We start from the raw sequence: 122,186 nt of genomic DNA, 5'->3' as shown, positions 1-122,186 counted from the left end.
CTGATTTTACTAAATATGAGAAAAAGTAAAAATTATAACAATAAATGCAAAATAAAAGCATTTGAATTATCTGAAAATCCATACCTACTCTTCTGAAAGTCACTGTGCTGGGTGCAGCCTGTGTGTGTGTGTGCGTGCGTGTGTGTGTGTGTGTGTGTGTGTGTGTGTGTGTGTATACACATCACAGCCATACTTTCCTTCACTGCTGATCATTCTGTCCAAATTAACTCAAAAAAGAGTGGCACACATCCTAATTCATAAGTGATCTGCGGTAGTTAAGTTGCTTTCAAGAACCCAGAATAATTTAGAAGGGCTGAGATGCATGACTTACACATGCATGCTTGTATGTTTAGGTAGTACTGGGGATTGAACTTGCCAGGCAAGTTCCACCACCGACCTCTGTCTCCAGCCCAAGAAGCCAGATTAACAGAAGCTAAATTAAAAGTGAGAGAGAACAGCATTTTGGCATTAGCAGAGCAGCCAATTAAACATTGTTATTTTAGAAACAGAAAACCGATGGGACTCCCCTGCTCACAGGATAGGTCCTGTGAGGAAGTGGGGGATGGCACATGCCTTTAATCCCAGAACTTGGGAGGCAGAGGCAGGAGGATTTCTGAGAGTTCAAGGCCACCCTGTTCTACAAGAGTGAGTTCCAGGACAGCCTGGACTACACAGAGAAACCCTGTCTTAAAAATCAATCAACCAAACCAATCAAAAGTCCAGAGGAGTACTGAGCTGGACACGAGTGCGGCTACCACAGCCGGATAAACTGGAAGTTCAGGTTAAAGATCACGAACCTGGTGGTGTGGTACAACCTGACACAGACAGATGGATTGCTTGGAGGAAAGACCAACTCTCACAGTAGAGCCTTCAAACACAACTGAGGAGACAAACACAATCCGTTTACTTTTCCCCTCTGTGGTCCTGGGAGCTGAGCCCAGAACCTCACTCTATCATCACGTCTCAGCTCTTTCAAAGATGTTATTTTTTTTTAAAGATTTATTCATTTATTATATATAAGTACACTATAGCTGTCTTCAGATACACCAGAAGAGGGCATCGGATCTCTTTACAGATGGTTGTGAGCCACCATGTGGTTGCTGGGATTTGAACTCAGGACCTCTGGAAGAGCAGTCAGGTGCTCTTAACCACTGAGCCATCTCTCCAGCCCCCAAAGATGTTATTTTTATCTTCTATCTTGGTTTTCCTCGACTGTGGACACTGTAGCTTCTCACTAAGGCAATGTTTCAAGAAGACAAGCATCTCTACCAGCACATATTCGGTAAGCTATGGAAGAGGCAAGTACACAGATGCCGAAAGCCTGACCATGTGTTTTCCATGTGTATATTTTCCTTCACAGGTTCATAACAGATAAGACATGTGCTGGCCTTCCATTACCCTAAAGACATCGCTAGTTTTGATATTATGGTCAGTTCGTCATCCCTGAAGTGAATCTAGTTCCTTTGGGCTTTAATGTGGTGTTATAAGAGCAAAGTGTTTTTCCTGCATGTATGTCTGTATACTATATGTATGTTGTCCCCAGACCTGGGTATTTTTGACGTTCACCATGATGTCTAAAGATAATAATGTATTTCCTTAAATCTTCCCCCCCCCCCAGGAATTGAAGAATATCTTCCATGACTTTATTACATAAAAGGACGATGACTTAAATGCTACTAAAAAGTTGATAAGAAAGGAAAACATTAACTGTTTTTCTGTTCCATTTACAACTGCCCCCCACCCCCACCCCCGCCCCGTACCACCCAAGCATACAGACAAAGACTGTCTGTTTCCTTGAACAGAGTTTTCCCTGCCAGGTTAAAAGAGAGGGCAGAAGAGAAGTCTGGGTGGGAAGCTGGATGACACTCTCTCCACTTCAGGGCAACTTTGTCTTTGCCTTAATCCTCTTTGGTCTCCAGGACAGAGGGACTAAGGACTCCTCTGCAACAGAGACACAAGTGCCAAGCCTTGCTGCTCTTTTTAAATTGCCAGTCTGACCAACTTTCAAATTAAAAAAAAAAAAAAAGGGTGGTGGTGGCCATTCACACTACAATGTGTATGGGGGCATCGGAGGTCAACTCAGAGAATCAAACACAGGACACCAGCTTTGCACAACCAGATCCCGTTGTTTTTCAAGACAGGGTTTCTCTGTGTAGGACTGGAACTCATTCTGTAAAACAGGCTGGCCTGTTACCACCACCTGGCTTTTTTTGTTTTGGTTTTTTGACACAGTTTTGCCATGTAGCCCTGGCTTCTGGCCTTGAATTCTTTCTTTATGTGCATGGTGTTTTATCCATATGTTTGGGTGAGTCCCTGGAACTGGAGTTAGACAGTTGTGAGCTGCATGTGGATGCTGGGAATTGAACTCAGGACCTCTGGAAGAGCAGCTAAGCCATCTTTCCAGCCTGCCCTGTCCTTGGATTTTCGACAGTCCTATTTCAGGGTCCTGAGGGTTGAGGTTGTTGTCATGTGGCACCATTCTCAACATAAGGGTTCCTTGATTTTTTTTTTTTAATGGCAAAAATGGAGTCACCCTTCCCCAATGTCTTAATGTACTAGGTGAAACAAGCTAATCTATCAAGACATCCACCTAAAAATAATGGACCTTCTCAAAACAAACCTTCATTATGGCTTACTGAGAAAGCCCTATTCTTGAAGCATTTCTACAGAAACAATAGGTGAACAAGGACTGCATTATGTGTTTGGAACCAAAAATCTGAACATGATTCATTAGCAGGATACAATACACCCAAATTTCTAAAGGTGCTTTCTGTCACCTGAACACTCTGAGACTCTTCTCACCCCTGTGACGGACAACTGTTCCCTTGCCTAGCCTAAGTCCAGACCCTGGTCTGTGATTTGGCGTGTGCCTGCCTCCCTTCAACTCTGACTCACGTCTGTGCGGGTTTGCATTATCTCTTGCCAGTGCTTGTCTACATGATGCCTCACGGCTCCCCTCACGGCTCCCTTCCTCTCAGCTCATTCTTTCTACTGCAGTAGTTAGCTGCTTTGACACTTGTTGATTACATTCTTTGGCTGACTCCAGGATGAGTCCAGACTTGCATGCTAGCCCTCCTGGAACAGCTTTGTCAGCATCTCTCATCCTGTCTGTCCTTCCATTTCACGTACTCAGTCCTACTTCCTGATATGTGTTTAAGCCAGATGCTAATGTTAAGTGTCATTTGTTTTGTTTTCTCGAGACAAGTTTTCTCTGTGTAGCCCTAGCACTCCTTCTAGACCAGGCTGGCCTCAGATTCCCTGGAGCTAAGAGTTTCAGGTGTCTGTGAGCCACCTGATGTGGGTGCTGGGAACCCAACTTGGTTTTTCTGCAACTATAATGTATGTTCTCAAACACTGAGCCTACCTTTCAGCCCCCTTCGTTTTGCTTTATTTTGTAGACAGGGTCTGTGTACCCTGGCTGTCCTCCAACTAGCTCTGTAGACCAGGCTGGCCCCAAACTTAGGAGATAGGCCTGCCTTTGCCTCCCAAGTGCTAGGATTAAAGGCATGCACCACCACCACCTGGCTTCCACGTTCTTCTTAATGCTCCTTTAAAGGGACCCCGAGATCCTAATGGGAACTACACTTGCAGTATCTCATGCCTCCAGGACGGTCATTCTTCCTCATCTGCGTTATGTACCTTTTAGTCCAAATTCTCATGTAGTGCTCCAATCGAGAGCTTCTTTCTTCCTCAGAAAGGTCTTCTCCTTACCTCCTACTAAAAGGTCTCTAAGTATAATGCACGGGACTGGTTTCCAAAGTGTGGGTTTACTCAGCCGCTTTGTTTGCAGTGCGGCTTCTCCTTCTAGCGACAACTCTAAGTACCCTGCATTCACTGCCTTCCAGTACCCACTTCTGCAGCTGAAATCGCCCCTGGTCTTTCAAACACATTCTGAGAACAGTCCACCACTTATTTGGGCGTTTTGTTTTAGTTATCTCCTTGTTTGCATGTAACTATTTTTTGTTGCTGTGGTATATATAGTCTTTTCTTCCTCTTGTGACATAACCATAGCATGAAGCAGAGATTTTGAGGGTGACCTTCATCCTTCTGTCATGGCGATGAGTAAAGCAGCACACTGATAGCTAAGTCTCTGGCGATGTCTGTAAGTCCATGGTTCCCTGAGGAAGGCTGGGATCCCACTCACCACTCCCTCTTCCCCCGACTGCAGGTAGGCTCAGCTGAGGGCCCTCCAGTGCTCTCCCTCAATGTCTCTGAGTATCATACTTTCTGTTATCTCCCAGTTCATCTTTTCAATTTTGAAAAATAAATTATACCAGTAAAATGAATGTAGGATTTGGTCTTTGATCTAAAAACCATTATAGAACAGAGAGAAGACTAATCACTAACTGAAGGTAGCTCTTTGCAGAGAGGAGTATAAACTGGGGAGACAGACCAGATAGGCATAAATGAAAATTACTTTTGGTAAGTCATTAAAAGGTTTAAGGGGGGAAGGATTGAGAGATAGCTCAGCAGTTATATGAGCACTGGTTGCTCTTCCACAGGACCCAGGTTCAATTCCCAGCACCCATTTGGGAACTTATAACAGTCTCTAACTCTGGTTCTAGAGGATCTGACACCCTCACACAGATATACGTGCAAGCAAAACACCAATGCACATAAAATAAAAAATAAGTAAAACATTTTTTAAAAAGGTTCAATGGGTCATGATTACATGCTTGCCCAAGTTCCCACATTTCCTCTAAGGAAATGCAATTATCATCTTAAATAATGCACAGAAGGCTCTGCAGAGAACCGCGGTAGTGCCCTGTTAAAACATGTACCAGACTAGAGTCCAAAGGAAGAAAGACACCCTACATCTATGACCCCTGAGATATCAGTTAAGATGACAACAAAGGGGGTTGGGGATTTAGCTCAGTGGTAGAGCGCTTGCCTAGGAATCGCAAGGCCCTGGGTTCAGTCCCCAGCTCCGAAAAAAAGAAAAGAAAAAAAAAAAAAAGATGACAACAAAGCCCCTGGGAGCAGGCCGTGTTTGTTTCCTCAGCACCTGGGAGTGGCCGGCTCCAAGCACAGCCTGAACACGCTTGCCCTGCAGGATACCTACCTAGCCGTCAAGGTGAATTCATCTGCACAGGTGACCCCCAAACACACGTCCAATTCTAAGCAACTGCTCACGCTGTTCTGGTAGCAGCAGTTTGCAGAACCCAGCTACTCTGGAGGCAGGAAGCGGGGCAATGTAGGAGGACGCTGTGGGAGGAAGACTAAATCTTCCAAAACACAGGCTCTAACCAAAAACAGTACTCAGCAACTTAAGCACCACATCCTATCAGGACAGCAGGCGGAAGAGAGCCCCAGCGGCTTTGGGCACCCTACAGTCACTTCAATTTGGTCTTGGTCACTATAAACACTGAGCACACTGTGTCTTTGTTTATGAGTTTTCCTTGCCACAAGCAAAGCTTAAAAGCTGCAGTTCAAAGTGAAGTATGAAATACGCTGCTGGGATCTTATTAACCACTTACCGACTCCGGGCTTGCACCGAGTATTTAAATTTCCTGACCTTCTGTTTCTTTCCTTATAAAAGACAGAGAACCTGTTTGTAAGGGAGTGGTGAAACTGTCCACTGTGTGTAAAGTGAGTAACGTGGCATGAGGTGTATTATAAGTAGCTAGAAAGCAGCAGCCATTGTTCTAATTGCAGTTGATCTTTCTTTCACTATCACACTAAGTTAGAGCAGCCGTGTTAGAGACAGCATATACTGACTCTTATTGCAAAGTCTCTATAATATCATATTAGCAGTAACAATTTCTGGAGACTTCATAAAATAAAAAATACACTTGCTGTTGTCATTAATATGATCTTTAATAAGTGAATAATGCACCATTTTACAGCAAGCCTTTTAAACCTAAAGAACCACCTTCAAACTTCCTTGGCCAATGTCTCTGTCTCAATACAATCTGTTTATTTAGGTTTATATATATCAAAGCATTTACTTACACTTATTCATAGAAAACTCTTCAGTGGCTTAATGTCAGCGTTCATAGTGGCATCCATAGATAATACAAAAGGAGAGTGATCTGCTGTACTCACACTCACACTGCTCCGTCACACGACTTATACAGCATGGCAAGGTCTCAGATGGCTTATACAAAAGCAAAATAACTGAAAGTAATTACTCATAAATTCACACACAATAGTCTATCTGTAATGTAAGAGCAAAACACACCAACGAAAGATACCCGTTAACAAGAAGGAGGGTTCTGAGGAAGTGCCCGTATTGTCAGCCTTTCTTTTCCGGAAAAGCATCCTCAGAAGTGAATACTTGGTAGCTTCTGTTTCTCCTGTCCATTCAGAAAAGGCATGGCAGCTACACGTCTTCCAGCCAATGTTTCAGCTATAACACCCTAAGAGTTATTTTACAGCTATCCATGTAAAGTCATCTGAAAAATTAGCAACAGAAAATTAAGAATGATTCCAGCTTACACAAGCCCATACAATAATCTCTATGGAAATAAAGAGAAGGCATACAACACTGCTTAAATAAATAAATGTTACTAGAAAAAAAAAATAAGCCACAGAAGTGAAGCAACTCAAGATTAAATTGAAACCTAATTGCTTTGAATTGCGTTTTTTAGTCATTAGTTTTCTTATTCTTATACATCTTTACAAATGTTTCTTTTATATGCTTACGACTGATAACAAGGCGGGGAGACTGAGACAAGAGACTGATTACAAGAAACTCACTGCTAAGATTTAAATATACAGCGGACCAATGAGAACTTGAGCTTGTCAACTCAAAGAACAACTGTTTGCCTCTGACAGTGTGGAAAGCTGGTCACCATAGCTCACCTTCTCAAAGACATTGAGCTGTCACCAACGACAGCTGCTCACTTTTAGAAAGTCTTATAATGCTAATTATCCCATGAGGAAATTCCATGTCAGAATTACCTTTCCTAATCTTGATATTAAAAAACAAAACAGAATGAAACATTTGCCCCATCACGTACATCCACAGAACCAAGAACAGAAAGTGTTTAAGCCAGTGCTTCAACTCCAAGGCTTAAATCTGCTGTAACATGTGGCCAATTAGTTGAGTAATTCCTTCTGTACAGTAATTACAGAACTGGGCAAGTTTTATGATTAATGAAATCAAACATCATGTGATGTGAATTAAGTCAAATAATATGATGAAACATTACTATGCAACAAATACTTTTAAATATTCAACTAGATCTAATTGCTTGTTTGTTAGCATCTGAACTCTTTCAGTGTACAAACAGTTGAAAGGGGCCCTGAGTTTTTAAGTAATACTATGTCTAAAAGTGATTCCAAACCATGAAGATGTTTCTGGAACTTAAAATACTAATTAAATGGGGGAAAAGCATTTTAAAAAGAAAGAACAGTCAAGTTGTAAATTCAAGTACAGTCAATTTTCTTTTTAAATTCACTTACAAACTAGACATTCTAATGAAGCAAAAATACTTCTAAATATTCTTTCTGCTCCAGATTTTAATGTGGGCTGCAAACTACATTTTACAAGTGAATATGTATGTTTACAATGCTCATTAGAAACACCACAAACATCAGTAATAACAAAATGGAAAATTTTAAAAAGACTCAATAGATTTATTTGGGGCATAATCTTAACACAAAGTATAGCTTCTCAAAATTTATATGCCATGGGATAAATTTTTAAGAATTTCCTTTCTATGCAAACACCTAGTTTTAATCATTTAAGAGTTGAAATGAAAACTGTTTTAGTCCAGTCTATGCTGCAAAAACAGTGACAAGCATTTCAAAAGTGGTCTACAAAAATATAAAACAACCACGAATACCTGATTTTTGTAGGGTCTGCTTTTGAAAATTAGTTTTGCATTTAGTGTTTAATAAAGTATTTGATAAAGAAAAATGTGTAATATTTGTTGTGGCTCAATCATAATACCCAAACATATAATACTTGTATCATACTGCAACATAGGTTAGCGTTTAATGGAAAAAAAGATACACAACTATATATGCATGGCTTTCTAGTTATATCTGTACAGATATAAAAATCATAAAACATACTTTAATAGAAAAATGTTAGATAATACAAAAATGTTAGGTGCTGATTTTCAGGTGGTCTGATGATTAAATCCAATGGTAACATCTTTATTCTCAATTCTATCAAACTATTGTGATATAAATTAACTGGCATAATTAATTTGAATATAACATAGAATTTTAGTGCTTTTAAATATAAATAAAGTAATTAAAATAGATTTGAGAAGAAAAAAACCCTAAAAGAAGTGGAACAATTTTATCTGATGAACTGGTGTTAACTGAGAAGCCAGAAGCTGACTGAAGAGTGTTAGAGAGGATGACTGTCTCTTCTCTTCTCCCTACTAGGTATGAGAAACAGACCTTAAATCAAATGAGAGAGACTGAACAGGTATGAAGAAAACTTTCCTGACATATGACTGCAAGTCAGAGAGTGGAGGACAGGTGCTATAAACCATGAGGGACTTAAAGAGAGGAACAGGTAGGTGTTACCACCTCTTTGGGCACATGGAGATTTCCTCAGTGTTAATGTGGACACTTATAGAAAAGTCTTTTTTGATAATAACCTTTGTTAAGTAGTTCAGAAAGTAGCTGGCTAGACTGAAAGAATCAAAAAGCAGTTAGGAAGGGATCATGAAAGGTAGTTTTTGGATGAAGTTTGCATAGTTCATAATCTAAAAAAAACTTAAAAAGAAAAGCAAAATACACCACAACCCACTGCTAGTCAAGGGTGTGAATATTTAAAACTATTATAGCCTAAAAGGCTCCTAGGGCCTATAAGGGGTTGTTACACACATCCTAGAATGCTGGTCTAGAACAGTAGAATTAGAATGTGTGCAGAATCTTTTAAGGACTTAAGGATATAAGGTAATTATATATTTTCAAAAACCTGTGGCTAATCATATAATAACATATACATGACTGGTACTAAGCTCAACATAGGTTTATAAAATGTGATAAATATAATATCAAATTCTAATAGTGACTCCCAGTGAAATATTTATGTCCATAAACATGACAAGAGGAAACCAATGTTTATTTTCTTTCCACTTTAAATGACTAATTAACAGAGAGTAAACAGGTTAGCTGTACCATATCAGATTTTCCTTTGGGATTCAGAAGTCAAACTTGGAAATATTTTAAATAAAATTTGTAATTCCCACTGATTTGAGTGTTCCTTATATTCAGAACCAACATACAGGTTCTGGAAAAAGTATACACACATCCAGAAGCTCCACAAGCCTGCGAATGTTAACCTTCTACTCTCTCTACAGATTATTTAGTTCTCTGGATTAACAACTTTTTCCTAACATTGGTAAAACTGAAGCTTTAAAGATGGAGTCAAAGGATTGAGAAGACTGCAAGTTTACATAAAAGTCTTCTTTCCGAGAGAGGTACGGGGTCACGTTAGGGAGCTCCCGCTCCATCTGCTCCCTTCACTGTCTCCTAGCATTTACTTTCCCTTTTCTTCTGCAATGTAAAAATATTAGGAGACAGGTAAGACGACTGTTGAGATGTGGGCTGAATTTTGTATTGAATTAGGAACTGTTTTAGCTTTACCTAACTTAAGATCATTAAGGAACCTGGCCTGGCTTACACACAAACCACACGTCTGCTGGAGCACAACATGTCAGGACACTGCACATCAGCTCATAAAGAATGTAGACCATGTGTTGTGCATAAAAGACACATGGAGAGACAGACCCAGGGTGAAATCCCAGGTATGTCTGGGATGAAACAGACAGATTTCCATTTAATTTTTATTTCCTCATTTGTAAAATATGAATATTAATTATAATAATGGTTGCTCTGAGAATGAAAAGATGAGTGTATGTAATGCCAGTTTTCAGCATGTCTTCACAAACTTCTACAGTAGCAGTATTTTTTAAATTATACATTTAAATTAGCTAGGATTTTTATTTAAATGATTTTACTCTATACATAATTCAAATCAAGTTATTTCCATCACATAGCTCTGGTATATAACTAGTATTTTAAGGTTTACTGTTGTCATTTATAATTATGTGCATGTGTGTGTGTGTGCGGGTAGGATGGTGTTATGTGCATGTCAGTGGAGGCCAAAAGAGGGAATTGGATTCTGTGGAAGTTGTGAGCTGCCATGTAGCTGCTGGGAACTGAACTTGGGTCCTCTGTAAGCGCAGGAAGCACTGTTATTATTATGTCATCCCTCCAGCCCCACAACTAGAATATTCTTAAGGGAACTAACCATACTCTGATGTCCTATTATATTACTGTCCCTAGAAATCTTTTTAAATTAAATGACTTTCATTCAAAAGGCCTAAAATTAATTTCTGTGTGTGAAATTTTGTGGTAAATTCCATTTCGGCTCAAGAATCAGATTAAATAAATCTAACTAGTGTTAAAGGGATTTCTGCATGCTGTGTAGTACAGATTTCAAATTTTATTAAAATGACCTATACTTACTACCTTTCCTATTCTTCAAGCAGTTCAAGGAATTATTTGTTTTAAATACATTTGCATGAGATGGGAACTATAGAGATTTCTTTTATCTGGCATATTAATTTTTGAAGCATTCTATTATTAAACATTAAAGACTTGAAAAATTCAAACTGACTGGCCCTAATATACACTGTATCAGAATGTAAGACAATTTTTCTGATAGGAAAAGATCAGTTGGACCTCAAAGGGTCATTTATTCTTAATGTTTCAAATTGAAGATGGGAGGAATATAATTTATTATGATTTAAAGTTGTCATACAATTGGAAAATAAAAATTCTGAAATGCATTTGAAAGCCATTTGGACAAAAGAAATGAGTGAAAGATTCAAATTATTTGTTACATAGACAAAGGGCAGTAACTAACTAGAGAAAAAACAAAAACAAAAACAACTGTATGGAGAAGACAAAAATATATATAAGACTCTGAACCACAAGAGGGGCCGATGAAACACAAAAGTCAGAAAGGAGTCCTGGGCACAGGTAAGACAATCCTAATCCTAAGAACTGAGAGCTCTCGTCAGTGCTGCGGCTGACTACATGGAAAACGCTGTCACGTCAAAGCACGGCAGGTCGGGTACGAGTTAAACGGAAGGAAAGAGGATTACAAATGAGAATGGATTAAAATGGTTCAGGACAGAAGAACCAAAATCAGGACTTTGGAGATTTGCACTTAACTTTTTATCTTCCTGCTAAAACTGAAAACATAGTCAGATAATGGATATTAAGGATTCTGAGAATCTGAAAACCATGAGAACAGTGTCTACAAACTGATAGGAAGCAATGTTTAGGGAAATTTTCTAAAATTTTTGACAGAAAGTGCTTTATTAAAAGACACAGAGACTGTTGTTTCAGAGATCACTAGTGACAAAAGAAGCAAAAGCATCGTGACAGCAAGGCCACGGCACATCGTCAGCAGAAGACGCTCTATCACGACAAACAGTGAGTGCTGCTCGCCATCAGAGAACGTGTGAAACTGGCAAAGGGAGAAACTACAAAAGCAGTCAGTGAAGAACGAAGTTAGGAAAGACAGGGCCAATCTTAGTCTGCTCAACGGCCCTAAGTTGGCAGCAAGCCTTTCTTCCATAGGATCTGGCGAGCTGGCTGGAGCTTTCCACAGTGTTTTAGGTCACGGGAGGAGGAGGAATCACTTTTTCACATAGAACTGTCAGGCAGTGCTGGGAAACAAGGAACCATCCTATAGATTCGATTACTCCTGAAGTTACTATAAATAGGAAATGTGATTTAATTTGTGACGGTCAGAAAGTGAAAGTTACTATACTAATCACTTTGCCCAGCTATTTAAACATTCCATGTAGGTTTAGCTCTATACATTTTTTGATAAAAAATACTTCTTAAATAATGAATACAGACATGAACATAAACATAGAAAAATAAAAGGGAGAAGGCTAATATTTGCTTTCCTCTGTTTTGTTCTATGCTCTCTTATGAGCTTCCAAAACCAGAACCAGACATGCTTAGTGAAATGCCTGGAAGGAAACACTTAGCACTGGAAGGTTAGAAGACAATGGCATCTCAATACATGTTTTGGTAAGTCCTGTGTGGAGCCCTTTGGACAGCGTCTAAGCATCTCCATAAGGAGAAAGCTGGAAAATGTTCATATTGTCGAAGACCAGGGAAAATGTTTCTTTCAACAATGGAAGAAGAATGTGTGCCCTGCTAGGAAGAGAGCAGATGAGAAAGCTTCTTTGTGGTCTACAGACTATTGCACATTCAAATAAAACACAGAAGAATGTCCAACAGATTATGGTCAAAAACACGTTAACATATAAACTAGCTTGTGCCCAGAAATAAAACATGGATACCAGACACCGTTGCAGTCAAACCTGTCTTAATTTGCTTCTGTTTTAATGACCTTTAGAAAATGGTCCAAACTGATTATCAGCAATACATTGTTTTTGCTTTTTTTCTTAAAAAAAATATTTTGAGACCACTTTTGATAAGCACACATATAATGTGGTCATAACAGACAAATAGAACTTTAGCAAGACTAAACAAAAGTGCAAAACTTAAAAAACAAAATTAAAAAATATGGAAGCATAAGCTAAAGTTTTCTGCATAGCTGAAATCTATTTAAAGCAAGTCCTTGCTGCAGGGGTGGGAAGGGGTGCTGACAGGAGGTTAAAGCAGTTTTTTTTTTTTTAAATGTCTTCTGCATGTTTAAATGATGCAAAAAAATAATTTCACTCCATAAGCTTGAAAACATCTCACAGACAATTCATTCCTATATCTTTAGACACCATGGTTGTGGCAGTGCCTCCCTCTGCGAGGTACACAGCAGTGCTAGATTTAGAATGGACTGCCCTGTCACTGCCATTGTTGTTGACCTCACAGTCCAGTGGCTCGGTGGAGATGACCCAGGTGGATGGGCGCCACCGCTTAAGAGAGTATGGAGTTTTCACACGTCTCTTGATCTTTTCGCCTGATCCTGATTTGCCATCCTGCGTTGACTCACCTACTGGAAACAAAAGGAAATGAGCTGTGTAAAAGGAAAATATTTTTTTTTTAATTCTTTTTTTTCGGAGCTGGGGACCGAACCCAGGGCCTTGCGCTTGCTAGGCAAGTGCTCTGCCACTGAGCTAAATCCCCAACCCCGAAAATATTTAAAAGTAGAGGAGTTCGTTGGGCATATAATGCAGCTGATGGAGTGCTTGCCTAGAATGCAAAGGGTCCTGAGCTCCAACTCAGCAGCACAAGAGCCCCCCAGTCCTGGTGCATATGGCAGTCACAGCACCTTGGAAGTAGAAGCAAGAGGGTCAGAGGCTCAAGATCCTCCGCACAAGGCCTGCCTGAGCTGTGTAAGACGCTATCAGCAAAACCAAACAAAACTAAGCTGGATGGAGAACAAGGGGCTGAATTTCACAAACAGGTCAAGCCAGCATAGAGTCCAATGAAGGACATTTCTTGAATATGTGATGATTCTAGGTGATGTTTCTCTAGGCAAAATTCAACCAACTCAGTTTTGAGTCTTATCTAAAAAAATAATTAAAACTCACAAGAACTAAGAAAATTCAAAATTCTTCATTATATTCTCAAATTCTTTTGTTCTGGTGTAGACTCCAACTTGCTTAAAAACAGGTATCATTTGACTTAATGCTGACAGCAGGGCTAGCTGTGAGTGGGTGATGTACTCCTGTAATCCAAGTTCCTAGAATCCAAGGAGAAGGATACTGACTTCAAGTCCAGCCTCTGGCCACAGTGAGTTACTGAATGAGTCCTTGTCTCAAAAAGACAAAGCAAAACAATGTCCAAATGACCAAATCATACGGTCTCTAACACGTAACAGTTTTGGAGGGATGACCATTATCCCATTAATTCTGTTTTCATACTTGACAAGAAGCTTTATGGATACAGAAGCACGAAAGTTGAGTCAACTAGCTTGTAATATAAACCACTTAAGCAAAGAGCCAGGTTTTCTTTTCTTTGTGGTTCTGGAACTAAAACCTAGGTCTTATGTATTATGGGCAGGTGCTCTACCTATGAGCTACACCTCCAGGCAAGGGGTAGATAATTTGCTATTCGGAGACCTTCTTTCAGTCCACTCTTTAGTTTAAGAAAGCATAAAACACATAAAAGAAGTCTCTTGACTTCTACAATTTATTAAGATCTGGGTGTGTTGGCACACTCCTAATCTCAGCACTTCGGGAATTTAAGACCAGCCTGGTCTATAAAGTAATTTTTCCAACCCCTTAATACAAACACACACACAGACACACACACAGATACACACACACACACACAGACACACAGACACACACACACACACACACACAGACACACACACACACACACTTACTCTGTATACTGCACACACACACACTCTTACTCTGTAAACTGCACACATACACACACACATTTACTCTGTATACTGTACACACATGCACACACACACACACACACACACACACACACACACACACACACACACTTACTCTGCATGCTGCTGCCATCCAGGATATTTGTGGCTGAAAGATCCAGAGAATTGGGCCTCTGTGCTCTTCTGGGCTTTGCTGGCCCAGGGTCTGCAGCTGTGCTTGTAACACCTTGTGTAGGGACATCTTGTTCTGAACATGGATTGCTGTTGTTGTTATTGGAATTAGTTCGGCCACCTTCTAATGGCCGTTCCCTCCTGTCTACCAAACGATCCAGAACCCCTTCATCATGGCCAGCCTGCTGCTCTCGTCTCAGTAAAGGTTCATGTTCATCAGGACTGGAATTGATATTCAGTCTGGTATCCTCACCATTAAATTGATTCTGCAGCATTTCTTGGGCCCTATGTGCCACTATGTTGGCTGCCTGGCCAGATGGCACTACCCCATTGGCATACTGGGTTGTGGCAGCATGGGAATTAACATTGTGGCTTCTACCTGCCACACCATTCATAGTTACTGTCACCACATGAGGCTCTGCTGCATTGATTGTATTCATCTTGGCAACTCCAGTTTCTACTTGTTTCAAGTTTGATTTGTGCTTGTTGCCAAATTTTAGCCGGGGTTCTTTAGTTGAATTTTTGGTGTTCAAAGGCAAACTAGTAGGTCTCTTCGGAAGGTTCTGTTGCTTAGGGAGAGGATAGAGCTGAGCAGGTGGGACATCAGGAATTAAACATGCTTGCCCATTTGCAGCCTGTGTGAAGTCCTGTTGTCCAGTCACTTCCACCGCAAGCTTTATGAGTGGATAAAGCAAGCTGGAACTGGTACTGCTCAACGGGTCTGGCCCACTGAACTGCTTCAGAGAATGCTCCATGAGATTCTCATCAGAGCTTTCCTTGAGGTTCTTATCAACTTCTTTTGGGTCTAGCTTATTAGTTTCCAAGTCTTCTTCTGTCAGCTGTAAGCAGACAGGGGTTGGCCCGAGTGACTGTGCAACATTTGTGGCATGCAAATGTGTCTCATCTGGGTATGGCATCTCAGATATCGTGGTCATGCCAGTACTTGGAGTGAGGCCAGAGGTGTTTGTGGTGGTTGTGTTTGTGGACAGGCTTGTGACGCTTGTTTCTGGGCTAGGGATTCGAGCTTGTGCTTGCTGTCGTTCATAATTAATTGAGTTTCGGTTCTTTTCTCCTATTGTCAACGGTGTGCTGGACATTGAATGCTCAGAGGAAATATTTTTCACAATGCTGTCAGTGTGATGAATTGAGTCTTCAATATATGAGGAAGAGGAATAATCTGGGTAAGGCCCGATTTTTGGCACACGCCTATTATGTGATAGGTTGCTTGAAGAGAGAGAAAAACGTAGACATTGAGAACACAAACTTAATAACAAACTGTCATCTATTCCCAGCAAACACTACTGATTCCAAAGCCCCACTGCTTTTCATTTTATGCTTTACAGTCTTTTTATTGCTTTTTTTAGTTGAATGTATATGAGGCACGCGTGGAGATCAGAGGACTACTTGTGGGAGGTGCTTCTTTTCCAACATGTGGGTTAGGGATCAAACTCAGACTGTCAGGCTTGGTGGCAAGCACTTCACCCACCAAACCATCTCACTACTATTTTACCCTGAATCATATTTAAGAGATTACTTCAAACTCCTGGTAATTGTTAACAGCTTGGTAAATTCAAACTTTATGAGGTTATTTTATGCAGTCTGTAAGACTGTGTGGAAATCTATATGGTTCCAGATAGAATTTTTATGGGCGCTCATTATTAACTTTGGGGCTGGAGATGACTCAGTGGGTAAGTGTCTCAGCAACTCTTTGATTTCCAGCACCCACATGACAGCTCACAAATGCCTGTAATTTCAGTCCCTGGAGATCCAATGCCATCTTCTGGCCTTGGAAGAACAAAAGAAAAATTTAAAAAAAAATACAGAAGAGTTAATTTAAAAAAACCCTCACCTATAATTTTATATCATCAGCAAAGAACAATACACTTTTTTTTGTTTTTTTTTGTTTTTTTTTCGGAGCTGGGGACCGAACCAAGGGCCTTGCGCTTCCTAGGTAAGCGCTCTACCACTGAGCTAAATCCCCAGCCCCAGAACAATACACTTTTAATGAACTGTACATTTGTACAAGTAGATAGTTTTGTAAGTAGAGGAACCACACAGGTGTATTTATATTGTATTTCTGTAATCCTAGATCCAACAGTATATGCTCAACAAATATGTTATGGACTAGGTTCAAGTGGCTGAGCAATGAAAAAGAACATTGAATTTGTTCACTTTTCCAAACATGCTCATTTAAGAGCACAGACTAACAATGCAGCATGTTCACAGGAAGCCACTATCAGTGTAAGTTGTAGAGCTAGGACATGAGGTGAATATGACACTCAAAGGAACCAAGATTCAGGAAAATTCTTTAGTTACTGAGATGAACAGCCAACAACAGCACTCCTGGGCATGACAGCTCTGGGCTGCCTATAATTATTCTTTAATTTATTAACCATTCTGTAATTATTTAAAATCTCATTACAGAAGGGATAGCCTTCACTGAGATGACCAAGGTACTGAGACATTAACAGATAACAGTATTACAGAAGAGACTCATCAGCTGTAGGAAACTAGGTTCTCAAAAGATTGCTGTATTACAGGGGATGACAATTTATAACATCAGATAACAAATACACTTGTAAGAAAATGTTGTTGTATAACCATGAAAGGGAAATTAAGGATGTATGGAGAGGTTAAGGCTCAATAAAATAAAGCCTACAGTGCAAACACCTATTGAATGAACTATCATTTAAGGAAACTAACTGACAAGAGATCAGAGGTGAGAAGACTCATTCCAAGTAGAGGTGAGTACACAAAGAAAGGGGGGAAAAGCCAAAGGAAAGGAGAGACATAGATTGTTTTTCTTATCATTCAAGAAAAATTACCAAGTATTTAAAGTAAAAGCTTCACTAACCCTTTAAGTCTTTATTTTATGTATATAAACATTTGCCTGCAGATATATGTGTGCACCGTGTGGTACCTGTAGAGGTTAGAATAGGGAGTTGGACTCTTGGACTCTGAGTTGCAACGGTTAGGAACAACCATGTGGGTGGGCGCTGGGAACTGAACCAGGCTTCTCTGCAAGGGCAACAAGGGCTCTCAACCACTGAGCCAGCTCTCCAGTCTCTCTGCTGAATCTTGACAGATGAATAGATTGCATAGTTTACAGACTATAGCGCAGTGGAAATGCAGAGTGAGGATGGAAGCAGAAGACTTTTCTAGTACTTGTAAAGTGAGGACGCTTGTATTCAGAAGCTGCTCTCTACCCTCCTTGGCTTGTGAGAAGCAGGGTATTTAGCTGAAGCCCACTCTACCTATTTACTAGTAGTGTAAATCACACATAATGTAGACTGTTCTTACAGAGGGGAGTAGAAAATAGAAAAAATTTCAAGAAAAGTATATTTTTATTTACATGTCCCCTGGTAATATTTTCCTGGACATTTTCTTGAAACTTTTAAATATTTATTATATAAAGTAATAAAGTTGTTATTTTTACTCCCAAATGCAGAACCAAGAATATAGGTGATCTATTTACAAGTACCAAATTATAGGGATGTTTTGGCTTTTTACATTTTGAGACAAGCCCAGATTGGCCTGGAATTCATAAGATAGTCTAAACTGGCTTTGAACTTGTGGCAATCCTCTTGCCTCAGCCTCCCAAGCTCTGAAATGACAGGCATTAACTACCATGCCTAGTTAATTTTGTTAGAAACCTTTTTATTTAGGATTCAAAATTATAGTTCTAACAAATGAAATGTCTCATAAAAACAATATTCGCATTGGAGTAGAAGGCCACTTTTGGGTGATGTTACTGTGAACTTATTAGTAAAGTATTCTTTTAAGAAAAAAAAATCACTGGATAGGCAGTCAGAAAGTCTTAGTGTCCAGTGAAACAGCAGTTGGGTCACAGTTTTATTTGCTCAAAAGAAGAGAGAAGACTACTAATAACAACAAAAGATATCCCACATGAATGTAGACATTCTTACACACGTTTTATAACTATGAAAATGTTTTACCCTTAACATTAAGGGCAAGTTATATTAATAAAGACTAATTATTAATTAAATTTTTCAAGATATTGTTTCTCTGTGTAGCTCTGGCTGTGCAGGAACTTTCTCTGTATACTAGGCTGGCCTTGAACTCAGAGATCTGAGTGCTAATAGTATACGCCAGTACAACTAGGTAATAAAAACTAATTTCTTTTCCTGTATCTTTAGATATAAAAATACATATTCTGTCTTTTTTTTTAAAAGATTTATTTATTTATTTATTATATATAAACACACTGTCACTGTCTTCAGACACACCAGAAGAGGGCATCAGATCCCATTGCAGATGATTGTGAGCCCCCATGTGGTTGCTGGGATTTGAACTCGGGACCTCTGGAAGGGCAGTCAGTGCTTTTTTTTTTTTTTTTTTTTTTTGGTTCTTTTTTTCGGAACTGGGGACCGAACCCAGGGCCTTGTGCTTCCTAGGTAAGCGCTCTACCACTGAGCTAAATCCCCAGCCCCAGTCTCTTAACTATTGAGCCACCTCTTCAGCCCCATATTCTGTCTTGTATTCATATAAATAAATATTTCTGGAATAAGAATGGAAATACTGAAAGGCTACAGAGATGGCTCTGTGTTTAAGAGCTACATTCTTCTTGAAGAGGACCTGAATTCAGATCACAGCACCAGAGCTCACAAACTGCCTATAATCCTAGCTCTGGGGGTTCTCATCTCATCTCATCTGCACATCCCTGCTCCCACATACACATAATTAAAAGTAACAAAAATAAATCACTCTAAAAAAAGGAAGTTTATCCCTGTCCTTCATTTGGTGGCGGCTGCCAACACCTTCAGATAGATTCCAAGCCCCTCCGGATCCTACCGTTCGTTCTGCATAGCAGTCGACATTGGGTTGACCGTTGGGCTCACAGACTTGTTTCTCTCCCATATCATCATGAGTTCAGCCATTCTCTCCTCAGCACACTGTGCAGTGAGCCGAGCCTCTGCATCCTGGTCCCAGCAGTCTTCGATTGTTTCTTTGAGTGACCTCACTGCCTATAGCATAAAATATACATCAGATAATATGCTGTTTTTAAAAACTGTATTCAGGTTTTTAATTTAAAATATATCAAAGAAAATCAGGTTTTGTTTGTGTGGTTTGTTTGCTTCAAAACAAGGTTTCCCTGTGTAACCTTGGCTGTTCTAGAATGCACTCTGAAGACTAGGCTGGCAGAGAACTGAGATCCTCCTGCCTCTGCCACTGCCTCCTAGTGCTGGGATTAAAGATGTGTGCCACCATGCTAGGCTCCAAACTAATATTTTAAAAAATATAATAAAATACTCTTCTAAAAGAGTAAAAATGAGGGATTCCTAAAAGCAAAGGAGTAAGCAGATAAGGAACTTTTAACTTAGCTCCCTGAAAAGGAACAGCTGTGGTATGTTAATGTGTTTCTTCAAGGCCTGGGATTTACATTGCTATTGTTAATACACAACCCTGTTATCAATAGCCACTAATCACATTTCAAAAATAAGTTTATGGACCAGCATGAGGTGGCTCAGAGGGCAAAGTCACTTGCTGAATAAGCTGGTGATGTAAGTTTGATCACCAGAATTTAAACAGTTAAGAGTACAGACTGCTTTTCAAGAGTACCTGAGTTCAAATCCCAGCAACAACGTGACAGCTCACAACTGTCTAACTCTTGTTCTGACACCCTCATACAAATGTGTGTGTGTATGCATGCATGTTTTATTTCTGGATTTATTTACTTTATGTGTCTGAGTGCTCTATTTGCATGTATGCCTGCATGCCAGAAGATCCCATTACAGATGGTTGTGAGCCACCAGGTGTTTGCTGGGATTTGAACTCAGGACCTCTGGAAGAGAAGTCGGTGCTCTTAACCGCTAAGCTATCTCTCCAGCCCTAAAGTATGTTTTTAATAAACAGAGCAGCTATAAAAGATAAACATTATTTTTAAAAGACTTAAAATGATACTTTAAAACACAGTAACAAAATTTCAGTATTTATTTGAGTAGCTAAATAGCAAATATAAGGGGACAGAAGAAAGAACCTGTGGAGTTGAAGATGAAAAACAAAATGATTCCGTGTAAGGCCAGAAGTCAATAAAATAAGGAGCAGAGATAGGAGACATGGACATGATCCCAGAACAGGAGCACACATGCTGAATATTCAGTGTAGGGCTTCCAAATGGGGATGAGAAAGGGGCAGGAGGAATGCCTGAACACATGGTTTGAAACTCCTCAAATTAAGCAAAATAAGTGAATCCACAGACCCAAGAAACTTGACGAACACTAAGCAGGATAGAATAAAGCCACAGCTTCATAAGACAACTTACAGCTGAAGTGTCATAAACCAAACCAAACCAAACCAAACCAAACCAAAACAAAAAGAAACAACAACCCCCCCACGGAGATTCTGACAATGAGAAATTTCAAAAAAGACTCTCCAATAAGATCAACAGCCATTTCTCAGTGGAAACCATTGAAGCAAGATAGGTGTGACATATTTAAAGCATTGAAATAGAAAACAACTGTTAAGAATTACATATCAGGGGCTGGGGATTTAGCTCAGTGGTAGAGCGCTTACCTAGGAAGCGCAAGGCCCTGGGTTCGATCCCCAGCTCCGAAAAAAAGAACCAAAAAAAAAAAAAAAAAGAATTACATATCAAATAAAATTATCCTTCAATAATGAAGAAATTAATATAATCCCAGGTATAACAAATCTAGGGAGTGCATTGCTAGTAGACATGCCCTATAAGAAAGTTAAATGGGGTTCTCTACCCTAAGATTTAAAAAGTAATTACAAATAATTATAAGAGCTAATAAACTGTATTTTAAATAGCTCTTCCTTTTTAAGAGAGAATTAAGAAACCCTTACTCATTTTAATAAACTATACACCTCCTCCCTAATTCTTGTATTGTATTGTTACTGCAGTGAAACTGTTTCCCCCGCTCCTGGCTGTAACTTATCAGGTTTAAATGGATTTGTTGGAAGTAAACCAAGTATTACAAATCCCTTACTTAGCAACTTCATCTAAATTAGAAGTAAAAAGTTTCCGGGTAAATCTGCATATGCTGCATATCCCACAATAGTAGGGATGCAAACAGATACTTCAAATAGACCTTAGTTGTGGTGAAATCAAACAATTTAAAGAAGATGAAAGGAAGTTGCAGTTTATTATAACAAAATCTCAAAGATTTCATAGACAATTCCCCGTGGGGTCAGCAGCTCTGGAGAGCCATGGTAAAGAACAACTCATCCTCCCACCTATGAGGGCTCTTAAGGAGCTGCCCAAGTTCCCAGAGCAAAACTGCATTGGGAGGGAATCGTGTGCATACGAAGATAATAATAAGCTCTGTAATGGCCATACACCTGAAGATCTGAAGCACAAGCTTGCTTTGACATTAATCTATTAACAAAGATGGCCAATGAGATAAATTCAATATATCTGAATGGAAATATACAGGGATTCTTTAGTCTTTGATATAACAATAATGAAAATATTCTATTCTACTAAGGCAATCCAAAAATGGGATGTGAAAATATATAGTAAAATGATTTAAATTACTATATTTCTTCATGCTTTTTTTAAATTATAGTTAAGAAAATTAATTTGTACTACGTATAAAGATATAATGAATACCTTCAGAGTAATCATTACTACCTTCTTAAAAAAAGAGATCACTGAGGAAATAGGAAGCCTCCTAGAAATATAAGTATGACTGCAAAAGCTGAAATAAAAATTTTTGAGTCCATTCTGAGGGAGAATGGCATGTGCTGTGGTGTGCATATAGCAGTCAGAGGACAACCTGCATCGGTCAGTTCTGTCTGTCTACTCTGGATCCCAGGGACTTAAATACGTCATCAAGCTGGGTGGCAAGGGTCTTGGCCTGATGAGTTATCCTCCCATCCAGGAAATTAGAAAAATACACTGAAGAAATAACTGCTACCACGTACTAGTGAGAAATTAGCCGAGAACTCAAAAGATAAAGCCGAGCACGTCCTGAACAACGTTGAGCAATGATGAAAACCAGATGGAGGCTGGAGGTGTAGCTCAGAGGGTAGACTGCCAGCATACACAAGACACTGCATTAGAGGACAACATCCCACAGTCAGCACAGTGGCACACACACTTCAGAGGTGAAGGTGGGGACTAAAAGTATGCTCAGTTACATGGGTAGCCCTGACTCCCACACACACAAAAGATGGAAAATAAAAGAAAGATAATCAGACTTGAAGTGTCAGGTGCTTCAATATTAGTTTAGTGAGAATTCAAGGTCAAAGAAATATAAGGAAAGAAGTAATTTTAAAAGAAATACTGGAGAGCTTCTGACTGAGGAAAGTTCTGAATTTTCAAACTGAAAAACCTATTCAATACCCAGGGGGAAATGTGAAAAGATCCATGCTAACACACACCCAAGTGAAATTTCAAAACTGCTTTGGTAAAAGGAGTCTTAATAGCTTTCAAACACACAGACAAAAACTGGGTGTGGTGGTAGACTCCACTGTGGTGGAGTGGAGGAGTAGCCTCCATGGGCTCATACACTTGAATGCAGATCCTGTTTGAAGAGGAGTAGCCTCCATGGGCTCATATGCTTGAATGCAGATCCTGTTTGGGAAGGATCAGGAGGTGTGTGCTTGATGGAAGAAGTGTGTTGTCACTGAGGGTTTCAGATTTGAGGTTTCAAAAGCCCACACCAGGCTCAACCTTGTCTTCTCTGATAGCTGCCTACTGATCAGCATCAGCTGTCAGCTAATGCTTCAGCACCATGCCTGCCTGCATGCCACCACATCCTGTCATGATGATCATGGTCTAACACTTTGTAACTTAAGCACACCCCCAATTAAATGTTTTATAAGTTGCCTTGATCATGGTGTCTCTTTACCTCTAAAACAGTCAGTCAGCCAATATGTGAGAGGTGGATGCAGAAGGATGGGGCATTTAAAGCCATCCCCAGCTATGCAGAGGGTTTGAGGGCACTCTGAGCTTACTGAGAACTTATTTCAAAAGGGGGAAAAAGAGAAAGACGAAGCAGAAAGCAGTGGAGGTCTGTGGGAGATAGGCTGGTAGGCAAAAACACTATTGAGGCAAGCATGACAACCTGGGTTCTGAGCTCAGTCCTTGGAACACATTCAAAGAAGGATTCAGTGTCCTTTATGAAAAACCTCAGCACTTGTGCTGTGAGGTGGGCAATGGAGACAGAGCTGACTAGAAACTCATGGGCTAGGCAATCTGGAGTATGCAGTGTGGCAGAAACAGAAAGAGGGACCCTGCCTCAACAAGGCAAAACCAAGAACTGACTGCCACATTGTCCTCTGACCCCCACATACCATACACTCCTGCCCCCAAAATGGAGAAAGATTGGACTATATCCAGCTTTTCATTATGAAGACTGGAGGCTGGGGGACATTTTCGCTCTTTGAAACTGTTACTCTGTTAAATACTACTCATGTATGATACCGAGATGGAATGCTCTTAAACATGCAAGGACTGTGATGTCTAACACCTTACTCATATGGTAGCATAATTACTTAAGTAGAACTTCAGCAAAGAAAGAAAATCATCTAAAAGTAAGAGAAAGACATAAGATTTAAAAACTGTTGCTTCGTGTGTAGAGCCTAAAAAGAACAGGAAGTGAAGACAACAAGGAACCAGGGAATCGTGGCTGGTGATAGTAAAAGCAAGCTTTCCCAAAAGGCCAGAGCTTGTGGCAATATAGTAATGTGCTTCCTAAGACACCATGCTCAGTACTGTTGTACAGGAAATGTTCACACAACACAATTCTGATGTTTTTATTTTACTGAACTTCCTAGATCCACCTCTACACATCACGCAGCCTGTCTCGGACAGTGTTTTACATTGAAGGCCAGGCTGGCTTTGAACATGTGATTCTATTGTCTCAGTCCAATGGTGGGGGACAAGTGAGAATCATCAAAGTTAGGTGGCTTCTATTTTTGCTTATCTAGTTCTAGTAAGAAGTCCTCATTTTCTTACCAGGCTATTTTCTTTCCAGGCTTCTGGGAACTTGGGTCTCTGCTTTTCTCTTGACACAAGAACCTGCATATCCTCAAATGTGGGATGGTTTCCAACTTCTGTCTGAAAAGCCATCTGGTAATCTGGTACAGATTCACCTGTGTATTCATAGAAAAGGATAATAGAATTTCTAGTTGTCTTAGAGGACAGAATAGCAGAGCTATTTCTAATATCAAATTATATAAATTAGATAGCACTTAGATATCATAGCATAGAAATCATGTATTAAAACCTTTCAAGAATATATGCAAATTTAAGAGTCATTATTATTGGTTTGATATATTGTAAATATTTAGAAGTCTCAAATTTTATTGATAAATAAAATATTTCCAATGCTACACAGATATTTCACTTATTCTTTAGTATTGAGGATCAAACTCAAGGCCTTGCTAAGTAAGTACTAAGTGCTTAGTACTAAGTATGAACATGCTAAGTACAGACTTTAACTCAGAGCCCCTAGACAGCTTTTGGTTTGTTTTGGTTTTTGTTTTTTCAAGGTAAGATTTCTTCATATAGCCCTGGCTATCCTAGAACACACTTTGTAGACCCAGCTGGCTATAAACTCATAGAGATCTGCATCTGCCTTCCAAGTACTGGGATTAAAGGTCTGGTGTCTTTTTAAGTAAGTTTTCTACTGGGGAGCTCTTTCTCAGGCTTGATAGGTATTTTAAAATGAGACTGACTATTATTTAATTTAGGAGGGAAATATTACAATACTTGGTACCTAAAATTATGCCTGAATTCTAATCCCATATTAGAAAATAATGAAAAATTTCAGGATTCAGTACAATAATATGCAATCAAATAATCAGTATGCCTTATCAAGTTATTGGCTCAATTCTAGTTCAGCCAGAATATATCAAATACCACAATTTTTTGGTTTTGTTTTGCTTTTGGAGATAGGATCTAGTGTTTTCTAGGCTGGCCTTATATTCCTTATGTAGCCAAGGATGGCTTTAGGCTAGATCCTCCTGCTGTTAATTCCTAAGGGCTTGTGTTACAGGGATACGCTACCACACCAGCTTTATGCAGGGCTGAGGACTAAACTCAGGACTTTGTGCATGTTATATGGCACTATAGCAAATGAGCTAACTTAGGGATCTAAGTCCTATATAAAAGAAATTTTATGATAATGACTATGTCATTATTTAATTTTCCTTTTAATAAGCAGCACTTAAATCTAGAACATTAAAGGACCACTATCGTCTCAGGATTTGACCAATAGGCACAATTAGCTGCTTACAGTGAAATACTGCTGACTTTTAAAAAATGTGATAGTGTATTAATAAACACACAGAGCCAAACAGAAGACTTTTTAAGACTAATACATAAAAATCCAATGGCCTAGAGCAGTGGTTCTCAATCTTCCTAATGCTGCAGTCCTTTAATACAGTTCCTCATGCTGTGGTGATCCCAACCATAAAATTATTTTCATTGCTACTTCATAACTGAAATTGTGCTACTGCTATGAATAGAAAATAGCATGTAAATATTTTTGGAGATACAAGTTTGCCGAAAGGGTTCTGACCCTTTGGTGGTTGAAAACCACTGGCCGAGAACACTCTTGGCAAAGAACACAAGAGAATTAGTCTTGCCGGCTCCTCACCACCGCTCACTCACTCTAGTGTACTAAATAACCAGGCAGATTAGAAGTGACGGCGGTTAGGGCGGTCTGCTTCCAATCTGTGCTTCATCTTTTCCTTGGGAAAGTCATTTAACCCTTGTGCTTCAATCTTCCTGTCAGTAAGTAGTAATGTCTGCATTCCTTGTCTCACTACAACACTGAAAGGTATAATGACCCAGATGAAAACAAACACAAAATATGACAAGCCTTTGTTTCTATTTGAAAATTCAAAAACAATTCTTGTCTTCTATCAGTACTTTAAACAACTTTAACAATTTATAAAAATTAATTGTGTATTTTTATAATCTACTCAGCAGAACCCAAGTTATTAGACTACTGCATTGCATTTAAAAACAGGTGACATTTCTGCATATTTTTAAGATTAAAGAAAACCAATATCAACATTCAACTCTAAGACAAAACTAAAGGATTTAAAGTTGTTGGATTATAGCACTTTGTTCCTTGAAACCTACCTCATATTACACAATCAATTCCATTCAAATTACCTGTAAGCTGTACTTTACTGGCACAGCTGGTCTGCCTCTGACATGATGATGTATGTACTTCCCAGTTATTATAATCATTAAAATTCTAGCTTCAAAACTTACTATAAGAAATTACTGTATGATTTTGTGTAAATTCAAGTTTTGACACTAACAACTAGCAAAGAGAAGTTGGGAAATGGCTCAGTCTGTAGACTGTTTGTCATGTAAACATGAGGTCCTGAGTTAGGCTGCCAAAATCTATCCAAAAAGCCCACCACTATGCTATGTACTAGCACTGGGGAAGCAGAGGTAGGCAGACTCCTAGAGCTCCACAACCAGCCAGCTTAGCTGAACTGGCATGCCTCCAGACAAACAAAGAGACCTTGTTTCAAAGAATGAGGATAGCTTTCAAGGAATAATACCTGAGGTCAATCTCTGGCCTCTACATGAGTGTATGCATGTGCATATGAGTGCATGCACACACGCGCGCGCGCGCGCACACACACACACACACACACACACACATTCTCATTCACCAAAAAAATTCCACTAAATATTTACGGTTCTAATTCTAGTTTTGCAAAAGACACTTAATTGGAGCTAACTTTATTAATACACTTCGGACATAAAGATGTTAACTTTGATGATGGGAGATACAACCCTTTCTTAAAGCTTTATAGTCACTGGCTTGCTAAAGACAAGTCCTTTAATCTCATTTCCTTTCAAACTGTTGAGAAGAGATCAAATATTTGACCCTATTGTTTAACACTCCTTTCCTCTTACCTCCTTTGGATTGGTTAAGTGTGTGTCTACTTATAGAGTTATTTTCGATTCCCATCTCAAATGACATTATTTTACTTCTTTTCTTTCTCTTGCCTTTTTCGTTCTTCCTTCATCCAAACACTGTAGCACTTTGCTATAAGTGCTAATGCTAAGACACTTAACCCATTATTTTACAAATACTTTATAGAATCAGCCTTCGTTACGTTTTTGTTCAACCTCAAAACATACTTTGTATTTTGAAATACACAAAAAAGTCTTAAAAATTTTATAATTATTATATAATACTCTTTAGGTTTTAAAAATTATTTTTCATTTTATATGTTTGTTTTTCTTGCTTGTATGTACATGTACTCTGTGTGTGTGTGTGTGTGTGTGTGTGTGTGTGTGTGTGTGTGTGTGTGCGCGTGCGCACGAGCGTTTATCTTCAGAGACCAGAAGAGGGCATTAAGCCTACATGGTGGCTAACAACTGTCCATAGGTACCAGGTATCCGTGTGGTGCACAAACATATATGCAGCCAAAAGTCATTCATATACATAAAATAAAAATACAAAACTTTTAGAAGGTTTTGAAAAGTACCCTGTATACCTTGCTTGTGTTTTCCATATTCTGTCATACAGTTTCTGTCTTCTTTATTTAACAGAAGATCCTCTTAATCAAATAATAATAATAACAATAACAATTATAATAAAAATAATAAAATTATTCTTAAAGCCCAGGTGTGGTGATACTTGCCTTTAATCCTAGCATTTGGTAGGCAGAGGTAGGTCAACCTGTGAGTTTGAAGCCAGCCTGATCTACAGAGCAAGTTCCAGATCTGCCAGTGCTACACAGAAAAACCCTACCTCAAATGAACAAGTAAAAATATTCATAAAATATAAAAATCATTGTATGGTTTGAATAAGAATGCTTGGTCACCAAGGAGTTGAACTCTTTGATAGGATTAGAAGGGTCAGGAGATGTGTGCCTTGCTAGAGAAGTCTCCGGGAATGGCATTTGAGGCTTCAGTAGGCCATCTCACATGAATCAAGACGTAGCTCTCAACTACTTCTCCAGCACCTGCCTGTGATGCCTGCTGCCATGCTCCCTGCCATGATGATAATGAATTAAGCCTCTGAAACTATAAGCAAGTGCCAATTAAACGCTTTCTTTTAAAGAACTCCCTTGGCCACACAGTATCTCTTTTTTTTCTTTTTTTTTTTTTTTCTGGAGCTGGGGACCGAACCCAGGGCCTTGCGCTTGCTAGGCAAGCGCTCTACCACTGAGCTAAATCCCCAACCCCCACAGTATCTCTTCACAGCAATAAAACAATGACTAAGACAATCCTAAAACCTAAAAAATAAAATAATAAATTCTTCAGTTATCTATCAATATTCCTCTTCAAACATTTCCATAGTTAACTCATCTTCCTGACTTAAACAACATTTGTTTTAAGTTCCTGGCTGCTGCACTCACTAGTTCTCAGACTTCTAGATAACTTCTCTAGGATCAGATGTCAACTCTGAATTTACTCTTAATATGCTCTTCTTAGAATCCCACTTCTATGGCAAGATTATATGTGTTGTGATGGCTAATCCATCTTGATCATCAACTTGAATGAATTAAGAAGTACAGCACCTCCGAGAGTCAAACATTCTGGGGTGCCTGTGAGGGCATTAGGTCATGAGAGCCTGATGATTCATAATATATGACATTATTGAAAGGTGGTAAAATGTGCGATATGGGCCAGTAAGAGTAAGTAGGTTGTGGAAGGTACACCTGGGGTTATATATATTGTCTGGACTATTTCTGTTTTCTGTCTCCCATGAATAGCTTCTCTGCCACACATTCCTGATATTATGATATACTGTACAAACACACAGGTTTAAGCAATTATAGATTGACATCTCTAAAACTTCAATCAAAATTTCTTCCTTTGTTGTTCTCAGATATTTGTATAGTGACAGTAAAAGTACCTTAATGTAATTCTCTTACTTTTTTATTGTTGTAGAATGATAACTAAAACAAAGAAAAAAAATCTATCATTTTAATCGTTTTTGAGTGTACAGTTCTGTGTCATTAAATACAAGTCCCACTGTGCATCTATCACCATTATCCATCTCTAGAATGCTTTTCACTAAGCTGAAACTCTATTCACCAACAAAAAACTTACCTCTGAATTTTAACCTTTTATAATCCTTTCTATTTGTTTTTTAAGATTATTGTATGTATGTGAGTACACTGTAGCTGTCTTCAGACACACCAGAAGAGGGCTTCAGATTCCATTACAGATGGTTGTGAGCCACCATGTGGTTGCTGGGAATTGAACTCAGGACCTCTGGAAGAGCAGTCAGTGCTCTTAACCTCTGAGTTATCTCTCCTGCCCCAATCCTTTCAATTTTATTTATTAGCTTTTAAAATTAGTATACAAAGTAATGGGCTGCTGCTGCTTCTTTTTACATGGGTACTGGAGACCTGAACTTATTTGCAGAAAACTATTCTGGCATATGTATGTATGTATGTATGTATGTATGTATGTGTGTGTGTGTGTGTGTGTATGTATGTATGTATGTATGTTCTAAAATACTGTTCTGCAAACAAGATTTAATTGCCTCCCTACTTATAAAACTGAAGGCTTTTTAATCCCTTTTTGGGGATTAAACCCAAATCCTTTGCATTTAAGAAGCAGGAACTCTATCAGCGAGCCATATTCCAACCCTAATACTATTGTTTATTATTTTTTAGAACAAAAGCGATAGTCATCTTTTAACTGTAGTACTTTAAAAACAAATAAGCAAGCAAAAATGTTTATGAAAAGATGAGTCAACTCAGTAAAGTGCTTGCTATACAAATATGAGATCTAATGTTTAGATCCCCAATGTCCATGTAAAAAGCTAGGCCTAATGGTGTGTGCCTATAATACCAGTGCCGGGTGGTGGGTGGTTGGGGGCGGGGGGGGGGGGGGTGGTGGTGGTGGTGTAGAAACAAATGCATTAGTGCAATTTGATGGCTGGCCAGCAAGCCTAACTGAATCCATAAGCTGCAGGTTCTGTGAGAGATCTTATCTCAAAAGGCACAGAGCAATCAAGGAAGACATCTGGTGAGAACCTCTGGCCTTCACATCAGTGTGTATGCACATGAGCATGGACACACACATCTCCTTGGGCATGGAGTGCATGCCTGTGAAAGCTGCGCTCAGGAAGAAGAGGCATGGGGAGTACACAAGTTAGAAACTGGCTTGGGCTACTAAGAACGCACTAGTAAGTCAGGGCATCCATCCAGTGAGATCCTGTAGTAAGCAACAAACAAATCATAACAAAATAAAAGCAAGTTGTGGATTATATATGCTAATAAAGGAGTAATTCAGACATTCTTCTAAAACTAAAACTATGTGTTACAATGTTTAAAAAAGGAAACCTAACCAGAAAAAAAAAGGTGTGCCAAAATCCCAGTTGGCAACTACTGCTATTTTCAGAAAAATGTCTATTCTATTTCAGAAAATTTCTATTCTGAATATTCCATAATCAGATGGCAATGAACTGAAGGTTTAAAGGAAAAAAGATTATTATATCCAGTTGAGTTGTTGAATGTGAGTGAAAAAGAAGGAACAAGGGTATTGCTTCAAAACACTGGTAAGTCTAACAGCAGCTCTCACCTGGGAAGAGGTCTGTGCACCTCATAAACACCTCCCAGTAGATCAGTCCAAGCGCATACATGTCCACTTGCTTCAGTGCTGACTCACAGTCCCTCAGGTTCACAGCTCCTTCTAGCACTTCTGGTGCCATATAGCGGATTGTGCCAACCTGGTCAATTAAAAGTGGTATTTTAAAGAAAGAGAACACAGCATATCCTGATGGGCAACCATTAGCCCAAGGTCACATATAAAATGTACTCGTATAAATGATACTACTTCACCCTAAGCAGGTCACTGAGTATACTGTACTTTCGCAATCTCTCCCTCCTTAATAATTAAACAGTATTAACTGCTTTAGCAAAACCTGCCATTGATGAGAAAGAAGAAAGTAATTGTTCCTATGCCAACTTTTAAAACTCCATGAGGCTCTAGTTAACTGCCTAACTCATTGACCACCTTTGCAGTGTAGTCAATAATATAAAATAAAAACCATCAAATGTGGTGAGAAAAGTGCCAAGCAATACGTACGTCAGTTAATATTTTCAAAAACTGTGAATATGTGTGTATATGTACATGTATGTACGTGAAAGCAGAGAACAGGGACGGAAAGGATGTTACATTGTAATCAGAGGGTAGACTGTCCTATCTCAAACTTGGTAACCTTACTCTTTTTTTTTTTCCCCCCGGATCTGGGGACCGAACCCAGGGCCTTGCGCTGGCTAGGCAAGCGCTCTACTACTGAGCTAAATCCCCAACCCCCGGTAACCTTACTCTTGCTTCAAAAGTCAATTCCTGGCTGAGTCTGGTAGCACTTGCCTAAAATCTCAGCCCTCAGTGATAAATTCAAGGTCAGATTGGGCTATATAAAGAGAATCTATCTCAAAAAACAAAACACAAACAAACAAACAAAAAAAACCCAACAAAACAAAAAGCCAATCTAATGAAGTTCCCTTTTAAAATAAACAACAAAAAATCAATTCCAAGATACTTCTGCATAATGTCTGTTCAAATGCGCTGGAATTTCAAAATGAACTGATAAGCTTCCATAGTTCTTTACACAGTGTGTTTGGTATTTCCTAATTTTCTAACTCACAACAGTGTGTGAGTGACAGTGCACAAGGATATCCACTGTGAGAGAGTGTCATGATTCCAGGGTATGCCAGTGTGATGCTTATAGACTCACCTCACTTATAGCCGCGTTATCTTCTTCCCCTGGGCGCACCAGCCTGTTTCCAGTTAGCCTCATGGACAGACCAAAGTCACTGATAACACACGTGCCACCATTCTTTACCAGGACATTTCTGCTGTTTAAATCTCGATGGGAAATTGCAGGTTTGTAATGATCTGTTTGGATAATTCAAATAATTAGTAATGTGTAAATAGAGCTATTGGATTAAGTTAACATGCAGATAATGGGAGTCACACACATGCAAATAAAAGATAGTGCTCCTTCCACCTGTTAGTTGTCCAAAAAAAAAAAGGGGGTGGGGGTGGGGGTGGGGGTGGGGGGAAGAATGCTGGTTGTCAAGGCCCATGTTTATAATCCTAGCATTAGGGATGCAGAGGCAGGAAGATTGTAAGTTTCAGACTAATATAAACGGATACATCAAGACTTTGACTCAAACCAAACCAAACCCTACAATTTCAAATTATCACTATTTTCTAATAATTCCTCTTACATGTATATCTGGTAACCACTAAGCATTCAACTGAATCTAATATAGTAAATATAGTTCTAATTCTAGTACAAGCTTGGTTTCCTCTTTACTTCTTTTTTTTTTTTTTTTTTTTTTTTTTTTTGTTCTTTTTTTCGGAGCTGGGGACCGAACCCAGGGCCTTGCGCTTCCTAGGTAAGCACTCTACCACTGAGCTAAATCCGCAGCCCCTTTACTTCTTTTTTTGTTCTGTGTTCATTGTTGGGGTTGGCTAGTTTGTTCAGACAGGGTTTCACCTAAATCAGGCTGGTCTCTATATAGCTGAACCCCTGATTGTCCTGCCTCTACCTCAAAAGTGGTTTAATTACAGATTGGTTCTACCATGCTTGGCTTTCTCTGCATTTCTAAAGCACAAAAGGAGGAAATACCAAAAGGAATATTTGCTATAAATAAAACATAAATAAATATAGACCTGGCTAGACTCAACTTTAATAAAATAAAGTTAGTGAGCTTATTTAGAAAAAATATCAACTGAGAAACTATGGCTCAAATTTCTTTTCTTTTTAAAGATTTATTTTATTATATGTAAGTACACTGTAGCTGTCTTCAGAAGAGGGCATCAGATCTCATTACAGATGGTTGTGAGCCACCATCTGGTTGTGGGATTTGAACTCAGGACCTCTGGAAGAGTAGTCAGTGCTCTTAACCACTGAGCTACCTCTCTAGCCCTGGCTCAAGTTTCTCAAACCAGCACAATTACATTCTAAATTCTTACCCTTATACCCACAAATAAGTGCAGCTATCATCCATCAGAGATGCTTCTTTTTGCAGCAGATGGAAATGTGAGTAACAGTCTACCATGAGGTGTTCAGCTCTAACTGGTATGACATATGCACAACACAAGGCCTACACTAAGACTCAGAACGTCACAAGAAGGACTGAACAGACCACAAGAGCCAGAGGACCAGACACCTGGTAAGAGGCTGTCTCCTATACAGAACAGGGAAGCTACATCCATGAAATCTCAACAATATGGTAGTCTAAAGGATACCGGAACCATGACAATATCAGTTTGATGTGCCAACAAAAATGGGGAAATCTCACATCTCAACACCTAGATAAAGAGCTAAAGGCAATTAATGGCCACTGTGAGAGAATCAGTTCTCCTACGAGTGAGCCCCCTAATTGATTACCTAATAAAAATAGTCAGTCCTATATGCCCCCGAGCAACGCTGAATGGATTCAACAGGAAGCATGCATTTATTTACTTATTTATTTACTTGTTTGTTTGTTTATTTATTCCAAGACAGGATCTCACTATGTAGCTCTAGATGGCGTGAAACTTACTCTGTAGACCAGGGTGACCCAAATTCAAAGAAATTCACCTGCCTCTGAGTTCTAGGATTACAGACATGCAACATTGTAGCTGGACAGCAGGTTGTACTTATTCATGTGTGTGTGTGTGTGTGTGTGTGTGTGTGTGTGAGAGAGAGAGAGAGAGAGAGAGAGAGAGAGAGAGAGAGGAACAATAAAAGAGAAAATTATAAAACTGGTATGGCATATGTGAGCGTGCGTATGTTTCACCATGTGGGTGTGTGGAGGGCAGAGGTCAGGCGTCTTACAGTCACTTCTTCACTCAGTTTACTTGTGACAGGGGCATATGGCACCCACCTTTGTTCTTAGTACTCTGGAAGCAGAGGCAGGAGAACTCTGAGTTTGAGTCTAGCCAGGTCTATATAGAGAGTTCCAGAACAGCCAGGGCTACATAGTTGGACCCTGTCTCAAACAAACCAAGTGAACAGATGCTGGAAAGAGGTCAATGTAATTTAAAAGAAAATTGACACCGGTTCTCTTCTTGAATCTGAAGTCATTTTAGCTAGGCTGATAATCCTCTTGTCTCTCCTTCTCAGTACTGAGGCATCACGTTCACTGCAGTGCCTGGCTCTTTGTGTGGGTTCTAAGGAGCTGAACTCAGGCTTTCAAGTTTGCTCAGGAAGCACTTTACCACTGAACACCCCCCCAACCCCTGAAAGGACACCTCAAATATTTTGAGAAATATACTTGGGACTATTTTTGAAGTAATTAGGTAAGGCTATAAATTCAAATATATATGCTATTATACACAGTTTTCAGAAGCCAGTGCTATCACTACCTAGTGTTTGAGAAAATAGCTTTGTTTAGGTTAAAAAAAATTTCAGCCAGTATTTGATTTAAAACCTTGCTGAATCATGCAAACCTTGAAAAAGGAATTAGGATGATATTTTAAATTCTGTTTTAAGCCAGCTTCTAAAAGGAGTTATAATATTTAGAAGAAGGAAACACAGTCCAATGGCTAATGTGCTAAAACAATGAAGCAAGAGAATCAAGTTGCTGACACAGGCAATAACAGGTCAATCTTGTACTCAGGGAAAGATGTCAAGTAAATGAGCCAATAAATTATTCAAAAGAAATTATTTATATATGAAGCATCAGCTAGAAAAGATGATCCATGCTATTACATTATGGAACAAAGATGTAAGAAACGGATACATTAAAGTTCTCCTCACTAAAGAGGTCAGGGAGACTACAGAGCAATAACAGGTTACAGTATGATAAAATGTGGTATAGGAGTAAAAAGCCAAAAACGCACAGAGGCACGGTTTTCACAGCCATGCTATTAGGGAGCCTGTGCTGGGAGTGCACAGCGAAACAAAGTGAGAAGGCGAGAGATCTAACAGATGCTTTGGACAGCCAGTCAGAGCACACGAGAGCTGCGGAAGGACTATAATACAGCTCAATCCTGGGCCAGGACGGCCTTCCACCCTCACTTACTCACAGAACCTAACACCATCTCAGCAGCAATTCACTCAGCAAAAATAAAACAAGCGTATTTTTGGTCTCCAGTGAGGAAGTATGGATTAATGTGGGCATAGCAGGAACGTCTGGAAGTGGAAGGGAACAACTCCTTTGTCCCTGTTTTCCCTGCTACCTATATACAACACAACAGACACTGAAATGACTGAAAATGAAAGACACATGTAAAGGATGGCAGAGAAAAGACACAGGCAGGAGCCCTGAGTCATGCTGCCACACTGCTCCTTGACACTCTCTTTAGGTTCTGGTTTTGACTGTTCCTGAGGACTGAAGTGAAGCACCTTACGCACACTAGTCAAGTGCTCTACCCTGGCCTATAATCTCAATCCTCTCTCTAGCTGTCTCTCCCTCCTCCCTTCAGGAGCCAGGTTGCACTATGTCATCACGAGTGGCTCAGAATCACTAGAAATTCCAGGTTGGCCTTAAGTGTACAATCTTGCTTCAGCCTCCTGAGTCTGATGACTCGAATATGTATGTGCCATCTCACTTGAACCCTAGAGGTTTTAAAATCCGGGTCTCACTATACAGTCCCAGTACACCTGAACCTTGTTATGTAAACTTAGGCTGGCCTCAAAGTCAGATTCACTAGCCGCTGCTCTGACTGCTGAGGTTAAAGGCATGAGCCACCATGCTTGGCTCTTGAGATTCTTAAGTGTATATGAGAAAACCTTTTTCAAAAAAGAAGTTTCTTTATAAGTAAAGCCAGTGTATTTCCTCCTTTACTGACTCTAGCTAGCAGAGCATTAGTTTATAAAAGGATGTTTGAGTATTATAGCTTATAAAATAAAGGTCCATGTGATATTAAAACTAATACACTGCTACTTATTCACATGAACAAACAAATACAAGGGAAATATAGCCTAGCTAACAGTATTAACCTGAGGTTCACAAATTCAAGAGGCCTAAAAATCCTCTAGGATCTTTTTGTCTGGTCTTATGATATCAGAGATCAAAGGCCTTATATACGCTAAGGAAGCACTCTATCATTGAGATACAACCCCCCAAATCATTTTTTCTAAAACTAGCTCTAAGTATATTTTTAGAAAGTCTTTAAATTCTTAATGAGATCTGTCTTGCTTTTCTTCCTGTTACGTTCAAATACGTTTCTTCATGATGGATCTTTAAATTAGTTAATATTCACATTTTAACAGTAGAAATTATATTTTTTCTTCTAAAATGATTAAAATTTTATTCATCATACCTCCTCGGGGTAATTCTGTGTGAAGATAAGCCAGTCCTCTTGTCACAGAATGAGCCAGACGGCAAGAGCTTACCCAATCACTTGTATGGAGACTCAGATATTTGCACAGAGATCCCTGTATAAAGCAAAAAGGATTTCAAAAATTTAAACTAAATTTGCTTCAACAAGAAGAGGCAAGTTAGGTAACCTTCTGAAGAATTTGCAGAGGCTAGGTTCCCAAGAAGATATAATAAGGTATTTTTGAATAAGAAAAGAAGAGAGAGAGTATGCTGGCTAGTTTAATGTAACTGACACAAGCTATAGTCATCTGGGAAGAGGGAACCTCAATTGGGAAAACGCCTCCATATGATCAGGCTGGACAAGCTTTAGGACATTTTCTTAATTAGTGATTAGAGGCCAGTGGTCTTGGATTCTATAAAAAAAAAAAAAAAAAGCAGGATAGGGGTTGGGGATTTAGCTCAGTGGTAGAGCGCTTGCCTAGGAAGCGCAAGGCCCTGGGTTCGGTCCCCAGCTCCGAAAAAAAGAAAAAAAAAAAAAGCAGGATAAATGCACATACACACATATACACAAACAAACAAGCAAACAGTAACAAGAAGCCAACTACATTGGCCCCCACCTTTAATCCCAGGCAGAGGCAGGCAGATCTCTGTGAATTTGACACTAACCTGGTATGCACACAGAGTTCCAGGAAGCAAGAGCTACATACAAAGGCCCTATCAGGAAATGATAACAAGCCCCAGCTCCCTAACAAGAAAGCAAGATGAGCAAGCCAGTAAGCAGCATCCCTCCTTTGGCTCTTTCTTGCTCAATTTGCTTTTGGTAACAGTGTTTCATGTTAATACTAATTAAACATATTAATATTGTTTCACAGCAATATTAATCCTAACTAGGGCAGGGGGAAAGAAGGAACTTAACTATCGATTTTTATCTTTCAAATAATAAAATTATGGATGATTTTTCCTTTTAAACACTTCTTTGGACAATCAGATTAACTTGAAAATTTTTTATTTTGTTTTTTTTTACCAAATTTTAAAAACAATATTGTTATGATTTATAAATAGGACACAGAGAGCTTTTGTAAGTCTCTACAGTCAGTCCTCTATACCTGCAGACTCCACATTGTGGCGTTCAATCAGCTATATCAAAAGTATTTAGGGATGGGGATGTAGCTACATGAAAAAGTACTTGCTTAATATGTTCTGACCTTGGTTTCTTCTCCAATAAAGTCAAGAAAAACAAATAAAAACCCAAGGAGTACTTCTGCATCTGTATATAACATTATTTTTCTTGTCATTGTTCCCTAAATAAACAGTTTAACAATGAGTAACTATTAACATGGCATTTTAACTATGTAATCAAGAAATGATATGCAAGTGTTACATGCAAATGCTACATGAAATCTTATATAAGGGACTTGAGCTGCTGTCAACGTGTGTGCATGTGTGTGTGCGTGTGCGTGGACACTAAGGATGACTGTATGTCTGATAAACAAGGAGCTTACACAAGAACGAGTGTCAGACAAAGTGCTTCTAAGTCTGATGAAAAAGCTCTGGCAAAAGAAACAGGGGAAGGAAGAAGGGTGGGTAAGAAAGGGAGGCCATGATGGAGGAATGGAAGGAGGGAAGAAAAGAGGTGAGAAGAGAGATGAAAGAAGAGAATTGTTAGTGTTTTGTTGTTCTTCAAGATAGAGTCTTAGAATAATAGTCCAGGCTTGACTTAATTCACAATCCTCCTGCCTTAGCTTTCTTTCTGGGTTACAGGTATGTGCCGTGATACCTGGCTGAGTAATATTTAATTCAAAATCGAGCATAAGATTCTTATTTCATTGCAGAACACTAATAACAAGTTTACAAACAAGCAACATGTGGTGAAGATCTGATCAAGGGTACAATGAATGACAGAATCTCTTTTATGAAGAACTTACATTGGGATAATACTCCATCACAAGCAAATACTCCATGCGTCCATCTGCAGTGAGCCTCTCGTCTCCAACTATAAAGCGAGCAATGTTGTCATGTTCCATCAAAGGCACTCTGTAAATGTTTTTTTCATTTATAAAATTCTGACGGTTTGCAAAAGAAAATACTTTTACAGCAACTGGACGCTCATCCAAGGAACCTTTATATACTGCTCCATATCGACCCCGTCCAATCAGCTGTAAGTTTGTTGTTAAAAAGGCAAGTTATTAGTTCATATTAAAATTGAACAATTAAATTTACTAAAATGAAAACACAACAAGGAAACCCCTAAAATCTCCCATGATATACAGCAGCTCTATTCTGCTTTTAGTTTATTTATTACCAAAAGGCACCTAGTTATCTGTGTGTGGTATAACTGACTAATCTTCCAATAGACGAAAGCTAAACACTTTGGACCAAATGAGAAGGAAAACCAAGGAAGGCCTAGATACACTGAAAAATAAGCAAAAGCAGTTAGAGAGTCTAAGGCATTGAGGCACAGAAGAAAGGAATGCATATATGGTGGGCTACCTGTTTCTATGGGTTTTCTTCACTTGAAAGCTGACTCAAATCAGCTTTGAGTAGTGGAACTAAAAATGGCACAAAAGGTCTTTTGAACCAGAGGATGTAATCTGTCGCTAGAGCGTCTAGAGAGTGAGGGAAGATGCCTCCAAAAGAGAAACCTGAAGAGGGAACTCAGTGAACACATGAGACAGATGTACTAACTGAGCTGAGAGTTGAGCTTCTATGTCTGTGGTATGTGTCTAACCAAGTCAACTGCTTACAAAAACAAGTAACAAAATCTCCGCACAGGGCTAGAGAAATCCTCAGTGGTTGAGAGCGTACTGATGTCCCAGAGGATGGCAGTGCGGTTCCCAGCACCCACTGCAGGAGGCTTACAGCTGCCTGTAACTCCAGTTCCCTTTCTAATATCCACAGGCAACTGCACTCATGTATACACACCCACATGCAGAAACACATGCACACACAATTAAAATTAATCTTTTTTTGAAAACCAGTACACATTAGAAATTAGCAAGAGTCTGGGAGTTCCACAGTATATAATTACACATTATCTGTAATAAAATAAAAATCTACTCAATGCACGAAGAAATAACAAAATGTAACTAGTTCTCTTTATTTTTTGGCTTCTAGAGAATTTTCATTAAAACAGGTTGGTGTTTATCATTATTTTATTTGTTAGTTTGTTTGATTGTTTTTTGAGAACAGCTTTCTCTGTGTTGCTTTGCTCGGCAGACCAAGCTGGCCTTGAACTGACAGAGATCTACTTGCTGCTACCTCACAAGTGTTAGGATGAAAGGTGTGCACCACTATCACCTGGCTAGCACCATTCTTTATACATGGTTAATATAGCATTAGTTTATTATTTTTTTAAAATTTTGTTCGTTTTGGTTTTTGAAACAGAGTCTCAACACGCAGCTCTGCTATCCTAAAAGTCTCTATGTAGACTAAGCCGGCCTCAAACTCATTATCTGCCTCTGCTTCCTGAGCATTGGAATCAAAGGCATGTGTCGCCATGCCAGTCTTGTACCATTATGTTTACAAAAAAAAAAAAAAAAAAAAAAAAAAATGCCGTCCTCTGAAAAAGTCCCATCAAAACACAGTTAAGCACATACCTTTCGTTCCAGCACTTGGAAGGCACAGGCTTGCCTCAAATCCTGGGCAAAACTGCACGTGTCAGTGGGTACTTCTCTCAGTGTTGTAAACTACACATGACTTTAGGCACACTGAGACCTCCTTCTCTACTTTTTGTTATGGCAGGGCTCACTGTGCTGCCCTGGCTGGCCTGGAGTCTGAGGAAACCCTCTTTCTTCTGCTTCCTAACTGCTGAATCACAGGTGTGCACCACCAGGTCCAGAAAGACTTCCTAAATACGCGTGAGGTGAGTGAGTAGTGAGTGAGCACTAATTAGGAGAGTGGGTAGAGATTAGAACAGCCCACGATCTACGCGTGCGCAGCTCACCTCCAGCAGCTTCAGGTTATCCAAGTCCAGGGAGGGCTCTGCCGCTGCCGCCTCCATCATGCTCACACTGTGTAGACCCTGTTTCCTGTCTCCTAAAGAGTAACAACACCTATTAACACGCAGCCTTCTCAAAAGGAAAACGCCAACTTCTTAACATTACAGTTAAGAGGCTGGACAGATGGCTCAGTGGTCAAGAACACTGGCTGCTCTTCCAGAGGTCCCAGGTTCAATTCCCAGCACCCATGTGGCAGTTGACAACGGTATCAAACTCTAGTTTTATGGGATCTAATATCCTTACATAGACATACATTCAGGTAAAACACCTATGCACATGAAATAAAAAAATTAAAAATATATTACAGCTAAGAAAAGCTGCAGCATGGGTTAAAGCAAATCACTAAAGTAGAAATCATTCCCTTAATGAAGAAAATGAACAGCATGACAGCAGAGATAATTCTGTGAGATGATTCCATGATGATTCAGTTTCAAAGTCTAAAATCATAATGTTGAATTTTCAAGAAAATGTATGAGTGAGTGCTGATTTTCTAAACAGCCACTGTAATTCTAGCTCTCAGAGATGCAATGTCATTGTCTGGCCTCCAAGGAGCACACACATGACACACATAGACACACACAGACACACTGATAAAAATGAATTTAAAAAATTTCTTGTAAAACTTGGGGGAAAATATTTGTTGAAGCTAAAAATGGGGACTTCTACAGCAGAATTTGTGTTTGTACATAGATTTTCCACAGAGACTTTAAAAAGGAAACAATGGGGCTGTCAAGACAGTTCGGCTGGTGAAGGTGAATGCCACCAAACATGGTGGCCTAAGGTTGGCCCCTCGGACCCACAGAGTAGAGGGAAAATGACTCCTGCAAGTGTCCTCTAACTTCCACACATGTATTCTTTACACAATAAATAAGCCAATAAATAAATGTAAAAAAAAATTTAAAGAAAATAAATTTTGATTAAATGGCATGTTTACCAAATGATGAGACCAAAAATAGTATTTCGTTTACCTGTCAACATTCTGTATCCAAAACATAAGGCGACTATCAAAACAGCTAATACAGAAACCGATGCCAAAGCAATGATTATAGTTTCATCCCGATTAGATGAATGAGGCGGACCTAAAGGAAAGAAAAGTATTTTATTTAATACCAACAAACTAGCTTTTAGAAAACCTGTATTAACATATAACCACATCAGTAATATTCTTACATAAAATTAAAGAAAAATTAATTGATTTGTGATAGTTATAAACAGCATGATTTGGTAACTTAGATTATCTTTTATACACTTAAAACACTTGTCAAGTATGAGCCTAGTTATTAAAATATCAACTAGGGGTTGGAAAGATGGCTTACTGCTTGGGAGTATATACTGCTCTTTCAGAGGACCTAAATCTTGTTCCCAACACCCACATTAAGCAGTTCACCACCACCTCTAACTCCAGCTCCACATGGTCTGACACCTTCTCTAGCCTCTGAGGGTATCTACACTCATACACACATACATGCCACGTAGCTGTGGAAGCTTGAATGAGAATAGCCCTGATAGGTTCAATTCTTAACTACTTGGGAAGGGTTAGGAGGTGTGGCCTTGTTGGAGGAGGTGTGTCCCTGCAGGGAAACTGTTAGGTACCAAAAGATTAGAAGTCAACCACCCAAAGAGTACATATGGAATGACCCATGACTCCAGCCACATATGCAGCAGAGGATGGCCATGTTAGGCATCAAAGGGAGGAGAAGCCCTTGGTCCTGTTAAGGCTCGATGTCCCAAGGTAGGGGAACGCCAGGGTTGGGAGGGGGAGGCTGGGGGAGCATCCTCATAGAAGCAGGGGGAGAGGGTATGGGATAGGGGGTTTCCAGGGAGGAAACTCGGAAAGGGGATGGCATTTGAAATGTAAATAAAGTATCCATTTAAGAAAAAAGATTAGCAGCATCTTTCTCTGCCTCATGGTTGTAACTCAAGATGTGAGTGCTCACTTCTGCTCTAGCACCAAGCCTGCATTGCCAAGCTTCCCACCATGATGGTCATAAACTCCACCCTCTGAAATGATAAGCCCCAAATAAACTCAGTGCTTAAAAAGTTGCTTCGGTTATTGAGTCTAATCATGGCAATAGAGAAATAACTAAGACAGTAGTGGAAGCTGACCTTGACCTCATGGCAACCTTCTTCCCTCTGCCTCCTAAATGCTAAGACTACTGGTGTACACCACTGAGCCCGGTTTCATAGTTGGGTTTAAACCATGTATTCAGTAGGCTTCAACAGGTTGCTTGACTTCTGTGTGCCTCATTTCCTCATTTGTAAAAAGTAGTGTGTCTGTCATGAAGCTTGAGGGGAGTCTAAGTGCTTAGTAGAGCATAAAAGTCTATGCAATCGATGGTAATTAAGATCATTAGTATTGATACCATTAATATTGATGAAAATGTTTTTGTGGGCAGCTAAATCTAAATTGAACCTGAAGCTCAGTCCCTCCACGTATTAATCTGACATTGAGAAAATGTCTGCATTCATGAACCCACGTTTATTTACTTGCAGAATGGGAACACATGTATCTAGATTATAAGGCTGGTATGAACATGCAAACATTTATGTGATACTCCATCTATGGGTTAGATCATATCTATAGCTGATCTATATATCTGTATCTTATCTATACCTATATCCTTGGATTGGATGTCCACAAACTTAAGATATACCTAGGAGTAATAGAACAGGGATGCAATAATTATATTAAGAGTAGAAACACATGAAAATGTCTTAAACAGAAAGAGAAAAGTGGAGGATACACAGGTCACCATGTTTAAATATCTATTAAAAAATAACTAAATTCAAGCAGTGTATATTCAAAACAGTAGTCTTTACAAAATACAAAACAACTGCTTATCAGTAAACAGTCTAATGCAGAATAAGATTGTCAGAGTTTCTATTTCCCATAAAACATCATGACCAAGAAGCAAGTTGGGGAGGAAAGGGTTTATTCAGCTTACACTTCCACTTTGCTGTTCATCACCAAAGGAAGTCAGGACTGGAACTCAAGCTGGTTAGAAAGTAGGAGCTGATGCAGAAGCCATCGAAGGATGTTACTTACTGGTTTGCTCAGCCTGCTTTCTTATAGAACCCAGGACTACAGGCCCACGGATGGCACCACCCACAGTAGGGCCTGCCCACCTTGATCACTAATTGAGAAAATGCCTTACAGCTGGGTCTCATGGGGCATTTTCTTAGGGTAGGCTCCTTTCTCTGTGATGACTCCAGCTTGTGTCAAGTTGACACACAAAACCAGCCAGTAGAGAGATCTCCTATGAAGTATCTGTTTGGGTTTTGGTATCGGTTTTATAGGTAGTGTCTGCCCAGTGGCAAGGCCACAACTATCCCTACTTAAACATTCTTTTTACTCAGTGAAAATAAAATATACTATATTTTGAAATTTTAAACTTATTATTCTGTTTGCTTGGTTTTTTTGTTTGTTTTTTTGTTTGTTTGTTTGTTTGTTTGTTTTTTTGACAGAGGACCTCTCTGACGAGCTTTCTTCGTAAACCAGGCTGACTTTGAATTCAGAGAACCCCCTGTCTGATTTATTATGAGTCCTAGGATTAAAGGATTTGATTGACAATTTTAATTGTAGTCAATTAAAATCAAGCAGAATGTAAGTTAAAATTTTCTTACTTGTGGTCAAACTAGAATCTGTTAATAGCAAATAATAAACCTCAGTGGCAGTGTTTCTCCAATGAGTTATCTCAAGTTCTGCAAACAAAATGCCAATATAGTATTTCTAAAGAAGAATAGGTTGATGCTGTGAAATACTCTTAAATCATAAGACAATTACTAGGCAGTAAACTTTAACATACTGATAACTGTAGTTAGCAATACTTTCAACATATAATAATTTATAGAAAGACTGGATATAGGAACTCATCTTTGGCTAGGGATCTAACTCAGTGGTAGAGCATTTGCCAAGCATTTGCAAGGTCATGGATCCCTCTCCAGTACACAGAAAAAGAAAAAAGCCAATCAACCAACCAATCCCCACCCTCCTACAAACAGCCTCAACTTACTACAATACTAAACCCTATATCAACTTACTACAGTAGGACAGTAGCATGTTTATAACTACATAAGCACACTGTAGCTATCTTCAGACACACCAGAAGAGGGCATCAGACCCCATTTCAGTGAGCCACCATGTGGTTGCTGGAATTTGAACTCAGGACCTCTGGAAGAGCAGCCAGTGCTCTTAACCCCATTTCTCCAGCTCTGTTTATAACTATTTTTAAAGATTAAAAAGGAAGAAGAAGGGGTTGGGGATTTAGCTCAGTGGTAAGGCCCTGGGTTTGGTTCCCAGCTCCGAAAAAAAGAAAAAAAAAAAAGGAAGAAGAAAATAAGAAGTACTGTTAAGGATATAGAGAAACTAAAAACTTACATACAGCGGATGGGAATATGCAATGTTAAAGATGTAGTAAACGGTTTAGTAGGTTCTCAAACCCTCATTAGAACTTTCATAAAATCTGTTAGTTTGTTCCTAGGCATGGACACAAAGAACTGGAAATAGGCATCCAAACAAATCCGTCCACAGCATCACATGTGCAATGACTACAAGGAGAAATGCGAATGTTCGAACACTTGTCAATCAATAAACACGATGTAACACATCTACAAAGATGACACACTAAAGGTCCTGTATTTTACAACTTCATTCATATGAAACATCCACAACGGTAAATCCACAGAGACAAAAGGTAGGCTAGAAGTTGCTAGGCATGGGAAAAGAGGGAGAAGGGAGTTATTTTTTACTAGATAGAGAATTCCCCTTGTGGGGTGATGAAAATGTTTTGGAACTACATAGAAATAATGGTTGCGCAAGATCATTAAAGTATTGAATAGTATATTTTTATATTTCATTCTGTTATAAGATTGTACCTCAATAAAATAACTTATTTGAGAATTTGTTGAACTCAAAAAGGAAATATTATTTCAATGCACATATGATTGGATAATTTGTAGTTTTTAAACACAGGATATATGTCTTTCAACATAAAGTAATTTATAGGAAGACATATATATAAATGTATATATACATTTATGTGTGTGTGTGTATATATATATATTTTTTTAAGTGCCTTCAGATTATCTTTTCTTATTAAAACTATCAAACCCTGGGCTGGTAAGTCTGAGTAAGGTAATTGCCATCAAGCCTAATGATCTGAGTTCAATTCCCATGACTCATATGGTAGAAAGAACCAATTCCCAAAATATGTCCTCTGATCTCTGTATAAGTACCAAAGCACAGTACCCCATCCACCCCAAGGCACAGCGCGTACACGCGCACACAGAGCTACCAAAAACAGAACAAACGAAAAACAAAACTAATACAGTGCACCTCCCTGTCTGTGGGGATACATTACAGGAGGTTTAATGGATGCTCCTGATAGTACTAATCTAAATTGCTTCTCCTAATTTGTGGGTTCCATATTTTTATATCAGCAAACTAAACTAAAAATACTTGAGAGAAATGCAGAAAATTCCAAAAACAGAATTCCATCTTGCCATGCACTAAGTACTACAATGGACCACATGAAGGAAGTGATGTTTGAGATGCCTGGCTGCAGCTCCTGTCATTCCAAAGATCTTCAGTCTCTCTCAAGGCTAGAACTATGATGATTTGTTCATATTGCATGTGTACAGACTTGTTTTTTGGTCTTTTTTTCTAAGCAATATGGTAATAAAAACTATTTACATACCATTTAAATTGTATTATCATAAGTAATCTAAAGATGATTTTTACAAAATATAGAGATAATTTAAAATATCAGGAAAGGTATATGCATGGGTTGTATGTAAACATTGTGCCATTTCATGCTTCAGGGCATCTGCTGGGTATGCTGAAGAATGTATTGTTTTTTTTTTCTTATACCTCTGATAAAGTTTAACTTATAAATTAGGTATAACCATAACAAAAGGTTAATGATAAGTAATAACAAAATAATTTATTACAAAGACAGAGAGTAATAAAATTACTCTAATCATTCGGGACAATTACTAAATAAATAAAATGCAATGATGACAGCACCTGTGATACCACAATCGTCAATCTGACAACTGGGACAGCTATTAAGCAACTACAAAGCCAGGTTCTACTGCTGGACAGACACGACAGCTAGGGCCACACTTATAAAAGGAAGCATTTAATCGGTGCCTTGCTTACAGTTTCAGAAGATTAGTCCATAACCACCATGGGAGGAAGCAAGCAAGCAGACAACGGGAACGTGTGCAGTGGTAGCTGAGAACTGTACATTCTGATCCCACAGGCAGCTGCAGGCAGGCAGAGAGAGACTGGGCCTGGTGTACACTCTTGAGACCCCAAAGCCCACCCCCAGTGATACTTCCTCCAACACGGTCACACATCCTAATCCTTTCCACTCATGGGGACCAAGCATTCAAAAATGGGAGCCTACGGGAGCCATTCTCACTCAACTACCACAGGACATAGGCCATATGCATATGCTAGAAGAACAGCTACTGAATTCACAGCTCACGAGATGGTGTCGGATAATGTTAGACTGAGTCACATTACACTGAACTGTGCACAATTAAAAACTTACACATTGCTCATTTCTAGATTTTACAATTTCACATTTTTGAGCTAAGGTTAACTGTAAGTAACCAAGACCTCAGAAAGTAAAACCTTTGGTAAAACAGAAACACTGTATTTTATTTTATAAAAATAAAATTTCAGCTAAAATGAGGATACACACCAGTAATCCTAGCACTTTGGGAGATGGAAGCAAAACAATCAGGAGTTCAAGAAAATCCTCATCAATACAGTATGTTTGAGGACAGCCTGGGCTACAGAATGAGACTTTTCCTCAGAAAAATGAAGCAAAAGTAAATAAAGACAATATCTAGGTTCTTCTCAAATTAAAAACAAGAGGCATAGTATTTTGTTTTTGATATCAGTAAATAAGAAGTAGAACTACGGTTCAATGATTAAAATCACTTGCTGCTCTTACAGAGGACTCAGATTCAGTATCCGCATGCCTCACCTCTGTCTAGAACTTCACTTCTGGGAACTCCAATGCCCTCTTCAGGTTTCTGAGGGCACCAGGCATGCACGGAGTATACACATATACATGCAGGCAAAACATTCCTATACATAAAATACTAAATCTACCAGTAAATAATACTCATATTTTATTTTGTTATAGTCAAAACAATACAAAACAAAGCAAAAAGGTGGCAAATGAAAGACAGGACAAAAGGAGAAACACTGAAGTAGCAAGAGTAGTGACATTTAAGACTGAGAGGATTAAAGAGACAGAAATAGCAAAGAACAAAGACCATGGAGAAGGCTGGTTGGAAATATTTTCTTCATGTCAGATTCAGCATTCTAATAGGTAGTGGGTATCAATTTCCTTCTGAAATTTCAATTAGGAATCTTTAGTCCTCCCTTTGGTGTTACTTTTAATAGACTTTATTATTGCTATCATCATAATTATATTATTATTATTACTATTATTATCATCATCATCATCGTTGTCGTCGTCATCATACTATGTAGTTCTGACTGTCCTGAATCTCACTGTAGACCAGGCTGGCCTCAGACTCACAGATATCCACTGGCCTCCTCCTTGGGTGCTGGGATTAAAACTGTGTATTACCACACCTGGCAGATTTAAATTTTTAGAGCAGTTTTAGGGTTATAAAAAATTACCCAGAAAGTTTCCATACACTTACTCTTTTCCTCCTCTGTAACTTTCTTTTGTTAGATCACCACGAGAGGAAGGCAGTGGTGGATACCTTTAACCTAGGACTTAAGAGATTAAAGCAGTAGGATCAGGGGTTCAAGGCTAGTCTTGCCTGCATGTGACTTTAAGGCCAACTGGGGCTACACCAGACTCTGCCTCAAGATCCTTTTAAAAGAAAAGGATGTTTCATTTTCTTCTGTATTCACAGCCTTTGACAATGCTAGGCAAACTCTGCGTCACTGGGCTATCAGCTCAGGACCCAGCATACTCTCTTTTCATGATTCAACTAGTTCTAAATTGTAGGTGCCCCCCCCAAAACTTTATAATGTCATTTGAAGTATTAAAAATATTTAACCTTTAAGTACAATCTAGTTTCTTCTTTTGTAGCCTGTTACTCTGACATCATATCTAGAAACGTGCTGTCAGAATCGGTGGAAAGGATTAATGGCACTTGTCTATCATACATGCCGGCACGCTCAATAACTCACTGTGATGGGGCTGGAGATACAGCTAAGTAGCAGAGGACAGAGGACGGGGACAGTGCATACTCCCTAAACAGACATATTTTATTTTCAAGACACAGCAACATCTCTAGGAACCAAGTGTGGCTCAGTATAGCAATTATATAACATATGAGAGGTACTGCTACCTGGGGGGTAGGAGGGATTCCTTTCCTGTTACTGGTGGTTCTAAACATTACATATTTTTTTCCACAGAGTAAAAGGTATTTAAATCTATAACTGAAAATGGAAAAATAGGAGCTTTAATTTATTAACTCAAAATAGAAAGGGTGAAAAAAAGTATTAAGGGACTTTTAAACATGTTAAAAACCATACATATGGTATTTAAATGTCTCAAATTAGGAACATTCCAGGTTATGTCATATAGTCTAAAAACTTGACACCACTGAAAACCTGCCAGGAAAAATATTGCAATATGTGTAGTCATATGTGTGTAATAAAAAAAAAAGCTTTTGATCGGAAAACTCATTTTTTATTTCTTTTTTTTTTCCTTTTTTTTCGGAGCTGGGGACCGAATCCAGGGCCTCACTGAGCTAAATCCCCAACCCCTCATTTTTTATTTCTTTAAAGTAATTCTTTTTAAAAAGATTTTTGTTTTATTTTTATTTTTTTGTTCTTTTTTTATTGTTTTATTTTTAATTATGTGTGTGGATGCATGTCTGTGAGTGGGTATGAACATGTGAGTGCAGGTATTCCCTGAGGCTGAGAGAGAGAGGGAGAGAGAGAGAGGAGAGAGAGCCCGTGTGCACACGCATACACATGTTCATATGGGCTCTCCAGTCATTAAAATAATTCTTTTTAATTCTTTTTTATGTCATAAGTTATATACCATACCCTAAATTTCTTATTTCTTTGCCCTAATATAGCCTCTTTTTCCTCTCTTTTAGTTTCCTCAGTTAAACATCCAGTCAAACATAAACAATGCTAAGCATGCCTATGTGCAGAGGCTAGGCTGTCACAGGCAATACTTCCTGAGTACAGAACAGACAGCCCGTGGTCTGCCTCACTGGAGCCTGGGATGTTTCTGTTTACATATCCTGGAGCCAGGCGGGGGTTACTACTGGAGGCAGGCTGTCTGCTTCCTTACTACACTCAGCTTTTGTGTGGGACTGTGTCAAAGAAAGAACAACATTGTTACATGTGCAGCAACCAGCAGGGAGAGGTTTAAATAAAACACAGCAGTGGTTATGTCCTCTGCTTAATCTTTAACCACTCTGAGCAGAGAAACAAATTAGCCCTTAGATTTTTTTTCTTCAAGGAATGCATTTTCATAAAAGGAAAATAGCAAAACAGTACAATTTAAACCTCAAAGCAATTAATGTAAGAAGAGCTTAATGAATTCCTAAGACAATAACTAAGACTGCTAAAATATTTCCATACTATATCACATAGCTTAGTATTTTCAACAAACTTTTTTATATGGAATGAATAATATTGACATAACTAATATGCTTTGAATAGTACATATACAGTAACCACAATCAGATTAATGTTTATATTTAGTATTTTTTAAAAAATTGAGTAAGGGAAAGACTTTAAATTTCTTTTTATTTTTCAACAAAAATTTAGCACTGAATATTTAAGGCCAATTTTAATTTAACTTAGCCTGGTTAAACATTCTGACCTAGCTCTTAGATTACATAAAACAAAAATAACAATAAGCAAAAACAAGCCATGGCCTGCTAATTGTCAAGACATTTTATGTTTGATTTACAAAAGAACCGCAGAAAAATGAAAACACACACACACACACACAACTTTTAGCTTCCTTATTTGTAGTTTAAAATTTTTTTAAAACAATGTATTTTGTGGCAGTGTGTATGCCTGACTGTATGATCGTGCACCAACTTCACACAGGAGCCCACAGAGGCCAGAAAGAGCACGCTAGATCCTCTAAAACTAGAGCTGCAGGTGGTTGTGAGCCACCATGTGGGTGCTAGAAGCTGAGTCATGGTTTTCTGAAGAGCAGGTGGTGCTCTTAATCGATGAACCATCTCTCCAGCCCAGTCTTTTACTGCCCCTCCCCCTTTTTTTCCAAGACAGGGTTTCTCTGTGGAGCTTTGGCTGACCTGGAACTCACTATGTAGACCAGAATGGTCTTGAACTTAAAGAAGTCTGCCTGCGGTCTTTTACTTCTTAAAGTTATCTTATCTTGCTTTTCAGTTACTCAGTTATGATTTCCCCCCTCTTTTTAACTTTACTTTAAAATCTGAAATGAAGATAAAGAAAGTCTTCTATAAAACTAAGTAACAGGAACATAAATTTAAAATTTCATTTATATGAATGTGGGTCTAGAGTGGTCAGACTCATAAGATTACAAAGCCAGTGCAGTCACCAAGGGTTTGGAGGAACCAAGTAATGGAAACTTGTCAAATAAGTATAGTTTCAATTCTGCAAGATCAAAGAGATTTTTGGAGACTATGTGACAGTGTAAACACACTTACAAATGCTAAGCTTTGCACTTAACAATGGAGCCAGAGAGATGGCTCAGAGGTTAGAGCCCACAGTTTTCAGAAAAAAAACCTCATTTTTTAAAATAGTGATTGTATACATATAAATAAAAATAAAATTGAGCAATACGAATTTCAGTATTTATAAGTACTGATACTGTTAGCATTTCTTAACATTGTAATTATCTAGAATTTAGATCCTTAAATATTTTACTCAAAATACTTCTTAAATTTATGTCTCTTAATTTTTGAATACACAAAACACTGACACAAAAATTTAGAGCTATTTAGTGGAGTCTTCTTAACATCTCTAGTTCTCAACAATGCACATGTGCACAAACACACACAACCACATACACCTGTGGTTTGTATCTTTTTTTTTTTTTTTTTTTTTTCCCGGAGCTGGGGACCGAACCCAGGGCCTTGCGCTTCCTAGGTAAGCGCTCTACCACTGAGCTAAATCCCCAGCCCCTGTGGTTTGTATCTTATATGTGTATCTTTTCAGAATTTCCTTATGTGTGTAAAATACAGAAACAAATAGGAATATATGGCCATATTCTCTTCTGAAGTACTTAATATTCCCTTGAAGAAGCTTATCTTGTATTTAATCTGATTATACTTTAAAAATCTCTCTAAAACTTCATACAATTTCTTTATACTATTGTGGCAAAGTTAACCTGTTCTCTACTGGTGTAACAATATTGAAATGAGTAATTTTGTCTCTAATCACTTCAAATGACAGGCATGTACACTAAGGTAAATAATAGCTAATGTTTGTTGTCAATTAGCCTACATCTGGAATTAATCAGAACGCAAGCAGCTGTGCACAGCTGTGAGGAATTGTCTTGATTGGATTTTTTGAGTGGGAAGGTCCACCTAAATCTAGGCCATAACTTCTGGTGCTAGCTCACTTAAAAGGACACGGAAGAAGAAAGCTGTTCAAAGCTTGTGGCCTGCTCGCCCTCATCGCCACTGGCAAATTCGTCTATCCTGTTGCTGGGATTAGAACTCACTTCTTTGGGATTCCAATGTAGACTGAAGACTATCAGCTCTCTAGAAATTCTCTGGGACACTAGCACCAGGTAGACTTTGCTGAGACATCCAGATCTTGTGGACTGAACAACAGCTAGATTCTTTGCTTTTCTGCATTCATTAAAGTAAAGGACTACTCAGACCAGAGCCTATAAACCATTCTAATAAACCCCAGACTAATAGGACAAAGGACCAATTCTCAGAAAAAGAACTCTTGAGTTTGGGATTTATTCTCTGGGTTTTTCTTTTCACTGTGTGGATTAAAGAAAGAATAATGTGCAATGTATTACAACATTTTCAAAGAATTGTTAATCATGAAGCACATTAATGAATTGGAGCCATCACAGAATGAATAATAACAATCATACTCTAGGAAATATCTGCGATGATCTGAATTATTTGTCCCCCAGAACCTATAATCACATGGACTGTGTTTCTATGACATTATTAAACAATTTTAATACTTGAAAGCCATTCCAGTATTCTGTCCTGTGTCCCATAGCTAATCATTTCCCATTTATTACCATGAAATAATTTTTTTTCTTTTTCTTTTTTTCGGAGCTGGGGACCGAACCCAGGGCCTTGTGCTTGCTAGGCAAGCGCTCTACCACTGAGCTAAATCCCCAACCCCGTGAAATAATTTTTTAATGAATAACAAAACTTATTTTAGAAAATATAACTGTTTTAATATCTTGGGTTCTTAGACTGTCAAATATTTAGGCAGCTGTATTAGTTCATGCTAGTGTAATATATACTAAGTAGAACAGTTAAGAGGGCTGATTTATTTCCTTACAAGTTACATAAAAATTCTTGAGAAATTTTTCTCAAATATTTGAAGCTGTTTCTCCTGGTAAGGGTACTTACTGACCTAGAATCATACACATGAGGTGAAGTATGAGCTGGGAAAATGGGAAAATGGGAAGTCCATGACAACATCCTAAGGATGTTTCTGTAAGTGATTAGAAAGAATTATCACTAGAGTCCAGATCTGAAAGCGCACACACACACACACACACACACACACACACACACACACACACACACACACACACATATGTTGCTGAAGGAAGGCACCAGCACAGAAAGGTCAGGAAGCTGAAGGACAGTGGCATGGCAGGATGGGGACATATGATACTGAGATAATTCAGACTGTGCCCTCCTGGTGCACTAAGGCTGGAGTGCAAAAATCCTGTATTTTCTAAACTGTCTTGTAGATGACACTAAAGGGTCCACATATCTTTGGGAGATCTTTTTTTCCTTACCTAGCAAATATTGTATCAGCAGAGGCCTGTGTTGATTACATACCTCTTAAGTACAGAAAGATTTTACAGGAAACACTTTACAGGTATAAAGTATAGCCGGCTTCGTGGGTATGGTAATGTGACTGCATGTTGACTTACTTTCTTTATCCATACATTAACTTTCTTGGTGGTCTTGTTCTATGATGAGGCTTTGGAAGCTAACTCCGTGAGAGATCTAGCTAAATGTTTTCTCTATTCCAATGGTCTTCCAAGTGTGCCCCGTCCTTGGAAGACCATCACCACTCCCTAGGAGGCAAATCAAAAAACTGGGTGAAGTCAGCAGTTTGTTTTAAAATTGCTCCAAAAGATTCTGATTATGTTAACATGGGAGAATTTCTGTGGTTTGACTGTGATTTATCACCTCCAAATTTTATGTTAAAATTTAATCTCTATAACCAAGCATGGTGCACATGTCTTAAATCCCAGTAGTTGGGAGGCAGAGGCAGATAGATCATTGTAAGTTTGAGACCAGCCTGGTCTATACAGAAAGCTCCAGGCTAGCCAGTGCTACATAGTGAGACTCTAAAGAGTCTTAAAACAAACAAACCCTAAACAAAAAACAACAATAATTTATTTTCCACTACGAGATATCATTAGGAGATAGGAGCTGATAAAATCTTTAAGAGTTGTTAAGGCTCTGCTTTCATGAATGTAATTAAAATCATTAAAGTAATTAATGAATCAGAGGAGTTAAAGAGACATCTGAGGAGTAGGTCTGCTGTATAACCTTGGGTTAAGTCTTTTACAAGCTCTCATCTCCTGCCTACCCAGCCCAAGGACTCTGCCAGCAAGAAAGCCATCCTAAGGGGTTGGGGATTTAGCTCAGTGGTAGAGCGTTTGCCTAGGAAGCGCAAGGCCCTGGGTTCGGTCCCCAGCTCCGAGAAAAAAAAAAAAAAAAAGATTCCAAGAAAGCCATCCTAAGATGTGACCCTCTGAACACAGACCAAAGCTGTGAGTCATAAACTTTATAAGCTAGCCAGTCTACACTATCACGTTTGAGAATGGAAAATGGAGTAAGGTAAGACTTGTGTTATTCATGTCCAAGTAACTAATGTTCCCCATCAGTAATTTGTTGTCACTTTTGACACTGTGGCTTCAGACTTGTGGCCTCAGAGCTGTGTTCTCTCTCTCTCTCTCTCTCTCTCTCTCTCTCTCTCTCTCTCTCTCTCTCTCTCTCTCTCTCTGAGACAAAGCCTATGTACTCACTGTGCAAAACCCTCAAATTGACAGATATTTTCCTGCCTCTGCCTTTTGAGTGCTGGGATTAAAGATATGTGCCACCAAACCCAAAATATACACATTCACAAAAGTGTGGCTTTAAATAAAACTCTGAAAGATATATACTTTTAATGACTTATTTTTATTTTATGTACACTGGTGTTTTGCCTGCATATGTCTGTGTGAGGGTGTCAGATCTCCAGGAGCTGGAGCTTCAAACAGTTGTGAGCTACCATGTGGGTGCCAAGACTTGAACTTGGGACCTCTGAAAAAATATCTAGTGCTCTTAACTGCTGAGCCATCTCTCCAGCCTCAAAAGGATATATTCTTATGTTTCCTAGTAACCTATGGCATTTGTACTTGGCAGACAACTTAAACTTATCTCCCATGAACTTATCTCCCTTATTTACTATTACATAAGACATTCTCCAGTACATGTTGTTCATTGCTGAGTGTGTGTCTTTTTAAATTAGCAGATATAAGCTCACTAATCACACAAGAATGCACTGAAGCCATATAGCTAATCGTGTATGGGCCTTTTGCTTTTATTCAAGTGACAATTTTATATAGTGTGATTCATTTCCAATGATATAAAACATTGAAAACTTGCAAAACTATGTGCAGATACATTTGTACCATCAGCAGTTGAAATCTACTCACCTGTATCACATTTTACTGAGTGTTGCCATGGTTTGAACGTGACCTCTTGTGATCATAGAGTAGCACTTAATATCCACTGCAAAGGTGGGACATTTAAAGGGTGCCAAGCCATGAGAATTTTTTTTTTTTTTGGTTCTTTTTTTCGGAGCTGGGGACTGAACCCAGGGCCTTGCGCTTCCTAGGTAAGCGCTCTACCACTAAGCTAAATCCCCAGCCCCAAGCCATGAGAATTTTACCTCTAGGAATAAGTTAATACAGTCACAGGCATTTGTTTCCTATAAAAAGGCTGAGTTTGATCCTTCCACGCTCACTCTAATGTTCTCTTGCTTTCTTCTGTTTTCTAACATAGGACAGACTTATTTTCAGATTTTCACATTGTCAGCCAGATACATTTCTGTTGATTATAATTATCCAGTCTCATAAATTTTCATATAGTGACACAAAACTGAAGAGTAAAAATCCATTTTTCACTACCTTTGCCCATGTCTCAATGTCTCCACTATAGAGTGGAGCAGGTTATCTATGGCTCAGAAACAGAAAATGGTTTGTGTGATATAAACATCAATGTATTTTTATTATTATTTTCTAAACTAGGAGCTTCAGTGAAGTGGTAAATGAAAGGTTACTGCTGAGCCATCTTCCCTTTAAGTAGATTTCTGAGCCTGTGACTACTGTAAGTGGAGCTTCCTGGGCCACCCTAATAGAAGTGTGAACGACAATGGTGCTGAGGTGATCTGAACTGTGGGGGCCCGCTATATAAAATTGTCACTTGAATAAAAGCAAAAGGCCCAAAAGGTGCCAGAGGAAAGTAATATTAGTGTGTGGCAAAGAGACCAATCTTGTGACATTTTGGAAAACAATGAGGTTATTTTCTGCCCTTGTCCAAAAAAGATCTGCCTGACAATGCTAAATTGAAAAATTATGGATTAACAGCTTTGGCAGAGAAAATGTCCAGACAGCCTAGTACTGACTGTGTTGCTTGGTTGTTGGTGGCCATGCTTATGCAGATCTATAATTAAGAGGAGCAAGTGGATCGAGGAAAAACAGACAAAATCTATAGTTTGAGGAGATAGGGGGCACCAGGAAATAGAATGGAGCTAAGTCCTGTGTTCAAGGAGATGAGGAGATTAAAGAAAAAGATGATGCTAAATGGAATAAAGGGAGTGACCTCAGGAAAAGACCCCACCCAGCTAAGCTTCCAATTTGTGAAAAGGAATTAAAGAAAAGCTTAGGGCCAGGTGTGGAGTACACGCCTTTAGTTCAAGCACTCAAGTAGGAGAGGCATGGGGAATTTCAAGGCCAGTCTGGTCTATAGAGTAAGCTCTAGAACAACCAAGCTTAGGCAGTGAAGGAAATCAAAATCAGAAAGTGGGCAAAAATGTATTTGAAGAAGGGGGTCATGTTCCAGCCCCAGAGAGCAGCAGAACTTAGCGGCTTTGGTCACATGGTTCTGGCTTTAGAGTCAAAGACTGAACAAAGGTTATGGAATCTCTCTCCACAACTAAGGAAAGCCACTGAGGCCAGGCATGTGGTAGAGATGTCCCTACATGGAGGCCAAGAGAGGCCACTTGGTGAAGCTGTGAAGGTGAAGCCTGGATTGCTTTGGAGACCCCAAGATGTTGGAGATGCCAGAGCTGTGGGATGCCTGCCAAGGAGAGCTGCTAACAGGGAGTGGGGCCAGCCCAGGAGAGAAGTGTGCTGCGGTCAACAAAGATGAAACAGGTTGAGATCTGAAGAGCACTTTGACATCAGACGAGGAGATTTAGAGTTTGGAGTTTCTCTGCTGGTTTTCAGTCTTGCTTTTGGTCCAGTGTTTCCTCACTAGTCTCCCTTTCCTCCCTTTTGGAATGGTGAGTGCACCCTGTGCCATTGTATGTTGGACTGAATGACCTGCTTTTTCATCTTGATTTTACTTGATTACGAGCATTGAGTTCCTTGGGGGCAGGTTTGATCTTCGCCATCAGGATATCTGATTTCTTCTTGTTTCTTCTTTGTGCACAACTATTTAACAAACTGCAACCAATCAACAACAACCCTGCCTCTCAGGGCACAAGCATTTATATACCCTCTGAAGAGTCCTTAGAATTCCAAAAGTCATGCACTCACAGAACCTATATGCAGCTGGCACAACCACACGAGAAGCAGATCATAGTCAGCTGCTGTGGACAATCTGAAGCAGCCCCATATCCCACACCTGGGATTAAGACAAAAACACATTCTTATAACATTTTTGTGTTTTTAAAGAAACCAAAATTCTCACTACGAGAAAGCCAAGAGAGTCCCATTATATAGATGGTTGAAGACAGCCATTTGGTTGCTGGGAATTGAACTTAGAACTTCTAGAAGAACAAACAGCCAGTGTTTTTAACTGCTGAGATATCTCTCCAGTCCCATTCCTAATTAATTCAAAATAATTATTTTCCTAAAATGTGCACATATTTTTTGCTCTTTCTCCTTTTAATAAGTATAAAATGTGTCTTGTTTTGGCTCTTAACAAGCATCCTGAGCCATTCTTACTTCCCATTTTCTATTTAATGCTCTTAGAGAAACACTAAAAAATGAAGTCAGAGACTACTTGTGGCCCCATGCCAGTACTGGCTTCGCGACTGTAAGTTTTCTTTCCTAGCTTGGTGTGAGATAAAAACATCTGTTGCCAGATGCTAGAAATTATAATTTCTAATCTTAACAACACAGAATAAAATTATAATGTTATTTCCTAAACCTGGGTTTAGATGCAATTCAATCTTGTTTCTCATTGTCTGGCCCAACTTCAAAGTAATGAATAATGTAAGTGAAAAAATAAAAGAATTCTACATTTATATCCTGACACTCAAAAAAGAACTGCCAAAGTTCAATAGAATGAATTAGGTTTAATTAAGGAATTAAATATATACGAACAGTTTTCTTCGTACTTTTCTACTGACTTAATTATCTTGTTTATATAAATAATTAGGGAGGCTAATTATAGCAATTCTAGATATCTTATCAAGAAAATGTTCTATAATAAGTTTCCAAAATTTCTAATAATTATGTACTTCTTTCAAATTGTGAATTTACAAATATATGAAAATTTCTTAAAAGTATAACAAATAAATACTATAGATAGAAATTCAATCGCTTAAAAACTGACTTTCTTCTTAAAATTGTGTTCATGTGTGTCTGTCTATGTGTAAATGAGTGCAAATGCCCTGGAGGTCAGAGGCATTGGCTCTCCTGGAGCTACAGCTACAGGCAGTTGTCACCTGACCCATGTGAAAGCTGGGAACCCGATCTGGGCCTTCTGGGAAAGCAGGATGTGCTCTTAACCACTGAGCCATCTCTCCAACCCACAAACTGATTTTCTTATTAAGCAGAGTAAAGCCTATGACTATAAGAGACCTCAAAATAACACAGTTTACCTTTCTGAGTGACAAGACTTTTGGTTTTCAGTGCTGCATGGACCATATTAATGATTTTTTTTTCCTTCTTTCCCTTTTCTTTTCTTTCTTTCTTTTTTTTTTTTTTTTTTTTTTTTTTTTTTTTTTTTTTTGATTTTTGAAACAGGGTTTCTCTGAGTAGCCCTGGCTGTTGTAGAGCTTGCTCTGTAGACCAGGCTGGCTCCAAACTCACAAAAGATCTGCCTGTCTCTGTCTCCCGAGTACTGGAATTGAAGGTATATGCCACTACGCCCATCCTGATGAATATTTTTTTTCTCTAATTGAGAGAAAAATCTCAACTTGATAGTAGTTTATCTATTACCTCTCAAACATTAGCTAATTGTTTTTTCTTTTAACACAGAAAATGCCAGCTTCAACCTTTAAAACAACAATATCTAGCTAATTAATATATTTTATTTATGTGTATGGGTATACAGCTTTTGTTTTATTTATTTTTAAATAAACTTTAAAGTTACTTTTATAATATTTTCTTTTCATTCACAACAATGATAAGCATTTAAAATATATGTAGGTGACTAGAAAGAGGCTCTATGATTAAGAACACTGGCTGCTCTTGGAAAGAACTTGGTTCAGTTCCCAGCACCCACATGGTGGCTCATAACCATCCATAACTCCAGTCCCAGGGCATCAAATAGGCGTGTGATACACATACATGCATATAGGCACAGCATTCAAACGCATAAGCATAAATATATAAAACTTTTAATTAATTAGATAATTTTAAGAAAATATTAAATAATATAGAAAACAGAATTCTTAGGGATATACAGTTACAGTGAAAATCGTGGCAGGGTTCCTGAATTTTAGGAAACGATTATTTTCAAAATAGAATCTATTCCCTAATTTAGCTCATAACAAAATATAAATGGGCCCATTGTTTGTATACTTGTCTCTACCATTTGTTACTCTATAACATCAGGTATGTGACTGTTACATATCTAAGCCTCAGTGTCCTCGATGTGGACTAAGAAGATGGTAGAAACGATTTCATGTTTCTGAACGGGTTACATTAAAACTTTAGTATACAGAGAGTGTAAAAGAAGAGTGCCTGCCACATCCCAAGTGCTGGAAGATGTTCTCAGCTGCCTCCCGGCCCCTATTAAATCACTAAGTGCTTATCTTACGGGGTATACTGAACAGACTGTTCAGAATAATAACTCTAGCCTCCTAGATAAAGTAAACAAGTTTAATCACCATTCATCGCATATAGGATAGGATTCTTTACTATTTTAAAGTTCAATACAAGTATTTTATGATTAAAACCCCATTAAATAGATATCTACAACTACTGTCTTAAGACCAAGGGGAAATCATGCTAGTAATAGGACTGTTAATGAGTGAGGAAAGGACAGTGCCTTGGAAAAGTTAACAGTGTCAGACTCGGACGCTATGCAAAAGAGAAAGTTGAATGAAGAAGAAAAGTTTTATTTCCTTCTTCAGAAAATAAGACCTCAAAGGGAAGAAAAGAGCTTAACTTTTCTTAATTTGACAATTTTGTCTGAACCTAAGTCTACTGTAAATTGTATATTAAGTAGGTATAGAATACTGTGTGTGTGTGTGTGTGTGTGTGTGTGTGTGTGTGTGTGTGTGTGTGTGTGTGTGTTTCCCCTTTGCCAACTCAGGGTTTCTCTGCCTAGTCCTGGCTGTCTTGGAACTTATGCTGTGATCAGGCTGACCAGGAACTCAAACATCCTCCCGCCTCTGCCTCCCCAGTACCGAGATTAAAGGTGTGTGCCACCACTGCCCAACATCATCTTTTTAAATTTAAATCTATTTATTTTTATTTTGGTGTATGGGTATTCGCCTGTATGATGTATGTGTACTACGTTCATGCTGAGGCCTGAAGGAGGCATGGATCCAGCTGGAGTCATAGTGGGCTGTGAGCCACCTGTGAGTGCTAGACTGCTGCCCCAGCCCCAACTACTTAGTATTTTTTAAGGTTCCCAAAAAATGAAAGCAAGCAATTCTGTTCCAAAACTATAAAACATACTAGCAAAAGGAGAAAGTGAAAATTGAGGTACAGGGAGCATAGGTAGTAAATAACTATGAACCCTTAGCCCTCATCTCTAGCCAGTTTTATCTTCAAAAACTATCTGGTAACATTGCCCTGACTAAACGGAATTTTTACTGCAGACTTCAACTACTATGAATTACAGAAAAAATAATTAGCTTAGATTTCTAATTACAAAATTCTTTTGTTTTTTAAGAATTTTTATTTTTAAAATTTATTTCATGCATACGAGTACACTGTCACTGTCTTCAGACTCACCAGAAGAGGGCACCTGATCCCATTCCAGATGGCTGTGAGCCACCATGTGGGTGTGAGCCACCATGTGGGTGCTGGGAATTGAACTCAGGACCTCTGGCAGTGCAGCCACTGTTCTTAACCACTGAGCCATCTTTCCAGCTCCAAAATTCTTTTATTTTTTAATGGTAGTAATTAACCTCCCTGGGAGATGCAATAAGTAACTATGCTTCAATTGCCAAAACTGGAAAAAGAAAAGCAATGATGTTTTTATTTTCTCATTTTTTGAACAGAGATGAAAAGTCCTTGTCAACTAGAATTAGCTGGTAATTGTGGTCTGAATGAAAATGGACCCCATAGACCCATAGGGAGTTGCACTATTAGGACATGTGGCCTTGCTAGAAAAAGTGTATGACTGGGGGTGCAGAGGGGGAGCCTCTGAGGTCTTAGATGCTCAAGCTGGGTTTAGTGTTGGTGTCTCTTCACAACAAGAGAAACCGTAACTACGACAGTAATCTACAGTAAGAGTAGAATCTACATTGTAAATAGAATATAAGTGTTCATATAGCCCTTTTCAATATTATTAATAAGTGCTAGTACTTAATTATTTTAAAAGATTCTATGTTTCAGCAAAAGCAACCAGTAGACTATTCATTCTTTTAAATCTTTTAGTAACAGCCCACAAAAACAGGGACTGATAGTCTATAGAGATTTTATTGCTATGTGGCTGTCTTATGCTTTCTAAAAACCTATGAATTATTCTATAAGAATTTACAAAATCGCTTTTTTTTCCGCCGGGGCAGCCATCTTCCAGTAACTCGCCAAAATGACGAACACAAAAGGAAAGAGGAGGGGTACTCGGTATATGTTCTCTAGACCTTTTAGGAAACATGGAGTCGTTCCTTTGGCCACATACATGCGAATCTACAAGAAGGGTGATATTGTAGACATCAAGGGAATGGGCACTGTTCAAAAAGGAATGCCCCATAAGTGTTACCATGGCAAAACCGGAAGAGTCTACAATGTCACCCAGCATGCCGTGGGCATCATTGTAAACAAGCAAGTTAAAGGCAAGATTCTGGCCAAGAGGATCAATGTGCGGATTGAGCACATCAAGCACTCAAAGAGCAGAGACAGCTTCCTGAAGCGGGTGAAGGAGAACGATCAGAAGAAAAAGGAAGCCAAAGAGAAGGGCACCTGGGTTCAGCTGAAGCGCCAGCCTGCGCCACCCAGAGAAGCCCACTTTGTGAGGACTAACGGAAAGGAGCCTGAGCTGCTGGAGCCCATTCCATACGAATTCATGGCCTAATGTATACAAAGGAAATAAAGAACCTGAACTTCAAAGTCTTCTCCTTTAAAAAAAAAAAAAAAAAAAAAAAAGAATTTACAAAATCACCAGGCGGAGTGGTGTAGGTCTTTAAGCCCAACACTCTACAGAAGCAGGTCTTCTGGCCTCCCAACACCTGCACTTACATGCACATTCTTACACACAAACACACATATACATGTAATATAAAAATAACATAAAATGGTTACTTTATTTTGCTTTTATGTGTTATATATTGTGTGCTTGTCTGTGTGTGGGTGGTATGCACATAGCTGTATTTGTGCTTGTGTGCTTTGTGTGGAAGCTAGAGTTCAATATCAGCTGTCTTCCTCTTTCACTTTCTACTTTCTTTTTGAGACAATCTTTTCAATAAACCTGAAGCTCACTAATTTGGTGAGCTCCAGAGTAGTCCTGTCTCCATATCCTTCCTCCCCTCTTTGAGGTAATACATGCACTTCCAGCTTTAATGTTGATGCTGGGATTTCAAACTCAGGCCTTCATATTTGCATAACAAGCACCTTACCTCCTTATCCCTTCTTTAAATGAGATCTTTTCCATTTTCTCTTTGTCTTGTACGGCACTAACATTTATAAATATACCCCTCCCAATTCTAGAGAGTTGGCTCAGTAGTTAAGAGCCCTTGCTGCTCTTGTGGATGGTCTGGGTCAGTTCTTAGCACCTACATGGCGGCTTGCAGCCATCCCTAACTCCAGTTCTTCTGACCTCTTCAGTGTCCAGGCATGCATGTGGTGCTCATGCATACATATATGCAAAACACTCATACAAAAAGTAAGATAAATCTAAAAACTAAAAACAAACAAACAGGGCTGGAGAGACGGCTCAGTGGTTAAGAGCACTGACTGTTCTTCCAGAGGTCCTGAGTTCAATTCCCAGCAACCACATGGTGGCTCACAGCCATCTGTAATGGGATCTGATGCCCTCTTCTGGTGTGTCTGAAGACAGCGACAGTGTACTTATATAATAAATAAATACATCTTTAAAAAACAAACAAACAAACAAACAAATAACTCCCCCACCCCTTTTGTAACTAGAGTGCTCCTAATTTGAAGTTTATCTGGTGTTTTATCATGACTTGATTCAGTACTATAATATAGCGATCCTGCATCCGTTTCTTTGTATCACGATGTTCATTTGACATTCATTAATATGGTAATTTTGATGACTTGATCAAGGTAATTTCCAATTCCCCACTTATAATCACGATTAATTAATTAATTATTAATGATTTTTCAAGACAGGGTTTTCTCTGTATAACAGCCCTGTCTGTCCTAGAACTCACTGTATAGATGAGGCTGCCTTCAATCTTAGAGATGTGCCTCTGTCTCCCTAGTGCTGGATTAAAGGTATGCCCCTCCTGCCAGAGTCACCACCACTTGGCTGAAATAGGATCTTTTGTGGGCCAAGTTGAACTCAAACTGGCTAAATTCTGATTCTCCATCCTTAACTTCCCTAGTGGTGGAATTACAGGCATCTACCAGCACATCCACTGTGGTAGTCTGAATAAGAATGGTGCCCCCATCAGCATATATAGATGTGCCTTGTTGAAGAAAGTAAATCACTGGGGATGGGTTCTGACCTTTCCAAAACCCACACCAGCCCAGTCTGCCTCTCCTGATGCTTGTCAATTAGGATGATCAAGATGTAGCTCTCAGCTTCTGCTTCAATGCCCTGACAGGATGATAATGGACTAAACCTCTGAAACTGTAAGTAAGCCCCAAATTAAAGCTTTCTTTTATAAGAACTGTAATAGAACAGTGACTAAGATACCCATATGAATTAGTTTCTCCTGTCTTCCCTCCTCTCCCTATCCCTTCCTTCTTATTATAATTCAAGGGATTGAACCTAGGGATCAGCGAAAGCTAGGCAAATAATCTATACCACTGAGCTATGCCCCAAATCCCAATTACTAATTTTCCCTTCACAATTAAATTGGAGACATTTTAAAACCATACAAATATCCTGGCTCCTCACTGAAACTGCTGTCAGATTTATGGTCGTCTTTGATACTTCCTCTCTGACCTGTGTGATGGAAGCTGAATGATGCCTGACCAATGCCAACACTCCTGTATCTATCAGTTAGCACTTAACAGTTGACTCATGAGTTTTGCTTCCTTCAAATGGTTGGAAATTCACTATTATACTTAGATATTCTTGAAGTCTAACTTCCCCAATTTTAGTTTGTGAAGGGGTTCTGTAGAACTGGCTCCATATTTTTTTTTAACTTTTAATTGACTTTCTGTATTTCACATTATGTGCCCCAATCCACTCATCTCCCTGTCCCTTCGTTGTATTCGCCTTCAGCACTTGCAACTGCCTCCCAAAAGAAAAAAATCCTTGTCACAGTGTGTCCCACAGTATGCCTTTTATCCACACAGATTTACCTGCAAATGTTCACTGCAATGAGTCTGTCAGGTCTCTGGCTTCTGCTACACTATCAATAATGGATCCTCACCAGCACCCCTTAGATACCCTGTTGTTACTGCTTTGGGTTTATAGAACAGGCCCCTTCGTACTCCAGCAGCTCACAGACAGGGTGGATACTGGGGTGGCCAACTCTAAGCCCTGGATCTAGGCCTGGGTGGTAGCTGAGCTGTCAGCCCAACAGCTCACCCACACTCCTATCAGGAGGGCAAACTTTCCAGCGCTGCCCCAGCTAGCTCACCCAAGGCCAGAGGCAATAAGGGGCATCATGGCTCTTGTGGATCACTTTCTAGCATAAAGTATTTCAGTCTTGGACTTACTTTGCTCTTGTTCTGGAATAAATATCTTCTCAAGGAGTAATAGTTTCTTTTAGCAGAGAACACTATTACAGACTAAGATATGGGCATAATACATGTTTATTGCTACTGAAATGCTTCTGCCTTTTTTTCTTTTGTTAAAGAAGAAATGTATGTATGTGGGTGGGGTGGTGGTTTGAATATGCTTGATCCATGGGAAGTGGTACTGTTTGGAGGTGTGGCTTGTTGGAGGAAGTGCATCCATCACATGGCAGTGGGCTTTGAAGCTCTACCCAGTGTTGTCCTTTATAAGAGTTGCCTTGGGGCTTGGGGATTTAGCTCAGTGGTAGAGCACTTGCCTAGGAAGCACAAGGCCCTGGGTTCAGTCCCCAGCTCTGAAAAAAGGAACCAAAAAAAAAAAAAAAAAGAGTTGCCTTGGTCATGCTGTTTCTTTAAGCAATGGAAATCCTAACCAAGACAGGTAGGAATTCAGCTTAGAAGTGCCTTCTTGGGGTTGGGGATTTAGCTCAGTGGTAGAGCGCTTGCCTAGGAAGCGCAAGGCCCTGGGTTCGGTCCCCAGCTCTGAAAAAAAGAACCAAAAAAAAAAAAAAAAAAAAAAAAAAAAGAAGTGCCTTCTTGAACGGCCATTCAGAGCCTGCCCCACATGTGGCTCATATATATATATATATATTCAGCCACCAAAACTAGGTAAGATTGATGAAGCTAAAACATGCATGCTGAAAGGGACCAGATATAGATCTCTCCTGAGAGACACATCCAGAGCATGTCCAATACAGAGGTCAATGCTAGCAGCAAACCACTGAACTGAGAACAGGACCCCCTTTGGGGGAATTAGAGGAAGTATTCAAAGAGGTAAAGGAGCTTGCAACCCCATAAAAACAACAATGTCAACCAACCAGAGCTTTCAGGGACTAAATCACTACCGAAAGACTATACATGGGCTGACCCTGGGCTCCAACTGCATAGGTAGCAGAGAACAGCCTTGTTGGGGCACCAGTGGATGGGGAAGCCCTTGGTTCTGCCAAGGTTGAACCCCCAGTGCAGGGGAATATGGGGGTGGGGAGCAGTAAGGGGGATGGAGGGGGGAATACCCGTATGGGGGAGGGAGAAGGGATGGGGGCCTATGGACAGGAAACTGGGAAATGGAATACCATTTGAAATGTAAGTAAAGAAATATATCTAATAAAAAATTAAAAAAAAAAAGAAGTGCCTTCTCATTATGCCTGAGGCCCAGAGTTTGAGTCCTACTACCACAAAGTCAAAAGAAAGCCTCGAACAGATTCTTAGGACAAGAACAAAAAGCAGCTACATTCTTTGCCAAAATATCACAAGAACAGATATTTCTGGCCTAGTTGCTAATATTGATCCCCTTTTGAAACCTGTGGAGTTGGTCCTCCATAGCACACATTACTCTCAGCACTACTGTCTTCCAAGCTCCTACTAGTATTTCCATGCTTCCAGCACTGAACCACTACCCTAATCCAAAGTCTCATACATTTCTCCAAAAAGTAGCACTTACAGGCAGGCCTGTCACGGCAATGTGTGCCACTCCCTAGTACCAGTTTCTACCTCTGTTACTTTCTATCTCTGTGAAAAGACTCCATGACCAAGGCAGCTTAGAAAAGAAAGAGTTCACTGGGGACCATCATGGGAGGTAACATGGAGGCAGGCAGGCAGGCATGGGGTTATAGCAGTACCTGAGAGCTTACATGTGATCCACAAGCATTAGGCAAAGAAAACCAACTGGGAATGGTGTGGGCTTTTGAAACCCCTAGTGACATATTTCCTCCAACAAGGTCACATGTTCTAATCCTTTCCATACAGTTCCACCAACAGGAAACCAAGCAACAGCATATAAGCCTATAGAGGCCGTGCTCATTCAAGCTATCACAGTATGCGTGTTTAAATTTTTAAATTTATATTTAAATGCACATATACATTTTATATGACTACATATATACACATATAATACATATAATGCATTTGTGGATATTTTTGAGTTCCTAAGTCTACATCAATATCATGTATTTCAAGTTTCAATTACATGGTCTTATACTCTATCCAACAGTTACATGTATATCCATGTAAATCAAAATCTAGGATTTTGTTGATGATGTTCATTTTGTTTGGTTGGGATTTTTGTTTATTTGTGGTTTGTTTTTTTTTGGGGGGGGGGGTCTTACTTTGGATTTTGAATTTTCATTTAAGACAAGGCCTCACCATGGAGCTCTGGCTGGCCTATAACTTACTATGTAGACCAAGCTATTCTCAAATTCATATAGATTCACCTCCCTCTGCCTCCAAGTGCTAAATAAAAGGCATTTGTTATCATACTGGCTGCTGTCTGATTCTTGAATTAGGATTTCTCTTTATTTCCCACACTAGACTTGAATATATGACCTCAAGTGACCCTCCCTCCTTGGCCTCCAGAATGAGTGTGGCTATAGACACAAGCCAAACTAAGTTATAGTTTCTCTCTCTCTCTCTCTCTCTCTCTCTCTCTCTCTCTCTCTCTCTCTCTCTCTAATTATTATGGTTGTTTTATTTTGATTTTCAGACAGGGTCTCACTGTGTAGTCCTGGCTGGTCTAGAACTTGCTATGTAGACCACATTGGCTTCAAACTCATAGAGATCCATCTGCCTCTACCTCCCAAGTGCCAGGATTAAAGGCTTGCACCATCACACTCATTTGCTATCACCAAATTCCCTTCCTTAAGAGGGTTTGAAGGGGGCTGGGGATTTAGCTCAGTGGTAGAGCGCTTACCTAGGAAGCGCAAGGCCCTGGGTTCGGTCCCCAGCTCCGAAAAAAAAAAAGAACCAAAAAAAAAAAAAAAGAGGGTTTTGAATTTTTTGTTTGCTGAGACATGGTCCTTTTATGTAGTCCAGGCTGGGTAAGAACTTACCAGTTAGCTCAGACTGTCTTGAATTTACAATCCTACTGCTTTGGCCTCTGGAGTTCTGGGATTACAAGCACACATCATAACGCCAAACAAAGGGAAAATCATGTCTTGATTCAGACTTACTTGATAATAAATACACCAAAGCTTTGCTGGTGCTGGTATATTACTTTGGAGATTTTAGGTAAATTTTTACTAACCTTGAATGTTTATCCGTTATGTTTTCAAAACTTCTAGAACAAGGAATTATTAAAAAAAAATTCCTGTTAATACTTACTGAGTGGTGTTGTATCAGGAGGTGGGAAGTTCTCAGTGAAGTTGACGTTACATAAGTCTGTACTACAGCAGCAAAAACGGTATGTTCCATTCTGAATTGAGGGTGGGGTGGTAGTTACTACACATTCTTCATAGTGGCACTCTTGGGGATCACCAATGTGAGACCAGCACCCTACAGATCAATATTAAAGCAAGTTAGGAAACAGTACAGTAAGGAAAACAACAGATTATGAAGTAACTGTAGCAGCCATATAAAACTAAGTAGTACAGTCATAAAGAAACTGAGTGAAAATGGTAAAGGGTTCCACAGACATCTCACGGGGAAGGCAGCCAACAAAGCGATTACCATTAGCTGCGCCATTACTATGAGAACTATTGAAGAAAGAGCACTTAGATTTAAATCGTCTCAATTAAAAAATTAATGGAATCGTAACAAAGATTCAGTGACAGTCACTCTCTTACAATTCTGTAATCAGTTTGTGTGTTAATTTTGGAAAAATATAGCAATTTTAATGTAAAGCCTTTAAAATAACCATATATTTTTATGATCTATTAATTCTACATTAAAGAATCTACTTTTAAAAAAATGAGAAAGGGGCTGGGGAGTTAGCTCAGTGGTAGAGCGCTTACCTAGGAAGCGCAAGGCCCTGGGTTCGGTCCCCAGCTCCGAAAAAAAGAACCAAAAAAAAAAAAAAAAACAAAAGAGAGAAAAAAAAGCAATCAGACACAACTTTTATATATGTTTGAAGGTTTCCATTGCTGGATATGCATTTCAGTGAAAACCTTAAAACAGCATAGTGTTCAAAGCGTTTATGTAAACCGTAATACATATACACAGTGAAATATAGTGCTGAGGTACACATGTCTTCAGAGGGCATTTACAATAACATGGGGGAAAAGAGGTTGGAATAATATAACATTATTCTAATTTTAAAAGAAGACTGGGACTCATATAAATATTAAAATACATGAAAAATGTACCCAAGGGGGGGGAATCAACACAAAACTTTTTTTTTTTTTTTTAAGAAAAGTGAGTTGTAGACCTTGGTTTTTCTAAATAGTTTTTTGGGTTTTTATACAAACTTCATTCACAAACATTAACTTGTAAAGAGAAAGACATTATTAAAACACACTAAAAGGCTAGGCACAGTGGAGCATGACTTTAGTCTCAGCACTTGGGAAGCAGAAGAAGGCAGATCTCTGTGAACTCCAGGCCTGCCGGGCTACACAGTGAGACCCTATTTCAGCCAAGCAAGCAAATGAGCAAACTAACTACATACACTAAAAGTAAACTTCCTTTTATGAATTTGGAGCTTGTGGGTGAATTATAGATATATTTATGTGTTTATCTTATTTACTGGATAGGATTTCAATCCACCTACATGTCCTTTCTAGATAAGTTCCAACTGTATGAAAACAATGCTAAAGATATAGCCCTGCGCCAGGGAGCTTGCCTATGTGCAATGGTCTGTGTTTGATTCTCAGCACCCAAAAGAAAAAAAGCACAAAAGCACAAAGCAATTAAGTAAAAAAAAAAAAAAAAAAAAGGTGTTACTTGGGGACTGGAGAGATGGCTCAGCTGTTAGAAGCACTCACTGCTCTTCCAGAGGGCCCAGGTTCAAATCCCAGCATCCATATGGCAGCTCACAAGTGTCTGTAACTCCCAAGATCTGACTCTCACACAGAGATACATACAAGCAAAACACCGATGCACATAAAATAAAAAGGTAAATAATTTTTTAAAAAAATATTACTTGCCTTGTTTCACAAGATTGATGTCCCCTTTTGATTTCTCCCACAGACCATAACATGTGCTCCCTTTGGAGCATAATATTGTCCCATTTTCATGAGAGATTCGACTCTCACCAATCCCAAGGTCTTGTTGATACGGGTCTTTAAATGCACACAGCCGTTCTTGATTCTGGGAAGCTGAAAAACAGAGCAAAGAACACAATGATAAATTGATGTTTCTTTGATAATACTACTGATTAAAATAATCTTTAAGATTTCATTTAATAATATATGATAATCTAATTTAAGTAAGATTATAAATTTTCCTGCTAAATTCTTCAAATTTAATTGTTGAATAAATTTTAAATTTTACATTTACCCAAAAATTTTCTGTTTCAAGATTTATGTTCATTTTTTTAAGCGTGTGTGTGCATATGAGTTCAGGTGCCCACAGAGGCGTTGGATGCTCCTGTAGCAGGAGTTAAGGTGACTGTGAGCTGCCTGGCATGGTTGCTGTGAACTGAACTTGGGTCCTCTAGAAGAGCAGTACACTTGCATTTAACTACTGAACCATCCTTTTATCCACACCCTCCAGCAATTCCCTTTGGACATTAATTTTTATATCCAAGCAATAAGAATTTAAAGAAAGTATATTCCCTGATGACAGACTTTTACACATATAATTCTTATCATTCTTTCTATTATTAAATATGTTTTGCTGTTCAAAAAAAGAAATACCATCTTCTGCAAGGGCATGGTGGTATATACCTTCAATTCCAGCAGAAGGACAGGGAAGGAGGCAGAGGCTGGTGGATAGCTGTTAAGTTCCAGGCCAACCTGGTCTACAGAGTGACTTCCAGAAGAGCAAACGAGAGAGAGAGAGACAGAGAGAGAGAGAGAGAGAGAGACAGAGAGACAGAGAGACAGAGAGACAGAGAAATACCATGTTCTAAACTAACCTTTAAAACCAACACAGAGGAGGCCAGGCATGATATTGGATGCCTTTAATCCAACACTTGGGAGGCAGAGGCAAGCAGATCTCTAAGTTACAAACCAACTTGGTCTACATAGCTAGTTCCCGGCCAGTCAGGCTATATAGAGAGACCGTGCCTTAAAAAGTGAACAGTCAAAAACAAAAATCCGGGCTAGAAAGATGGTTCAGTGGTTAAGAGCACTGACTGCTCTTCCAGAGGTCCTGAGTTCAAATCCCAGCAACCACATGGTGGCTCACAATGAGATCTGATGCCCTCTTCTGGTGTGTCTGAAGACAGCTACAGTATGTGTGTATGAGTGTAACATATATATAATAAATCTTAAAAAAGGAAAAGAAAAATCCTAAAAGCCCAAGAATTCTGAGCAAAAAGAAAATGATTTTATTTTGCTTAAAACAGCCGGACAAAATGTACAGCAGCTCTTCAAGGAGTAAGGTAGTTGTTCCTTAGTTTAATGCCGACCTGTGTTTCTTCATCTATACTACGTGATTTAGCTGACTCCAATAAAGCATTTGTCACGTGACTCACTGATTAACAAACACTAACCAGCACTGTGAAAGTACCAAGGAGGTAAAAGGTTATCAAAAGCACCATCTGATCTTTATTTAGGTTTTTTAAAATAGATTTTTCTAATATGTCTGAGTAGGAAAGATAATCACTAAACATAATCAATACTTTCTTATGACCTTCTGAATCAGTTCTTTATTTGACGTGTATAGAATTGGAATAGTATGATTCAGGAACACTTTACAATACATATTATTTATTAAATTAATGTTTCTGGACATAATTGAAGCACAGAAAAGGAATGACAGGCTTAATGACTCTGTCCACCCAGTTTACATAAATAGACCTGCTACATTTATTGCTATGTGAAGCACTTTCAAAGTACGAGGTCAAGTAAGCGGAATGTTTACAAGTAGGTATATAGTATTGCGGTTATCAAATTTTCATAATATAGTTTATTCTGACAAACCAAACCACAGATAGTAATCAATGAAAAACAAATGTGACTTGATGTATATATTTTAAACTACTTTTAAATTCTAGAAAATACCAATACCATCTAAAGATAAATATATACATGAAGGAATATATATATATATATATATATATATATATATATATATATCCATCCATCCTTTGGAGAAATATCACATTTTAAGAAGAAAGGACATCGGGAATAAGGGTTCTATTTAAAACTATAGTAGCTGCTCACGAAATGAGAATGCAGACTCTGACAGTCCTTTGTATCTTTCAGGAAAGATCAGTGCGCTAAAGAAGGGAAGTGTTTTCAGAGACTGCTAAAAGCCAAGAAAAGGAAAATCAATTTGCAGTTCAAACAAGAGTTCTAAGGCATCTGGCAACCTGAGAAGGAATAAAGTGAAAGTTGAAACTGGAATAAAAGAGGATCGTTGTTTCCATGGACAGTGTTCCCCCGGGGTAGTAGAGGGACTGAGGCTTAGTACCAGTCCGGCACAGGAAAATGACACCGTGACTAAACACAGCCCAGCTCCTTCCTGAACACTGCCAGCAGCTCCACTGAAAGAACAAGGAAATAGAATACACAACAAACATTCCAACCAATGACTTAGCCCCAGATGTTGAAGTCCTAATGTAGAAACACGAGAAACATGAAAAATCAAGGCAACACGACTCCTCCAAAACTTAGTAACTCCACAGCAATGGCCTCTCAGGCTTCTCAAACTACTGCCCAGAACGGAAATGAAGGAACACTACCAAACTCTTTTTATTTAAAAGCAAAAAAGATAAAATTACTGATCAGTTTTCCGCTAAGCATAGATCAAATATTTTCAATAAAATAGAACACACCAGAAAAAAAAAATCATTCACCATGATCAAGTTGGCTTCATAGCAGAGGAAAGGATGGTTCAAAATATGTAAGTCAATTTAAGTAACAATGGCCTCAAGCAGAAAAATTATAATTTCATCTCAACTGATGTAAAAGTTTTGACAATACAACATCCCTTCACAAAAGCCCTGAAAAGACTAGAAACACAACAAATATATCTCATAAAAGATATATGTGACAAACCTATAGTCAACAGTAATTATACTAACCAGTAAAGGCTCAAAAGCATTTCCACTACAATCAAAACAAGACAAGGCATTCACTTTTTTCTTGAACTTGGGAGACAGACAGAGACAGACGGGGGTGGGGTGGGGGGTGTAGATCAGAAAACACTGTGAGATCATATGGGTCCTGAGATCAAACTCAGGTCATCAAGCTTGGAGGGAAGTGCTGACATCCATTGGGCCATCTTGCAGGTCTGAGTGACCACTTTCTCCTTTTTTCTTTCTCCTCTCCCCTCCCCTCTCCTTTCCCTAATGTGACAGGATCTCACTAGAACCCCCTCTAAGTTTGGGGATAGATAACCTTGAACTCCACCTCCTGCCTTCCCAGTGCTGGGATTAAAGGCAAGTGCCCCCATACCTAGCCCACTTGTCCATTCGCACTCAATACACTGCTTGGTATATCAGCTAAAGTAATGAGCCGAGAGAAGGGACTGAAATACAAACAGAAAGTAAACAGGTCGAAACACCCTTTGCAAATAGTATTCTACAGTTTTAGACGAAGGAATGTTGTGGAAACACTCTAGCCATTAGAGAAATGCAAACTACATTTAGATTATATCTCACCGAAAGGCTATTGTTTAAAAACAAAAGCTGATGAGATCTCTTCCTTAGACTGCTTCTAGGAATGTAAAGCCAACTATGGAAATCAGTATGGATGTTTGTAATATACATACATCCAACAACAGATGTAGTGCATGTTACAGCCCAGCTATACCACGACTAAGTATTTATGCCAAGGACTGCACGCCAACACATCACAGGGATGTTTGCAGATCAGTATTTTTGAAGCACACTCACAGGAGCTAAGTTATAGACCCAACATAGAGAACTTTTTACAGCCAAGAAGAAGAAAGTTATGTCACTCATAGGAAAATAGATGAAACTGAATATAACCAAAACAAGTGAATTAGAGCTGGGCAATGGTGGCACACACCTTTAATCCCAACACTTGAACGGAGGAAAGACAGATGAATTTCTGAGTTCTATGGAACCGGTCTTCAGAAGACTGGTCTACAGAGGGAATGCAGGACAATTTGGGCTATATGGGACCTGTCTCAAAATAATAATAATAATAATAATAATAATAATAATAATAATAATTAAAAAAAAAAGAAAAGAAAAGCTTGACCTGGGAGATGGCTCAATGAGTTCAGTGTTGGTCCTGCAAGCACGGGTGCCATGTTTGCCCAGAAACCATGTAAATCTGGAAGTAGTTCGCCTGTGATCCCAAGGCTCTCTCAGCAAGACAGAAGGCAGAGCCTTGTGTACTGTAGCAACAACAAAGACTTCTGTGGCAGGCACATGGCTTTTATTACAGCTTTGGGAGGCAGAGGCAGGCAGACCTCCCTGATCAAGGTCAGCCTGGGCTACTTAGAAAGCTCTAGGCCAATGGAGGCTACATAGTAAGCACCTGTCTCAAAGGAGAAGGAAAAGGAGGAGGAAGAATTCACTTATAAAATTTTATAAGGGATGCAATGTATAAAAACAGAAATCCCTGGAGTTTTTGAAAACAGACTTGTTTATTCTAGAAAATTATAAGGCCATTCTATAGTTGAGAATTTCAAAATGATACGTAATTGGTAGATTTATCCCAAGCATGCAAAGCTAGAATCAACCTTCAAATGTCTACCTTTTCGAGTTATGGAAGCTTAAACAACTTAAATGTTTTAAATATAAGACATATAATCCTTCTGATTTAAAAAGAAAAAAAGGAAAGAAAAATCTCCTGACAAAATTCAACTCCTACTTATGCCAAATGAGGGGTGATAAATACAGCATGCAAAATAGCTTTGCAGTGAAGAACTCTCTCCAAAACACCATCCCATCCACACATGACTAAGGAAGAGAGACATTTATGCTATGGCTTCTGACCTTTGATAAATACAGGAAAAGGGCCAGTGAAATGGCTCAGTAAGTAAACGAACTGTCACCAAGCCTAATGACCTGAGTTTGATCTCTAGAACCCACACTGTGGAAGAAGAAAACTAAATCCTGTAAATTGTCCTCTGAACATATACATGCATACATGTATGCACACACACAAATGAAAAGTAAATGGTTTTTAAAGATATAGGAAAAATAAAATACTCTTAACTAATCCAAATATGCATTATGTTTATAAAATAAATAAGATGTAAAGGAGTCTCTGCTCTTTAGGTAGACAAGGAAATTCGCTTTTTTTGGACAAGGATGTACTATGTAGCACAAGTTAATTTCAAACTCAGGATTGCAAGTACTAGGTCTAGTTAATTCTAATTCTCAATCAGATGAACTTCTGTTTCTTGTTCAAAACTCACATATTTCCATCCTGAAATCACTCTGTGTGTGTGTGTGTGTGTGTGTGTGTGTGTGTGTGTGTGTGTGTGTGTGTGTGTGTGAGAGAGAGAGAGAGAGAGAGAGAGAGAGAGAGAGAGAGAGAGAGAGATTATTATGGTCACTTGATTTTCAAATGTAAAGGTTAATTTCTGTTCCTTTCTCCAACTCAGAAGGATGAACTAACTACAAACGCATATATATTTCTCTTCAGCTTTTTAAAGAAATGAACAAGCATGCCATGTATCTAAGTAATATTCTCTTTTAATTGTACATCTTGAAAAGATGTATATATATAGGAGTACACTGTAGCTGTCTTCAGACACACCAGAAGAGGGCATCAGATCTCATTACAGATGGCTGTCAGCCACCATGTGGGGTTGCTGGGATTTGAACTCAGGACCTCTGGAAGAGCAGTCAGTGCTCTTAACCACTGAGACATCTCTCCAGTCCCTCTTATTGTACCTCTTGATATTCTTGATACTCAATGGTATCTTTTCAATAAAAAAGAACTTGAAAGTAAAAGCCATAATGAAACTCCTCACTTTGAATGCTATTTTTAAAATTAATTGTGAAAGTCTGGTCTTTTTTTTCAGGTAAAGAAAATAACACTATACTTCAAATACTGTTTTCATTCCTCTTTCTCTTTTCTGGAGATGGCAATTATTCTATAACTGTACGGTTTCTAAAATCAGCACATATACCAAGCTGGCCTCAAACTCACAGAGATCTACGTGCTGGTCTCCCGAGTGCTGGGTTAAAGGCATGCATCACTATCGCTTGCTTAAACAATTTGCTTTCTTTTCTTTGTTATTTGGTTTTTCAAAACTGGGTTTCTCTGTATAGCCTTGGCTTTCCTGAAGCTTGCTTTGCTGGCTGGCCTAAATGATAGAGCTCCGCCTGCCCCTGCCACCTAAGCACGAGAGTTAGAGGTGTGTCACCACCCTGTGGCCGGAATTTTTTCTTAACGCCAAAAAATTTGAACATAAGACTTTTTTTTAACCTTTGTTTAATTTCAACCAATTCTCAAATACTATGTCAATTTTTAAAAATTCTATACATATAGGATGGATGGTGTCTGTGGTCCCAGCTACTCAGAAAGCTGAGAACAGATGACTTGAACCCAAGAATTCAAGACCAGATTGGGCAACACATCCAAACATAGACATAAAATGCAAAGATTCTACATGCTGCTGTATCTTTCATGATATATAGATTATCGATTTACTTAACAGACATAAATAGCAATGCATGCCTGTCACCACTATCTATGAAAATACAGGTAAATTTGACAACTAACCAAAAGTAGAGAAAGCGGAAATGCAGGAATGAACCGCCTGGTGGTAACTGGCAGCTTAATGAACAGGCATGCACCCAGCCTCGAAACTCAGGAGTCAGAGAACAGTTTACTCCATGAGGAAGACTTGAAACAAGGAGGAACAAAAGGAGGATTTCAACAAAGACAAATCAAAACAATCTTGGGTTTATCCACAGAACATCTTATTTGGGTTAACATTTTGAGAGGAATCTATACCTTTTCTGTCTCCAAAGTCTGGCATCCACAAATCTAAAATTCTAGAAATTATATACAATTATAGAGAAACATTTTTCAAATTAATTCTACAAAACTTTTTTAGAATTCAAAAATAGCCAATTTATATACTGAGAAGATTTAGGAGGCCAAACATTACAGTAATAACCAACAGTTTACTCGTGGGCAGATAAAAACTAAGGAACAAAATGCACAAGATCTCTGGTTCAGAAAATGCAAAATAAAATGAAGCTGTTTTAGTAAGGCGAGATATAGACATGAGAGAGATGATTACCATTCTGAACATCTGCTAAATTCACTATGAATAATTTCAAGTGAATTTCCCTGAAAGACAGCAACCCTTTGAAGCCCAGGCTGGCCTGGAACATATTTTGTAGCCCAGGCTGATCTTGAAATCACAGTTCCTGCTCTAAGCCTGAATGCAGGCATAAGCCACAACACCCAGTTTATCAATTTTTTTTTTAAAAAATCTTCACTGCCATTCTATGTCTAAACAATCCAAAAGTCTCACAACACTTCTCCTCCAGTAGTTGTAATATATTTATCTGTACTGGAGAAGTCTAAGCATCTTATCTCTGCCCTAGAACATAGTTCAGGGACTAATTCTGGGTATGCTTATGTGCTTGGCTTCTGTTTATCTAAGTGTCAAAATGAACTATCTAAAATAAACAGCACAGAAACCTTGCAGGCATGGGGCAAATAACTGAATAACAGAAGCAACGATATCCTTTTCCCAGAACACATGCCTAAGGACAAAAATGAACTATGATTTCAGAGTAGCGCTCCAGTAATAGTCGCATGCATGTGTGTGTGCACGCGCACTCCAGAGGTTGATGTTGGATGTCCTCTTCAATCACTGTCCACTTAATTTTTTGAAAGAGTCTCAGAACCTAGAGCTCATCAAGTAAATGAGGCTAGCTAGCCAGAGTCCAGGAAGCCACATGTCTTTGCCTCTCCAGCACTAGAATTACTGTATTATCTTTGTTATTAATATGAGTACTAGAGATCCAAACTCAACTTCTCACTTACATGGCAACCATTTTGCAAACTGAGTCATCTTCTCAACCCCACAAATATCGTTCTTAAGAGATTTATTTTGGGGCTAGAGAGATGTTTTAGCAGTTAAAAGCACTGACTGCTCTTCCAGAGGTCCTGAGTTCAATTCCCAACAACCACATGGTGGCTCACGACCATATGTAATGGGATCCAATGCCCTCATCTGGTGTGTCTGAAGACAGCTACAGTGTTCTCATATAAATACAATAAATAAATCTTTTTTTTTAATGCACATTTTTCCTACATGCCTTGGAACTGTACCCTTGGAAGGCCAAGAGAGCTTCAGATCCCTTGGAACTGGAGTTACAAGTGGTTGTCAGCCACCATGAAATTCCAGGAATTGAACCTTAGGGTTCTGCAAGAATACCAAGTGCTCTTAACCCCTGAGCCATTTTTCCAGCCCCACAGATATATTATTTTAACAGAAATTTCCCCCCTGAAATTTAGTATAAACTCAAAATTTTAAATTCAATCATAATAATTCAAAGTGAACTCTTATTTTTCAATCTAACAATGAATCGTTTTATAAAGCAAATAATCTTTTTTTAAAAAAGTGTATTAATTATGCCCTCCTCTTCTATGCAATGCTGAGAAATGGATCTTGGATCTTGCACATAGGCAAGGGCTCTACAGAGCTGCAACTCAGCTCTTAATATATATATTCTATGCCCAGATGGTGAGATAACTGCTACTCTGTTAATCATTGTCATAACTTCAAATTAAGAGCACTCTGGGAGACTAAAATCATCAGCAAATACCTCTTTAGCATTTTCTTGAATTTAATGCTGTGCTGAAGACTCCTGAGATTTACTGAACTCAGTAGTTATATACAAAGCTGTATTTGTCACAACAAAATAATACAAACAAAAAGTAAGAGAAGGGGTTGGGGATTTAGCTCAGTGGTAGAGCGCTTGCCTAGCAAGCACAAGGCCCTGGGTTCGGTCCCCGTAAGAGAAGGGAAGGATTAAGAGCCAAAGTCTGGAGGAAACAAGGTCCAGTCCTCTTTAAGTCTCCACAGCATCACACAGCATACACTCAGTCCCCACTGCTGAATTCTGAAATATATGAAATGTTGTCTAGGGACAAGTCTTCCAAGTTTTATTGAATACCTTGGTCAAGAAAGTGCTTTTAGTTTGGTACCAAAATTCCAGACTCACAAAAGAAAAGAAGATGGTTAACAAAAACTATACTGTTTGCACAAACAACACAAACATAGTAAACTACTCTTTTGAGAGTAGGAGGAGCACCAAAGTCCTTGCACCCACAGACACCCAGGGAAACTAGCAATGTTAATAACGTAGGGGCGTCTCCTTAATGGGAGAGAAAATATAAAATGCCAGCATTCCATCCAGAAGGATGGGAATGGATACTGTTAATGACCTGAAGACCTTTCTGCTATCTATGGAGACAACCCCATCCACCTTTTGCTATAGAGACAGACCTCACCCAATTTCCCCAGAATGATTACCCCAGACTCTCCCTCCCTAGATCATTAACTTCAGCTCCCACTGTTAACAGAACCTATCCATAGGGAGATATCATTCGGATGTATAACCTGATAACCTTCATGTTATCAGTCAGAGAGCACACTCTTAGGCCTTTTAGCTATAGAACCCAACCTTGTGGTCTTGTACTTTGTAAAGAAGTTTCCATGTAATCACACCTTAAGCTTTATTGTGCACATTGAAATAAAATGATTGTTGCCTGGAAACCTGAAATGGGAATGATTATTGCGTGGAAACTTTTTCCCAAATTGTGCTGTGTTTTAAATATTCTGACAGTGAACCACCCTGCATCAGATTCCCAGAAATCTGACTCAGGTGACAAAGTCAGTTTGACCCTTTTACTCTCTCTCATCTCTGCAGGTTCGTTTGTCTGCCTGGATCACCTCAGTGGTCACGTTCAACGGGAGCACTCCGAAACACAAATTCCATACGCTAGCCAATGGCCAACTAGGAACAGCAGTCTTACATCTGTTATTAACTTTCTCTGTACAAATTCACAAAGCAACTAAAAGCTAACTAACGCACATGCATAAATCTTAACTCAGTTTAAGTCAGTTCATTTCAGCTCTCTCAAATAAAACAAATAAGCAAACAAAAAACCCAAAACATTGTTCTTTCTAATCCAGCAACAACAAAACAAACAAAGGCAGATAAGCCCATCCCATGCCTCTAAGAGGCTTTCTATCCCAGGACTGGCAAAATAGCCATTAAAGAGTCAACTTTTGGGGTTGGGGATTTGGCTCAGTGGTAGAGCGCTTGCCTAGCAAGCGCAAGGCCCTGGGTTCAGTCCCCAGCTCCGAAAAAAAGAAAAGAAAAGAAAAAAAAAATGAATTCTGTTAAAGAGTCAACTTTTTACTAAGTGCCTGTTATGTGGCAGCAGTATTCTAAACCTGGGGATATGGTATGAGTAAGACAGTGTTATTCCCTCAAAGTGCTTGTATGCTAGTGATATAAATAGACAATAGTGTATAAATTAATATGGTTATAGGAAGGTTTGGCTGGCTCAGTGTTTCCGCCCACACTGCAAATGAATGATCACTCTGTGTGGAAAGGTGTGTATATGTTTTTAGGTGTCTTCCACTCCTGACACAGAATCTGTCTCACTAAAGCTGGCACCTGCCATTCCAGGCTAGGCTGGCTGGCTAGCTGGCAAGCTCTGGGGAGTCACCTGTCTCTGCCTTCCCCAATGTCAGGGTTACCATATATTTTACATGATCGTTGGTGATTTGAACTCAGGTCCTCATGCCTACTCAAGAAGTTTTACCAAATGATCCATCAATTTCCTAGAATATAATAGAAATGTGCCCTACCTATATAATAATATTCCTTGGGAAATATAAAATAAAACATTTTAAATATCTTCGATTACTGCTTTGAATTTCAATATATATATATATATACATATATATATACATGTGTGTGTGTGTTGGGAATAAGTCATGTTTGGTTCAGAACAGAAAAGAGAAGACACTAAAAGATTAGCATTTCTATTTTTCTATGTGGAATAATATACATACTACTCAGTATTGATTTGATGTCAAGAATATACAACTATTTGGGGTGGAGAGATGGTTCAGTAGTTAAGAATGCCTAGGGGCTGGGGATTTAGCTCAGTGGTAGACGCTTACCTAGGAAGCGCAAGGCCCTGGGTTCGGTCCCCAGCTCCGAAAAAAAGAACCAAAAAAAAAAAAAAAAAAAGAATGCCTGTTGTCCTTGCAGAAGACTTGGGTTCAATTCCCAGCATATACACAGTGCCTCATAACCACTTGAAATTCCAGTTCCAGAGGATCCAATGACCTCCACAGGTCATCCAACAATTTCATGACTAAGATGTTCATTAATTATGGAATAGAAAGCAACTTCTAAATCTGAGAGAGTGTAACAATGAAAAACCCTTAACTAATACCATATTCAATGGTGGGAAAACAAGAACAAGAAAAGACATTAGCTCCCTCAATTCTTCTAAACACTGTGTTAGAAAAGTCTACAAAAACTAAGGCATAAAAGACCAAATTTGAAAAGAAATAAGAAAGACATTTAACTGCAGGTCACATGGTCTTGTACATAACAATTCCTAAGGAATCTCTTTTAAAAATAAGTTAGAGCGAATAAATGCATCCAGCAGCATTCCAGGATATAGGATCACTGTATAAAAGTCAACTGTCTCTCTACCCACTAGCAGAGAACATTCCAAGAGAAATAGTAGTGAGTGCAAGACTCATACACTGAAAACTTAGAACATTACTTAAAAAAAAGCTTTCAGCAGACATCTCATTTGTACAGAATGTCAGGACAATGCTGTGAGTGGCAAAACTTCTCAAACTTACCAGCTTATTCAATGCAAAGCCTATCAAATGGTAGTTGCCTCTTTTATAACAACTAGTAACTGGCTTTTAAATTTTGTATTGATATTCAAAGCACCTAGAACAGCTAAAATAATCTGACCAAAAAATAAAAAAAAAAAAAAGATGATTTCTGTATCCTGATTTCAAATTGTACCACAAATCATCAAATGAGAACAGTGTGGTATTGTCTTGAAGAAAAACACATACATCTGTGGAACAGAATATGTGGTAAATTAATTAACAAATTTTCTAGTTTTGACACGAGGTCTTGCTGTGTATCCCAGACTGGCCTTGAGTTTGTGACAGTCAGTGGCCTCCTAAGCGCTAGCTAAGATGCATGCAGCACCATCTGCAGTTTGGTAAACTGCCAAGACAGTTTAATGAGGAAAAGATTAACCACACAAACGGTGTTGCAACTGGATAACCACATGCAAAGCAATCAAGTTGATGCCTCCTGGTTTCAAATTATTAAAAAAAATTAACTAAAATAACTCAAAGATTATAAGACTCTATACAACGCTCAGGAAAAAGAGCATAGATAGGCCCAGCACATCTTTGTGAGCAAGGATAGGCAACAATATTTAACTACTGCAGGAAAGGCATAACACAGAATGTAGAGTGGAAAAATTGTGCTTTGTTGGGCAATGGTGGCACATGCCTTTAATACCAGCACTTGGGAAGCAGAGACAGGAGGATCTCTTTGAGTTTGAGGCCACTGTGGTCTACAGAATGAGATCCAGGACAGGCAGAGCTACAAAGTCTCAAAAATACAAAAACAAAACAAAACAAAACAAAACAAAAAAAGAAAGAGAGAGAGAAAAGAAAAGAAAAAGAGAGACAGACAGAAAGAAGAAAGAAAGAAAAACTGCTTTATCAAAAATCTGTAATTCCGGGGTTGGGGATTTAGCTCAGTGGTAGAGCGCTTGCCGAGCAAGCGCAAGGCCCTGGGTTCGGTCCCCAGCTCCGAAAAAAAAAAGAAAAAAAAAAATCTGTAATTCCTGTGCTTCAATGTATACAATCCAGAAAATAAAGGCAGCTGACAGAATGCAGGGGTCCTAACAGGGAACTGGTGTCCATCTTATAAAGAGAATTAACACTTAAAACATATAGGCCAGCAATTTTACTCCTGGCACTGTACCCAACAAGAACTGGCACACAGTCATTAATAACAATATTATTCATGACGTTGAAAAGTGGAAACAACCACTTATTTATCAAATAATAATATTTAAAATGAATTTAAAAATGAAATGAGGGTCAAGGATATGACTCAACAAGCGAAGTGCTTGCTGCAGAAGCGTAAGGACTTTGGCTCAGATCTCTAGCCCCCACTTAAAAAGCCAGGCATAGTAACATGCATCTGTACACAGTCTTAAGGCTACAACATGGAAACCTTGAAAGGATATCCAGTGAAATAAACACATACAAAAGATAAATATTACCTGATTAAACATCTATGAAATAGAAATTCATAGAAATAAATGAATGAGAAATTCATAGAAATAAAATCGATTGGTGATTATCAGGAGTTAGAATGAATAAATTATTAATAATGGGTCTAAGACTTTTTGTGCTGTAAAAATATTTTAAAGTTACTTGTAGTGATGGTATAACTGTGAATATGCTAAAGATGTTCAATTCTTTTCAAAGTTTACTTGTTTTTAACTTATGTGTATGAGTGTATTGCCTGCATGTATGTTTGTGAACCACGAGTGTGCCTGGTGCCCACAGAGGCCAGAGGAGGACATCAGTTCCTACAGAACTGGAGTTACACATGGTTGTGAGCTGTCACATAGGTACTAGAAACTGAACCAGGTCTTCGAATAAGCAGCCAGTGCTCTTAACCACTGAACCATCTCTCCAGTACCATGTTGAATTCTTTAGGCTAAGTGAATTTAGTAGTTGTGTATATTATAATTCAATAGAGATATACAGAAAGGGAACGTAGCTGGCTGTAGTGGTACACACCTGTAATTCCAGCACGTTGGAGGCTGAGGATGTTCAAGAGTTCTGAAACCAGACAGAAAGAGAAAAAGATGGGATGTGTATATGTGAATGAAATGGTTTTTTAAAATAGAATATGGAACGTTAAATTTTACTTGCAACAACTGAAAATTACAGATATGAACAATCAAGTTCAAGTTCCAGAAAGAGGTAAATTTAAGGTTTGGAGGGGAAAAGCTCCAAAATAGATGCTAATTGACAAAAAGAATTTTCCATTTGAATAATATAGAAAAATTATAGACATAAAGAGGGAAAAGCATAAATTTAACTCTATTCCAATTTCAAGACTAATAGACTATAAAGAATTCCTAGGTCCTGCTGTTACAGCAAGTTCAACAAAGCCAGTTTGGACTGAAGTTTTTTTTCCATACAGAGAAATTGTACAAAAGTAAAAAACTGTTTTCTAGGAATGGGAATAAGGTAGATTTATAAAATACTATTAAAAAATAACCGGGGTTGGGGATTTAGCTCAGTGGTAGAGCGCCTGCCTAGCAAACGCAAGGCCCTGGGTTTGGTCCCCAGCTCCGGAAAAAAAAAAAAAAAAAAAAAAAAGTCAAATCCTCAAAAAAGCAAGAATTCATCTTAATATACCATAGCTAACATGATCTTCTCAAATGTTCTCAGGAACAAGGCGTTCCCTACCCTCAGAGGTGTCATGCACTATTCCAACTCGTGAGGCCTAGATAAAAATATGTTTTTAAAATAAAGATTTATTGTAGGGGCTGGGGATTTAGCTCAGTGGTAGAGCACTTACCTAGGAAGCGCAAGGCCCTGGGTTCGGTCCCCAGCTCCGAAAAAAAAAAAAGAACCAAAAAAAAAAAAAAAAAAAAAAAAGATTTATTGTATGTAAAAATAATCAGTTTATCCTTATCCTTATCAATAGTTGAATTAGTTCAATATAAGAAATGCTTTTTTGAGTCACAACTAGTGGATAACATATTAAATATAAATAAAAATTCCATGAAATAATATTTTACCAAGGAATACATTTTCCTACAATTTTACTAGAAAAACAAAAGTAATCTAAACAATTGTTTATCAATTTGAAATTATTTTAACATAAAAGGCCATTTCCTCTTTCACATCTGATTATGTTAGTGTGGACTAGAAGGAATTCCTTTTACCATATGGTTAAACTTGATCCAAAGTTACCATCACTTTACTTTGCTGACTCTATACTTCCACATCCCCACATAGATTTTTGAGCAGGTCTTACCTTTCCTGTATCATTAAATGATCCAGCTACAGTATCTTGATTTCTCTCCCCTAGCCTACCTAGTAACCAACCATTTCTCCAGGGGTTGTTTTGCTTACTTGTTTCACTTGGAGAATGTTACAAGAAATCAAGACCTGAGCAGTACTGTGGGTATCATAATTTCTAATCCTCTCAGCAAAGAAGGTTAGGAAGCCTGCTCTCCTTATCCAAACACTATTCTTATTTATTTGTTAATGCAGTACACATTCAAGTAAATCTCCTAGGAACAATTCAAAATTGCTAACTACTACATTCCTCTACGATGAAGTAACTAGCCAAGGACATAATGGTTATGTGTAATTCATCTTGTTTTAATCTCAGTTTTCTGAAATAACTCAGGCTAGTCCTGTCTTCCCCAAGTTTTTCAGCATGGTTGTTATTCATTTATAACACTCAACTTCACTTGTTACTGTTTATATAACGTATATATTCTCCCCATATCCTGATTGACCTGAATGATTTATTTATTCTAGAGATCATATAACTGTTTTAATGAACATTTAAAAAGAGAACTTTGGGATTTTTTTTTAGTTAATAATTTAAAATTAGAAAGAAAACTCAGTATCTTTTTGACATTCACTGAGTCCCTAGTAATGATGGATCAATTCACAGTATTCCAGACATGTCCAAACATAAAAGACTCTGTGTCTAGTGTCCTAAAATGATAATATAATAAAAACAAGATAAAGATAAAACAGATAAAAATACAAAAAATACTTATACAACTATTGTTTTGTGATTCCCCTGTGTTTCCAAGATAATTCAAATGGAATGTGAAATAAAAACATGGGAAACCTTCCTGTTTCCTTGTAGGTCCTACGCCCTATTTCCTGTTTCTTTAAAATCTCAGATAGAACATTGATTAAAGTGCCTGGGAAGGCCTCACTCTTAGAAGAATCTGAATTTTTATTTTAAAATCACTTGTATGCACCTTGTATGTATCTTATATGCTGGGGACAATGCTAAAAGCTTTTATATTTTTAACTGAATGAGAGCGTTGGGAAAGACCCATTAACTCTGGAGTGACTTACACTGATTATCCAACACCCTGCCCTAGTTTTTAGACCCCACTATGTCAATATAGTCAACATCTGATGATAAGGAAAAGCAAGAACACAAATTCTTCATGAGTAGGGATGCATGACTGTAATCTCAGCACTTAGGAAATGGAAGCAGGGGGATTGCTATGACTCTGGGGCCACTCTGGAATATACAGAATATCAAAGTCAGTCTGTAATACATGGTAAAAGTACCTCAAAACAATAAACAAAAAACTGTCAAAACCCAATCTTTTATGGGAAGGAATTTAATTTGTATAATTAGGCAGAGAGTTAATAATGAAAACCAAGAAGTGGCCACAAATACATGCTTTCTGCGAAGAAATGAGAATATGAAATTATTTTCTGACCTAGAAAGTTCAAAGGTAAAAATCACTCTATAGAAGATGAAACTCTTTCAGTACTTTATCATCTGAGTCTTGATCATGGTCAGAAATACCATCTTCAAACAATAGATACATTTTGCTTTTTCTCAATCAATCCTGTTTATGAAATACTAACTTAAAAGAATCTTGGTAGAATAAACTGTGAACACATTACTAAGAAATACAATGAACAGTGGGACTCAAGAGCACTGGCTCTTTTGGAGGACTGGGTTCGGCAAGCACCCAGACGACAGCTCACAACCTCCTGTATTCCAGTTCGGGGTTCCAACACCTTCTGGGTTCTTCAGGCCTAGTCATTCATATGGTTTACATACAAATATGCAGGCAACACATTCACACAATAAAGTAAACTAAACTTTATGTATTTTTTTAAAAATAAAAGTATCTGCACAGACAGACTGTGCCAGAACTACAATAACTAATAACTAATGGACAGAACAAAAATATCAGCGCTTAATGTATGGATGGAGTCTGCTCCTCAAGCCTAAAGCTGAACTTAACCACCATTAATATCAAGGCTGGGGATGGTGGTGAACGCTGTGATCCCAGGTGTCTCCAAGTACTAGTTAAAGATACATACTTCTTACTTCTATTACTCTCCTAAATTAGCCAGCTACTTATGCTGTGTATGACAGCACAGAAGGAAAGATGCTAACAGGGAAACACATGATACCTCTTCTCCCAGTCTGTCCTTATTCACCTGTTAGTTGAAGGTAGAATTCTGAGAGACTGTGTGTACCTTAAGAAGTAGAACAACTGGAGCCAGTTAGCTGACTCTGATAGAGTATGTGGTGAACAAGCCTGGCAGCATGGCTGGATCCAGAACCCACTTGGTGGAAGGGAAAACTGACTTTACAACGTTGTTCTCCGTCCTCCATACATACACCAGGGTAGCCTCAAACTCACTAGCAAAGGGTAGCTTTAGATTACTAATCCTCCTGCCTCAGTTTCCTAAGTATTGAGACTGTATGTATATACCACTGTGTACAGTTTATATGGGAACTGAATTTAGGGACTTGTAGGTGTGAGGCAAGTATTCTAACAAATCTTGAGTCACATCCCTAGCTGAAATTAAACATCTGGGGGCTGGATGGTCCAGGGATTAAGAACACTTACTCCTCTTTCAGAAGACACAGATGCAGTTTCCAGAACCCATACAGATGCTTACAACCTTCTGTGATTCCAACTCCAGAGATCTGACATCCTCCTCTTACCTCCTCTGATCTGCGGGCTCATGCATACACATGACACACATACATACTCAGGCACACACTTACACATAAAAGTATTTTAGATCTGCGTTTCCAGTGAGCATTTTGTAAATATAAAAATGGCAAATTCATAAGTTGTAATTTAGATACTAATGAAGTTTTGTGGTCCTAAAGGCTGACAAGAAAATCAGATATAGTAGTAACTATTGTTGAATGGTTATTTATCAATCCATTCACTTACTAGAAGTCCAAACAAGAAAAGGTTGAATGTTGGCAGGGTAAACATAAAAATGATATAAACTTTTAATTATTTTTTCTAAATAAATATTTTTATGTCTGCATTTAAATGAGCTTTGCACAAATAATAGAGAATGGCAAAGCTCATGTGAATGATCTACACTTTCATTATTCTTTTCTTCAAATAATTTTAATTGATATTTTAAGAAATATATCAGAAGAGAGACCATAAAAGAGAAGAGTTAGGTATTTTAGCTCCTTTAACAGCTCTCATTTCCTGCTCTATGAATAAGAGGGACCACAGTTTTGTTTGTCTTAGGCCACACAATGGTGCAGGCACCCTGCCAACATTCTTGTCTGGACTTCTAATGAGAATAAAACCACGATGGGTTAGTAAATAACCATTCAACAATAGTTCCTACTATATCTGATTTTCTTGTCAGCCTTTAGGACCACAAAACTTCATTAGTATCTAAATTACAATATAATAAACAACTGGAGACCAGTTCTAATTCTAGTCTCTAAATTCAAAGTGTCCAGATGGTCTTCTGACAGTAGAAGTTAGCAAGAAAATAGAGGAAACAGTCTTTGAAAGAACTTGAATCATAATAGCTTTTTTGTACTTTATTAATATTATTATAGTAAAAATATTGACCAGAAGTTCATACAAACAGTTCTGTGAAATATATGCTGTATAATTAATCAAATAAAGCTGCTTAAAAAATATATAAAGAAATAGAAAAAAGTTGCTTAAAAAAAAAACCCTAAAAGTAACCAGGTGGTGGTGAAGCACACTTTATCCCAGCACTTCTGGGGCTGAGGCAGACAGGATCTGTGTGAGTTTGAGGACAGCCAAGGCTACACACAGAGAAACCTTGTCTCAAAACCAAAACAAACACAAAAAAACCTAAGCACAGAGTTATTATGGAGATTCATTTTGTTGATATGAATGTATATGTTTGTATGTATGTATGTATGTATGTATGTATGTATGTATGTGCTAACATTGCTGTGTGCAGATGCTTTGGTAGTAAGAGGAAAGGAGCACAGAGTGCACTGTTAGACCATGTGGCTGAAAACAGGGTGAATAAATGATAAATGTTTGATAAGTAATTAATATGCTAGTTAATTTGATCCATCATTCTAAACTTTATACAATACCAATCATAGGGTCACTTTACCTCATAAATATACAGTTAAAGTTTGTCAGACCTAATAGGAATTTCTGAATAAAGAACGCAGGATATAGTTTTAAGTCTTTCCCCAAGCTCCTAGTCATTCGTTTACTGGCAATTGTTGGCATACGGTGATTAACAGATGCCTTTCCATTGGGCGTATCTGTATTTTGAACTTACATTTATTTGCTTGTGTATTACATGTGTATGTTACACGTATACACACATATGCCACAGTGCACATGTACAGGGATGCATGTGATATACAGACAAACCTACAGGCAAAAGCACTTATACACATTGTTTTTAAGTGTGTGTCTGGGGAGGTGGGGGGACACTGCTAATACAAAAAACAAAACAAAACAAAACCATATTATAGGCTAGAAAAATGGCCCAATGGTTAAAAGCACCTGCTGCTCTTCCAAAGAACTGGTGTTCAATTCTCAGCACTCACATGGCAGCTCACAACCATCTGTAGAAGGTCCTCCAGGTCCAGAGGACTCAGTGTCCTATTCTGGCACTATCCTGCCCAGAAACTGCACCAACCATACATGCAAGCAAGATACCCACACGTAAAAATAAATATTTTTCAAAATTCTATTTTATGAAAAATTACAAAATTGAAAATAAAATGTATTTTTATTTTTTTATTTTTTTATTTTTTTATTTTTTTATTTTTTTCAGAGCTGAGGACCGAACCCAGGGCCTTGCGCTTGCTAGGCAAGCGCTCTACCACTGAGCTAAATCCCCAGCCCGAAAATAAAATGTATTAAGAGGATTACTTTTTAACATTTTGGCAAATATAGTATTGGCTTATTAGCATAAGACATATTCTTTTTGTGCACTGAATCTTCTGTAGAATATTACACTTGAAGTATGTGAAAAAATTTAGCTTGTTGGATTCCCTAGAATGGAGATTAAGAATGACTGGCCTCAAACTCCCAGAGATCCGTATGTGTCACTATGTCTGGCCAAAGATTTTTAAGAATATTTTCTAACACACACATTTAAGTAATGTAGTCTTGCGACATACATAAAAATAAGTAAATAAGGTCTCTGGTTCTCTGAAGCCTCATAACTGTGTCACTACTATATGAGGGTCATTAATTGTCACTTATGAAGTCAGGTGTCCATTGCTACTGGACATTAACCTATGAATCCACATATCTGGTGAAAGAAGAGAGCTAGCTCTGAGGAGACTACAAAGGAGCCATTTTATTAGGTGTTATAACTGTATTCTAAGCAGGTAGGAGAGAAGTCTGTAATCCCAATACTTGGGAGGAAAAAGCAGAAAGACAGAAAATTCAAAGCAGCCTATGATATGTAATAAATGTGAGATGCTGTCTCAAATAAGTAGGGCTGGGAAAATGGCTTAGTGGGTAAAAAGTGCTTACTGCCAACCCTGACAACCCAAGCTCAATCCTGGGGATTCACATGAGAGAACACAACAAACCCCTCCACCCCAGGTTTTCCTGTAACCTCCACACACATACTATGGCAAGCAGACACTCATCCACATACAGAAATATGAATGTAGTTTTTTTCATTTAAAAAAAAAAAAAACCTTGAAACTATAGTTCTAACCACAATTATTATAATACAATTTTAGGAATAAAAATATAGTTCAAGGGTGGTATGCTTGTGTACATGGGTAAGACCTGGGGTTTAATACCAAATATTTGGCAAAATGAAATTTAGCTACCATAAAACATTTAAACATTGTATGGTGGTTCGTTTTGTCAATTTTATTGGATTAATAAATGCCTGGGGGCATTGTTCCTGAAAATATTTGTGAAGAAGACTTACTGTCAAGGAAGCCAAGGACTTGCCTTGAATGTGACTAGTACCATCCATGGCCTTAGGTCCCTGACTGAATAAAAAGTTCAACACTGGCATTCTCCTTTCTCTGCTTCCTACTCCACTGAGATGTAAGCAAGAAGCCACTCCACTCCATGCCTTCCTCACCAAGATGGGTAGTATCCTAGCTTCCTTTCCAGATGCTGCAACAAAATACCCTGAAAGGGTTTATTCATATTGGAATTCTAGGTTATAGCTTACTCATGCAGGAAAGCCAAGGCAGTACCCTAAAGCAGCTAGTCACATGCAGAAAAAAAGTAGAGAGGAAAAATAAATACATGAATGTCTACTTGTGCTTGGCCACCTCCCTTCACTTTTACTGTCCATGATTCCCTGCACAAGGAATGATAGCACCCACAGTGGGCAGGGTCTTCCCACACCAATTAGCAGGAGTAAAGAAGACGCTATTCCATAGACACAACTTTACCTAGACAAGTCCTCACTGAGAGACTCTCTTCAGTGACTCTATTATCAAGTCAACAACTAAATATAACCACCAGAGCTAGCGAGAGGCTCAACAGTTAAGAGCACTGGCTGCTGTTAGAAAATTCAGGTTCAATTTCCAACACCTACCTACAAATCAGCTCCCAACACATCTGATGCCTGGCCTCTGGGGGCACCAGGCATGTAAGTGGTACACAAACATGAAGATAAAACACCACATACATAAAATAAAAGTAATAACAACTAACCATCCTAGCCAACAGGCTTCCGACATTCAATCTACAGCTAGCTGCTTCCTGCCAGGTATCTGGCCACCCAACGAAGAAAGCAAAGAATACACATGCAAAATAAAAGCTCTTAACAGCTTCAGAAATACAAAATATTTCGTCCTTCCTTTTTTTATTGGGGTGGTAGTGGTGGTGGTGGTATTGTTTTAGAGAGGCTCTCTCATATAGCCCCGGCTGTCCTGTAACTCAATATGCAGACCAGGCTGTCCTAGAACTCACAAAGATTCACCTGCCTCTGCTTCCTGAGTGCCTGGATTAAAGACCTCTGCCACCAGACCAGTTTTTGTTTGTTTGTTTGTTTGTGTGTTTTATTTTACATTATTGACACAGGGTTTCCCTGACTACCCTGAACTCACCTGCCTCACACTCCTCAGCCTTCTTACTTTCTTAAATCAACATCAACTTTGTAGAGGTACTATTTCTAATCAAGTTTCTATTTCTTTAAAATATAAAAAGTATTAGTCCATTTAAAATTACACAGAAAAGTGCCTGGAGGTGGTGACACATACTGTTAATCCCAACACTCAGAAGGCAGAAGCAGATAGATCTCTTGTGAATTTGAGGTCAGCCTGGTCTACAGAGTTCCAGGACAGCCAGGGCTACACAGAGAAATCCTGTCTTGAAAAGTGAAAAGGAAAAAAAAAAAAGTTACACAGAAAAAAAGAAATTTGTTATCAGTATTGTTTCTTGTTAACAGAAACAACAGAATGCTAAGGCTTAGGAGGCCTAAGTTAATTCTAAAAGTTTGTTAAATATACGTGATTCAATAAAAATCTGTGTTTCTATGTAAAAATTCGTATTCCAACCCTCTCTTGATTATCCCCCATCCTCCACCCTCCTTCATTCTCTTTCTCTCAGCTGCTCTTCTTAGGCCTCAGGGAAGTGTGGGGTTTGACCAACTGAATGTCTGGCTATGATCCAACATTAGCTTAATGAAGTCCTGGCAACAGAACTATTAGGCATTATAGACTTCCCCTAAAATAGGCAGGACGCACAGGCGAAACTGTGCTGACAACAGAGCTCTTCACAAAAAGCTTCCCAACTCTTCTTTGTTGTGTGTTCATGTTAAGAATTTCCAACAATTTACTGCATCATAACCAGAGCAATCTCAAAAAAATATAGACAGCCTAGAAATCTTTCAACAAAAAATAAACTATTAGGTGATATATATTTGTTAAGTAGATTTAATTAATATACTGAGGCTCTGGATGAAATATGATTCCTTTATGTGGAACTTCTCAGTATTTTTCTTTCCAAAATAAATTGTTAAAGATTAATATTTTTGTTCATCCTTTTGCTTTAAAACTAATACTCTAAAAATGTACTTCTTATTTATATCATGTTAAGATATTATCTAATGAAAACAACAGCTTACTGATTTGTACAAATAGAAGCCTGACATACAATACATATTAAGAATTATTGATCTATATGAAAGCCTTATTAAACTCTTACAAATTCATTAAGGAAGAAAACTACTTGTTCTCATTTCTGAATACCTTTCCTTCAATGTGTTTCAGCCATGTTCTTAACATACTGTGCTTGTATCTACTATCAGGAAAATGTCCATTCACTGGATTAAAAAAAAAAAATCTAGTAAAAGTCTCTCATTCACTCTGCCACCCAACTAAAGTGAGATGAGCTAGCTGTGCGGTGCTGTAGGCAGTCCCAGTGCTCCTTCCCACTGCTACCCAATGGGAGGCATGCAAACAAAAGACATTAACATACTGGATAGGCTGAGTGAAAGAAAGCTGCCACCTTCTCCTCGGCTTAGATAACAGCAGTGTTGTTCAATGCTCACTTCATTATATACCCTTTTAAACAATTTGAACTTTTTTGTAGTAGACGTTTATTAGTCAGAACTAATTGTATTTTTAAATGTTTTAAATTAGTGTACAAAGTAACAGGTTTCATGTGGCATTTTTCATACATACAAGTCACTTTTTTTTTACTTTGTTCTTATCATTCCCCTCCTCCACAGCCCTTCCTCACCCCTCTCTCCTCTCTTGCTGGCCCCATCTCCTCCCAAATAATTACGGCTTCTTCCTTCATGTTATATATATATATATCCTCTCAGTCTGCTTACCCCTTTCTCCCACCTCGGTTTAGATTGCTTCCTCCCATCCTTTGAATCCCTTTCATTCTCTCTCTCTCTCTCTCTCTCTCTCTCTCTCTCTCTCTCTCTCATACACACACACACACACACACACACACACACACACACACACACAGAAAAAAGAAGAAAAAAGAAAGAAGAAAAGAAATAAAGATCTCAAAGCCATATTCATTTTCCTGGAAATATTACAATTTTATTTATCTTTATGACTTAATAATGTTCCATTGAACATATAAATTTTCTTCATCCACTCATCTACTGATGGATGTCTAGGTGGTTCCAGTTTTTAGCTATTGTGAACAGTGGAGTAATGAACACAGATACGCACATATAGCTGAAGCACATTATATTAGACTTTTAAATATATACTGAGGAGTGGTATAGGGCAGGGTCGGACAGTACTTGCATTTGTTTTTGAGTCCCCTCTACCTGACTCCCATAGTAGCTGTTCCCGCCTCCATCCCCACCTAAGTGTCCTCAGCATTTGCTATCATTTGTTTTATTCGTTAAGAGCCATGCTAAGTTGGGTGAGATGAAATCACAGAGCAGATTTTTGGGTTTTGGTGTTTTTTTGTTTTTTGGGTTTTTTTTCCCCCGGAGCTGAGGACCGAACCCAGGGCCTTGCGCTTGCTAGGCAAGCGCTCTACCACTGAGCTAAATCCCCAACCCTGGTTTTGGTGGTTTTTTGTGTTGGTTGGCTAGTTTTATTTTCTTGGAGACCATTTCTCTGGGTAGCTCTGGCTGTCCTGGACTCACTCTGTAAACCAAGCTGGCCTCAAACTCAGAGATCAACCTGCTTCTGCCTTCTGAGTGCAGGGATTAAAGGCATTTACCACCATGCCTGGCTGTAAGCAGTTGGGTTTTTGTTGTTGTTTTTTTTTTTTAAAGATTTATTCATTTATTATATATAAGTACACTGTAGCTGTCTTCAGATACACCAGAAGAGGGCATCGGATCTCTTTACAGATGGTTGTGAGCCACCATGTGGTTGCTGGGAATTGAACTCAGGACCTCTGGAAGAGTAGTCGGGTGCTCTTAACCGCTGAGTCATCTCTCCAGCCCTGTAAGCAGTTTTAAATTACATTCCCCCAATAGCTAAAAATACTGAACACTTTTTCTACTATTTATTGGCCACCTGTATTTCTTCTACTTGTATCTTTAAGTTATTAATTTTAAATTATTTTATATAAATTAAGCATAACTTAAGGAGGTTTAAAATTCAGTATTAGGTAGGGCTATAAGGTTGGATCCACATGCCTATAATTAAAGCACATGGGGAGTAGAGGCAGAAAGATTAGGAGTTCCAAGTTATCCTTAGCTAGAGTGGGTTCAAGTTTGGGATACATGAGACTCTTTCTTAAAAAAATGAGTAAATAAATATAAAAGTAGAACTAATTAGCTCAGTACACCGGCCAAAAGTGCAATGAGGCCCTAATTTTGACTCACAGACTGCAGAAGATTAAATATACAATCATATATTTATATGAAGTACATGAAATTTTCCTGCAGAAGAAAATAAATGTTTACTATCTGGGGTAAAGAGTCCCAGAAAGCAAAAACCTATGGGCCTGCCACAATGACACACTCCTTCAATCTCAGTACTGAGTGGCAGAGGTGGGCAGTGGATCTCTGAGTGTGAGGCCAGCCTTGTCTACATAAAGTTTCAGGACAGCCAGGCCACATAGTAAGAACGCGTCTCAAACACAAATAAATAAATTTATACTCTATAAGCATACTCTGAACTTTTAATAATAAGAAAGGTTAAAAAAAATCACTACAACTACAGTTCTTTAGTGTTTAAAGACTCAGAAATTAAGATGAGAAGCTGAATGAGCCATTGCTGTTGGGATGCCAGATTAGCAACAGGCTCTCAGCCTACGATGTATCTTCTGGCAATTAATCACAAAAGTTTTCATTTCCTTCAGACCTTACCCTTTATTATCTTTTTTTTTTTTTTCTGAGACAGCATTATGTAGCCCTGGCTGAACTCAGAGCATCTCCACATCAAAGATAGTGTTTTTGTGGAGAAGGGATGATTTCCCAGCATAAGTTTCTTCTGATAGGAAGGACAAGTATTTAAGGAAGAGTATGCAGTGATACAACTTAGTTTAAGCTTGCAAACACTTAACAAGAATCAGTGAGATACAAGGAATCACATTTACTCTGAACAGTTTCCTCCTCTATGAGGAGCCCTGTCTCAGGCTTTCTACACTCAGCCCTGGCTTCATTCCTCCACCTCCAAGCACCCCTGAGCTTTGCTCCTCTGATGCAGAGTGAGCTCCAGGCTACGCCTGGCTTAGCTGTGCCCCACTACACCCCAAATGTGTCTCACTTTCAGCCCAGTCCCTAGCCATTACCCCATCAGGAAGAAAGGAAGAAAGAAAGGAAGGAGGGAGGGAGGGAAAAATGTTCTACTAACTCCCCTCCCCCAAAATCAAAGCCAAAACCACTATAAGAGCATTTCATTATGATCGAGGGGATTTAATCAACAAAAAACACAACAGGCTCAAAATGACACACTGACTTGTATGTGCCCATGCCAGGAGAAAGAGGTTACTTGCCCTTTAAATGAGAATACAAATGGCACCTGGTCCTTGAACAAGGTAGTAACAGTGTTTTAAGAACAGGACAAACAGGAAAGTCCCCATTTGCAAACAGCCACAAGCGTAGAAATTAGTAGTCTCAGTATAATAAAAGTAGTCAAGAAGAAAGACTACATCCTTTCTTTTAATTACACCAAGAAACCAGGAGGTGGTAGCACATGCCTTTAATCCCAGCAGTTGGGAGGCAGAGGCAGGTGAATCTCTGGGAGTTTAAAGCCAGCCTGATCTACAGAGTGAGTTCCAGGACAGCCAATGACTACACAGAGAAATCCTGTCTCAAAAAACCAATAGATAAACAAATAGATAAGCTATTACTCCAAGGAAAGAATTCTCCATGTTTATAGTCTCCCATAAAAAAGTAGACCTAGGGGGCTAGAGAGATGGCTCAGTGGTTAAGAGCACTGGCTACCAGTGGTCCTGAGTTCAAATCCCAGCAACTACATGGTGGCTCACAACCATCTGTAATGGGATCTAATGTCCTCTTCTGGTGTGTCTGAAGACAGCTACAGTGTACTTATATAATAAATAAATCTTTTTTTTTTAAAGTAGACAGTACCAATACACATTTGTAGTGCAAACTGGAAATCTGGAGTAACAAAGACCTCTAAAACAAACATTTCAGAAAAACAGGTTTTTAAAAACTAGTTCCACTAGTCAGCCTAAATCTAAGAGTTCTTACTATTCAAACAGCAGTATATCACAAAGCAGGTGAGTAGTGATACCAACATGATACTGCAGAACACTAGAGAAAGGCTGACTTGCTGCTCCCTCACCTGACTACCTCAGGTTTCTGTTTCTCCCACAGGTCCTTTCCTACCCTTCTCTGGCTACAAGTAATTTCTATGATAAGCAAATTAGATCACAGATTATTCTGCATTAAAATTTCTCAAAAGGAGAAACAGGAATGCATACGATCAAATACACTTATGTACATACAAAAATTCTCAAAGAATATATATATTTTCAAAGATGGTCTCAACATGTACCCCTGACTATCCTAGAACTCTCTATATAGATCAGGCTAGCCTTGCATATAGAAATCCCCCTGCCTCAGCCTCCTGGGAGCTGGGATAAGAGTATACTACCACATCCAGAAGTAAAACATACTTACTAAAAGTACATTTTTTTAAGTTTAAAAATTTTTTTTAACTTTCTTGGAGACAGAGGCAGGTAGATCTCTGGGTTAACTTGGTCTACATAGTGAGTTCCAGGACAGATGGATATGTAGAGAGACCCTGTCTCAAAAATAAATAAATAAATAAGCTTTTATTGAGGGTCTAAAGAGATGATTTAATTTACTTGTTTTAAATTATGTTGTGTCTCATGTTTTTACTCGTTGATGTGATTATTCTTGAGATCTGGTGTGCATAGCTATTCTTTTATACTGTCACTTTAACTAACAACTCCTTTACTATTTACACTTCCCAACCCTTTCTCCTTATAAGGCTGTCTTAGTCAGTATTCTATTGTGGTGAAGAGACATCAGGACTACAGCAACTCTGATAAAAGCATTTAATTGGGGCTTGTTTACAGTTTCAGAGGTTTAGTCCATTATCATCATAGCAGGGAATATGATGGCATGAAGGCAGACATGGTGCTAGAGAAGCAGCTCAGAGTTCTCTACATGTCTGGATCGGTAAACAGCCGGAATAAAGAGCCACTGGGCCTGGCTTATTTTTGAAACCTCTAAATTCACCCCACCCCACCCCATCCCACCCCACCCAACCCCAATACTTCCTCAACAAGGCCACGCCTCTGAATCCTTCCCAAGTAGTGCAACTTCCTAATGATTAAGCATTCAAATCTAGATATTTTAATCCACAATTTAGCAGCTGAACACATACCATCAAATGCTGGAATCATAACTCACATTTCTCTTCCCTAACACAATTATACATGATAGATTATGAATATATGATAAATGGAAAACAACTGATCAAGTAATCAAGTATTAGCAGAAAACCAAATATTACAAATTAGTTTGAACTTGCTACATATACAGAGAAAATAATTCACAGAATGTAAACATTAAGGGAACTGTCTCCTCCAATACCTACTCCCAAAAAAAGAATAGAGACTTAAAAAAAAAACAAAAAAGAAAAGGGGTTGGGGATTTAGCTCAGTGGTAGAGCACTTCCCTAGGTTCGGTCCTCAGCTCTGGGGGGGGGGGGGGAAGAAGAATAGAGACTTAACATGTGAGCTAGAGATATAACCCAGTGGCACAGCATTTGCCTGACATAGGTGAGGGTCCCGATTACATAGCCAGCAACAGATAAATAAATAATAAAAACTTTTAGAAGTTAAAATAGGGGTTGGGGATTTGGCTCAGTGGCAGAGCACTTACCTAGGAAGCGCAAGGCCCTGGGTTCGGTCCCCAGCTCCGAAAAAAAGAACCAAAAAAAAAAAAAAAAAAGAAGTTAAAATAATCCTGGGTTGAAATGAAGTTCTGCTACATTCCAAGAATTTCTTGTCAAGTTAGACAGCAAGCACTTTTTTTTTTTTTTTTTTTTTTTTGGTTCTTTTTTTCGGAGCTGGGGACCGAACCCAGGGCCTTGTGCTTCCTAGGTAAGCGACAGCAAGCACTTTTATCTGCTAAGCCATCTCACTCAGGATGCTGCTCAGTGGCAAAGCCTTGACTAACTTGCCAAGGCATTAGGTTAAATTCTAGTGTAGGGAGGAAGAACCCCAACACCACACACACACAAACAAACACACACACACACACACACACACACACACACACACACACACACACACACACACACACACACAAACACCAAACAACACCTTAAAGAGAACTAGAGGAAAAGGCAAACTTACACTGTTTAAAAAAAAAGTTTGCTGGGTGGGGTCTCTGTAAGTATGAGGCCAGCCTGGTCCACATAGTGAGTTCAAGACCAGCTAGGGTTTTGCCTCTAGAACAGAAAACAGAACAGAACAGAACAGAACAGAACAGAACAGAACAGAACAGAACAGAACAGAACAGAACAGAACAGAACAGAACAGAACAAAACTGACCAGTGAGAAGCTCAACAGGAAGAAGCACTTACTGGGAAATATGATGTCCCGAGTTTGATATCTGGAGTCTACAAGCTGGAAAAAGAAAACTCCCAACTTGTCTTCTGACCCCCACACACATGGGCTCATGCACACATAAATGAATAAATGAAAATAACAAGATAGGCAATAGTGGTGTATGCCTTTAATCCCAGCACTCAGAAGGCAGAGAAAGGTGAATCTCTGAGTTGGAGGCCAGTCTAGTCTATTATTTTATAGGTGTCAGGAGTTTTGTTTTGTTTTGTTTTGTTTTGTGAATCCTATATAGTACTAGTTTCTTTAAAAAACAATGAAATATTTATTTGCTGTAGAAATTCACTGCTTTTCCAACATAATTCTCAAGACAATTGCTAAGGACATGACTAAGCTGAATCTCACAGGAATCTCTCTTAGCACCTTAACAAAAAGATGTCATGTTCTAAGCAACAAATTCTATAATTAGTGGCCTGAATAAGTCAAATAGGCTGTGAAGATGTCAACAGCTTACCTAATTTACAAAATGAAGAATGCAGAACAAAAGGACATTCTCCCAGTAATGTAGCACTGAGGCTTGTTAACTTCCATTCGATATTGTTACTTATTTCATTATTCAGAGTTCTCTTTCAAGTATAATTGCTTACTTTAAGTAATATCCCCAAGCCAAATGGTGGTGCAGACCTACAACCAAGTGCCTGAGAAGCTAAGAAAGGACAGAGAATTCCAGCTACTGTGGACTGCACAGCAAGACCTTTTCTCAAAAAATTAAAAATTAAAAAACAGTCACAGGACTCTCCAGGGCTAGAACTACACATAAAATGTATGAATTCATAAAGCTACAAAAAGACTAAACAAGGGGTTGGGGATTTAGCTCAGTGGTAGAGCGCTTGCCTAGCAAGCACAAGGCCCTGGGTTTGGTCCTCAGCTCCGAAAAAAAGAAAAAAAAAAAAAAAAGAAAGAAAGAAATTAAGACTAAACAAGCTAAATCTTTATGTAGAGAGGGACAAATGGGGTAAGTGTATCGAATTCTTCTCCCCCCCCCCCAAGCTGGGGACCAAACCCAGGGCCTTGAGCTTACTAAGCAAGTGCTCTACCACTGAGCTAAATCCCCATACCGTGTATCGAATTCTTGAAGTTCAACTTACTACCAAGCAAAGACAATCTTTGTTACTAATGATGAGGATGGAACCAAGGGCCATGTGTCCTACTCTATAGCCACCCCCCAAAGACGCAACCCATTATCTTTTATTTTTATTTTAATTTTATGTGCTTGAGTGTTTTGCTTCCATGTATGTTAGTGTATTATGTACATGCCCGGTGCCTTTGGAGTCCAAAAGAGAGCATTGGATCCACTGGAACAGGATTTACAGATGGTTATAAGGTCCCAGGTAGGGATGGGAATAGAACCCAAGTCCTTTGTGAGAATGCCCAGTGCTCTTAACCACTAAACATCTCTCCAGGGCCCAACCCAGTATTTTGTTTTTAAAAGAATGATTTAGCCAGTTGTGATAGTGTATGACTATAGGGCAGAGACAGGCAAATCTCTGTGAGTTCAAGGCCTGCCTGGTCTACATAGTGAGTTCCAGGCCAGCCAGAGGTACATAATAGAGTGAACCTATCACCAAAACAAAAAACAAAAAACAAAAACAAAAAAAGGAACTTCTCAGAAATCTAAATATATGAACAAAACAATGATTCCTAGAAAGTGCTGTATAAATGGAGAAAAGATTAGCATTAAGGCCAAAATAAGTTCATAAATTATCATTTTTATAACATTTCATCAAGCTAACACACAAACTTTGGCCAAAGGACAAAAACAACTCAACAGCCATATCCATGTAAAACGTGCTTCAAAAAGTTAAGGAATAACTTCACTTGACTGCTTTAATCTTGCTTTCTTATCTCTACAATACTGCCTTGGGTATACTCACTAAATATAAAAGGTCCCTCTTCATACTAGACTGGCCCCTAGGGATTCTAATCACTATGAACACATGGAAACATAAACACATCCTCCACTACATTACATCATCACCACACTCCTGCTCTAACTGCTGTTTTCCACAACTGAAGCTTTGCATTTTCAAGGAAAGGTTTTATCCATCAACATTTGAACATTACAAACAAAAGCAAACCTCAAATATCTGCTATGCTTTATAGAAAAATAAGAGACTATAACTGAGACACAATTCAGTTGATCAATTACCTTGAATAATTAAAATAATTTAGATTTTTGTATATCTAAAAATTTTATTGTTGTTGTCTTGTTTGTTTTTATTTTTTAAAAGAATTGTTTATTTATTTCATGTATGTGAGTACACTGTGTCTGTCTTCACAGACACACCAGAAGAGGGCATCTGATCCCACTACAGATGGTTGTGAGCCACCATGTGGTTGCTGGCAATTGAACTCAGGATCTCTGGAAGAGCAGTCAGTGCTCTTAATCACTGAGCTATCTCTCCAGCCCCCTCGTTTGTTTCTTAAATGTATAGTTTCTATACAGCCCAGATTGGACCTGCTTTTCTGAGCAGCCTAGGATGACACTGAACCGCTGAACTTCCTAACTTCTATTCCAACACATTTACCAAGTACTAGGGATTAAGCTGTGAGCTTCCTATACACCAAGGGAGCTCCAATGGCAGCCCATCCAAGCTCCTTTTGATTGTTTATTTAATTGGGGGTGGAGGTATTTTTTTGAGACGCAGTTTCATTAGGTTTTCCAGAGTGTCCTTAAATTCCCAAGTGCTAAGATTATAAGTCACACACAGGGTTTCTAAGTCCTTTTATACCTTCAGGTTAACCCTGTATGTATATGAGTGTCTTGCTTTGGAGTAATAAAGTCTTGAACTTAATCTCAGGTCTCCCACTTAGTAGATGAGTACTTCTACAGAAAGGAAAACAATAACAATAGTAGTTGACAGCTGCATGCTAAAGGTCTTACTTAGCATGCTTTAGACTCTGAGTTCAAAGCTAACCCATACACACACAAGAAAAGAGAAAAATAATACTGCTCAGTTGGTTTATTGAACAGTGAGATAATAGTAAATAAAAAAGAACTTAAATATACTGAACACTCAAGAAATACTGGGGCTAGAGAAATGGCTCAATACTTGAAATTATTTGCTGCCCTTGCAAAGGACCTGGGTTCAGTTCTCAGCACCCACATGATAATCACACCATCTGTAACTCCAGTTCCATGGGCACCAACACCTTCTTTTGGCCTCTAAAGGCACCAGGCACATGGTACACATCCATGCATGCAGGCAAGATATTCACTTTTTTTCTTAAATTTTATTTATTTAATGAATGAGTACCCTTCCTGAAGAGAGCAACAGATCCCCCTACAGATGGTTGTCAGCCACCATGTAGTTGCTAGGATTTGAACTCAGCACCTGTGGAAGGGCAGACAGTGCTATTAACCACTGAGCCATTTCTCCAGCCCCCAGGCAAGATATTCATACATATAAGATAAACATAAATAAACAAACATAAACAAAAACTGTTTATGTGACTACTCCCTTACTCCCTCAGCATACTCCCTCAGATTTACTTATTATTAGCCATTGTCAAATTATACAGTATAAAGCAATTTAAATGTAACCTATTATAAGACATATCTCTTTTTTTTTTTTTTTTTTTTTTTGGTTCTTTTTTTCGGAGCTGGGGACCGAACCCAGGGCCTTGCGCTTCCTAGGTAAGCGCTCTACCACTGAGCTAAATCCCCAGCCCCAAGACATATCTCTTAATTTTTAATTCTTTGTAAAGTTAAAAGAATTAAAGTTAAGCAAGAGAGAAATTAGTTCAGCAAGTCACAAACTCTAGGGCCAGAGTACACATGGGCTGTTGTTATGTTTTGTAAAAAGTATCATACCTCCCAGGCTAACCTTGAACTATGTAACCCGGATGACCTTGAAATTCAGAGCCCTTGCCTCCACTTACAACTGCAGGCTTTACCATCACATCAAGTTTATCACATGGTATATTTTAAATGCCTGTGGCTATCATGACAGTAACATGGAGAGGTACTGGAGAAACTAAAACAAAGAAATGTCATTATTTAAATTGGGCCTAGTGATGCAGGTCTATAATCTTAGCTACTGGGGAGGCTGAGGCAGGAGGATCACAAGTTTTTTTTTGTTTTTTTGGTTTTTTTTTTTTTTTTTTTTTTTTGGTTCTTTTTTCCGGAGCTGGGGACAGAACCCAGGGCCTTGCGCTTCCTAGGTAAGCGCTCTACCACTGAGCTAAATCCCCAGCCCCAGGATCACAAGTTTTAAGATCAATTTGGGCTATCTCTTGAATTCAAGGCAAGCCTAAGCAACTTTCTGAGACCCTGTCTCAAAATAGAAAGTAAAGGAGAGTATAGATACCTCAGTGGTACAGCACTAGCCTAGCACAGGCTTAGTCCTGAGTTCAATCCCTGGGACAACCAGAAAAGGGGGAACATGATATTTAATAATGGTCACCAAGGCTCTTATATTAAAAGGCTATAATAAGCACAGGTGTTAATAGAGGAGAAAAGGTTAGTGAAACATTATGCATGAGAAGAGAGTGGTAGCACTTAGATCAAGGTGACAGCAGTGGAACTGGTAAAAAGCAGCCACAACCCATATATATCATGAAGGTAACCAAGAGAGCTTCCTATCAGATTGAATGAAATGAGAAAAAAAGAAAAAAGAGACAAGAGCCTGCATTTCCTATTTGCATACTACACAACTGGAAAAGAGAGAATTGCCAATTTGCTGAATGAAGTAAATTTACAAGACAAACTGGAAAGCACCTTCGGTTCAGTTTTAGACAAGATATCCATGACTGGAGCTGGAGCCCACTGGGAGAGGACTTGCTTAGCATACAGTAAAGGAGGCACTGGATTCAATCTCCATTTAAAAAAAAAAAGTGCAACTTAGGAAAGAAATACATTTGAAATTTAGCCTCCAAAAGCCAATTAAAGTCCTAAGACTATATGAAATTACCCGGAGTCAGTATAGACAGAACAAAGAAAAAAGTGACACAAACCAAAATCTCACCATTCAGGAGGCTGAGGGAGGAGTCTAGGCAACATGGGCTACATAGTGAAACTTTGTCTTAAACAAGTTAATTAATTATAATTCAGGTTATACTTTTTTTTTTTTTTTGGTTCTTTTTTTCGGAGCTGGGGACCGAACCCAGGGCCTTGCGCTTCCTAGGTAAGCGCTCTACCACTGAGCTAAATCCCCAGCCCCCAGGTTACACTTTTAAAAACTAGGTTTGAAGGTAACATGCACATACACATCAAAACGTCACATCACAGTGTCACTTTCAAATGGATGCATAGGAAAGATTTAAATTAAAATGAGATTCTCGGGGCTGGAGAGATGGCTCAATGGTTAAGGGCACTGGCTGCTCTTCCAGAGGTCCTGAGTTCAATTGCCAGCAACCACATGGTGGCTCACAGCCATCTGTAATGGGATCTGATGCCCTCTTCTGGTGTGTCTGAAGACAACTACAGTGTACTTATATATAAGTCTCATATTTAGTAAGGACTGTGACCTTTTTTTCCTACTTTCTTATTTATCTGTTTTCCTAATACTTCTGACATGAGCATGTGTGCTTTTTTTCACAAATTTTTATTCTGGAGTGGTTTTTGTTTACAGCAAAGTTTAGAAGTAGTACACACAGTACAAAGATCTTTCATTACTATACGATATAAACTAGTAGGTCAACACTAGTAAGTTACTGACTGACTAAACACACTTTATTCATGTTTCTCTAGTTTCCACTTCAAGTCCTTTTTCTGAACACAGGACCCATCCAAGATATCACATTACATTTGGTCATCATGTGTCTGTAGGCTCCTCTAGGCTATGACACTTTCTTAATCTTTCTTTGTCTTAAATGACCTTGACCATTTTGAGATATACTAATCAGGCACTGGACAGAAGTCCTCACATTTTGAGGTTTTCTCATGGCTAAAATAGAATTATGGGAAGACCAAAAAGGTAAAGGTTTATTCTACCACATTGTGTAACATAATACACTCTATCAACAGGATGATAGGAATCCTGACTATTAGGCTAAAACAGTGCAAGATTTCTGCACTGTAAGGTTGGTGTTTTATACATATTCACTGCTCTTGAAATAAGAAAACCCAAAGGTTTTTTTTAAAAAAAACTTGTATATTTTAATTTAATATCAGTTTTAGGGGCTGGGGATTTAGCTCAGTGGTAGAGCGCTTACCTAGGAAGCGCAAGGCCCTGGGTTCGGTCCCCAGCTCCGAAAAAAAGAACCAAAAAAAAAAAAAAAAAAAAAAAAAAATCAGTTTTAATAAGGGATAAGTAGGGGTTGGGGATTTGGCTCAGTGGTAGAGCGCTTGCCTAGCAAGCGCAAGGCCCTGGGTTCGGTCCCCAGCTCTGAAAAAAAGAAAAAAAAAGTGATAAGTAAAATCATGTAAATGGATTTTTTTCACTTTAAAAAATGCTTTTTAGGGGGTTGGGGATTTAGCTCAGCGGTAGAGTACTTGCCTAGCAAGCGCAAGGCTCTGGGTTCGGTCCCCAGCTCCAAAAAAAAAAAAAAAAAAAAATGCTTTTTAGTTAGGGTTCAGACATGATGACCACAAGCTGAAAAGTGAGTTTGTGTCAGACGTATTTATAGAGCTTTACGAGGACCCAAATATAGAAGTTCCTTTATAGAAAAAATTATATATTTCTTCCTTCCCTTCTCCTATTCACATGCAAACACATTTTTTATCCTTTATATAAAAGGAGTTACACTGGGCTGGAGAGATGGCTCAGTGATTAAGAGCACTCTCTGCTCTTCCGAGGTCCTGAGTTCAATCACCAGCAACCTCATGGTGGCTCACAACCATCTGTAATGGGATCTGATGCCCTCTTCCAGTGTGTCTGAAGACAGACACAGTGTACTCATACATAAAATAAATCTTTAAGGAAAAAAAAGGAGTTACACTAAGAAAATGGAAAAATTCAAGTAGAGTCCAATTTACTAATTAAACTAACCTAATGTTCCAAAATTAATATATAATACTTATAACATAGAATATTTAGAATTTAGTGGCATGAAGATCAGAAGTTCAAAGTCATTCCGGCTATTCAGCAACAAGTTCAAGGCCAGATTAAACTACTTGAAATTATATCTCAAAAATATCTTTTCAAAAAAAGTAGGGGGTTAGGTTGAGTTTGTGGATCAGCAGCAAAGTGTGTGAGACCTTGGGTTCACCTCCAGCACCTCTGGTGATTTTCATGCTTAAGAATGCGTCAGACTTACACAGAACAAGCCAAAATTCATATTACTATGTCAAAGGTATGGAATTAAAATAATTCTAAGAATCTCCCAGGTGATTCTGATGCTACTAATCCAGAGACCATAATCTGAACACTATTAGCTTATACCAAACAAGCCAGTACTTTTCTAAGTTAGTCACAAAAACCTAAGAGTTATGGGACAGGCTTATAAAAATAACACCCATGAACTGGTAAGGTGGCTCGGTGGGAATGATGCTCACTGAGCATGCCTGGACACCTGAGTCTGATGCTTGGAGCTCATTTGGAGATGAAGGGAGACCACTGACTCTACAAGTTATCCTCTATCGCCTGCACACGCACACATAGGAACAAAAACATATATTCTGTTTGTTTTAGTTTTTAGGAGCTAGAGAGATGGCTCAGCAGTGGAGAGCAATAGTTCTTGCAGAGGACCCCAGTTTAATTCCCAGTATTGACATGAAGACTTAGAACCTTCTACAAGTCCAGTTCCATGGTATCTGATGGCCTTTTCTGACCTCTGTGGTACACAGACATACATGTCAGCCAAACATTCACACACATAAAATGAAATAGGAAGTCTAAAAAAATTAAAATTTCTCTGAAAAATGTAAAGAATAACATCTAAGACCAATATGTTAGTCAGTCCACAACGTTCAACAGATATTTATTGCTTTATTATTTATAAATGTCAAAGTATCAAATCCAAATTGGCAAAATCAGAAATTCCTTAGTACTTCCTATAACCATAGGAATTTATATAAATTTTCAGATCTCAGCCTAGCAATACAGTAAAAACACCACAGGCAGTACTCTATAATCTGCCTCAACAAGTTCCTCAAGTGAGTCTGATGTACCATGTAACCTCAGAATCACAGGCATGTAGAAAACCACACTGATCTCTGCTAAAGATGTGTGCAAAGACTATTTTCCTTCAAATAAATTATAAACAAGGCACTTGCCTACCATGTGTAAGACCCAGGTTTGAGCCACAACTGCAAAAAATAAAAATAAATGAAAAATAGAAAATACAATATTAGGGGAATATTGTGAACAATATTGCTGAACAAGCCTGTAGACATGAGTTCAATCCCTGTAACCCAGAGAGAGAAAAAGGTGCCACTTTTAGTGGAAAAGGTAGTTACCTCCAAGCCTATAGCCATCGGAGTTCAATCTCAAGGCCCCACATGGTGGAGTTGAGAACTAATACCCACACATTGTCCTCTGAACTGCATGCACACACACAATATGTCAAAATAAAGAAGCAACTCTATCAAGTAACAGTCCAGGACTGATATGGTAATCCAAAGACCCTCCTCACTCTCACAGCCTCCCCGAATGAGGAGACTGCCTCAGCTAACCGCACAGATCCCTAATCCTTTATGTGTTCCACACTTTACCATACAGAAGCAAAACATAATTACTCATGCCTGTCACTGTGCTAAACAGACAGGAAGCTAGATTGTACCTTTCCAGAGCAGTGCCAAGTAATCACGCTTACCTCTCAACTTTCTAGATGACACTCTTCACTGTTAAAGATTAGTAATTTCTTGGCAACACCCTATACTTTAATGCAATTCCTTCTGGGACCTTTAGATGTACTAATCAAAGGATGTTCTAGCCTGTATGTTTTAAAGTAAACGAATATTTATAATGCCTCAGAGGAAAGTAAAAGAATAAGAACTCCAATTGTAGACACAAAACATACAAGGACAGAGCAATAGCCAAAGAGTAAACCAAAAGAAAAAACTTACAAGAGTGGACATAGAAAAATTAAATAAGGTTTAAAGGATAGGAAAGTTCTCTTCATTTTTAGTGAGACATTTCTATTCAAAAATCCTTTCCAGGGGCTGGAGAGATGGCTCAGTGGTTAAGAGCCCCCGACTGCTCTTCCAGAGGTCATGAGTTCAATTCCCAGCAACCACATGGTGGCTCACAACCATCTGTAAAGAGATCCGATGCCCTCTTCTGGTGTGTCTGAAGACAGCTACAGTGTACTTACATATAATAAATAAATAAATAAATCTTTAAAAAAAAAATAGGCCTTTAAAAAAAAAAAAAAAAATCCTTTCCAGGCTAGAATGAATATAGCTCAGTGGTAAAGGAGGCCCTTATGTATGCACAGGGCCTTGGGTTCTGACTCCTAACACCACAAAATATCACGTTATAGCAAAAGGTAGCATAACTCCTTTTCAGAGACTTTAAATCTTTTATTAACTGATTGATTGTTTTTGTTTTTGTTTGAGATAGGGTTTCCCTGTGTAGCCCTGGCTATCCTGAAACTTGCTCTGTGGACCAGGCCAGCCTTGAACTCAGAGACCTGCCTGCCTCTGCCTCATTAAGTACTGAGATTAAAGGCATGAATCACCACTGACACCTAAATCTTTTTTTCTTTTTTTCTTTTTTTTTTTGGTTCTTCTTTTTTTCAGAGCTGGGGACCGAACCCAGGGCCTTGCGCTTCCTAGGCAAGTGCTCTACCACTGAGCTAAATCCCCAACCCCTTTTTTTCTTTTAATTAAAGGAAAAAATAGAAATTGCTTTATCCTGTCAACTAGTAGAATTATAAAATGGGAAATCAAAACATAGAAAACAAATTCATAATTTACTAGGTAGAGATTCCAACATACCAAATTTCATCTAAACTATATCTAGAGGGCACAAAAAATTGGTAAAACATTCAGAATGGTCTATTTAAGAATAGTATATTGATTAAAAATTAATTTTTTACATATGCCTTAACAAAAACTTTTTCAGTTTACTTTATTAAGAAGAAACATCTGCTTGTTAAAAAAAACAAAAAATAAACTGCCCTCTAATTTGTATTTCTCTAGCCATAGGCTAGTGCAGCAATCTGATCTCATCAGAGAAGTTCCCTTGTAAAGTGAACAGCGGTTAACTAAGAAGCTCACAACTGGCCAGAGTGCAGAAAATGTCACTGGAGTTCTCAGCTACCAATCAGGTATCTACATCCACACACGTCTCCAGGCTCAGGAATAATTGCAGAAGAGAGAGGAGAAAGATTGTAAGAGCCAGAGGTCAGGGAGGACTGGGACAAAACAATTTCTTCTGGACATGACAGGACTTCTGTACTCACGAACGCACAGCAGCTGTGACTGCCTGCTTAAGACCTACAGAGGATCAAGCCAGTCAACATTCTAGCAAGTACAGTGAGTGCTGCACGAGCCCCCACCCATAACTTAAGCTATGGACACTTAGTGGCTTCTGGGGCAGGCAGAGTTAGTTTTCTTTAGAGTGTGGCTCCCGGTAGGTTGATTGATCATACTCCAGTATATGATCCCACACACAACACACAGGAATCTATGACCAGTACAAACTGGACCCAACAGAAGGACAAGGGGAGATGGAACAGGAAGGAAGGAGAGAGGAAAGGGGAGAGAAGGGGGAGCACACACTGGACAAAAGCACATCTGAGAGAGGCATGGGCAATGAGGTGCCTGAGGTGGTAAGGTAGCGAGGTGGATCTGGGAGGAGTTGGGGAGGGAGGAAAGGACAAGTGTGATCAAAATACACTGTACAAGATTTTCAAAGAATTAAAATAGTTTTAAAACTTTTAAGTTATTCTGGCAGGTTTACTTATAGGTGAAAATATAATAGCAATCAAAATCTTCCTCAAGACTTAAGTTTAATTAAGTTTAATTAATTGGTTCTTTTCTCAGCCCTACAAAATGAGAATGGCTAAGCGATAAGAATACTAGGATTGGACATGGTGGCCTATGCTTGTAATCCCAGTTCTTGGCAGGCTGAAGGTCTGGAAGGAGGAAGAAACAGGGAGTTATTACTTTAAGAATTTTAAGTTTTGTATAGGGTGATGAAGAGGTTTGGTTACATGAGTATCACATTATGATTTTTTTTTCCTGTTTTTGGTTTTTTTTTTTTTTTTTTTTTTTTTTTTTTTTTTTTGGTTCTTTTTTTTCGGAGCTGGGAACCGAACCCAGGGCCTTGCGCTTCCTAGGCAAGCGCTCTACCACTGAGCTAAATCCCCAACCCCGGTTTTTGTTTTTTAAGACAGGGTCTATGTAGCCCTGGATATCTTAGAACTCTTGTGAACTCACATTCACTTGTCTGCTGGAATTAAACACATGGACTAGTACAGCCAACTTATATTGTGAATATGTACATTTGAAAATGGTTAAAATAGCAAACTTTACATATTATAACAAAACTCACCAAATTATATATTTTAAGTGGCTGAATTATATGATATATGAATTAAAAATCAGTAAAGCTGCATTTAAATGTTGAGGCCTGAAGGATAGCTCAGTTGTAAAGTGCTTGTCTAGCATGCCTAGGTTCACTCTTTAGCACTGCTAAACAAAAAAAGCAAAAAACAAAAAACACATAACCTAAGTTTAAATAGCAAGCTATATATGTTGGCTCAGGCCTATAACTCAACACTTCAGAGGCTGAGGTAGGAAAACCACTAGGAGGAGTTCAAGGCCAGACTGGGTTACAAAGTGATAGCCTGCTTGGATGGATGGATGGATGGATGGATGGATGGATGGATGGATGGATGGATGGATGGACTAGATTAACTAATGATTAACTAGATCTCAGTGATTTAAAATATATGATACCTGGGCCAAAGACTGAGCTGATACTATCTTGAAGGCTGGGAAGAATAATGGCAGAGAAGACTGCAGACAATCTTTTTTGTTTTTTAAGACAGGGTCTCTCTGGCTGGAGAGATGATTCAACGGTTAAGAGCACTGACTGCTCTTCCAGAGGTCTTGAGTTCAATTCCCAGCAACCACATGGTGACTCACAACCATCTGTATGGGATCCGATGCCTTCTTATGGTGTGTCTGAAGACAGCTACAGTGTACTCATACATAAAATAAATAAATCTTAAAAAAAAAAAAAAAAAGGGTCTCTCTATATAGTCCTGGCTGTCCTGGAGTACATTATGTAGGCCAGGCTAGCCTTGAACTCAGAGAGCCACTTGTCTCCATCTCCTAAGTGCTGAGATTAATGACGTGTGACACCACAGTCAGTCAAGATGAATCTACTCTTAACTAAACTTCTATCATTTAAAGTCCTTTATTCGTAAAGTCTGCCTTACCTATTTGGTGTGCATCATTCTTCTATTTTTAGTAAAACACAGCTCTAAAGAGCCCACCTTTACACATTTGTTGGGTTAATTCAACATATGCAAACAACATAAAACATATTTTTACTTACATTTTCCTCAATGTGGTCTGTTATAGCTTAGAAATGCCTCAAATTTCCCCCATTTTAAGGTAAATTTGAAATACTGGGGCTACAGTGTATCTCAGTGAGATAGAGTTTGCCTAGCATGCAGAAGGATTTGAATTTGACTATCATTGGTGTAAGAAAAACGGGGGTTGGGGCTAGAAATATGGCTCAGTGGTTAAGAGCACTGATTGTTTCTTCCAAAGGTCCTGAGTTCAATTCCCAGCAACCACATGGTGGCTCACAACCATCGTTAAAGGGATCTGATGCCCTCTTCTGATGTGTTTGACTAAAGAAAGCAACAGTGTACTCATTAATAAATAAATAAAAAGGAAAAATATATATAACGAATAAGCATATATCATTCAAAGTGTTTATATACCTACCAATAACTGTGTGGACCACTGGTTTTTCTCATCCCATAAGGAAAAGACTGCAAAAGGACAGTGTCATCCAGGCCACCCCCTCAATTCAATGGGAATCATATTCTTATGAGGATACAAAAGCCAGAACCAGGGAATCTGCTCATAGTAAACAACCAGCAGAAACCCTAAGCAGGAACTCAGAACTTCCAGTCCTGGTTGCATTTCACTTTGGCATCATTTACTTCCAAAGAAAATTAAGGGCTGGAGAGATGGCTCAGCGGTTAAGAGCACTGACTGCTCTTCCAGAGGTCCTGAGTTCAATTCCCAGCAACCACATGGTGGTTCACAACCATCTGTAAAGAGATCCGATGCCCTCTTCTGGTGTATCTGAAGACAGCTACAGTGTACTTATATATAATAAATGAATAAATAAATCTTTAAAAGAAAATTAAAACCCACCCTAGGAACAGTGAAGAGAGAGATCCACAAGGGAGAGAGGCAGCAGTAGAAATAAGTAAAAAGTCAGGTGACTAGATTTGGCAATTAGAAATCCAATGCTAGCTAGCTGGGTGTGGTAGCTCACTCAGTATTCCTGCCATTAGAAAGACTGAGACAGGAAGAGACAATGTTGGGCTACAGAGTATCAAGCCAGATAGGTTACAGAGTAAGATGCTACCTTTCAAAAGAAGAAGAAGAAAAGAAAGAAGAAGGAAGAAGAAGGAAGAAGGAAGAAGAGGAAGAGGAAGAAGAAAAAGAAGAAGAAAGTAGTAGTAGTAGTAGTAGTAGTAGTAGTAGTAGTAGTAGTAGTAGAAGTAGAAGTAGAAGTAGAAGTAGAAGTAGTAGTCGTCAATCAATCTGGTGACATCTACATTAGGAATGAGCAGAAAGGAAGAACTTTAGGATAGGGAAACCTGAAATGCTCACTCACTGCTCTTTACAGAGGCCTAGACAGATATTTTAAAAGTGAATTATGAAGAAAAGACACCCAGAGAAATCAAAGAAGACAAGAAGAAATTTTAAAATTCTAACAGTCCACCAAGTTCCTCCTCTTGCTTCAAATAGCATGCAATCTAATCCACATCTCGCCATCATGAGATACACCGCATGAGCATGGGCAGGTTGTCTTTGCTCCACCCTACACCGTTTACAAAGTAACCGACAACAGGGCATCACAGATGTTTGCTGAGTGCATACTCCAGTTCTTTCTTTCAGATCTCACCTATCCTAAGACCTAACCTCCTAGCCATTCCAGTAATACATATCTGAACAGAAACTGTAAAAGGTTCAACACGGGCTGAAGAGATAGCGGTTAAGAACACTCACTGTGGGGGCTGGGGATTTAGCTCAGTGGTAGAGCGCTTACCTAGGAAGCGCAAGGCCCTGGGTTCGGTCCCCAGCTCCAAAAAAAAAAAAAAAAAAAAGAACACTCACTGTTCTTCCCATAGGTCCTGAGTTCAATTCCCAGCAACTACATGGTGGCTCACAACCATCTGTAATTGGGATCTGAGGCCCTCTTCTGGTGTGTTTGAAGACAGTGACAGTGTACTAACATACATAAAGTAAATATTCAAAAAAAAAAAAAAAAAAGCTCAACACTTCTTGCCAAGCACTATATTAACTATAAAAGCGAGCACATACACATGTTCTAGACTAAGTTTGGTTACATTCTATTCAAGCCTTAAAAGAAATTCATATTTACTAGAAGTCATTAAATCCATTCAGCTTAAGTGATAAACTGTAGTTAAAAGGTAAACTAGGGGCTGGGGATTTAGCTCAGTGGTAGAGCGCTTACCTAGGAAGCGCAAGGCCCTGGGTTCGGTCCCCAGCTCCGAAAAAAAGAACCAAAAAAAAAAAAAAAAAAAGGTAAACTAACTGAGATTTTGAAGGTAAACTGGTCACTTTTTTTTCTCTGATCACTTTCCTCACTTAAATAAGGTCAAATTTTTTTTTCAGAATACTCATTCTATAGATTAAGCCCATACTTTCTTTTTAATATGTTTTATACTATAATTATATCAAGCATGTTTAAAATAAAATTATTTTATAATACTAGTAAAATGCCTGCTTACTTTAAAAAGAATAAATCCTTTCTGTCAGCCTGGAACTAGCTCAACAATTAAAAGTACTAGCTGCTCTTCCTGGGGACCAGTGCCTACATGGTGGGTAACTCACAACCTCTGAAACTCCAGTTCCTAGGTATCTAACTCCCTCTTCTAGCTTCTGCAGGCACTAGGCACACATAATACATACACTTACATGCAAGCAAAAAAACCTAATTTTTAAAATCCTGCCATCTATCACCAGATTTCCAATTCTATACAAAATATCCATAAATTTTATATGCAGTCTTATCATATCCCTCTCAGAGATCAAAAGGAATGATGATGTTAAAACAAGTCTGTCTTGTAACCTCAGTATTGCCCAGCCTCAGTTCTATAACAAGTTCAAAGCCAGCCAAGCTACAGGGAGACCTTGTCTCAGGGAAAGAAGGAAGGAAGGAAGGAAAGAAGGAAGGAAGGAAGGAAGGAAGGAAGGAAGGAAGGAAGGAAGGAAGGAAGGAAGGCAGGCAGGCAGGCAGGCAGGCAGGCAGGCAGGCAGGCAGGCAGGCTATAGTACTCAAAGTCATCTTCATTGCTTTTTGGAAAGGACTAAAGACTAAATTATTTAGACGCAGGTTTTAGAACCAAGCTCACATAAAATAAATAAGAGAGAACATAAAAGATACATATATATTTATGACAGTGCCATAATGAAGGCCATTGCTTTCTTATATTTTTGGTTGTGAGCCTAGCCTTTAACGGCTGAGCCATCTCTCCAGCCCAGGCCATTGCTTTCTATGCTAACTAAATTAATTTTTAAATCAATCTCTCTCTCTCTCTTTCCCTCTCTCTCTCTCTCTCTCTCTCTCTCTCTCTCTCTCTCTCTTTCTCTCTCTCTCTCTCTCTCCTCTCGCACGCAAACACGTGCGCACTTCTTTCTAACAAGTTTTGGTTTTGATAGAAGTAGGAAAAAGTAGAATGCCCATAATACAAACACAAGACTGAGAATACAGCCAAAGGAGTGTTTCACTATCATTCTCAAGAGCCTGGGTCTGAGCCCCAGCACCACAAACAAAATAAAACAAAACAAACAAAAATACAAATTAAGTTAACAGAAGACTGAGTGAGCAAAGCCTTTTATACTAAATAATGTATCATTCTTAAGACCAAGAAAAAGCATGCCATTAAGAAGGCTTAGTGGGTAAAGATGCTTGCTAAGAAAGTCTGGATACGTCCCCGTATCAGCAAAATGAAGGTGGTCCTGCAATAAAAGCTGTTAAGAAGGAAAAAAAAAAAAAAAAGAAAGTCTGGATACTTGACTTCACTCCCCAAAACCCACACAAGTGTGAAAGGAGAGAAATGACTCCACAAAGTTGTCTTTGGAGCTCCACATATATGCTAAAAGGAAATAAGTTACAATTCCTTTCCATTTTTTAAACATATATTTTATACATACAAATGTTTTGTTTACATGTATGTTAAGTGTACTGTATGCGTGCCTGGTATCTGCAAAGGCCAGAAGAAGAGGTCATATCCTCTGAGACTGGAGTTATAGATTGTTATAGCTTTACATGTGTGGGTGTTGGGGAAAAAACTCACATTCTCTGCAAGTGCACCAAGTGCCCATAATCTCTGAGCCATCTCTCCAGCACCCCCCCCCCATTCCTTTTTATAAGTCATTCACTAAGTATTATTAAACATTCTCTATGTGCATGGCAATATGCACTCCTCGGATGCAGGAAGCCCTGAATTTAATCCATTACAAAATAGATGCAATCTTTCTTCTTTTCTTTTTTCTTCTTTTGTTGTTGTTGCTGATGTTGTTGTCGGTGGTGGGGAAGGGGATTTCTTTCTCTTTGTTAGCCTTGGCTGTCCTGGAGCTTGCTTAGACCAGGCTAGCAATGAACTCAGAGATCCACCAGCCTCTGTCTCCAGAGTTCTGGGATACAGACAATAAACACTAAGAGTAATACCACAGGTGATAGTCCAGGGTGTAAAAAACCAAGCTTGTAAGATTTTCATGCAAAGCCCCATTCAAATGGTGAGAAAAATACCCTCCTGTGCCATCTTCCCAATTCTCTGGAGTGGACTGGGATTCTAATTCTTCATTTCTCTGTAATTATACTATGCATTCATATGTTACATGTAGCCTCCTTATACACAAAATGTACTATTCATACGTCTCTTCTTTTCATATGACGGTGTGACTTGACAGAGACAGACCAATGGAAAGTTAGAGGAGCAGAATCTACAAATACGCCAGTGGGGCTGGGCTTGCCCCCTTGCCCCGTCACTGCCTTGGCACATGCTACTCCTAGGTAGGCAGGTATTACTCTCCCTCCCTTCAGATTTGGGCCCACGAAAAGACAAATGAAAATAAATAGCTGTTACACAATATGAAGACTTTGTGGCTTCAGATGATCTTGTAGCAAAGGTGAGCATTGGCCATACTCAGATCCAGTTAACACTGATAATATAAAGCATGCATCTCTTTTAAAACTCTGTGGATAAAGAACTCCCACCTACCCCCAAAAGGGTGTTATATACAAATTAGCTCAGTAGAACTAAAGTATAGAGAAAAAAAAATACTCATCTTATCAAGAAACTCAGGGAACTGTTGTAGTGTCTATACTGAGAAACAGAAACGAAGATTACTAAACTTGCAGTTACTTGACAAAATTCACTAACCACTCAACAATGCTAAACAGATGACGTTCTCACTTTAGACAACTATATTCCTGAAGAAAGGTAAAACCAAAATACAGACTAAAGGATTAGTTCAAATGAATTACAAAAGCTGACCCTGAAGCAAGCCTGAAATACCTTATTAAACCTGGTGGTGCATTTAATAAATTTTGACTAAAATAATTTTAGGCAAGTACATCTCTATTTTCTAATAAATTCCAATTATTTGCATACCAGCTGTCCTTAGAATTAAGGAGTCCAAAAATTAATCAGAGTAAAGGGGATTAAAATAATTTTCAAAAGAAATTATGTATTTAGTAAGCCTGACTTGGTAGCTCACACTTGTAATCCCAGTGCGTGGGAGGCTGAGGCAAGGCAGCTGCCAAGAGCCTGAATCCAACCCAGACTACAGAGTTGCAGGACATACTGCCCTAAACATCACCACCACCAAAGACAACTTATCCAGGACCCCAAAGAATGACGTAACATCTATTAGTCTTGCAATGCTTTTTCTCCTACTCGATTACATCAATTGCACCGACCATTTACATCAGTATATCCCAAATCTACATTGACGCTCCTAGTCATGTCATATTCAGTGAAGCCGCAGTAGATCATACACTACTGGGCAAAGTTTTCTTTCTGTCTGTCTTTTTTTTTTTTTTCCCTGTAACAGGGTTTCTCTAGAAAACCTGTCTTAGATCTCACTAGGTGGACCAGGCTGACCCTTGAAATCACAGAGATGAACCTGTTAGACAAAATTTTTATACGTTCAGAACCATGGCTGTGAATGATCAGTACCTGCACCACTAGTTTATAAATGTCCGAGCTTCATTTCAAAGTGGACCTGGCAAAAGCATTACTTTATCTCATGTTCCAATTACAGGGAGAGGAAGTTGTTGCTGGCTCTGCTGCTGCTGTTAGCACCAAGGAGGTAGGGAAGGATACAGGCTATAATCCTGGCTTCGAAATTTACTATGTGATAAGTTACTTGAAACTTTGTACTTAATTCTCCCTCCCTTTCAGTAAAAGGGGAATCACAATGAAAACCTACAACACAGAATTGTCAAGCCGACCAAAGGAGAAAATATATGTAAAGCTCATGTTGGTGCACAGCAAGCACTCTGTAAAACTCAGCTACTGCAGCTCTGAATCCAGCTTCAAAGAGGCCATCATCTAGGACACGGGGAAACACTAAGCTCACTTTATACGAGGATTCTTTAAATATAACCCTTTATGAAAGACCAAACCCATTTACCAAATAATTATTTTTTAAATCAATGGGTTTTTTTTCCCGATTTTTATCAGTTCTTGTCACAATGATGACCACAATACTATAAATGAGAATCTGCATTCTAAAGATTATAAAAAGATCAAAATTTTAAAACAAAATGTTCTTGGGTTTCTGCTTGCAGAATGACTGCTTACGTGTCAAGGCCATTTTTACTCTTTTCATATTTTACAGGAACCACATGACTTGTGGTTAGAGAATTTAAACAGCTAACAAAGAAATTTTGGAGAAAATATGTTCAGTTTTCCTTCAAAAATAATTGAAACAATCGAAAATATTAAAATATCACATTCCAATATGTAATCAAATCAGATTTTCTAATGATTTTAAAAAAACATAGATTCATCATTAAAATTCTAAATATAATGGGGCTTGAGAAATGGCTCAGCCATTAAAGGCTAAACTCACAACCAAAAATATAAAATACTACATATTAATCAACAATAGACAATGGTATCAAATTTCACAAAAGGAAACTTCAAATTTTCGTTCAGTATTTTCCCAGGACAGACCTTTAAAATGTAAATAAGAGAAGTAATCTCCGTGTCTATTACAGCAATGAAGAATTCATCGAATGTGAAAATTACTTTTAAAAAAATTAGAAAACCATTACTTTGTCTAGGCATACTTCATGTGACTAATTTAAGAATTCATTCCTGAGATGTTCTAAAAGTAAACCACAAAAGACTGTTGCTCGAAAATAACTGCAATGAGAAAATGAGTTTTTTTTTTCCTCAAGAATTAAAGAGGAAATGGCCAGAGGAAAGGGGAGTAGCATTTCCTTTCACACGTTAGGAAAATGTCAAAGAACTTTCAGGAGTCAAATCTCCTCGAAGTCTGATGTGAGGTCAAAGTTGTCTCAATGACAGGAAAACCAACAGACGCCAGATGACTAATAGAAAAGTTATCAAAAACACTTCTATGACCGGCAGTAATTCCAAAAGCATACAAAGTAAGACTGTCCAAGATGAAAAGACACAGAAGATTCTTGGGAGCAAAACAGTATTAATGACGATAGCAACAGTGTTATACACTGTATCAAGATTCTCACACTCTGGTTTCCTCAACATTTATTCTATTCATCAGGTAACATTTTAAATAACGAAAAGTAACGTAGATTCCCAAAGAGTGATCTAAATGTAAAAATAAGGTTCAGTCAACCGTGTGTCTAGTTGTTCTTTTTATTGTAAATCAAATCTGCTTCTTTCCACCAAAATAAAAAAAAAAAAACTGCCAGCTTTATCTCCAAAAATCTAATAGACAGTTCACTAGTGATTAAAATATTATTTTTAATCCTTGCATTACCTCACAGCTAAAAATGTCAAGATACCACACCCAATATGTCTTTTTTCCCCCGTGGGGGAGGGGTCAGGGAATACGGGAGTAGGGACGGGAAACTACACGCTAACACCGAAGGTGATTTCCCTGGCTGGCTCCTCCACCCGAATCCGAGCGCACACGTTGCGAGGGGCGAACACAGGCCTCGGCCTCTGCAGGCTCCCTCCCTCACCACCCGTAGGGGTAGGAGCTGGAACACCTAGGGCTACTCACCAGCCGTAGTGCTGACCAGCAGGACGGCCCATAACAGCCAGGGCACCCGAAAGGGCCGCTGCAGCGAGGAAGTCATCCCTGGGCCAGCCAAGAAGCAGGAGGGCAAAGAAAAGAAATCAGGAAAGTAAATTCGGGTGAGAAATCCGGCCAGGAGGCTGCTCTTCCTGATTTATCCTGCCCGGATTACAATGCAGTTTGAAAGGACAAATGGCAGATGCGAGGACCTAGCTTGTAGAGCTCTCATTCCACTGCAGAATTTCCCTTCATTTCGCTCCCTCGTGGCTGGGGGGCTTCATTCGCCTAGGACGGGGTGCCTCGGTTCCCCAAACTGAAGGCATGTCCGTGGGGAAGAAGCAGGGAGCCCAGAAGAAACCCCTGCAATTATTTCCCTCGTAGTTTCACGATATCAAAAAAATAGCCAGATCTGGGAGAAAACATATCCAGAGTGCCGGGGAGTGGAGGGCGGGGACTCGATGGGAGCACTAAGGATCAGAACAAGTTCCCGACCGCCGGGAAGGGCGAAGCAGGGCAGGCAGCAGCGCCCGGCCGCCCGAGTCGCATCGCTCCCGACTCGGAGGACAGTAGGGTTCCTTTTAAAGTTTCGCTTCGTTGCTTCCTTCACTCTGATTTCGACATCAACAAATCCTTTCCGCCGACTGGGTCGAAAAAGGTGCCTGCTTCCATGGGCGAGCCCACGGCTTCCTAGGAACAATCGCGCGAGGGTCGCGCAGGCCGGGCCTCGGGGCGCGGGGGAGGGGAGGGTCGTGGCGGCGCGGCGAGCCCGGGCGAGCGACACGCGGGGAGGTGCGGGGTTAGCCCTTCGAGGGCGCTACGCCGGGGCCTCGCTCTCGGCTACTCCAGCCCCTCGCTCTTGCCTGAAGTAAATTCCACCATGAAAGCCCGGTCTCCTCCCGTCGATTGCGTGAACGAATCACAGTCCCCCCCGGAGGAATCCACCGCCGCCGCCGCCGCCGCCGCCGCCTCGTTCTCCGCAGCTCTGGGCTCCGGGCGGAGCTAGGGCGTCGCGGGCCGAGGGCGGGGGGCGGCGGGAAGACAGACGTAGGTGGCCGAGGAAGGGGTGGGCAGCAGAGCTTGCGAAACACCCTGAGCCCCTCCGGGAAGCACCTCCAGGGGTTCCGAGCAGACCAGACACAAAGGGGGAGTCGCCGCAGCTGCCAGTCTGAGGCGCTCCCGGTCACCGGAGTCGCCCCGCCTCCGCCGCCGCCTCCTCTCAGTCTCCGGCTCTCCAGCCGACCCCTGTCTGTCTCGGGCCTGTGGTGCAGCGCGGGCGGCGGCGGCGGCGGCGCCACAGAGCCGCACTGCGCCTGCGCGCCCGCGGCCCCGCCCGGCCCCGCCCCTCACTCCCAGGCTAGCTGGAGGGAGAGCGAGACCCTCGCCCCGCGTCTCCCGCCGGGGCGCCCGGGGCAGGGATGGGCCGTCCTGGGGAGGGCAGCCTAGGTCCCTTTCCTCACACACGCCAACGTTCCGCACGTGGATGCCGTGCGATCTGTGCAAGCGTGTACGGAAGGGCGGCCACAATCTTTTTGTTTAACGTAGTCAAAGGCTACCCAGGAAGGTGGGCGAAAAGCCTCGAAGGCACGCTGCCGTTGTTTGTAGCATCGGGCGCTTCCTCGATTTCCCTGAGAATCCCAACCGAGACGCCTTTCCCAGAAGCCAAGAGCGGGACCGCGTCGGGTCCCCCTCCGGTCACGGCGCAAACAAAAGCCTCAGTCGTGAAGACCGCGAAATTGACGTGTGTGCGCTAGTCTGGGTCGGGTTTTCCTCGAGCAGCCATCCCCGGGGCCTTCTTGGACGACTAGGCTGCTGAGCAATTGCGAGCTTGGGAAACCGGCGAGAAAACTTAAGCTCGCACACGGCGGGCGGTGCGTGCGCGTCTCCTACTCCGCCCGCACCTCTCCCGGGGAGGGTTTTATTCACAAAGGCCAGAGGGTCTTTGCAGGGCCCGTGAAAGAAGAACTGCGACACAGTGTAGTTGCCTCCAGGTATGGAGTGGGGTCCTAGCTCCTCACTCATCGA

At 39.1% G+C, this 122,186-nt stretch overlaps 2 protein-coding genes and 1 long non-coding RNA gene across 9 annotated transcripts; 2 read left to right on the top strand and 1 right to left on the bottom strand.

Moving 5' to 3' along the window:
- Nucleotides 1-5,798: 5,798 nt before the first annotated feature.
- On the bottom strand, nucleotides 5,799-121,412 carry Bmpr2 (bone morphogenetic protein receptor type 2). 7 transcript variants are annotated; one of them, XM_087564564.1, is made up of 14 exons: nucleotides 120,150-121,412; nucleotides 84,057-84,098; nucleotides 70,256-70,426; nucleotides 68,499-68,669; nucleotides 41,643-41,753; nucleotides 40,620-40,711; nucleotides 38,602-38,832; nucleotides 36,678-36,792; nucleotides 32,152-32,312; nucleotides 30,990-31,137; nucleotides 24,426-24,562; nucleotides 19,295-19,467; nucleotides 14,423-15,706; nucleotides 5,799-6,395 (listed from the first exon to the last, which is right to left on the bottom strand). In XM_087564564.1, the coding sequence occupies exons 1-14, from the start codon at nucleotides 120,223-120,225 to the stop codon at nucleotides 6,392-6,394; spliced, it is 2,916 nt and encodes a 971-aa protein (XP_087420690.1). In that variant the 5' UTR covers nucleotides 120,226-121,412; the 3' UTR covers nucleotides 5,799-6,391.
- Nucleotides 62,026-62,587, top strand: LOC134480579 (large ribosomal subunit protein eL21-like). The gene has a single exon (XM_087568998.1). The coding sequence runs from the start codon at nucleotides 62,065-62,067 to the stop codon at nucleotides 62,545-62,547; it is 483 nt and encodes a 160-aa protein (XP_087425124.1). The 5' UTR covers nucleotides 62,026-62,064; the 3' UTR covers nucleotides 62,548-62,587.
- LOC148003746 (uncharacterized) lies at nucleotides 97,264-99,590 on the top strand. The gene is made up of 2 exons (XR_015629590.1): nucleotides 97,264-99,020; nucleotides 99,139-99,590. It is a non-coding gene; the product is annotated as an uncharacterized LOC148003746 (long non-coding RNA).
- Nucleotides 121,413-122,186: the final 774 nt, after the last annotated feature.

The sequence above is a fragment of the Rattus norvegicus genome, chromosome 9 (assembly GCF_021556685.1).
Source record: "Rattus norvegicus strain SHRSP/BbbUtx chromosome 9, alternate assembly SHRSP_T2T, whole genome shotgun sequence".
Taxonomy (NCBI): domain Eukaryota; kingdom Metazoa; phylum Chordata; class Mammalia; order Rodentia; family Muridae; genus Rattus; species Rattus norvegicus.
Note: the sequence above shows the minus strand (reverse complement) of the source record. Positions and strands in the feature narration are given on the sequence as shown.

What these genes read in the sequence shown, in the direction of transcription:
- LOC134480579 (XM_087568998.1), top strand. Translation starts at nt 62,065, where the DNA reads ATGACGAACACAAAAGGAAAGAGGAGGGGTACTCGGTATATGTTCTCT.
- Bmpr2 (XM_087564560.1), bottom strand. Translation starts at nt 120,225, where the DNA reads ATGACTTCCTCGCTGCAGCGGCCCTTTCGGGTGCCCTGGCTGTTATGG. An exon ending in CATCAATCTTGTGAAACAAG is followed by an intron (nt 68,670 to 70,255) that starts GCAAGTAATATT and finishes ATTGATCTGTAG; the next exon opens with GGTGCTGGTCTCACATTGGT. An exon ending in ATAACCTGAAGCTGCTGGAG is followed by an intron (nt 38,833 to 40,619) that starts GTGAGCTGCGCA and finishes ACAAACTTACAG; the next exon opens with CTGATTGGACGGGGTCGATA.